The following is a 144,179-nucleotide window of genomic DNA, read 5'->3' on the forward strand; positions in this document are numbered from 1 at the left end:
AGGGAGTTCAATTCGCTCCGGGAATCCCAGGAATCTAATGTTAATACGGCGTGAGCGGCCCTCCACATCCTCCGCTCGTCTTTGGAGCTGTATTATCTCAGATTCCTGTTGTTGTATTCGGGTTTTCATGACCTCAATATTTGTTTGAGATATTTCTGGAGTTGATTCAAAGGTGGTTACTCTGTCCACTAGCTTTTGGTATTCAGTGCGCAGTATAGTGATTTCTACTTCCATCACATCTATCTTTCCTTCAAGGGATGTTTTAGTATCTAATATCACCTGTAGTCCCTTGTCGATTTGTATAGAGTGAGCAGCTAGCGTTTCAGTCACTTTATGCAGGGCAGCTGAGCGTGAATCTGAGCCCTCTATCAGTAGCGGGTCCTCGAGTCTGGCCTCCACGTGGCCCCTTGGCGGTTTCGGTTTCACCATCGTGGTGCGTCCCCTGAACGCTCCCCGTGTCACGTTGTGATTTAGGTGGACAGTTTATACAGTTCCAATATTTGTGTTGTGCTTTGATTTCAAGGTTTCGGGGGAAGGACTTTATATATCACAATTAGGCCATTTTTTTTTTTATATCTTTCCTTGCTGCGTTATTACATCTGTATGGCGACTTTTATAACATCCAGCATGAAGAGCGCACAGAGAGAGCACCCAGCCCGGCGAGCGCTGGAGAATGGTGCCCTGCGGGCACTCCCCAGGGCAGCGTCGTGTGCCCGGCGGCAGGCGCGTGGGGGTATGATGCGTTCGGCAAGAGTCATGCGACGGATATTTGCAGTTGATGATTGCACGTTGTAGCGTTCGCATCTATGCGTTCCATGTTAGGAAAGAGTCAGCATTGCTCCCAAGCATTACACAAAAATAAGAAGTGTCATTGAGCCTTATTTCGTTGGTGGATGTGGTGAACACGAATTGCTTGATTTCGGGGTCCAGGGGCTCCCCCAAGTCACTCTATCAAAATGGCACAGCGAAGTTTCTACTTTGATCTCCGGTGTATTTTCGTGCAAGAAATAGAGCTTCTCGCTTTGCAGGGCCCCGTACCTCATCTAAGGCCTGACGGCCCCGTCCCATACCACCGGATTCTTCTTCGGCACGCAGGTGTTCAGTGTTATTGAGCAGCAGTTCTGAGCAATAAGTCATGCCGGTCCTCGTCTGTCCCGCACCGCAGCCCCTTCCTCATCTTCAGCTGGATCACAGTCAGGTCACGCCGCCAGGCGCGCGCCCGGCAATCGGGCCCTATTTTCCGCCATTCAGAGTCTCAAACCACCCGTCAGGTTGGGCGCCTATAGCACGCGCCTCCGCGAGGGGCGGCACCTACGGGTGCGCCCCCGCAGCACTTCTCCGTCACCGCCCACTGCGGTGGTGTCCCTCCGTACATGCTCGCAGGGAGCGGCAGCCACGACCGCTGGTCCGCTCGGCTTCGCGCTGGGTCCACGTCCCTGTCTCCGCCTGGGCCCCAAACGAGCCGCGGCATCGGTCGGGTCTAATTTTCAGGGTCTCGAGAGATTCTTGCATACCAGGCATGCAGGTCCGGTGGTTTTTATCGCCTGGGGACAGAGGGATTGCAGGATAATTTTAGGCTCTGTGCGGAGCTCTGATTCAAGCGACCGCACTCGCCGCCATCTTGGCCACGCCTCCCTCGTAAACAGTCCTTAAGACCTTGAAGTACATATGATATTAAGGATGATTTTTCTTAATAGGAGACACTATAGGGTTCAGGATATAGGACTTTGAAAAACAATTCTATTAAGCTCTGAGTGTAATCATTAAATACTGCCATGTTTAAATCAGTGCTTGAAATCAGTGTTTGAAATTACTCCTGCTTTGGGAACACTGGATGCAACATAAATGTAGCCCATTGGCAATGACACCAGATTTAGACCATTTATTCCACTGGCCACTTGGGATGAGATATATCATGATTATTTTGCAAGGTATGGATCCTAGAGATTAAAAATATGTGATAGCAAGTCATCACTCTTTGCTTTTTGTCTGATATTATTGGATTAGAAACCATAGCCAAAAAAAACATGTTTTTCACATTTTGATAAATAGCATACAAATTCATCATAATATGTGGAAAAATAAATCTAATTCCACCAGATTAGTTAAATTCAATATCTTTTTGAAATAATTATGATTATTAAATGTAACAATAACATTATAGTCCTTATAATAACAATAAAACTTCATTGTAGTCCTCATATATTGATATAGATTAAATGCATAATTTTGACCTACAATTTCAAATAATAATAGTTGTTACATCTTACATAGGCAATGTATGTCATGAGTGAACATAAACACAATTTTATCATTCACATTCGTCATCATCTTCTTCTTCTGAGTAGGTGTCATCATTCTCTGTGAGAGAGTTCAAGCTTTATTAGCATATTAGTGGCATAGAAGTAAGCATATGGTGATTAATTAACCTACATGTAAAGGCCTAACAGAAAAAATAACACAAGATGTAAAATGTGCATGTTGGAATTATGAAGAGCCATATGGCCCCCATTCGTATTGTGCACCATGTTTTAACATGAGAGTTTTGCATTTTATTGAATGATACTGTTAAACTGAGCTAACGTTAATTTTTTTTAATTAAAATGTAGATTGATAATTGAAGTGTTACCATTAATATGAAATAATCGTACTTATATTTGATTAAATGAATTTTATCATTGCAAATTACACATGTGCAGAAAAATAAATGCATATTTGAAACTAGTTCTAACATGTTATAAATGGTGTTTGCAAATAAATAATTTGCTTTGCATATATGAAATATACGGCGCCCAATAGGTTTACTAATGTAGAACTTTTTCAAGGATTTTTAGCTTCACTAGGCCTAAGATTAATTTTATAAGCATTATTGGAAAATCACTTGTTTATTCTGTCCCCTCAGACCTGAAATGTTTTCCTAGGCTGTTAATGTGAATGTTGAATGTCCTATTGCATTGTAGGCAAGAGACATGTTTCAGAACAACAATGTTAAATTATTTGCTCTAGCTGTCATATAGGATAGGAAATTTACAGTGCTTACATTAGCTGATTTTATTGTGTGTCGTGAGAAAGGACCTGCAAGTAACAAATTATTAGAAAATGTAATATTTTGGTGGAAATACATGAAGTCAAAGTATAAGCAATGGACTATGACTGTGAAGATTTCTGAAAGTTGGAAACATGGTGGCACCACCGCCTGCTATTGGATGCTGAATCTGATGTCCAAAATGTGCCCACCAGAAGGACCAATCAAAAGGACTGTAGTTATTTTAATTGGTAAAAAACGTTGGATTTGGAGTCAGTCTTCCCTTAACCACACACCTATTTCTGTGCTGCTCAGAAATCTGTTGGAGTCTGCTTAAGCCTTCTGTCATACTCCTCTTCTCTGAATCTCTATGATGAGTTCCTCATCATAATCTTAATTGCCCTATTCTGTTATGTGGTTCAGTACTAATAAGGCCAACTAATTCTGAACTGCTGATTGTCCTATGTGCAGCACGTGTTCTGCATCATCCTGATGCTGCTGTCAACTGATACCAGAAGACGGTAACTGTCCTGATTGGTGAATCATATTGTATGCTGTCCCATGAGGAGTGGTATACCTAAATGGGGTTTCTTGTTTCATTTTTAGCTTAGTCACTTTCACCAGCATATTTTTAGAGTTAGCTGCTAGATTTTTTCCAAATTATTTTGTCTTCCTTTAATTTTTCTTTGTCCCGCATGTGTTAGCCCATTCCCACACATGCAAGTCCCAATTCTTGTTAGGGTTAGGAATGGCCCAGCTTTCTGAAATCTGAAATTGAATGTCAAATTGTAATTTGATGATTTACTGATGTCACCATCATCTGCTTTGAGAAATAGTAATAATGTGCATATGGTATTGTTGGTAATCTATACTGTTCTTTTGGATTGTCTAGCTGTATTGATGTTTAGTAGGTTGAATCTTTTTAGACATTTCGGTCAGCCTATGGTTTTTAGGTATGTTTTTAATTTAGTTTTGCACACCATATATGTGACATTGATTTTGTGATTGTAATAAAACTTTGACACTTTATTCGGTTTAGAGTGGGAGTGAGTGTTAAATTATTTTTTTTGTGTTTAGTGTATCCGTACCAATCGGAGTGAGGTTTGTGGGTCAAATCATTCTTGTATTTGTGAGAAAACCACAGGCGGAAGAGTATTTGTTTTTCAAAGTTTGAAGGAGCACGTTGAGAGGAGATTTTTTTATTCTAGTTAGGGAGGGTGAGCCTACTCCACCTGAGGGTACATCAGCTTTCAAGGTAATGGAAGAGAATGGAGTTTCAGCATGTCTTTGGGTAAATCATTGGTGCTAAATAACTGAGAAGGAAGACACCTTAGCTTTTCCCTTTTATGGATATTTTAATTTGAGACTTTTGGAAAATCTGAGGAGGGTGACCTATTAATCAAAGCCCCTTCTGAGACCTGCACAATTTGAAGCACTTGATATTTGGAAGTTAGTTGTGAGACAAAGAGAGACTGAGAAATTGGAAAGGAGAATGAGAAAAGCAGAAAAGACATTGGCAGAGGCTAGATGGGATGAAGAGCAGAGAATATGGAGAGCAGATACATTACATGCAGTGAAATTATTCCCAGCAATAACACAGGAAGGTGATGGAAGTGTTAAGCCTAGAGCCAAAAAGAAATCTTAGATAGATACAGAGCCAAATTCGGGTGAAAATAAAGGGGTAGTGGATGTCGAGAGTGATTCAGATGATGAATTTATAGCTCAGTTGTTGCAGAATCACCCCCACCATATAATGCAGTTGAATCAGTAAACCAGAATATAGTCCAGAGTATTGCTACAGCTCCAAATGCACAAAGCCAGGTGCAGATAATTCAAAATGTACCTACTGCAAATGTTGCACAGGTGTCAACAGTTTATCCAACAGTTCCTAATGCTAATGCAGTTCAGAATGTTCCAGTTCCAGTTATGCCACCAATTCGGAATGGAGGAATGACTCAGTTTGAGTCTACACTTAGGGCCAGATGTGGCAAAGGTTTTTACCCATTCTGTCTATGGGAAAATGTTTTTGTACATATGGCCCTTAATGTACAGACACCTGCACAATTTGTGAATCAGAGACAGATGACGCCTATGTATTCTCCAATATTGACACCACAGAATGTTGCCCCAAATCAGTCAAATCAAGCTTTGATACAGCATTAACTGTCCAAGGTAAAGAATTAATGTTCCTGCAAACTCAGCTGAATTTGACAGGGCCAGAAGCATTAACTGTAGGTCCAGTGGGCCCATTGTATGCTCAGGGTAATAACGAGAGTGGTACCCAGATTCCAAATCCAGTATCAGTAACTAATTCACCTCCTGGGACTAATGCAGAAATGGAGAGACTGAGCTCTATTGTGTCTGCTATGGCCCCTATGAATTCTTTCATTTCAAACCAGAAACATCATGGAGTTGGTCCACTGATTGATGTGACATGTCCCCCATGCTCAATGGGATCTTCTGTGATGACTCAGGAGCAGGTTATGAGAGCCCCTTGTAATGTACCACAGTTTGTACCCCGATATAGAGGAAATACGTTTACGAGGATTGACAGTCCAACAATTGAATGAATGGTTAGACTTTTTGAGCTCAACTTTAGCTTCAAAGAACATTCTAGAGGGAGAAAAGACATTGAACATGACTAGATTAAAATTGGAATTAAAGGAAATGATTTAGGGAACCCTTGAATTGTACAGGTTAGACTCTTACAGTGAAAACAAATTGTGCTTCATATGCAAGGATGTTACTCTTTGAGCAGGACATGTTTATGAGAAATTAACTAATTTAGCTGAGAAATATGAAATTGAAATAAATAAATCCAAAAGGTTGAAGATGAGTTACAGATTAAAATTCAACACGAGAGACATTGGAAACATGAGATCACCTGGAATGTAAATTCACATTAAGGAGTTGATTCAAAGCATTCAAACATGGGGAGCATTATTTAAATGGGAAGGCAGAATGGCAAAGAAAATACATCAGAAGAAAAAGCCAACTGCCTGCATCTTCGAATGATGTACAGCAGGCTGAGGGAGCTGTCACAAATAATGACAATGAGTGAAATTCCAGGAGGGAATTTTGTTCATGTACCTTGGAGTAGAAGTGACATACTGTCATTTACAAATGATTACCCAAAGTTGAGGATGGAAACAGTAGCATGGTATGAGCAAACAGAGAGGTTTGTCAAGCTTGCGTAGTGTTTGTGGGAATATCTGAACACTTTGTTTGAGACTGTGGCTCCAGCAGATTTGTGGGTTAAGTGTAAGAGGAGCATTGATTAGCCAATGCGTGAACCACAAAGAGATGCAGTAACAGGTGCGCCGTCGGAAGAGGTGATGAAAGCTTATTACAAGGTGACTGAGTTTTTGAAAATTAGAGTTTCCCCTAAAGATATTGAATGGCAAAGGATGGACAGGACATCTCAGGAAGCAAAGGAGTCTGTTCATGCTTATTATAAAAGACTGCTGAAAGCATTCACACAATAAAGTGGCACAGAGATTATTGAGCTGAGAGAAATGATTTATTTTGTGTTTAGATTTGTTCAAGGATTGAAGACTGAAATTAGTAATATGATTAAAAATAATTTGATTGGCTTTCAAGGAAAGGCGATTGGTGAAGTGTTGTAATATGCAAAATGCTGCAGTGATGACATTAATTTGAAGCAGAAAATGTTGAAGGAAAAGGCAATGTTGATGCAGATTAAGTCTACCCAAGCAGCAGGTATGCAGGGTCTGCAGGGGATGGTGAATGTAGGAGGAATGCAGGGAACACAACAGCAAGGCAACATGGTGCCTCGATATAGAGGTAGAGTTTGTGGAATTCGTGCAGATCTGAATGCAAATGTGGACATGGTTCAGAACTTGAAGAAAATGTGTCCTTGTCATGCCTGCAGCAATGTCGGATATTGGAAATGTGAGTGTCCCTTTAATAATGTAAACAATTTGGTGGAAGGTGGTGGTGTTGCGCAGACGGTTGACAACAGTCAATTTCAGAATCAGAGAATCCAAAGACCCAGCAATCCAAATATGAATGTTCTTACTGGAGCAGCCCAAATGTAAATTCCCCAGCAAAGTCCACAACAGCTAATTCATACCCCACAGCAAATGCAGATACTACAACCTCCGATGGCACAGTAACAGGTGATAGTTCTTCAGCAGAATGTTAACCAAAGAAAAAATGCAAATGTAAATCAGTTAATCACACAATACCCATTGATTGATTTCAGTGATGATGAAATGAGTGAAGTATACATGAGTGAAAGTTCAGACAAAGAAAAATGTGTGTTAGCTGCCTTACTGGAGGTAGATCAGCATGATCCTTATGTGAATGCAAATGTTATGGGTTATGATGTTTAATTCCTGGTTGACACTGGAGCAACTCATTCCACTGTCAAATCTGCAGAAGTCCCAAAGTGCCCCTTTCAGAAAGGACTGTTCAGGTTGTAGGAGTAGCAAATCAGCATTTGGTGAAGCCCATTACAAAGCTCATTCCAGTTACGATAGTTATTTGAAGGTCTGCACCGATTTGTGGTTTGTGATTAAAGTCCTGTGAGTCTGTTAGAAAGAGACCTGCTATGCAAATTAAAATGTTCCATTACATGTACACATGAAGGGATAGCAATTCAAACCAATAGCGATGATGAAACTTCCAGTCAAATTGATGAGATGTATCATCTCATTACATTGTTTCCTGCAACGACAGTTAAAGACTTGTCTCATGAATTGTAAGAGAAAGTAACGTTGAGAGTTTGTGATCTCTCTGGAAAGGATATTGGACTTATTCGAGGTGTTGAACCAGTCAAAGTAACTGTTAAACCAAACACTGTTTTTCCCAGAGCACCCCAGACGTGATTGAAGGTATTACCCCAATAATTGCAGACTTTGTTGAGCAGGGAGTGTTAAAAGAAGTGATGGGCAGCCCATGTAATTCACCAATTGTGGGATTGTGAAAGCCAAGTGAAAAATATCACAAAGTTCAGGATTTGAGAAAGGTGAATGAAATTGTAGTATCCTATTGTCCTGTAGTGCCAAATCCAGCAATTATTCAGATTCCGTATGAAGCAGGGTGGTTTTCAGTTATTGTTTTGTCACTAGCATTTTTTCTCAGAGCCTTTGCAAGAGGATAGTAAGTTCCTCTTTTGTTTCTGATTTGGCAACCATGAGTATTCATGGTGTCGTACTCCACAGGGGTTTTCAGAATCACCGTCCGTTTTTAATCAGTCCCTGAAGAAGAATTTAGAGTTTTTGACCATGCCATTTCAGTTTGCTTTAGTGCAGTTCATTGATGATTTAATGGTGGTGTCCAGTACACGTGAAGCTTGCAGACAAGACATCATCGCATTGTTAAATCATTTGGGTGAAAACAGATGGAAGGTTTTCCCTGCTAAGTTACAGTAGTGCCAGAAAGAAGTGAAATATTAGGGTCACCAACTAAGAAAGGTGTGAGAAAAGTGTCCTGAGGGAGAGTTGCAGCAGTTATGCAAATGAATCCCCCAGTTACAGAGAGAGATGTCAGAATGTTCTTGGGCATGGTGAGTTATTGTCGCCAATGGATCCCAAATTTTCAGTAATTTCCAAACCGTTGCAGAAATTGACACACAAAGAGGTCACAGATCCAGTTCCCTTCAATGAAAAATGCATGAAAGCTTTCACTGAGTTAAAAAAAAGTGTATGTGCAGAGCTCAAGCCTTGGGAATGCCTGATTACACAAAAGGATTTGCACTGTTTGTCACGAATGTGATGGTTGTGCTCTTTCTCTTATGACACAGTCGCATGGAGGAACAAACAGGCCGGTAGCATATGTTTCCACCACGTTAAAACCTGCTACTATTGCTTTGTCCGGCTATTTGGAAGCCATGGCCAGTGCTGGTGTGAATATCAGTCAATGCAAAGGCACTATGATGGGGCACTCTTGAACTGTTTTTGTCCCACACTCAGTTTGAGCACTCCTGACCTGGGCCAAGACCCATGGATCTGCAAATGTAACAGTCAAGAGGCGTGCAGTTTTAAATCCCGCCACATTAATGCCTGTAAATGTTAATGAATCAAATTATGTAAATGAAATTGAACATGACTGCCTTGATGTCACTAAACCTAGACCTGATATTCAGGATACTCCTCTAGAGGAAAATGGTCAGGTTGTCTTTATTGATGGCTCCTGTTTAAGAGACAGTGAAGGTAATCTAAGAGCAGGTTATGCAGTTTGCACCCTCTCTGGAGTTGTCAAAGCCTCAAGGCTTCAAGGAGTCGTTTCTGCCAAAGTAGCTGAATTGATTGCTCTTACAAGAGAATGGTGCATTTCAGAGCAGCTCAAAGTGACACTATTCACAGATAGTCAAAATGGGTGTGGTGTTCCATGATTTCGGGCAGTTTTGGCACCAGAGAGGTTTCATGGCCTCGTCTGGATCACCCATTCGAAATGGTGAGAGAATTAATGATTTGTTAGATGCCTTACAATTACCTGCGAAGGTTGCCATTGTTAAGTGTGTGGCCCACCAGAAGTCAAATGACTATGTAACATTGGGCAATGTCTAAGCTGACCAAATTGCCAGATATTGTGCATTCCAGAGTAGAGTAATGAAAGTGACACATGTCAACATTTCTTTATGTCAGTGGTTGATACCTGGGGTGAGATTAAGAGGTTGTAGAAGGAGCAACAGAGGAAAAACACAGTTGGATAAAAACAGGATGTGCTCAAAGAGAGGGAGATGATGTCTGGATTTCAAATGAAGGGAAAGTTGTGTTGCCAGATTGTTTGCTGAACTCAATGGCTAAGTATTATCATGGTCATGTTCATCTCAGCAGCGATGCGATGATTCACACATTTAAAAAGACATTGTACAACCCCAGATTTAGATTGTTTGCAGAAGCGGCTTGTCACAGATGTGTTATATGCCAACAAATGAATGTATGGAAACATACAGTAGTTAATTTGAGCCACAAATGCAGATCGGGAGGTCGATTTAACATAATGCAACTTGATTTCATTTAAATGTCTGCCTGTATTGGATTGAAGTATGTATTGGTCATTGTATGTGTTTTCCAGATGGGTGGAAACGTATCCAACACGTAGGAATGATAGTCTCACTGTAGCTAAGCTGATGCTCAGGGAACTAATTCCAAGGTTTGGATTGCTGACTTCTTTGGAATCAGATCGAGGAACTCATTTTAATAATGAGATCATAAAGTTCTTGTGTGCAGCACTGAACATTAAGCAAAAATTGCACTGCAGTTACAGACCAGGAGCATCTGGATTGGTGGAACAAATGAATGGAACACTGAAAGCCCAATTGGCAAAGGTTTGTGCCTCTTCAGTGTTTGAATGGTGTAATGCATTGCCACTTGTCCTGATGAGCATGCGTAGCACCCCTAACAGGAAGACAGGACTGACTCCCCGAGAAATTCTAATGGGGAGTACAATGAGACTACCAGCAGTTCCTGCAAATGCACTTGTGAACATAACTGATAACTTAGTGCTGGATTATTCTAAAGCTCTGGCTGATGTGGTTCACTCTTTGTATCATCAGGTTGCAGCAGCAACAGTTCAAATGGCCAAAGAACAGTGTCACAGCTTGAAAACTGGTGATTGGGTTGTGGTAAAGAAGCATATGTGGAACACTTGCTTAGAGCCAATGTGGAGAGTACCATTTCAAGTCATCTCGGTGATGACAACAGCTGTGAAGTGTGCTGGTCTTCTGAACTGGATTCATGCAAGACAAACGTGCAAAGTTCTGTGTCCTCTTGAAAACACAGAGTCGGATACTGCAAGAGTGAATGCTGAAGAGAAGGTTCGACTTGACCAGGCTTTGAGGATGGAACCAGTGGCTAAAGCAGAAATTGTACAAAGTGGTCAAGATGCAAACAGCATGCATACGGACAAAAGTGCAGGAGAGCAAAGTCAAAGTCAGTGCAGCAAACGTGGTGAAAGAAGTTTCACCAGGAAAGAGAATCTGTGAATGGAGACAAATGGCGTGCAGCTACACATAAACTGGTTGCGGATAAACTTCCATCAATAACAGAAACAGTTGAAGAGTCAAATCAGAGTGAATATGAAGATAGTGCTGTTAGGAGAACGAAAAGGAAAAGAGTGCTAAGTCACAGATATTCTTCACCTGAATGGATCTATCTTGTCACAAATGAATGGGAGCACACATTTATGGCCTTTTACTTTGACCGTGAGAATTCAGTTGAACTGTTGTGTAGCCATTTTAGTCATAGCTCCATGTATGTTATTTTAGCGAACTAGGCCTGCCTCTGTGCACTTTAATCTAGATGTATTTTATTCAGCTTTGTTTATTATTTTAACAATTGCCACATTTGTGGTCTTGTTTTATTTCTCTCTATCTAGCTGTTCTTTGCCTAGGTCAGCACTGCGTTCTTAAACAAGACATTTCTTTCACTCTGCTTTTCTCAAGGCTGCAGTGAGATAGGTTGCCGGTAAACATGGTAAGGCTTTGTCTCTAGTGCTCATAGAAACATACACATCCTTACGTAGGGACATTTTCTCAGAATACCAGCTGTTTTATTATAAAATCACTTCTCTGTCCTATACACGTTAGAGGGAGATTCCAGCCAGATGACCACGACTGTATGCTGATTGCTAAACGCTTTGCTACAGCTGCTTATGTAGACTACAGGCCTCTTGCTGAGGTATGAGGGATGATGTCTTCCCAGGGGAACCTGAAAGGCAGAACTAGAGCTTAACATGCTGTGCTCTAACATAGCCTAGGTAGGAATTATTTTAATGACTCTAGTGACAACATGGTAGCGTTATTTTATGCTTCACTCTCCTTAATACAATTTTAATCCTGTCATGCTTCATCATCCTGGTTATTGCAGTATATGTTTTATTATCTAAGATGCAGTTGTTCATTAAAATCCTATTGAAACATACACTGCCTCTGATTGTCCTTGTATATGTGAGACTAATGAAAATGAGAGAAATGGATGCGATCTGAGTGATCACAATTTCCCTGAGGAGTCAATTGTGTCATGCGCTCGGCTGCCCAATCATCCCTGCTCTTGGGTGGAGATGAGACACTGCTAGTTATCCGGAGCAAAACCCGGATTAGTTCAGCAGGTGTCAACTGTTGTGGGTTAGACTCAGTCCCCCACAGTACAAGTGATTCTGCTCCTCAAATCCAGTAGTCTCTTTAGAATAATGATAGGCTACGCAACAGAACATTCTGGAACTTGAAATTGCATTTAAACTGAGCTTTTTAAATAACCTTTCCAATTGGTCAACAAAGACATTATACTCTGTAAGTAATCATTAGAGATCATCAGACTGTTTTCTATTGAAAACAAACATTAAACTATTTTTAAGCTTTTAGTTGAATCTTGAAGAACTTTCTTGAAGATCAAGAACTGCAGGAAATAGTGCAAAGACTTTGAAAGCTGTTTTGTTTTTGATTTTTGCTTGCTTTGTTTTTATTTTTATTTTTATTTTCTCCTCTGATTCTATAGAAGCCATGAATTCTCAACACAGCAAACACAGTAGGTGTAAATATGTTTGCATTGGTTTAATAATAGTATGTATGATTGTGTGCATGTTATTTATTGTAGGAATAAGTGTTTCAATTAAAGGAGGGGTGCAAAGTACAGTAACTCCAATGCTGAGAATGACAACATCCAAGCAGGATATGTTTTAATAAGATGAGGGATTGCTTAATTTAGATGACACACAGGGAGACTTATCTTCCAATGTATATTACAGTTTGCTGTATTAGTATGTGGACACAATGAATATGCGTGATTCTTATGTGTGTACACACATTTTTTCATCAGTACAACAAGGAATGATCTTGAATGGCATAAAGATAAGGAAGTTATCAACAATTGTAGATAAGAAGGCAACTGATTTGTCAGGTGCAGTGCTCCTAATGCATATGGAAATGCTTGCCGCAAGGTCAATGATTCTTCAGAATCGCATTGAGTTAGACATTATTTCAGCAAAGAGGGCGGAGTCTAAAGAGTTTTGAAATCACAACACTGTTGCACTTATATCCAGAATGAATAACAGCTAAAAGATAAGGAGATACTTATTTAATTTGACAAGCCTGAAAAATGACTTAAGTGACTTGAAGGAGACAAATGTCTGGGAGACAATAGATGAGGGATTCTCTAAAGTAGGATCTTGGTTTGGAAACTTGGGAAATGGTTTTGTGTAGATGATCCTGAAACCTTTATTGATTGTGACAATGTGCATAATTTGTGCACTTGGATTTTACAATTCTTACAATTTTTGAAGAAACAAAGAGCAAAGAATAAACAGAGGAGGGAGGAAATTGAAATGGAGATTATTAGAAATAGGTATTAGTAGACAATGAAGAGAATTGACAATTATCACAAACCTACAGTTATGCATTATCAAACTACAAGGTTTTTACTTTGTCTCATTGTAAATGAGAATAGTTATTTTGTCACAGCATACATTGCTGTCAGAGGAGGGACTGAGAGAGATCACATTTTATTAACACATTAGTGGCATATAATTTAGCATATGGTGATTAATTAACCTACATGTAAAGGCCTAACAGAGAAAATAATACAAGTTGTAAAATGTGCACGTTTGAATTATGATGAGCAGTATGGCCTTCATTCGTACTGTGCACCACATTTTAACAAGAGAGTTTTGCATTTTAATAATTCACACCACTAAACTTGGGCTTACGTTAAAAGTGTTTTAGTAAAATATAGATTAATAATTCAAGTGTTAAAATGAAGAAGAATGCATCGTACTTATATTAGATTAAATGAGTTTTATCATTGCAAGTTACACATGTGCAGAAAAATAAATGCATGTTTAAAATTAGTTCTAACATGTTATAAATGATGCTTGCGAATAATTTGCTTCGCATATACGAATTATATGGTGTGCAAATGAAGAAGAATCCGTCATACTTATATTAGATTAAATGAGTTTTATCATTGCAAGTTACACATGTGCAGAAAAATAAATGCATGTTTAAAATTAGTTCTAACATGTTAGAAATGATGCTTGCGAATAATTTGCTTCGCATATACGAATTATATGGTGTGCAATAGGTTTAATAATGTATTACATGTATAAGCATATTAGGGCTTTTTAGCTTGACTAGGTGTACAATTCATTTTGTAAGCATTAATGGAAAATCATTTGTTTATTCTGTCCCCTCTGATCTGAATTTGTTTCATAGGCTGCTAATGTGAATGTTGAATGTCCTATTGTATTTTAGGCATGTTTCAGAAGCAACAATGTTAAATTATTTGTTCTGGCTGACAAACAGAACAGGAGATTTACATTGGCCATGTGAAAGAACATTAGCTTAGTTTACTGCGTATTGTGAAGCAAGGAACTGCAAGTAACAAATTATTAGAAAATGTAATATTTTGGTAGAATTACATGAAGTCATAGGATAAACAATGGGCTATGGTTGAGATTTCTGAAAGTTGCAAACTTGGAGGCACCACCGCCTGTTTTTGGATGCTGAATCTGATGTCCGAAATGTGCCCACCTGAAGAACCAATCGAAAGGACTGTTGTTGTTTAAGTTAGCGAGAAACTTTGGATTTGGAGTCAGTCTTCCCTTAGCCACACTCCTGTTTCTGCGCTGTTCAGAAGCCTGTCGGAGCCTGCTTAAGTCTGCTGTCATACTCCTCTTCTCTGGGTCTCCATGATGAGTTTCCTCATCATAGTACAATTGCCCTATTCTGTTACGTGGTTCAGTACTAATAAGGTCAACTAATTCTGAACTGCTGATTCTCCTATGTGCAGCCCGTGTTCTGCACCATCCTCATGCTGATGTAAACTGACACCAGAAGACGGTGACTGTCCTGCTTGATTAATCATCCTGTATGCTGTTCCATGAGGAGAGGTACAACTATATTTGCTTTCTTGTTTTCTTTTTAGCTTTGTCACTTACAACAGCATATTGTTAGAGTTAGCTGCCCTAGTTAGATGTTTTCCAAATTATTTTCTCTTCCTTTAATTTTGCTTTTGTCCATGTGTGTTAGAACGTTCCCTCACTTTCAAGTTCTCACACATTCTGGTTAGGGTTAGGAATGGCCCAACTTTGAAATCTGAAATCGAATGTCAAATTGTAATTTGATGATTTACTGATATCCCCATCATCTGCGTTGAAAAATAATTATAATGCGCATATTGTATTGTTCCTAATCTATATTATTCTTTTGGAGTATCTAAATTTATTGATGATAGTAGGTTGAATCTTTTTAGTCATATCGGTCAGCCTATGGTCTTTATGTGTGGTTATACTTTAGTTTTGTGCACCATATATGTGACATTGATTTGGGGATTGTAATAAAGCTTTGAAACTTTATTCAGTTTGGAGTCTGACTGAGTGTTAAATTGTTTCTTGAGTTTAGTATTGTTTATGGTCCCAGCGCTCTAGCATTTGCGTTTCTGTTTGATTTTCACAAGTGGGAAGTCTGCACATGTCAGTGCACTTGAGGTCATTTAGACAGCAGACACATGTTGGCAGTTTGCAGTTCCTAATGCCTTTGGAAGCTAGTAGATCTAACACAGCCTGGGGTGCTGGCTGCTCCTCCATCCAGTCCACTACAAGTTGCTTTGCTCCCTTGTGATTTCTAACTTCTACCCTCTACCAATTGGACTAGGTGTCTGTGGATCATTCAGAAGACATCTCTTGCTTATAGCTGCTTGATAATTTGCACATTCGTCATGTTTCTTCAGACAGTCCCTGCAAGGTCAAAGTTGATGACTGTTTATCTCATCTTTCTATGCACAGAATACGTGATATCTCAAGTCATAAATGTGAGGAATCAAAGATGTTTGTGCATAGAGCAAGCATGACAATTGCTCCAGTTTGTCCATTATTTCTTCAGAGAGACCCCATTTTTGTCTGAGCTGTGAAAATGTTTCCTGTGTATGTCTGTTGGTAGACTTTTGGATTTAGGATTTTGCATGCACTTACTTTTCCTTGTCCCGCAAATGCGCTTACTGCATCACATCCAGTACACGTATGCAGACCTATCATAGCTCGACAAACATTTTCGCCAAGAGTTGAAGCTATTTTCCCAATGCCAAGGACTCGCATGCGTATTTTAGTACCACATTTCAGAAACAATTTAGCCATTATTCTGTCATGGAATCCCAAACACATAGGGGGTCATTACAACATTGGCGGTAAAAGCCGCTTACCACCATGTAGAAGACCTCCAATACACCGCCGCAGGCGCGGTAGACCGCCACAACTATTATGACACACATCTCGGAATCCGCCGATATTCAGACACCCACACAACACAGCCACACCAAAGGTCAGTGATAAACTGGCATAAACAAATCCTCCACCTCCACGCCAACAGAAACACGCCCATGCTATTACGACCCACGAATCCACGTGGCGGTCTTTCAACCGTGGTATTCCATTGGCGGTACACACCGCTGAGCTCAAAATACACACACATCTACAAAACACAGCCACATTGGACAATTCCAAATACACACCTGATACACATACACACACCACTCCCACACACCCAATACAATATAAAACACACACCCACATCACCCACAAACCCCTACGACCAGAAATTCTGAAAGAAGGCCAGAGAGAGAGCACAGCAATTGACAACCCCATCACACAGAGGCACACAACACCATCACCCACACAACATCCACGCACAAAACACCACACACCACTACACTCACCACACTCATCACCACATACACCACCCCCCACCTCACCCACACCACCCCATGGCACGCCAAAGACACCCCCGCTTCTCCGAGGAGGAGCTCAGGGTCATGGTGGAGGAAATCGTCCGGGTAGAGCCACAGCTATTTGGCTCACAGGTACAGCACACATCAATAGCCAGGAAGATGGAGTTATGGCGCAGAATAGTGGACAGGGTGAACGCCGTGGGACAGCACCCAAGAAATAGGGAGGACATCAGGAAGAGGTGGAACGACCTACAGGGGAAGGTGCGTTCACCGGTCTCCAGGCACAACATCGCGGTGCAGCGGACTGGCGGCGGACCCCCATTTCCTCCCCCACAACTAACAACATGGGAGGAGCAAGTCTTGACCATCTTGCATCCTGAGGGCCTCGGAGGCGTCGGTGGAGGATGGGACACTGGTAAGTCAAATCTTAAATATCAGATCCCCCCACCCTACCTGCATGCTCTCACACCCCCCCCTCCCTCACACCCTCCCCTATCACTAGAACTCCTCACTAATGTACCCATGACACCAACCACCCATCCCAACACCAAGCCCTGCATGACACAACTAAGCATGGACACCCAGCACTAAAGCATGCCCACTGCATATACCCAGAACACCCCCCCAACCATCATCACACAAACCCACACACAGGAATGCTTGCACTGGGGTACACAAACACCCACCCATTGCACACCATTACACACACACATGCAATAATCATGCTCTTATGCCCCTGCAGGAACCCGAAGGACAGTCACCACACCAGAGGGTCCAGACAACACCACTACACCCCTAGAAGAGGCCCACAGTGACGAGAGCAGCTCTGCCCTACTGGATCTTGATGACCAGCCCAGACCATCGTGGGCCTTGGGACAGTCGGTACCCCTTGCACAGGCACAGCCCAACACCGACCTTCCACCCTCTGGTACCACCAGCACAGCACCCACCCAGTGGGCCCAAACCTCCCTACCCAGGACAGGTCAATCAGCGGTGTGTCCACCACTACAGGGCACCCAGGGTAACCCACCACCCCAACAACAACAGGGACCTGGGGGCAGTGGTAGTGGGCACACGGTCCAGGGGACGGAGGCACAGGAACACAGGGGAACTGGGAGGGCTGCTGTGCGACAGGGGGCGGACAGGCCCAGGAAACCCACTCTCCACAAGGCCCTATCCTCCATCATGGGAGCATACCACCACTCCCAGGAGACGATGGCCACGGTCCTGGACAAGTTGCAGAAGACACTGCGCCTGCAGGAGGAACAGTATTTGGGGTTCATCAGGACCATCAGCTCCGCCCTGGGCACCATCGTAGGGGTGCTGAAGGACATACAGCAGACTTTGAGGGACACCGTGGCACTCCAAGGGGCCCCTGACACTAGCCACGATGATGAACTGCCCACCACCTCCGCCGGCGCTAGTGGACAGGTCGCCCCGCCACAAACCCACCACACCAGCACCCCACCCCCTGCAGACGGACAACCACCACGCAAGCGGTCCCTGAGATCCAGGAACAGGACAGAGCAAGATGGCAAGACCCCCGCCAGGAAATGAGACCACCCTGATTGTCCTCCCACTGCCCCACTTTGTTACCCTGTCCATATTTGAACTTCCCCAGCTCCACTTCCTATGCCCAGATGGGCAGTGCACCTGTGAGACTAATAGACTGGACTCTGCCATGGACATTCCTCCACCATCCCCCATCACCATTTTACAAGCCCTCTTCATTTTCTGAGCACTTAAATAAACACCCCTGAAACACAAAACAATCTGGAATCAGTCTATGATTTTGTAATTTGTATTATCAATGACAGTGTCATAATGGCTGTACCATTGTAAGGCTAACATACCTATGTCACACATCACAAGCCCTTTAAGGATGCAAGCAGTTGACACGTAGGTTACCACACCTGTGAAACCGTAATGGAAGGGTACAACTCAGTTAACAAATAGTGATTGAAATCGAGAAACAGGATAGAGGTAGACGTGTGAAAGTTAATGTCATGTTAAACCTGAAAATGTTCTCACCTGTGTGTCACTGGAAATATTGCTGTATGACTGACTCCCCGTTGTCGTTGTCTTCTTCCTCAGCTTCATCCTCATCACTGTCCACAGGCTCCAAAGACTCCACAGCTGCTACAACACCGTCATCTGGATCATCCTCCTGCAAAAAAGGCACCTGCCGTCGCAAAGCCAAATTATGGAGCATGGAGCAGGCGATGATGATGTCGCACACCTTCTTTGGTGAGTAGAATAGGGATCCACCTGTCATATGGAGGCACCGGAACCTGGCCTTCAGGAGGCCAAAGGTGCATTCGATCACCCTCCTAGTCCGCCCATGGGCATCATTGTACCGTTACTCTGCCCTGGTCCTGGGATTCCTCACTGGGGTCAATAGCCAGGACAGGTTGGGGTAACCAGAGTTCCCCAATAGCCATACACGGTGCCTCTGGAGTTGACCCATCATATCAGGGATGCTGCTATTCCGCAGGATGTAGGCATCATGCACAGAGCCAGGGAACATAGCATTTACCAGCGAGATGTACTGGTCTGCCAAACAGACCATCTGGGCATTCATCGAATGATAACTCTACCTGTTTCTGTACACCTGTTCACTCCTGTGGGGGGGGACCAGAGCTACATGGGTCCCATCAATGGCACCTATGAAGTTGGGGATATGTCCAAGGGCATAGAAGTCACCTTTCACTTTAGGCAAATCCTCCACCTGAGGGAAAATGATGTATATCCTTACGTGTTTCAGCAGGGCAGCCAACACTCTGGACAACACATTGGAAAACATAGGCTGGTACATCCCTGATGCCATGGCCACAGTAGTCTGAAATGACCCACTTGCAAGGAAATCCAGCACTGACAGCACCTGCACGTCAGGGGGGATTCCAGTCGGATGGCGGATCGGTGACATCAGGTCTGGCTCCAACTGGGTACATAGGGGGTCATTCTAACCCTGGCGGTAAAAACCGCCAGGGCGAATGACCGCGGTAGCACCGCCAACAGGCTGGCGGTGCACCGCTGGGCATTCTGACCGTGGCGGTTCAGCCGCGGCCAGAAACGGAAAGTCGGCGGTGTACCGCCGACTTTCCGCTGCCCTTGAGAATCCTCCATGGCGGCGGAGCGCGCTCCGCCGCCATGGGGATTCTGACACCCCCTACCGCCATCCTGTTCCTGGCGGGTCTCCCGCCAGGAACAGGATGGCGGTAGGGGGTGCCGCGGGGCCCCTGGGGGCCACTGCAGTGCCCATGCCAATGGCATGGGCACTGCAGGGGCCCCCGTAAGAGGGCCCCAAAAGGAATTTCAGTGTCTGCCTAGCAGACACTGAAATTCGCGACGGGTGCTACTGCACCCGTCGCACTCCAGCAACTCCGCCGGCTCCATTCGGAGCCGGCTTCATCGTTGCTGGGTCTTTCCCGCTGTGCTGGCGGGCGGCCTTTTGGCGGTCGCCCGCCAGCACAGCGGGAAAGCCAGAATGGCCGCCGCGGTCTTGTGACCGCGGTGCGGTCATTTGGCGGTAACCGCATGGCGGGCGGCGACCGCCGCGGTTAGAATCACCGCCATAGTTCCTGGATAGTGGCACGGTCAAACCGGTAGGTGACGATGACATGTCTTTCTTCCATTGTCAACAGGTCCACCAGCGGTCGGTACACCGGAGGATTCCGCCATCTTCTCATATGTCCCTGCTGACGGTGCCTACGAAGGACAACAGCGAAGAACCAGTCATTATTCCTCCAGGTATGTACCCACAGTTATACACAAGACTACACCAGACACAAAACCCTTCCTGTATGTGTGTTGAGTGTAGGCCTAGCTATGTGTGACGCAGTAGTAAATGAAGCCATGTGGGCCCCTGAAATAGCGGCTGCCGGACCTCTAAACTGGGACAATGGGATTGTGGGGTAACTGCGCTGGCGTTGCACACCGTCGCGGTAGGCGGTCGTAGACCGCGGTGCAATGCTGCATTGGTTAACATTGGACCCTATGGGTCCCAGGAGCCAATGAACAGGTGCGCCGGCGGTCATGATGCGCACCGCCCCGGACGTCACAGCCGCGGACGTCACCGCCATTTTCTATCTGGTCAATCACTAGATACCTGACCTTTGACAGGAGACGACCTACACTGCTAGTGCTGCTGAGACCTCGGTCTGGAAGCAACGATGGCTGCTGCGTCTGGGGAAAGGGCCCCTGCCTTCACTGCACAGGAGTTGGAGCAACTTGTGGATGGGGTCCTCCCCCAGTACACGCTACTCTACAGTCCTCCAGACCAACAGGTTAGTACACAGGGAGCACGGTGCACGTTGTATGGGCTAGGCCTGGGTGGAGAGGGCTGGGTGGAAGAGGGAAGGGGGCAGAGTTCATAGAACATTAATGCATGGGAATGAATGGGCCACATGGCCAGAGTAGGGAGGGGGACACTCACATTGACGGTGCAGTTGGTAATGACTGTTCCTCTTCCCTTGTGCATGTCATGTAGGTCAGCGCCCACCAGAAGAGGGACATCTGGCATGCCATCGCCAAGGACGTCCGGACCCTGGGGGCCCACCAGATACGGGGCACCCACTGCCGGAAGAGATGGGAGGACATTAGCCGCTGCAGCAAGAAGACGGCAGAGGCTCAGCTGGGGATGGCCTCCCAACGTGGGAGGGGTGCCCGTCGCACCATGACCCACCTGATGTTCCGGATCCTGGCGGTGGCCTACCCGGAGTTGGATGGGCGCTTGAGGACATCACAGCAGACACAAGGAGGTGAGTACAACCTCATTCTCCAGACTTTGCGTGCAGTGGAGGGGTCTGGGTGGGGGAGGTGGGCTGTGGGTGTCCCTAGGCCAGGGCGAGTTAGGTAGGCAAGGCCCCTCCGTAATGTAGGCCATGTGGCACTCAACCCCACCTCAGCAGAGTGCCAAGTCGAGGTATAGTTGCCCCTGTGGCATCCATGTGCGCAGATGTCCACCATTGCCATGTAGGCCATAACCCAGAAATTGCGTGTGCAGAGTGCATGAGCACGGCGTAATGCAGGGGGGTGCTGCGTCTGTCTTGTCCACCAACGGTAGCGGAATGCCATGCACTAAAACTCTCTTTCTTCTGTCTCCCCCCCCCCTTTTCCTGCTCTCCCTGTCCTTTTGTAAATCAGCATCAACAGGCAGAGGTACAGTGGCACCGGACCACGAGGGAGCTGCATCCCACATGGCCATGGAGGGCCACACCACGGACTCAGAATGCACCAGTGGGACGGAGGGCGAGGGGAGCTTCACGTCGGCCACCGGATCACCAACCAGCGACACGGACTCGTCCGCCGATGGGAGCTCCCCTGTGGTGGCGGCACCATCTGTGCCCACCACTTCAACAGGTACAGCCGCCACCGCCCATACCAGCACCACCCTCCCAGCAGCCCCTCAGCGTTCGCCCCGTGCCCGCTCACCCAGGAGGTTGTGCATCACCTTCGCCCCAGGCACCTCAGGCCCTGCCCCAGTCACCCCTAATGCCCTCAGTGAGGAGGCCATTGACCTCCTCAGGTCACTCACTGTTGGGCAGTCTACCATTGTGAATGCCATCCAGGTTGTAGAACGAGAGTTGTAACACGGTAATGCATTCCTGGAGGGCATTCATTCTGGTCAGGCTGTCCTTCAGCGAACCCTGCAATCTCTGGCCTCAGCACTGATGGCAGCCATTGTCCCTGTGTCTAGCCTCCCCCCTCCAACTTCCTCCACCCAGACCCAATCCCCTGCACCCCAGCCCATCCCAAGCACACCTACAGACCAGCATGCACACAAGTCAACACACAAAAGTAGCTCAAGCAAACATAGGCACCACACATCCCACAGGCACTCATACAAGCATCACACCCATACAGACACAGCAACATCCACTGTCTACACTGTGTCCCCCTCCTCCTCTTCTCCCTCCTCCCTCCCAGTCTCGTCTACACACACACCTGCATGCACCACATCTACAGGCACCATGAATCGCACCAGGACACCCAGCACCACAAGCCGCTCACCTGCACTCACCACCTCCACTGACATTTACACGTCCCATGGGTCCTCTCCCAGTGTGTCTGTGACGCCCCCTCCCAAAGTACACAAACGCCGGCAGTCACTCACCCAACATCCATCCACCTCATGACAGCCTCCAGTACCTGCACCTGCACCCAAAACAGCTAAAGTAACACCTCCGACAACCACTTCCTCTTCCTCCACTTCCAGACCCCCTCCAGCTACCCATCCCAATGTTCGTCAGAATCTGTCCCTGTGTAAAATTGACCTTTTTGCCCCCACCCCCCCTCCAATTCATCAGCCCCGTCGTAGCGCCTCAGCCAAAAAGCCTCTAATACCAGTGGTGCGTGTTCAAGGCTTGTGGAGTGCACCGGCCACTAGGGCAGGCAGTAGGACCCGGAGCCAAGGCACTGGCAGCCCACCCCTTTTAAAGGTTCTAAAATTGGAGAGTGGATGACGGGACTGTGTTAAGACTCCTGGTGGAACAACAACTGACATGGGTTCGAAGGGGATTGGTGAGTCAGCCGTGACTCCACCAAAGGTGGGGAAGGTCCAGAGGAAGTCTGCCCAGCCTGTTGTGAGTGTCACGGCGGAGAAGTGCGCCATCATTTCCGGCGGTCCAGACACAACCGCCAGCACCGTCGTCACTGGTCCAGAGACCACCGCCAGAGTCACAGCCCAGGAGGGCTCAAGTATCGCCACTGGTCCAGAGACCACCGCCGGAGTCACAGCCCAGGAGGGCTCATGTATCGTCACGGGTCCAGAGACCACCGCCGGAGTCACAGCCCAAGAGGGCACAAGTATCGTCACTGGTCCAGAGACCACTGCCGGAGTCACAGCCCAGGAGGGCTCAAGTATCGTCACTGGTCCAGAGACCACCACCAGAGTCACAGCCCAGGAGGGCACAAGTATCGTCACTGGTCAGGAGACCACCGCCACCGCCGGAATCACAGCCCAGGAGGGCCCAAGTATCGTCACTGGTCCAGAGACCACCGCCGGAGTCACAGCCCAGGAGGGCTCAAGTATCGTCACTGGTCCAGAGACCACCGCCAGAGTCACAGCCCAGGAGGGCACAAAAATCATCACTGGTCAGGAGACCACCGCCACCGCCGGAGTCACAGCCCAGGAGGGCCCAAGTATTGTCACTGGTCCAGAGACCACCGCCGGAGTCACAGCCCAGGAGAGCACAAGTATCGCCACTGGTCCAGAGACCACCGCCGGAGTCACAGCCCAGGAGGGCACAAGTATCGTCACTGGTCCAGAGACCAGCGCCGGAGTCACAGCCCAGGGGGGCCCCGGCTGCCACAGCCCCGCTGGGCAATGATGGAACGTCATGCCACACACCAATGCGCAGTGTGAAGAACGTCATGCCACGCACCAATGCCCAGTGTCGAGAACATCATGCCACACACCAATGCCCAGTGTAAAGAACGTCATGCCACACACCAATGCCCACTGTAGAGATCTTCATGCCACACACCAATGTCCGTATCAGAACCGCCATGTCAAAGCACCGCTGAACAGTCCAGAACCGCCATGTCAAAGCACCGCTGAACAGGGCAAAGACTGCCATGGCAAAGCACCGCTGAACAGTCCAGAACCGCCATGGCAAAGCTCTGCTGAACAGTGCAAAGACCGCCATGGCAAAGCACCGCTGAACAGTCCAGAACCGCCATGGCAAAGCACCGCTGAACAGGGCAAAGACCGCTATGGCAAAGCACCGCTGAACAGTCCAGAACCGCCATGTCAAAGCACCGCTGAACAGGGCAAAGACCGCCATGTCAAAGCACCACTGAACAGTCCAGAACCGCCATGTCAAAGCACCGCTGAACAGACCTGAACCGGCATGGTGAAGACCGCTGAACAGGGCAAAGACCGCCATGTCAAAGCACTGCTGAACAGTCCAGAACCGCCATGTCAAAGCACCGCTGAACAGGGCAAAGACCGCCATGGCAAAGCACCGCTGAACAGTCCAGAACCGCCATGTCAAAGCACTGCTGAACAGGGCAAAGACCGCCATGTCAAAGCACCGCTGAACAGGGCAAGCACCGTGTAGGAATGAATAGCCCGCCACATCAGGCATCCTTATCCCATGTGCAGCTGGGACAGTGACAGGACAGGAACATTCACGGGGAGACTCATCCAGTCTGGGCACCAGTCCCCCTCCAGAACCAGTAGAGACCTGCATCTACTTGAGAGACTGTGGCTTTGCACTCCCCAGGATTGAACAGTGGGCAAGCCACCCACTGTAGAGACTTGAGAGACTGTGGCTTTGCTCTCCCCAGGATGGCACAGTGGGCAAACCACCCACTGTAGAGACTTGTGAGACTGTGGCTTTGCACTCCCCAGGATGGCACAGTGGGCAACCCACCCACTGTAGTGACTTGAGAAACTGTGGCTTTGCACTCCCCAGGATGGCACAGTGGGCATACCACCCACTGTAGAGACTTGAGAGACTGTGGCTTTGCACTTCCCAGGATACATCAATGGGCATGGAGCACCGTCGTGGATCTGGCTTTGCATTCATCCGGCTGAGGTGCCCCCCCCCTTCTTTTCCCCCTGAGTTGCCTGTAGTATTTTGATCTGATGACCCAGCAGTGTTCTCTCCGATAGTGGTCAGGTATCGTTTGTTGGCCTCGCCCATGCATTTTTGGACTGTTGGTGCACGGACATTGTTGTGTACATATCTGCACTACTTCTCGTATTGTATATATAATTATGACTGATTTTCAAATATATATCTGTATATTTTTGTATGACATGTATTTTGGCACATTATAATGTTTGACCGAATTTCGCATTGTCTTTTCATTCTTCCGGGGGGATTGTGGGTTGTTCTTGTGATTTTTGTGAATGCATTGGTGTGTATGTTGTAATATGCGAGGGTGGGGGTGGGGGTGTTTGGTGGGTGTCCCCCTAACTTTTGCCTCCCCCCTCTCCCGTGTCATAGGTGCAGTACTCACTGGTGTCTTCGGCGCTTACGTAGCTGTTGGTCGTAGAGGAGCAGAATGACCAGGGCAGGCAGTATTTGTAATTCCGGCTCCATGGTGGCCTCCTTCCTCGTGGGATGTGTTCAGGTGAGCGTTTTCCCATTGCAAAATCTGTTTCAGCCGTGTTTTTATCCACGGTGAATCCGCCCCGGAAAAGGTGGCGGATTGGCAGGTTGTAATACTGTGGGCGGTACATTGTCTCCCGCCTGTCTGTTGGCGGTAACCTCCGCGCTGCTTGTCTGTACCGCCGTGGCGGGCGGTGTGTTAAAGTGGCTTTCTATGTTGGCGGTTTCCGCCAGGGTCATAATTCCCTTTTTTTGTCCGCCGGCCTGTTTGCAGTATTTCTGCAGCTTTAACACCGTCCGCCAGGGTTGTAATGACCCCCATAATAATGTAATCTGAGCTTATCATTACTGCCTCATAACCCTTGTTAGCAATGTGTGCAGCATTCAGCAATAAATGATCATCTTCTACTATGTGTGTACTGTTGAGATTGGGCACTCCTGGGCTCCCTTCAGATGTTATTTTATATCATTTATTGACACAGTTCACGAACAGTGTTTTATTCTCAAATTTTACTTCCAAGTTTCTTCCATTCTGTAACAAGAAATGCGATGAGAGTTGTTTTATTCCTCACGTGGTTTAAGAATTTCCTCCTCTGTCTGACAATCTGGGAGGGTGAGATCCTCGTAAACTGGTGCCCGAGTTCTTCCCCTTTGATTGTCCTTTCACTTTTCTTAATAGATGTCTCATTGCACATATCAAACACACCATCAATTCTTTGACTCCTATTTACTTCCTGCAAAGATTATTCTCCTGCCTTTGCTGTTCTGTTCACTGCCTTCTTCTTGAACATGTTATTGAATGTTTTTAGTTTGTTCATTTTCATTGGTTCACAAAAATTCTTAATAGGTGTATTAATCTCAAGTTGCTCAAGTTTGAAATCTGTGTTGCACTGTTCACCTTTTTCATGCACCTTAATTCTGTTGCATACTATAGCCCTCATTACAACATTGGCGGTAAATCCCGCTTACCGCCGTGCAGAATACCACCAACCACACAGCTACAGCGGTGGAATTCCGCTACAGCTATTACGACCCACAGGCCGGAATCCGCCAAAATCCAGACATCCACACAAGTCCGCCACACCAAAGGACAGTGATAAACTGCTGATAACAAAACTGACGCCGTCACGCCAACAGGAATACGCCCACACTATCACGACCCACGAATCCATGCGGCGGTCTTTCAACTGCGGTATTCCATTGGCGGTACACACCGCCACGCTCAAAATACACACACATATACAAACTACAACCACATTGGACAATTCGACATACAGACACCTGATACACATACACACACCACTCCCACACACTCAATACAATATAAAACACACACCCACATCACCCACAAACCCCTATGACTAAATTGAGAAAGAAGCACAGAGAGAGACACCACCATCAACAATACTAGCATCCACAGGCACACAACACCATCACTCACACAACATCCACGCACCTAAGACAACACAGACAAACACATCCCCTCACACATCACAACACACACCACGCCACACATCACCCGCACCACACCATGGCATCGCAAAGACACCCCAGGTTCTCTGAGGAGGAGCTCAGGGTCATGGTGCAGGAAATCGTCCGGGTAGAGCCACAGCTATTCGGATCACAAGTGCAGCACACCTCCATAGCTAGGAAGATGGAGCTATGGTGCAGAATCGTAGTCAGGGTCAACACAGTGGGACAGCATCCAAGAACACGGGATGACATGAGGAAGAGGTGGAATGACCTAAGGGGGAAGGTGGGTTCTGTGGTCTCAAGACACCAGATTGCAGTTCAGAGGACTGGCGGCAGTCCCCACCTCCTCCCCCACTACTAACAACATGGGAGGAGCAGGCCTTGGCTATACTGCATCCTGAGAGCCTCGCAGGAGTAGTAGGAGGAATGGACTCTGGTAAGTCAAATCTTAACTATTACATCCCCCACCCTACCTGCATGCTATCACATACCTCACCCCATCACGCCAACACCTCATATATGCCCCACTATCACAACCCACACATCCCAATTCCAAGCCCTGCATGCAACAACGAAGCATGGACACCCATCATCAAAGCATGTCCACTACAGATACCCACACAGATCCCCAAACCAACTATCACACAAGGTCCTACACAAGAATGCAAGCACTGGAGTACAGGGTCACCCACCCATTGCACACAATGGCACACACAGATGCAATAATCATGCCTTAAACCCCTGCAGGACCCCTATCCAACGTCACCAGACAGGAGATTCCAGACATGTCCACTCCCCCCACAGTGATGACAGCAGCTCTGTCTAACTGGATCAAGATGACAAGCCCGGCCCATCTGGAAGCTCGGGACAGTCGGTTCCCCTGACACTGGCACATGCCACCACAGAGCCTCCCCCCTCAGGAAACACCACCACAGCACCCACCCAGCTGGCCCATCCCTCTGTCCCTAGGACACATCAAGCAGCAGTGTGTCCACCACTACAGGAAACCCAGGCAAACCAACCAACCCAAGACAATCAGGGACCTGGGGGAAGTGGCAGAGGGCACACGGGTCAGGGGACAGAGGAACAGGAAAACAGGGGAACTGGGAGGACTGCTGTGCGACAGGGGGAGGACAGGCCCAGGGAACCCACTCTCCACGAGGCCCTCTCCAACATCATGGGAGCATACCATCACTCCCAGGAGACGATGGCAACGGTGCTGGCCAACTTTCAGGAGACCTAGCGGCTGCCGGAGGAACACTATCTGGGGATCAGGGAGGAACTCAAGTCCATCAACACCACCCTGGTCACCATTGTAGGGGTGCTGAAGGACCTTGTCAACACCAGGACGGACACTGTGGCACAACAAAGGGCCACTGACACTAACCTGGATGGTGAACAGCCCACCACCTCCGCCGGCGCTAGTGGACGGGAGGCACCGCCACAGGACCACAACACCAGCACCCCAGCCCCTGCAGATGGAGAACCACCCCACAAACGGTCCCTAAGATCCAGGACAAAGACAGAGAACAATGCCAAGACCCCCGTCAGGAAATGAGCCCACCCTGAATGTCATCCTTCTGTCCCACTTTGTCACCCTGTCCATCCATGAACTGCCCTAGCTCCACTTCCTATGCCCCTTTGGACAATGCATCTGTGAAACAAATGGACTGGACTCTGCCATGGACAATCCTCCACTATCGCCCCTGCCCATTTTACAACCCCCTCCACTAATTTGCACTGAAATAAACACCCTTGAATCCCAAAATAATCTGTAGTCAGTCTGTGCTTTCACAAATGTGTATTTGCAATAACTAAGGAAAATAGCAAAGTCGATTGTATTCTCAACATACCTATATCATACAGCTCTAGTCCATGAGGTAATATAGCAGCGGTCACACAGTGGGACCCACATCTGTGAAATGGAAAGGCAAAGTGACAAGTCAGGGTCCATACACTGGGTGAAAGTGACAGACATATGATAGGTCTAACAATTGTATGAGATGTGTGAGCCAGTGACATCTTCTTACCTGTGTCTCACTGGAAGTATTGCTGGATAATGTTGTTTCTGTTGTCGATATCTTCTTCTTCTGCCTCCTCTTCTTCACTGTCCACAGGCTCCAAAGCTGCCACAAGACCTCCTTCTGGACCATCCTCCTGCAGAAAAGGCACCTGTCGTCGCAAAGCCAGGTTGTGCAGCATACAGCAGGCCACGATGATCTGGCACACCTTCTTTGGTGAGTACTAGAGAGAACCACCTGTCATACGGAGGCACCGGAACCTGGCCTTCAGGAGGCCGAAGGTCCTTTCGATCACTCTCCTAGTTCGCCCATGTGCCTCATTGTAGCGTTCCTCTGCCCTTGTCCTGGGATTTCTCACTGGGGTCAGTAGCCATGACAGGTTGGGGTACCCAGAGTCACCTGCAAATGTCGAGGGGCAACTGTTAGACACACACTAACCCTTAGGGACAACCCTAGACCCAGAAAACTATTCACTGGTATAGGGTCCTTGTCCTCACCTATTAGCCACACACGGTGCCTCTGGAGTTGCCCCATCACATAAGGGATGCTGCTATTCCTCAAAATGTAAGCGTCATGCACTGAGCCTGGAAACTTGGCATTCACATAGGAGATGTACCAGTGGGCCAAATACACCATCTGCACATTCATTGAATGGTAGCTCTTCCGGTTTCTGTACACCTGTTCACTCCTTGCGGAGGGTACTAATGCCACATGTGTCCCATCAATGGCACCTATGATGTTGGGGATTTGTCCCAGGGCATAGAAGATACCTTTCACTGTGGGCAAATCTTCCACCTGAGGGAAAATGATGTAGCTGCGCATGTGTTTCAGCAGGGCAGACAACACTCTGGACAACACGTTTGAGAACATAGGCTAGGACATCCCTGATGCAATCGCCACTGTAGTTTGAAAAGACCCACTTTCCAGCAAATTGAGTACTGACAGGACCTGCACTGGAGGGGGGATTCCTGTGGGATGGCGGATAGCTGACATCAGGTCTGGCTCCAACTGGGCACACAGTTGATGGATTGTTGCACAATCAAGTCTGTAGGTGACTATTACGTGTCTCTCTTCCATTGTTGACAGGTCCACCAGGGGTCTGTACACCGGAGGATGCCACCTTCTCCTCACTTGCCCCAGCGGACTTGCCCTATGGACGAGAACAGCGAGCAGAGAGTCAGCCAACACTGAGGTATTAAAAAAATAATTATTGCACACATTTGTCAATCGGCAGTGTGCCTGTCACTGAGTGTATGCAAGGCCTAGATAGGTGTGACGCATTTAAAAATAATGCCATGTGGCCCCCTGAAATGGTGGCTGCCTGACCTGTAATGTGGGACAAGGGGATATGAGGTAACTGCGCTGGCGTTGTACACCGTCGTGGGCGGCGGTCGAAGACTGCGGCGCAATCCTGCATTGGTTAACATTGGACCCAATGGGTCCCAGGAGCCAATGACGATGTACGCCGGTGGTGACGGTACGCACTGCCGAGGATGTGACCGCCATTTTCTGTCTGTTCACTCACTTGATACCTGACCTTCGACAGGAGAGGACCTACACTGCAAGTGCTGCTGTGACCTCAGTCTGGAAGCGACAATGGCTCATGTGTCTGAGGAAAGGGCCCCTGCCTTCACTTCGGAGGAGTTGGAGAAGTTAGTGTATGGGGTCCTCCCCCAGTACATGCTACTCTACGGTCCTCCAGACAAACAGTTGAGTACACTGTGAGCATGCTGTACAGGCAATGCCTGTTTGGAGTGGTATGGATGGAAGATACAGGGGGGGTACTGAGGCCTGCATGAGCGGACAGTGAGTGTATGTGCGTCAGGGCAAGGATGGGAACAAGGGTCAATGACTGTGACGGTCCGGACAGTTAAAGATTTTCCTTTTACCCTGTACTATTCCTCTAGGTCAGCGCCCACCAGAAGAAGGATATTTGGCATGCCATCGCCAAGGACGTCCGGACCCTGGGGGTCCACCACAGACGTTGCACCCACTGCCGTAAAAGATGGGAGGACATTCGCCGCTGGAGCAAGAAGACAGCGGAGGCCCAGCTGGGGATGGCCTCCCAACGTGGGAGGGGTGCCCGTCGCACCCTGATGTTCCGGATCCTGGCGGTGGCCTATCCAGAGTTGGATGGGCTCTTGAGGGCATCACAGCAGCCACAAGGGGTTGAGTGCAGTCACATCCATCTGACTCTGCATGCATTACGAGGTGTCTGTGTGGGGGAGGTGGGCTTTGGGTTCCCCTAGGCCAGGGTGAGTTTTGTAGGCAAGGTCCCTTCGGGAGGCAGGCTATGTGGCACCCCAACCCCACCAGTGGTAAGAGCCCACTACACCTAGTCGGGCTCCTGTGACTTCCATGTGTGCAGCAATCGGGCATAGGCCTTGTACCCCATGTCCCTGTGATTAATTAGGGAACTCTAAGTGCATGGCATAGTGCAGAGGGCTGCTCTGTCTGTAGTGTCCGCCAACGGTAGTGGTATTGCATGCACTGAACATGTCTTTCTTCTGTCTTTTCCTCCCCCCTTTTGTGGTCTCCCTGATCTTGTATGCATTACCATCATCAGGTGGAGGAGCAGTGGCACCGGAGCAGGAGGGAGCTGCATCCCACATGGCCCTGTAGGGCAAGACAACGGAGTCTGACGCCACCAGTGGGATGGAGGGTGAGGGGAGCTCCACAGCGGGGACAGGAGGTGATGTCAGCGACAGCGACTCTTCCTCTGATGGGAGCTCTCTTGGGTGGTGGGCCCTCTGTGACCCCCACATCAGCAGGTACAGCCACCACCCCCCCTACCAGCAACGCCCTCCCAGCAGCCCCTCAGCGTGTGTCCCGTGGCCGCTCACCCAGGAGGGTGGGCATCTCCTTCGCCCCAGGCACCTCAGGCCCTGCCCCAGTCATCCCTGCTGCCCTCAGTGAGGAGGCTATTGACCTCTTGAGATCCCTCACTGTTGGGCAGTCTACCATTCTGAATGCCATCCAGGGTGTAGAGGGGCAGCTGCAACAAACAAATGCATACCTGGAGGGCATTCATTCTGGGCAGGCAGCCCAACAGAGATCATTTCAGGCTCTGGCCTCAGAACCAATGGCAGCCATTGTCCCTGTGTCCAGCCTCCCCCCTTCAACTTCCTCCACCCAGACCCAATCCCCTGTACCTCAGCCTATCCCAAGCACACCATCAGACCAGCATGCACACACCTCAACACACAAGGGTGGCTCTGGCAAACATAAGCACCACACATCCCACAGGCACTCACACAAGTATCATACCCATGCACACATACCAACATCCACTGCCTCCACTGTGTCCCCCTCCTCCACGTCTCCCTCCTCCCTCCCTGTCTCATCTCCACTCACACCTGCATGCACTACATCTTCAGCCACTACCTCCATCACCAGCACGCCCATCACCACACACTGCTCACGTGCACTCACCACCCCCACTACCATTCACACATCCCCTGTGTCCTCTACCAGTGTGTCTGTGAGCCCTCCTCCCAGACTACACAAACGCAGCCACACACTCACCCAACAGCCATCCACCTCACAACAGCCTCCAGCACATGCACCTTCACCCAAAGTCAGCAAACGTACACCTCCTACAACCACTGCCTCTTCCTCCACTCCCAAACCCCCTCCATCTACCCATCCCAATGTGTCTAAAAAGCTTCTCCTGTCTAATATTGACCTCTTCCCTACACCTCTGCCCCCGTCTACCCCCTAGGGCCCGCCTTTCCAGGTCCCAACCCAGCGCCTCAGCCACCACATCACCGGGCACAGTGGTGCCAGCAACTGGGGGCTTTTGGAGTGCGCCAAGCAACAGGGCTGCCAGTGTTCCACGGAGCGAGGGCAAGGACATTCCTCCACCACCTCCAAAAGTAAAAAAGTTGACCACATCCCAGATGGAGAAGGTGAAAACACTTCCCACCACGGGCTCAGGCATAACAAAAGTGGATAGTGGCAAGACAGCTGCACCACCATCCAAGGTGGGGAAGGGCCAGAAAATCAAGGGCAGGTCCACGTCCACGCCAACCTGCACAGCGGACAAGACCGCCACCAGCACCGCCACCAGCACCGCAGTCACTGAGGCCGCCACCAGCACCACCGTCACTGAGCCCGCTACCAGCACCGCAGTCACTGAGCACGCCACCAGCACCGCAGTCACTGAGCCCACCACCAGCACCGCAGTCACTGAGCCCACCGCCAGCACCAATGCCACAGAGCCCGCCTCCAGCACCGATGCCACAGAGCCCGTCGCCAGCACCGATGCCACAGAGTCCGCAGCAAGCACCGATGCCCCTGACACCGCCGCCATAACTGCCAGCGGCCCCGCGACATCCTGAGCCAGTGGCACCACCGCAGGCATGGCTGCCATCCCCAGTGGTCAGTCGTACGAGGCTGGTGGTCAGTTCCAGGAGCCTGGGCAGCTTGCATGTTGCACCACTGTCAGTGGAGTTTAACATCCACAACCTCTGTCCTTGGTAGGATGAAGCGCTCTGGGCACAAAGCCCCCCTATAGAACCAGTGGAGTATCACATCCAAAAACCTCAGTCATTGTGAGGATGAAGCACTCTGGGCACCAAGCCCCGTCCAGAACCAGTGGAGAAAAGCACCCACTACCTCAGTCCTTTGCAGGATGAAGCACTCTGGGCACCAAGCCCCCTCCAGAACCAGTGGAGAAAGGCATCCACTACCTCAGTCCTTGGCAGGATGAAGTACTCTGGGCACAAAGCCCCCTCCAGAACCAGTGGAGTATCACATCCACTACCTCAGTCCTTGGCAGGATAAAGCACTCTGGGCACCAAGCCCCCTCCAGAACCAGTGGAGAAAGGCATGCACTACCTCAATCCTTGGCAGGATGAAGCACTCTGGGCACCAAGCCCCCTCCAGAACTAGTGGAGAAAGGATCCACTACCTCAGTCCTTGGCAGGATGAAGCACTCTGGGCACTGAGCAACCTCCAGAACCAGTGGAGAATGTTATCCACTTGCGAGACTGTGGCTTTACACTCCCCAGGATAGAGCAGTGGGCAACCCACCCACTTGAGAGACTTGAGAGACTGTGGCTTTGCACTCCCCAGGATAGAGCAGTGGGCAGGTGAGTGTTTTCCCTTCCAAGTCCTGTTTCCGCCGTGTTTTTGTTCGCGTTGGTTCCACCCTGGAAAATGTGGCGGATTGACCTCCATATAATAGTGTGGGCGGTACATTGTCTTCCGCCTGTCTGTTGGCGGTGACAGCCGCAGTGTTTGTTTCTACCACCGTGGCGGTCGGAGTGTTAAAGTGGCTGTCTATGTTGGCGGTTTCCGCCATGGTAGTGATTCCATTTTTTTTACCGCCGGCCTGTTGGCGGTCTTACCGCCGCTTTAACACTGACCTCCAGGGTTGTAATGAGGGCCTATATCTTGAGATGCCTTTTTTGCTGTGGAGAGTCTAAGGAGATCATGTGGCCCTAAAAGTAGGTTTATCCAGCTTTGAACCAAACTAACATCTCTCTTAACAGTATCTTCATCTTTTTCAGTTTGTGCCTTATGTAGGTCTGTATGAGTAAGATCTGATATTTTACTATGCATCTTTTCCTTATCTGATCCAAAAAGGGGCTTCTATGTTCAGCCGTCATGCAATATCTTTTCACACCACCCGCCTTGAGGGTGAACCTTGTCGTACCACCTGGAGTCTGCATGTCTTTGTTGACTCTTACTTCTATTGCTTGATCAACTGGAATTCATCCAAACAGATTAACATCTGACAGTTGCACTACAAAGCATCCATTGATGAAGTTGCAGTATATCTCTGGATGTTTCACTACAAGTAATGTAATTTTGGCATAGTATACAGGAACACATCTAGCATGGTTCATCCTGTCATACGTAAACACCATGGGATCATAGAACGTGTGGCGGTAAGATGTAAATGCCAATTTCATTCACAAACAGCATGCAGCAGAGCCAGCAAGAGATTTTCAACAATATCCACTTACGACATCCGAAATGCCATTGAGGATGTTCCAAAACTGTTTTAGTTTGGCAAAGGAGGCATTCTGCAAAAGATCGTCTAATCTCTGTGGGCATAGGTCTTTTTCTATGTCATTAACACTTGCAATGAAATAGACTACCTGAATGTTCTCTTAGTAATTCTTCTCCATTCAAGGGATAAATTCCAATCAAGCCAGCCTCAATATAGCTACATACATATACTTGTGTTCTTGAACTGCATGGTTGTACATACCATCTTCTAGTACTGGTGATATTGATCCTTCTGCTTTCATGTCTGCTTCGATACAAAGGTCACAAAGGCCAGCATCTTGAAAGCATTTTCCAAGAATAGACATGACAATGCAAATGGTGTGAAAGGTGCCCATTCGAAGAATGATTCTGTCGCATGTTGCTTTATGCTTCCACACGATCTCAGTTGTTTTTGCATGGAGAGCTTGACCCATGACCACTACAATTTTCACCAAATGCAGCGATTCCCTTATCAGCCGTGACTGTTCAGAATTTCAGAAATAGTTGTCAACTCAGTTTCAGGGGCATTATTGTTGGGCAAGTAGCCTATGGAATCCTGCTATACACTAATTAGGTCTCTAGTACTGATATTAAATTATGTCCAACTTGGTATATATGTGTGAGGCTCTTTTCTTGTCTTGTAACAACCCAGATTGCGATCTTATTTTCTGCAAACTTCAGTTGGGCAACACATTCTGGCATGACTTCAGTACTTGTCATCAATGGCCGAGGCCCAACTCGTTAACCAGAAACATACATGAACAATTCTTCAGTATTTGTCGTAGTTAATGTTCTTGCTTTTGTTCCACAATGCTTGGGAGAGGAGCTTTAAAAGGTTGTGGTTCAAACAACTTGGGCTGCACAGCTATACCATTGACTCAATGAGTTACCCCTTACCAATAAAAGTATTTTCCAGCTTATCAATGTTATCCCATGCCAAGTTAGTGAAGACATGAGCCTGAATGTCGGATGGAAGAACAATCTACTCGTGTGAAGTAGCAACAAGTTTCTGAAGACACAAAGCAGTTTCATTTTCTTCCAGTTGTGAGTATGAAATCCCATGACCAAGTCTGTTTAGAATGCAATTGATTTCAACATTGCCTGTCAGCGTTTTTACAGCGTATGGGCGCAACAATTGCTTGGGGGACTTCTGCTGGCCATTTGTGACTGCATATATAATGTACTGACTGAATGATTGCATAAGTAAGGCGACCCTTTCGGATGACTTTATGTTTTCTGGATCTCCATTCAGAAGTTATAATAGGAACCGTTTAAGGTCATCAGGCACTGTAGTTCCTATAACAAGATCATGATAATGGGTTATGCAGCCACTATGCCCCTACTACAAACTGCTAAGATCTTTGAATCATAATTAATGGTTGGACACTCTTGAAGCCTTCTGTCAACTCTAAGCTCAGTGGCCTTAATTAATGAGTTGATGTTCCCTTGCAGCATTTTATCATCCCACAAAATATACATTCTTCAACATACACATTTGACTTTAATTATGTTCTCCTGTTTAAGTATTCATTCGTACACTCTCATTCCAGCATCATTACTGACACTTGCTTCAGCTTTTTATATAATAGTCTGTAAATCTTTCTTCGTAGTAAACAGACTCCTGCACTTCCAGTGATAAAATACTTGGGGAACAGTATTGCTTTCCACATTTCTCACAATGTCTAACAGTAGAATGTGATGCCTTACTTGAGCTGCCTCTAACAAAGTTTTCCATGATGAGCAGTCCTGCGGGCTTGTCAGCGTAACTTCATGTTGGTGCATTTGACCATAATGAATTGTACTCTGGGAATCAGAGGGACAGGATGTGCTTGTTTCAGTCTCTTCATGATACTGCACGGTCATTCACCACCAGCTCTGGAAAAAGACATTAATTAAAAAATGTATACATTTTACTTAGTGTACTTAATATAATTATATTAATTATTAATTCATATAATCACATTTACTTTAATTGTAAATTTCAATAATAAAATATACAATAATTAAAATTAGGAAAACATTTCCATTTACATCAAGGTGTCCTGGGTATGAAGTGGCAATTAATAAAAGGCAGAGTTATGACTTGCTATCATATATTCTCCATCTCTAGGCGTACATACCTTGCCAATAAATCATATTAGAACTCATCCCCCACAGTTGTACCGATAACATGGTTGACTCAAGGCCTAATATGAATTTGTGTGAATAGTGAAACAAAGCATTTCCATGACAAGGAAGAAATCATATTTCTGTCTTATCAAGGTACCTCCGAGTCCACCCTAAAGTTTTTGCACAGTTGATTCAAATGTCCAATTGTGCATCACACCTCTTGGTCCCTGTGTGCGCTCACCAGTGCACATACGGCAAATACACAAATCAAGAATTTATTAAACATACATATTGAACCTTTAAGTAGGACATTATAGCGATAAGGTGTTTGTTGTGATACATACAGATCTTTTCAAGCAAACATTTCTCATAATAGAGAACAACTGCCACCCCTATGATCAAGGCTCTGACATCCCCCTAACATCTCAATGGCCCAGCAAACTACACCAATATTACCACCCTCCTTTTCTCCCTTGTCTGTCTGGTGTGTAGCTCTCAACCTTTGACACTTTCAGAAGGTAATCTCCTTTGACATTACAGTGCTTGTCCTCTTTACTGTATTCTAAACCCAAGGCAAGGAAACACGATGTTCACTGGAGGCAAATGGTCAATCTCTCGGATGAAAGATTAGCTGAATTTGAGCAGCCACAAAACAAATTTTTGGTTTCACAGTGTTAGACCTCGCCCTTTTTCAGGGTCATCCCCAAAGTTTTTGTCTCATTCCACCTATTTTTTCTGACCTATTGTTTTTGGCTTTGGGACTCTTGGCACTTTGCCACTGCTAACCAGTGCTACAGTGCATATGCTATCTGTCCAAATTGTATTGGTGATTGATTTATCCATGATTGGCATATTTGATTTACCAGTAAGTCCCTAGTAAAGTGCACCACAAGTGCCCAGAGCCTGTAAATCAAATGCTTCCAGTAGGCCTGCAGCGCTGATTGTGCCACCCACACGAGTAGCCCTGTAAACATGTCTCAGACCTGCCATCGCAGTACAAACTGCCTTGTACCAAAACCCTCCCCTTTTAATACATGTTAGCAACCCTAAGATAGATCCTATGGAGCCCCAAGGGCAGGGTGCAATGTATTTAAAAGGTAGATCATGTACTGGTCTGTTTTATGTGTCCAGATAGTGAAATACTGCTAAATTCTTTTTTTCACTATTGCAAGGCCTATATCTCCCATAGGTTAACATGGGGATTGCCTTTCAATCTCTTTTAAGTGCAATTTCCCATTGTGGCCATTTTCTTGCTTAATCATACTGTGCTTCTGATTGGCTTCTGAATACACATCTAGGTCAGACTGACAGTTGGTCTGTTTGTGAATTCACTCTAGACAGTGACACAAAGGGAGCTGAGGTGTGTCCTGCATCTCCTGATGAGTCTTCCTGGGCTAGAGTGGGAGGGAGAAGCTGACTCCTGCACTTGAAAGGTTTGTGCCTGCCCTCACACAGGACAGACTCTGATCCCCTGTTGTGTGTCTGCGGCAGGGCAAGGAAGAGTCAGGGTCTTGTGCACTACAAAGACATTCCTTTGAAGTTTGCTACTTCAAAGGCAGAAATGAGTATAAGTTTTGGACTGCTGACCCCATAACTTTAGATTACTGCTGGATCAAGAGGAACCTCTGCTAAGGGGAAGAGCTTGAGGATTGAGGAGGGCCTGCCACTCTGCCTATTACTTTGCTGTGCTGGCCTGCTGCTGATGCTTCTGCCTAAAGAGGTAAAGGACTGGACTTTGCTCTCTGAAAACCTGCTTGTGAAATTTCTCCAAGGGCTTGGACTGAGCATGCCCCCTGTTCAGAAGTCTCAGGGACATCAAAGATGTAATCTGCCAGTGCCTACTGAGAGGCCTGACTTGCTAAGTGGTGCCAAATCCAGTCCCTGGACCCTTAGAAGTGGAGGCTGGTAACCTGTGGAGGAAAATCCATGAACCAATGTGTGCACATCAGAAAAATCAACGCAGAGCCTGTCCTGCGGCTGAAATAATATGACGCAGCACCTGCCTCATGGCTTTTGATTTGACGTAGTACCTGTTGTCAACGCAGACCCTTCGCACAGTGCACAGGAATTTCCTACGCACCCACCTTGGGTTTTAAAATTTTCAACATCACCACATGGACTTGAGGGTGCTTGTCTGGAAATTGATACGTCCCTTCCCTGGAAGGAAAGAGTCAATGCATTGCCTGACGCATGACCTCACTTGCGAGTAAGGAATTGATGCAGAGCTTGCTTTTCCGATGCACACTCCCCCAGGTGACTTTATTTTTGATGCATCCCAGGTACTTTGTACTAAAACAACACACCCATTGATTTCTATGTAATAAAACTTTTGTTTTACTTAAAACAATTCTATCTTTGCTTATGTATGTTAGATTTTTGTCGTTTTGGTCCTGCTTGGTTTAGATAAATATTGGCTATTTTTCTAAACTGGTGTGGTGTCCTTTGGTGGTGTTTTCACTGTCTTACTAGGTGTGCTTGTACAAATACTTTACACATTGCCTCTGAGATAAGCCTGACTGCTGGTGCCCAGCTACCAAAGGGGTGAGCAGAGGTTATCTGAGCTGTGTATCTCTCTTACCCTGACCAGAGTGAGGATCTTTACATGGACAGGGTGCAAACTGACTGCCAACTAGAGACCCCATTTCTAACAGACAAGGACAGAGTTGTGAGATGGCTCTGCCCTTCCAACGCTAAGCAATGGCACCCAAGCAGATCTCTAAAATGGAGTTGAGTGGATGAGGAACCAGAGCCACAAAGTTGTTATATGGTTCATACAGTAAAAGAAAATTGAATCTGTGAATATCAATTTGCTATTCCCAGTCTTTGCTGAATATGTAAGCAATTATTATCTAAACTATGGGGCATATTTATGAGCCTCGTTGCGTCTCACTTGCACCAAGGAACACGGTGCAAGTGCGACGCAACTTAAAATAGAGATTTATAAAGCCACGCAAGATCACTTTGTTTTGCCCTGAGTAGATCCATAAATCTGGTTTTAGGCAATGTAACACATATTGATGCGTTGCTTTGCGCTGCCCTGAGAAGGCATTCCATTGGCATTGCTTGGGTGTTCCCACACAACTTCCATGGTCTTTGGTGCATTCCCAGATTTACCAAAAGTTGTAGACCTAGGAATGTCCCATAAAGATACGTCTTCTTGGGAAAGGCATAACATAAAGAAATATATGTATTTCTCCTTGTTAGTTCCTCTCTGTAGGTGTGCTACAGATAGAAAGTGGAATAAGCCTCTCAGGATTGTTTTGTGCAGGAAGGTGTCGCTCCCTGCACAAAACCAATCCAGCATGCAATGCAGGCACTTGATAGCGCGTCCAGTCCTTATAAATTACTTGTACTTGGACACGCTGGAGGTCGGTGGACCTTTTAACCGAGTTGTATTCTCGTCATCCTAGAATAGTCGGGTCACTTGAATCAATAATCCATAACCATTGTAATCAATATCCAATACTCAATTAATAGATCAAACAACACATTAGGAATCAATGACAATCAGTATTTGACACACCATGACCTTTCAGCCATGAATAACTACACCAGTTTATTAAAGGTTAATGAGTTTATTTCCCTATATTAACAAAGCTAACACAATATATATATAAGTCTCAAAATCAAATGATATACGTATATGAACATTACTAGCTGTCCATAACGACGGAATAAACACAATCTACGCAAAATCTGGATTATAATGCATTCAGTTATAGCAATGCAAATCACTAATATAAGCAACTGGATTTGACTAATTTCATACATCGGTCAGCATAACAAGATTTCAATTTAGCATGGTGCATCAGATGAATACCTCAACTAACCTCTAATTAGCGTTGGCTTGTGGGGCTTCATGGAAAACAAATTTGGTCAACACAAATTTAGAAAACTTCTAGCTTGGGTTCTATCAAAATCAGCATTTGGTACCTAAGAAGGAAAACACAATGCATAATACAATTATCCTTTCATAATTACCAAATACAATCAGCATTTAAGATAAGTCTTCGTCCTTCAGGTACCGGTTCGATCAGCATGGGGCAGGTTTCAAAGGGGCAAAGTTAAGGGCAAGTTTTCCCTGCGGCAGCAAGGAGAATGGGGCAAAAGTTACTGCATGGGCAAAACGGGGCAAAATTAAAGTTAAAGTCTCTAGGGTGAGAATGATTAAAGTCTCTTTCTCTGCGACAGAGAAAGGCATCAAAATGTCAAAATGGCATCTTGAATCAGGCTTCAAAATGGCATCGACGGAAATGGCTGACTTCTCTTTGTCTGGTGGGTTTAAGTAAGAAACATTCTGAATTCTTCAGGGTCTTCCATTGGAGGGTTCATAGGGTGGCTTCCTTTTGACCAATGAATAGTGTCTTTCTCTTAGTACTCATTTATGCATATGGTGCCCTTGGAGCCTTGGAACACAAGTTGCAACAAAGTTTGCCAATTAATTCTATATCACAGCTTTTATTGTCTGCACCTGCAGAAGCTGACCTTGCTTCAAAGGGGATGAAACTAGCCTGGCACGAAACCTTGAGATAAGTGTATTAGTCATTTCTACTGGAAAAATACAACCTTAAAGTAAAAGAATATGTCTTTGTTAATACAAGTGAAAACCACGCAGTTAAATTTGAGACCAGGCAACTAGGCCAAAGCCTCTGCTAAATTTAAGCTAAGCATATAACAGTTTCAACAAGAAAATCATAGAATACTTTTGCAATTATAACGGATTACTACATTGTCAATTCTTCATGATTAATTAAGCTCGACTATAATAAATGGCGAACTACCACCGTGGGCACAATTTCCCACGTACATTATTTTTCTTTGCTAAAATCACATGGCCTTATACGATTTTGATACATGATATATGAATATTTGAATATTTGTTAGTCCTTCCTTTTCTGCGTCATCAATCCCTCCTCTGATGACTAATTATGTCATCACATCAAATCTTTTGTCACAAATTGTATTCCATTAAAATTCTGTTCTAGTAATTTGGCACTTCAGTCAATTCCCTCTTCCTTTTTGTTCCCTTTGATTTTTCCCTGTATATTTCTACTATTTTATTTCGTTCTTTCTCTTCTCTTCTCCTTTTGCTTCTTGATTTCAATATTTTAATAGCTTTCCAAATTCCCCAAATACCTAATAAGCAGATTAATATTATTACTATTCCTTTTACTATTTTCAATAATAGTCCGTTCCAAATGTTGCTGAGCCAATTTCCCACGGATGCAAATCCTTTTCCAACCTTTTCCCATACTCCTGGTTCTTTCAATTCTTTCAACTCTGCACTCTCGTTAGTTAAATTTGTAAGCATTTTCCTAATTTGCCCACTATTGTCTGGAATATAAGAACAACAGTGACGTGCACTAAGCATTTTGCAAACGCCTCCACTCTTTGCTAAAAGAATGTCTAAAGCAAGCCGGTTTTGAAGAGTCATAGCTCTTCCTGCAGCAAGTTCAGCATCATTCAGGATCATGGCTCCTGAGAATTTTGTCAACATGTAATCCACAATAGTAGACAACTTTTGTATTTTAATTGAATTCAATATAACTCCTACTGAAGGAATTATTGCTCCAAATATATCTCCTACCACACCAGAAACTGTCTCCCTTTTCTGAATGTGATGTAATTCAGACAGCTTTGGAAATTTCTTTAAGTCGTCCAGTTGAAAAATCTTTGGAAATACTATTCCCAAGTAACATCTCCCATACCATCCTTTTGGAAGGCGATAATAGGCATTGAGTCCACAAATATAGTATACTCCTGGAGTAGCTGGATCTAGGCCATTTAGCATGAATGTCCATTTAGCCTGAAACAAAAACGCGTGTTTACATTCACTCGTTCCCACAAAGATTGTGTCATAATATGATTTAGGTCTATATATGCAAAGCTTTCCTACGTGTATTGCATCTAAAGCTAATTTCCCTTGTGTCTTTATCGCGGCAAAAGCATAGTTGTCTACAGATGTCCTTTTGTGTAATTCCCTTTCTAATTTCTCCTTCACCACTTTCCTCCTATCTTCAGTATGATCTAAAAAGCTTTTCTCTACAGGTGAAAGCAAGCATGTAAGATTTTCTCTATGAGCTTGAGCTGTGGAAAAAGGTGATAATGGTTCAAAGAAATCCCTAACTATTTTTTATATAATAATCTCTTGCTACTTTACTCAAGTACTCTATTATGGGGACATATGAAAACATGACATCATGATTGGAATAGAAGTATTGAATAGACTCCTGGCCATAAAATCTGGTTAGTAACAAATTACATGAAATCCCATACGTAAGAGGCATGCTATGATATGTCACTCCTTCTATTACTGAGGTAGGTATTTGTGTGCACACATAACAATCTTTCGCATCCATTGTCTCAACATACTCATTCAGCAAGCAATAGAAGATTTTAGAGGATAATTCTTTCTTGTCGTGTAAATATTTCTCGTCTTGTTCGAGCTTCTGCAAAGGAGTTAATTCAGTAGTAGGTTTAGAAGTAGAAGCATCATTCGCGTCTCTTTCATTCTCTCCATGCATTCCAAGAATTATTGCTACAATTATTAGTACACATGCAGTTATTAGACCTATGCACATGTATTTACAACACTTCATTTTATGTCCCTTTGTAGTACTGCCTGGCATGATCTATATAGAATCAGAAAGTCAAATTAGCAAATATATATATAAAGCTGAACGAGTTCAATGTTCACACGGTTTTCTTTAGCAGCTTAGGGGGTCATTCCGACCCTGGCGGTAAAAACCGCCAGGGTCGGGGTCCGCGGGAGCACTGCCAACAGGCTGGCGGTGCTCCTTTGGGCATTCTGACCGCGGCGGTACAGCCGCGGGCAGAAACGGAAAGTCGGCTGTGTACCGCCGACTTTCCGCTGCCCATGGGAATCCTCCATGGCGGCGCAGCTTGCTGCGCCGCCATGGGGATTCCGACCCCCATACCGCCATCCTGTTCCTGGTTGTTTCGGCTGCCAGGAACAGGATGGCGGTATGGGGTGTCGTGGGGCCCCTGGGGGCCCCTGCAGTGCCCATGCCAGTGGCATGGGCACTGCAGGGGCCCCCATAAGAGGGCCCCACTTTGAATTTCAGTGTCTGCTTAGCAGACACTGAAATTCGTGACGGGTGCTACTGCACCCGTCGCACACCTTCCACTCCGCCGGCTCCATTCGGAGCCGGCTTCATCGTGGAAGGGTGTTTTCCACTGGGCTGGTGGGCGGCCTTTTGGCGGTCGCCCGCCAGCCCAGTGGGAAACCCAGAATGACCGCCGCGGTCTTTTGACCGCGGTACGGTCTTCTGGCGGTTCCCGCTTGGCGGGCGGCTCCCGCCGCCCGCCAAGGCTGGAATGACCCCCTTAGTCTTTTGTCGTATTAGCAGCTTTTGTCTCAAGATCGGTTTCAAAGTCAATCAAGTTAGCAATGTCTTATCTGGTTCAAAAGTCAATCAGGTTGTCAATGTCTTATTCGGTAATGTTCATGGAATTTCACTTTTCAAATACTAAAGTGTCGTTCTGCTTCTTCGTTTTCAAGACTGAGAGATAGAAATACGTCTGACCAATCGTTAGTGGCTGAGTATGCCCACTCTGGACCAGAATATCTTCTGCTCTGTATTCTTTTCCTTTTCAACTTTGCATCTCCTTTCGATTCTCTTTCGCTTATGTCTTGTTCTTTGGCTGTGTCTTTTTCTTCACTCTGTGTTGTTATTACGATAGACACATCTTTTCTTTTCTCCTTCAACTTTGGCCCTTCACTTTCTTTTAATATTTCTTTAGTCTTTGATTTCACTGGCGATATTCTTTGTCTCCTTTTTGCACTGCTTTCACCTGATGGACCTGCAACCGGTTCTGGAAGAACTTGAACGATTTCACTCTGTTCTGTCTTGTCTTCTTCCCCTTGGAGGTCAATCAGGTTTTCTCTTTCTTTTCCTGTATCATCTGCTTCAGGGAAAGCCCTTCTCTGATAAGTCTCTCCTGCTTCTTCACCTGTGACAGGCTCTTTGTCACCTTCAGAATCTTTGTCACTTCCTGATGCTTCTCCTCTGTTATCCTCAAATGGATCAACTGCGTCTTCCTCAGAAAATATTTCTTCTGTCTCGATTTCTGCTTGTTCACCTTCAGGCTCTCTTTGTCCTGTCTCGGTGCCTGGTACTTTCCTGTCAGTTGCTGGTAATTTCAGCACTTCAATTTCCTCTTCTGTGGGACACGTCACCCTTTTCGTGTGACTGGCGTAAATCCAGTTGGGAACTCCCACACACTTCACAGCGGTGGTAGTTGTCAGAATCACTTGATAAGGTCCTTTCCAACGGGGTTCCGGACACGACTTTCTCACGTGCTTCTTTATCACGACCCAGTCACCTGCTTTCAGGGCGTGTCCTGGACCTTGGATCGGTGGCAAGGTGGTTGCCTCCACCTGGTGAGAAAAAGAGCGTACCACATCAGCTGGACCTTTGCAGTAGTCCAATACCATATCATCGGTAATATTTACAAGTGCATTCGCAGGAACTGCTGGAAGTCTCATGGCTCTGCCCATTAGGATTTCATGCGGCGATAGTCTAGTTTTTCTATCAGGTGTGTTTCTCATTGACATTAACACCAAGGGCAATGGTTCAGGCCATTTCAAGTTTGTGGATGCGCATATTTTCGCCATCCTCAATTTCAATGTGCCATTCATTTTCTCCACTAGTCCTGATGCTTCAGGGCGGTAGCTACAATGCAATTTTTGCTCAATGTTCAGTGCTGCACACAGTAATTTGATTACTTCGTTATTGAAGTGACTTCCCCTATCTGATTCCAAAGAGATCGGGAACCCGAAACGTGGTATTAGTTCTCTCAAGAATAGTTTTGCAACTGTGAGGCTGTCGTTTCTGCCTGTAGGGTATGCTTCAATCCAGTGACTAAAAATGCACACAACCACACAACATATTTCAAGCCTGCATGCATAGGCATCGCAATGAAATCAATTTGCATTCTGCTGAATGGCCCACCTTCTCTTCCAATGTGGCTCAAATTTACTACTGTTCCCTTCCCTGTGTTCATTTGTAGGCAAATGACGCAACAATGGCAAACTGCTTCAGCAACTTGACGGAATTTGGGGTTAAACCAATCAATTTTGAATAGTCTAATCATGGCATCCCTCCCAAGGTGGGCTTGTCCATGATACAACCTGGCCAATTGCGTTAAAAGACTGTCTGGCAGAACCAATCTCCCTTCACTTGAAACCCACAAATCATCTGGTTTCTTTATGCATTGTAATTTACTCCATGAGAGTTTCTCATACTTACTGACATTATTTTGTAGGAATTTCAATTCTTCAATTGTATCTACAACTTTTAAAGCAAAGGCTTCACTTGGTTCAAGTTCTGGCTCATTTATCAAGTTCCATTTGTCTCTGAGCAATATACAGTTCAATACGCAAAACCTTGCGACTTGATCTGCATATTCATTTCCCAAAGAAACATGGGGGTCATTCCAACCCTGGCGGTCGGTGTTAAAGCGGCGGCAAAACCGCTAACAGGCTGGCGGTAAAATAAATAGAATTTCGACCCTGGCGGAAACCACCAACAGAGACCGTCACTTCAACACACCGCCCACCACGGCGGGACAAACAAACAGCGCGGCGGTCACCGGCAACAGACAGGCGGGATTCAATGTACCGCCCAACCTATCACAACCCACCAATCCGCCACCTTTTCCGGGGCGGTAGCCCCGCCGATAAAATATGGCGGAAACAGCCATTTCAAACGGAAAAGGCTCACCTCCATACACCCCACGAGGAATCAGGACAGCATGGAACCCGAACTCCACATCCTCCCAGCGATTGTCTTCCTGCTCCTCTACCAGGAGCACGAACGCCGGCGCAGACGACAAAGGTGAGTACTGCACCTACGACACAGGGGAGGGGGGAGGCAAAAGATTACGGGGACACATATACGCGACACACCCACCCTCACCCTCACCCACTACAACACACACATCAATGCATAGCAATACATCACAGTTACACCCCCAGAGCCCCCGGAAGAATGCAAAGACAAAAGGAAATGATTATAAACATTAGAATATATTGTATTACTGGTTTTAAAATATATCACACATTAAAAACTTTTATATACATAAATTGTCTAGTCCGATATTTGTATCAGGCATTGTCCGTGGACCACTGGGCCCAATTCACATGGGCAAAGCCCACACAGGATACCTGACTCCAATGGAGAGAACACTGCAGGGGCATCAGATAGCAAAACTACAGGCACCTCAGGGGGAAGGGAAGGGGGGGCACCTCAGCCAGATTAGTCCATGACGCCAGATCCACGAGGGGCCTCCATGGCCACTGTTCCATCCTGGGGAGTGCAAAGCCACAGTCTCTCAAGTCTCTACAGTGGGTGGCTTGCCCACTGTGCCATCCTGGGGAGTGCAAAGCCACAGTCTCTCAAGTCTCTACAGTGGGTGGCTTGCCCACTTTTCCATCCTGGGGAGTGCAAAGCCACAGTCTCTCAAGTCTCTACAGTGGGTGGCTTGCCCACTGTGCCATCCTGGGGAGTGCAAAGCCACAGTCTCTCAAGTCTCTACAGTGGGTGGCTTGCCCACTGTGCCATCCTGGGGAGTGCAAAGCCACAGTCTCTCAAGTCTCTACAGTGGGTGGCTTGCCCACTTTTCCATCCTGGGGAGTGCAAAGCCACAGTCCCTCAAGTGGATAACAGTCTCCACTGGTTCTGGAGGGGGACTGGTGCCCAGAGTGCTTCGTGCAGACCCGCCCAACACAGATGCGGGCCTGCCCCTTTCGCCAATGGGCCAGCGTGCTTGAGACGGCGGTGCCCAGTGCAGCGGTGCTTGAGAGGAAGGGCCCAGTTCATCGGTGCTTGAGACGGTGGTGCCCTGTTCAGCGGTGCTTGAGACGGCGGTGCCCAGTTCAGCGGTGCTTGAGGCGGCGGTGCCCAGTTCAGCGGTGCTTGAGAGGAAGGGCCCAGTGCAGCGGTGCTTGAGATGAAGGGCCCAGTTCAGCAGTGCTTGAGACGGCGGTGCCCTGTTCAGCGGTGCTTGAGAGGAAGGGCCCAGTTCAGCGGTGCTTGAGAGGAAGGGCCCAGTGCAGCGGTGCTTGAGACGGCGGTGCCCAGTTCAGCGGTGCTTGAGAGGAAGGGCCCAGTTCAGCGGTGCTTGAGACGGCGGTGCCCAGTTCAGCGGTGCTTGAGAGGAAGGGCCCAGTTCAGCGGTGCTTGAGACGGCGGTGCCCAGTTCAGCGGTGCTTGAGACGGCGGTGCCCAGTTCAGTGGTGCTTGAGAGGAAGGGCCCAGTTCAGCGGTGCTTGAGACGGCGGTGCCCAGTTCAGCGGTGCTTGAGAGGAAGGGCCCAGTTCAGCAGTGCTTGAGACGGCGGTGCCCAGTTCAGCGGTTCTTCGGATGAGTGCCCAGTTCAGCGGATCCGCCCATGGTGTGGAGGTCATTCGCCACCTGACCTCTGGCTGGTTGCGCCTTCCTGCCCACCTGGGATGGGGCTGGTTGGGCCCTCCTGGGCTGCAGTACCGGGCCTGTTGGTGTCCTCCTGCCCACCTGGGATGGGGCTTGCAGGGCCCTCCTGCACAGCTGGGCTGCTGGCGGTCTTGTCGGGCGTGCTGCCCTTTCCAGCCTTCCCTTTTCGCCTGTGGCCCTTCCCCACCTTTGGCGGTGTGCCAGCTGGCACTACACTCCCTTCCGGAACCATGGTAGGGATTTTGGTCCCTGGTGTCTTAGGCCTCTCGCGCCGGGCACTGACAATCTTCGCATGTTTTTGCGGGGGTGGGCTGGCCGTGCCTTGGCTCCCTACTGAACTGGCTGCCCTTGAGGGTGGAGGACTCCACAGTCCATGGCAGACCGTGTTCACAGGGCCCGCTTTTGTGGTGGCTGAGGTGCTGACTGGAGTCCTATGGGATGGATGGGGTGGGGGAGTTGTTGGAAAGAGGTCAAGTTTTGATAGGAAAAGAAGTTTAGGAAGAGAGGGACGGGGGGTGTAGTAGGTATGGAAGTGGAGGAAGAGGTTGTGGTTGTAGGAGTTTGAAGTCTGGTGTCTTTGGGTGAAGGTGCTTGGGCTGAAGGCTGTCGTGAGGTGGATGGCTGTTGGGTGGGTGGCTGCCTGCGTTTGTGTAGCTTGGAAGAGGGGGTGACAGTCACACTGGGAGAGGACACAGGGGTTGTGTGAATGGTAGTGGGGGTGGTGACTGCACGTGTGCGGGTGTTTCTGGTGGGTGTGCTGGTGATGGACGTAGTGGCTGAAGATGTTGTGCATGCAGGTGTGAGTGGAGACGTCACAGGGAGGGAGGAGGGAGACGAGGAGGAGGGGGACACAGTGGAGGCAGTGGGTGTTGGTATGTCTGTATGTGGATGTTGCTTGTGTGAATGCTTGTGTGATGTGTGGTGCTTATGTCTGGATGAGCTTCCCTTGGGTGTTGAGGTGTGTGCAGGCTGGTCTGATGGTGTGTCTGGGATAGGCAGAGGTACAGGGGATTGGGTATGGGTAGAGGAAGTTGGAGGGGGGAGGCTAGAGACAGGGACAATTGCTGCCATCAGTGCTGAGGCCAGAGTGTTGAACGATCGCTGATGGGCAGCCTGACCAGAATGAATGCCCTCCAGGTATGCATTACTCTGGTGCACCTCCCTTTCTACACCCTGGATGGCATTCAAAAGGGTAGACGGCCCAACAATGATCGTCCTCAGGAGGTCAATGACCTCCTCACTGAGGGCAGCAGGGGTGACAGGGGCAGGGCCTGAGGTGCCTGGGGCGAAGGAGATGCCCACCTTCCTGGGTGAGCGGGCACGGGGCAAACGCTGAGGGGCTGCTGGGAGGGCAGTGCTGGTGCGCTGGGTGGCGGCTGTACCTGTTGTTGCGGGGGGTACAGATGTTGCCGTCACCACAAGGGAGCTCCCTTTAGAGGACGAGTCGCTGTCACTGACATCCGCACGAGTCCCCGCTGTGGAGCTCCCCTCGCCCTCCGTCTCACTGGTGAATTCCGATTCCGTTGCATGGCCCGCCATGGCCATGTGAGATGCAGCTCCGTCGTGCTCCGATGCCACTTCTCCTCCGCCTGATGATGCTAATGCACAAATGAACAGGAAGACAACAAAAAAGGGGGGTGGGGAAAAATAAAGAAATGTTAAGTGCATGCATTGGCGACAACATTGGCGGACAGGACAGACACAGAAGCCCCCTGCACTACGCCGCGCACTTGGGGTCGACTACGCAATCCGTGGGACATGGCCTACAAGCCTATGGACGACATCTGCACACATAGATGACACAGGGCAATGAATAGCTGTACTTGGCACCCTACAGAGGTGGGGGGCGGGGGCACAGGGCCATGCCTTACAGAGGGGCCTAGCCTACAGATATCGCCCTGGCCTAGGGATACCCACAGCCTTCCTCCCCCACCCAGACACCTCCACTGCGCGCAAAGTCACCAGGATTTCAGTGTACTCACCCCCTTGTGTCTGCTGTGATGTCCTCACGCGCCCATCCAAATCAGGGTAGGCCACCGCCAGGATCCGGGACATCAGGGGGGTCAAGGTCCGACTGGCACCCCTCCCACGTTGGGAGGCCATCCCCAGCTGAGCCTCCGCCGTCTTCCTGCTCCAGCGTCGGATGTCCTCCCATCTCTTCCGGCAGTGGGTGCCCCGTCTGTGGTGGACCCCCAGGGCCCGGAAGTCCTTGGTGATGGCACACCAAATATTGATTTTCTGGTGGGCGCTGACCTATGTGACATGTACAGGGAGAGAAGAATAATCATCACCTTCTGCATGCTCGATGTGAGTGGCCCCCCCATCCCCACCCTTGCCATGTGGCACATGCTCTCATCTGTCGTTTGATGCATGCCTCAATCGCTCCCCTCCGCACCATCTTTCATCCACCCCACTCAACACAGGCATTGCCCACAAAGCATGGTCCCGGTGTACTTACCTGTTGGTCTGGAGGACCGTAGAGTAGCGCATACTGGGGGAGGACCCCAACCACAAGTTTCTCCAATTCCTGAGCAGTGAAGGCAGGGGCCCTTTCCCCAGTCGCATGAGTCATTGTCTCTTCCAGACCGAGGTCACAGCAGCACTTGCAGTGTAGGTCCTCTCCTGTGGACGATCAGGTATCGAGTAATTAAGCAGATAGAAAATGGCGGTCACGCCCGCGGCGGTACGTACCGCGGCAGTGCGTACCACGGCGGTGCGTACCACGGCGGTGCGTACCGCGACCGCCGGCGCACATCGTCATTGGCTCCTGAGACCCATAGGTTTCAATGTTAACCAATGCTGCTTTGCGCTGCGGTCTTCAACCGCCTACTGCCACGGTGTGCCACGCCAGCGCATTGACCTCACATCCCATTGTCGCACTTCACAGGTCAGGCAGCCGCCATTTCAAGGGCCCACATGGCTTAATTTCTACTGCGTCACACATACCTAGCCCTTGCATCGACACTCATACAAGCCATACGATGCATTGGGAATCGTGTTATGTGCAAGCTGTGGGAACGTACCTGTTGGTTGATTGACACTGTGCTCGCTGTTGTCCTTCATAGGCACCGTCCGCTTGGACATGCGAGGAAATGGAGAAATCTTCACGTGTACAGACCGCTGGTGGACCTGTCGACAATGGAGGAAAGACATGTCATATTGACATACAGGCTTGAACGAGCCACTACACAGGAACTGTGTGCCCAGCTGGAGCCAGACCTGATGTCACCAATCCGCCAACCCACAGGGATCCCCCCTCTAGTGCAGGTGCTGTCAGTACTCCATTTCCTAGCAAGTGGGTCATTTCAAACAACAGTGGCCATATCATCAGGGATGTCCCAGCCCATGTTTTCCAAGGTGTTGTCTAGAGTGTTGTCTGCCCTGCTCAAACACATGCTGAGCTACATCGTCTTCCCTGAGGTGGGGGATTTGGCTACAGTCAAGGGTGATTTCTATGCCCTTTGACATATCCCCAACATCATTGGTGCCATTGATGGGACACATGTTGCTTTGGTCCCCCCCAGCAGGAGTGAACAGGTATACAGGAACAGGAAGAGTTATCATTCCATGAATGTCCAGATGGTGTGTTTGGCAGACCAGTACATCTCCCATGTTAATGCCAAGTTCCCTGGGTCAGTGCATGACGCGTACATCATGCGGAATAGCAGCATCCCTTACGTGATGGGTCAACTCCAGAGGCACCGTGTGTGGCTAATTGGTGACTCTGGTTACCCCAACCTGTCATGGCTACTGACCCCAGTGAGGAATCCCAGGACAAGGGCAGAGGAACGGTACAATGAGGCCCATGGCCGTACTAGGAGGGTGATCGAGCGGACCTTCGGCCTCCTGAAGGCCAGGTTTAGGTGCCTCCATATGACTGGTGGATCCCTAGTGTACTCACCAAAGAAGGTGTGCCAGATCATCGTTGCCTGCTGTATGCTTCACAACCTGGCTTTGCGACGCCAGGTGCCTTTTCTGCAGGAGGATGGTCCAGATGGTGGTGTTGTAGCTGCTGTGGAGCCTGTGGAGAGTGAAGAGGAGGAAGGCGAAGAGGATGACATAGAGAACAGGAACACAGTAATACAGCAGTATTTCCAATGACACACAGGTAAGAGTCCACACCAGCATATTACATATACTTAACCCCTACTACCTCTCTACTGTGTGACCTTTTCCCCCACTGTATGGTAACTGAGTTGTGATTTTCCCTTCCGATTTCAGAGATGTGGACCCCACTGCGTGACATCTGCTTTGTTTCCCCATGGACTACAGATGTGTGACAGTGGTATGTTGGCATCACAATGTGAATATGCCATTTGGCACGGTAATGTCTAATACATTTGTACAAAATCACAGCCAGACTCCAGATTGTTTTATGCAATATGTGTGTTTATTACAGTGCACTAAATTGGTGGGTGGTTGCAAATCGGTGAGGGGTGATGGTGGACGATTGTCCATGGCAGAGTCCAGACTATCAGTATCACAGGTGCATTGTCCAGATGCCTGTGGAAAGTGGAGCAGGGGCAGTTTAAGGTTTGACAGGGTGTCAATGTGGGACAGTGGGATGACAATCAGGGAGGTATCCTTTCCTGGCTGGGGTCTTGGCATCTTACTCTGTCTTCTTCCTGGATCTCAGGGCCCGCTGGCGGGGTGGTTCTCCTTCTGCAGGGGGTAGGGTTCTGGTGGCCTGTTGGTCTTGTGTCGGGGCCTCCTGTCCACTAGCGCCGGCGGAGGTGGTAGGCAGTTCTTGGTCCATGCTAGTGACAGGGTCCCTTTGTGGTGCCACAGTGTCCCGCAATGTGGTGACTACCTGATTCAGAGCCACTACGATGGTGCCCATGGCGGAACTGATGTTTCTTAGTTCTTCCCTGAACCCCATATACTGTTGCTCCTGCAGAAGCCTGATCTCCTGAAACCTAGCCAGGACCGTCGCCATCGTCTCCTGGGCGTGGTGGTATGCTCCTATGATGAAGGAGAGGGCCTCGTGGAGAGTGGGTTCCCTGGGCCTGTCCCCCCCGTTTCACAGCAGCCCTACCAGTTCCCCTGTGTTCCTGGGCCTCTGTCCCCTGGACTGTGTGCCCACTACCACTGCCCCCTGGTCCCTGTTGTTGTTGGGGTGGTGGGTTAACCTGGGTGCCCTGTAGTGGTGGACACACCGCTGATTGACGTGTCCTGGTGACAGAGATATGGGCCCGCTGGGTGGGTGCTGTGCTGGTGTTACCAGAGGGGGAAGGTCTGCTGTGGCCTGTGACTGGGTGAGGAGAACCGACTGTCCCGAGGTCCCCGATGGGCCGGGCTGGTCATCTAGATCCAGGGAGACAGAGCTGCTGTTCTCACTGTGGACCTCTTCTGGGGGTGGAGTGGACATTTGTGGACCCTCCTGCGCGGTGACGTGGCGTTCGGGTCCTGCAGAGGTATAAAAGTATGGTTATTACTTCTGTGTGTGCCATAGCGTGCAATGGGTGGGTGCCCGTGTACCCCAGTGCTTGCATTCCTGTGTGGGGGCTTTTGTCATGGTGGTTTTGGGGGGGGGATGGGTATGTGCAGTGGGCATGCTTAGGTGATGGGTGTCCAAGCTTTGTGGTCGCATGCATGGCTTGGTGTTGGGATGGGTGGGTTGTGAAGGTGAGACATTTGCAAGGAGTAGGTGTGATGGGGGTGGGGGTGAGGGTGGGGGTATGAGTTGGCATGCTGGTGGGGTGGGGGGGATGAAGTAGTTAAGATTTGACTTACCAGAGTCCATTCCTCCAGATACTCCTGCGAGGCCCTCAGGATGCAGGATCGCCAAGACCTGCTCCTCCCATGTTGTAAATTCTGGGGGAGGAGTTGGGGGTCCGCAGCCAGTCCGCTGCACTGCGATGTTGTGCCTGGATACCATGGAACGCACCTTCCGCCGTAGGTCGTTCCACCTCTTCCTGATGTCATCCCTATTTCTTGGGTGCTGTCCCACTGCGTTGACCCTGTCCACTATTCTGCTCCATAGCTCCATCTTCCTGGCAATGGTGGTGTGCTGCACCTGTGTCCCGAAGAGCTGTGGCTCTACCCGTACAATTTCCTCCACCATGACCCTGAGTTCAGCCTCAGAAAACCTGGGGTGTCTTAGCGGTGCCATGGGGTGGTGTGGGTGATGTGTGGGGTGGATTGTGTGGTGCTAAGTGTGGTGATGTGTATTGGTGTGTAGTTTGAAGTGCATGGTAATATTGCTGGGTGACAGTGAATTGCGCGTCTGGGTGCTCAGGTCTCTTTTCTCTGTGCGTGTTCACGAAGCTCTAGGAGTGGGGGTTTGTGGGTGTTGTGGGTGTGTGTTTTATATTGTGTTGGGTGTGTGGGAGTGTTGTTTGTATGTGTATCAGGTGTGTGTATTTTGAATTGTCCAATGTGGCTGTGTTTTGTAAGTGTGTGTGTATTTTGAGCGCGGAGGCCGGGGACCGCCAATGGAATACCGCGGTTGAAAGACCGCTGGGTGGATTCGTGTGTCGTGATAGTGTAGGCGTATTTCTGTTGGCGTGACGGTGGAGGTTTGGTCATCGCCAGTTTCTCGCTTGCCTTTGGTGTGGCGATCTTTTGTGGATGTCTGTATTTTGGCGGTTTGCCTGTTGTGGGTCAGAATGACCGTGGCGGTTTACCGCGGCCGCGGCGGTGTTATGGCGGTCTTCTGCACGGCGGTAAGCGCCTTTTACCGCCGAGGTTGGAATGACCACCATAGTCTTGTGATTTCTAGTGTGCACTGCATTTTACCACTGCTACTCCTCCTGGTAACTGGATGGCATGTAACAATTCTCTTATTCTTTCACCATTTTTCACTGGTGATCCTGAAGAGGTCAAGAAGCCTCTTTGTGACCACAATTGTCCAAAATCATGCACTATTCCAACTCCGTACTGACTGTCAGTGTAAATGGTGACTTTCATTAATGCGGAAAGTTGGCAAGCTCTAGTAAGGGCTTCTAGTTCCGCTACCTGTGCAGAGTAAACTCCTTGCAGCCTACAGCATATCCTGTTTTCAATATTCCTAGTGCATCTCTTAAACACGAACCATCAACAAAAATAACTTGATTGTTTTCTTCCAATCGGGTGTCTTTGATATCAGGTCTTGGTTTTGTACAAAATTCAGTCACCTGAAGACAGTCGTGCTCAATGTCTTCAGCGTTCTCAATTTTGACATTTTCACTGGGAAATAAAGTTACTGGATTCAATGTAGTGCACCTTTTCAGCTGCACATTGGGTGATCCCAAAATTATTGTCTCGTACCTTGTAAGCCTAGCACCGGTCATGTGCTGTGTTCGGGAACGTGTCAAAAGTATTTTGACGGAGTGAGAGACCATGACTGTTAAAGGATGTCCCATCACTATTCCTTCACTCTGATTTAGGCTTATCCCAACTGCTGCTACAGCACGCAAGCACCCTGGTAAGGCTGCTGCGACTGGATCCAAAGTACCTGAAAAATATGCTACTGGTCTGTTTACTCCACTGTGGGCTTGAGTCAAGACAGACAAGGAACATGCATCACGTTCACGACAAAACAATGTGAAAGCCTTTGTGTAATCAGGCATTCCTAAAGCTGGAGCTCTACACATGCATTCCTTTAATTCAATAAAAGCATCCATTTCATCTCCTTTCAACACTATTTCATCCAGCGCATCTTTCTGGGTCAGTTTCAGTAAAGGTTTGGCTAGAGTTGAGAAATTGGGAATCCATTGGCGACAATAGCTTACCATTCCCAAAAACGTTCTCACCTCTTTTCTCGTCTTGGGTGGACTCATTTGAAGTACACTTGTTATTCTTTCTTTCATTATTCTTCTCGACCCTTTCTCTATTTGGTGACCCAAATATTTCACTTTCTTCTGGCAGAACTGTAATTTTAAAGGAGACACTTTGGGGGTCATTTTGACCTCGGCGGTCTTTTTTGAAGACCGCTGAGGGACCGCCGTGTGGAAGACCGCCATTGGTGGCGGTTTGCCGCTCGGCCTATTATGACCGTTGGCAGCTCTCTGTCCTTTTACGGACAGAGAGCCGCCAACAGCCATACTGGCGGGAGGCGGGGAAGTGGAGGTTGCTCCACCTCCACTGCCACGCCAACAGAACACCGCCTAGCGGATCACATCCTGTAATTCGCCTTGGCTGTGTTCTGTTGGCGGTGTGGTGTTGGCAGAGCTGCCCCCATGGCTCCCGTCCCCTCCCGGAGGATCGTAGGACCAGGTAAGTCTATCGTCCGTGAGGGGAGGGGGTTGGGGGGGTGCTGTATGTTGTGTGGGTGCATGGGGGTGTACGCGTGTGTATGTAGAGAGGGTGTGTGAGTGCATGTATGCCTGCAGGGGTGTTGTGTGTATGGGAATGAGTGCGTGTATGTTTGAATGTGGGTGTGGGTGTATGACTGTGTGTGTGGATGTAGGCATGTATGTCGGCATGTGTGCGTGTAAGTATGTAGGTGGTGCCTGCATGCGTGTCGTGTGGGTATGGGTGTAGTGATGTTGGGGATCGGAGTGGGGAGGGGGGCCCTGCCACCTTTGGGGGTGGCAGGGGTGGTGGGGGGTTAGGGGAGGGAGTTGGGGCGGGGTGGCAGGGGTGGGGGAGACCTCTATCAGTGCCAGGGAAGGAATTCCCTGGCACTGATAGTGCTTACCGCCATGGATTTCATGGCGGTTCAAACTGCTGGAAATCCACGGCAGTAAGCCGGGTCCAAATACCGCCAGCGGTATAGTGACGGCCGCCGGGCTGGAGACCCAGGTCTCCAGCCCGGCGGTTGTCTCCGCCCTGGCGGGCGGAACGGAGAACCAGCGGATGACCATGGCGGTAACCGCCATGGTCATAATTCCACAGAGTAAGACCGCCAGCCTGTTGGCGGTCTTATCGCCGGTTCTCCGCCTTCCGCCAGGGTTGTAATGACCCCCTTTGTGTCCATTCCTTCCCAAATGGTTCAATAGGGCAATAGTGTCAACTGTACAGTCATTTTCTGTCTTGGATGCGATCAGCAAATTGTCAATATACTGTACTAAAGTTGATTCAAAAGGTAATTCCAATGATTCCAAGTCCTTCTTTAGAATCTGATTGAAAATTGATGGTGACTCCGAAAACCCTTGAGGAATTCAACACCAACTGTAGACTCTGTCCAAGAATTTGAAGCAAAAGAGAAATTGGCTGTCCTCATGAAGAGGCACAGAAAAGATGCTTGTGACAAGTCGATGACTGAGAACCACTCTGCATCACAGGGAATTTGAAACATTATCACAGCTGGATTTGGTACTACGGGACAGCATTTGACTATTATGTCATTTATTTTTCTCAAATCTTGAACAATTCAGACCTTTCCACTCAGTTTTATTAGTCTCATGATTGGTGAATTACATGGACTACTTAGCACTTCTTTCAGTACTCCCTGTTTCACAAACTCATAAATGAGTTGGGCGACTTTCATGAGGGTGTCTTGCGACATGTGGTATTGTGGTGTCTCGGGAAAATTTACATTGGGTTTTACGGTCACTTTCACTGGTTCTACTCCTTTGACCAATCCTACTTCTTTCCCTGTCATATCCCATACTTCCTTATCAACTGTTTCCTGTACTCAGCAGAAATATCTACTTCAGTGAGCATTGGATAAAGAGAAATCAGGGGATACTCTTCATTGACAGTTTCCACTTCGTCCCCTCCTAAATTGTCCTATTCTTCCTCATCACTGTTTGTCTGAATTTTAATTCCATCATTTGAACACATAATCAAGCATCCCAATTTGCACAATAAATCTCTCCTTAATAGGGATATTGGACTCGAGTCACACACCACAAATGTATGTGACCCTTGATAGTTACCAATCCTGACTTGCACTGGATCTGTAATTGGGTTTGTCAAATACCTATTTGCTACTCCCACTACTTGAACTGTTTTCCCTGAAAGTGGCAAATTTGGTACTTCGATACTTCTGACTGTAGAGCGTGTAGCTCCTGTGTCAACCAAGAATGAAACGCTGTGACCCATGACTCTTCCTTCCACATACGGACCCTTTTGATCAACTACCAAAGATGCTGCAAGCACACAATTTCCCTCCCCATCTAAACTTTCACTCTCCCATTCATCGTTTATTCCATTCTTACTGTGTAACGGGAATTGGTGTACTGTGTCATTTTGATTCATTCCTTGACCCGTGACCTGTTGAGGAAGCATTACTTGTTGCTGATTCATTGGTGCTAAGGGTATTTGCATTTGCTGATTAGGTACCATATGAAACTGCTGTTGCATTGGCAGCAACTGTGCCATTTGTACACAGGGCATTTGCACCTGCTATTGTTGTATAAGTTGTAAACTCTGCATCTGATTTACATTATTTTGGAAATTTGGATTTGGACCTCTCAATTTCGGTCCTCTCATATTCTGAAATGCATTGACATCATTGTTTTGCTGACCTACACCTTCCTGCACCAACATTGGGCACTCCCGTTTCCAATGCCCGACGATTCCACACGTGTGAAATGGCATCACCTTCTTCATTGCCTGTATACCATTTGGAATCACAACAGTATTTAAATCAGGACCATTATTCACAAAACCTCCTCGGCCTCTGCCTCTCATTTGTGGCTGAAACGTAGCATTTCCCTGCTGTTGCTGCTGCAGCAACTTTTGTTGAAAACCTTGCAAACCTGTCTGAGCTGCTCTAATCTGCATCACCATCACCTTTTCTTTCAACCTTTTCTGTTTTGTCCCAATCTCATCACTGCAGTATTTTGCATAATTCAACACTTCATCAATCGATTTTGACTGCTAACAAATCAAATGCATTCTAATCATCTTACTGATTTCGGGTCTCAACCCTTCCACAAATCTGAACACAAAATGGAGCATGTCCTTTGCCTCAATCGTTTCCGTACCACTGTAATTTTTAAACGCTTTCAACAATCTCTCATAGTACGCACGTATTGACTCTTTAACTTCTTGTGCCGTTCTGTCAATTCTCTGCCAATCCACATTTTTTGACGCAACCTTTGTTTTCAAATGCTCAATCACCTTATGGTATAAACTCATTACCGTAGGTGATAGTGCACCTGTGTTGCTATCTCTTTCTGGTTCACTTGTTGGCCAAACTACAGCCCTTTTACAGTCTTCCCACAAATCTGCCGGAACCACAATTTCGAATAAAGTATTCAGGTCTTCCCAAAGACATTTTGCGAGTTTCAAAAATCTATCTGTTTGTTGATACCATTCGATCGGTTTCTCTCTTAATTTAGGGAAGTGATCCGTAAAGGATTGAATATCACACCTGTGCCATGGTACATGGACAAGCTTTCCCCCTGCTGTCTCTCTCATTGGTAACATCGTTATAAGGTCATCATTCTGTTGTGCTTTCTCATCCCGATCTGGGGTACTTTCTTTCTTCTTGTCCTTTTTCTTAACCCACCTGCTTTCCCTCTTGTCTAGACATCTCCAGACCTGCGCGCTTTGCAGTATCTCTTTAAGGTGTGTTTTAATTCCTGCAGACCTCATGTGTTCAAAATCTTTTGTCTCAAAGTCTAACCTGTAACTTCTGCTCAAGTGTTTGGTTTTACCTATGTCGACTTTGTTTCTGTCTGCAATTTCTTGTAACTTCTTATGTATGCTGCTTACTTCTCTTGTAATTCTAGGGCACATGTATCTCAGCTCTTCTTCTGTGTATGATTCTAACCTGTTCAAACCCATCGTTCCCTTTACTAATTTGTCTGCTTCCATGCCCAATATTATTTTATTCAAATATTCTTCTCCCTTCCAGCTGGGTGTACTTTGTGGGGAGTTCAGGCTGTTCAGCCATTGTGTCAACTGTTGCACGTTCAGTCCAATCAATGTATCACTTACATCGACTGCTACTGATGGTTTCTATAACGTTTCTGTTTTTGAAGTTAGCGGTACTATTAGTGGTAGACCTGACCTTACCACAGTTGATGGAGCACAAGCTGGAATTGGACTAAATTCCAACAAGGACCCAGATCTATTTAGCAGTGTACCTACCGGAGTCGTTTCTTGAGTATTTTCTATGCATCTCCTTCCCGTCTCATTTTGTGTCATTACCCCTTGGTCGCATACATTCGGCTTTGCCTGTATGTACAATGGTACTGGCAGACCTACAGTGATAGGCAGAGATATTGCATCTGGACTCTGTCTGTTCCCCGAATTCTGTGGCATGTTAATTCCCACATTAAGGTTCATCATTGCTGGCATGTCTAACTGGTTTTCTGCTATTTGAATGTATTTCGGCATTTATTGCACCTGCTTTTGAGGCATCAACATTTGTGTTGATTTGGTTTGAATCAATATCGGTCTTTGGTAATTCTGTCCTCCCTGCGCCATTAAACAAGAAGTCATTTCCAAATTATGCTCCTCATAATAGCGCCTTTGAACCTGTGGCTGATAATCATTGACGGGTTTCAATTTAGGCACAACAGGATATATTCTCTGAACTTGCGGTATTTCTGGTGTAAAAGGCATATTGGGACTACTTTGCCCCTGCAATATTCTCAAATTTGGTGTTACATTACCCTGTATTGGTTCTGGAGGGGCAGTACTAGTGCTTGGCCCATTTTCGCTTTCCACCTATGGTGGCGGGCGATCATTTAGCAACTGCATAATGAACTCCTCATCGTCAGACTCATCTGACCTTTTCAAATTTCTGTTGTTTTCTCTATCTCTGGACTGACTCCTGTTTGTTTTATAGGTAGCTTTCCTCCCTTCTTCTCTGTTTCGTCGGTAATTGCTGGAAACAATTTAATTCCCTGCAATACATCTGATCTTCAAACCTTTTGAGTACTATCCCATCTAGCATCCGCTACTGTCTTTTCTACCTTTCTCACTCTTGTTTCAAATTTCTTCTGTTGTTGCCCTCTAGCCATTAGCTCGCAAATTGCTAATGCCTCAAACTGTGCTGGTCTTGGAGGTACTTTCATGTCGTATAGCGCAAATCTTAGATTCTCCAAAACTCTTAGATTAACGACCCATGGATAAGGAACGCTACACTTCCATGTTTTTCTGTTAATTTACACCATTGCTTTAACCAAAGACATGGTGTGACACCCTTTTCTTCAATCACGATGTAAGCCGGTGTTCCCTCAGGCGGTGTTTCTTCTCCTACATTTGCTTTAATATATACATCTCCCCTCAAGGCACTCTTAAATGCTTTGAAAAATTTCATCTTTCCGTCTTTTATTTTCTTAAAAAAATGTAATCAATAAGTGACTTTAATTCCCGCAATACTCTTCGCTTGCCTTTCCCCACCAATTGCGCTTCACGGACTGTGTCCAATCCGTGCACGACCCTTCTCACCAACCAACCTATCCCAGCGCGGCTCCTCGCGACGTCACACCCACAAACTGCGGCTGACAAAGTCTTGCGGCTTGTCCTCCTTCATTCAGCTTCACTCAAAACTAATTTCTGCAATATATCACGAGCACTAGCCAAAAAAGAAGAAAACAAATCTGTCGGTTTACTACAGGAAGGGTAATACAATCGCTTCAGAAACCTTAGGTATTTTTCACTAGCCTCGGCAGTTATTCCATCTTTCTCGTTTTCCCACTTTCGCAAGCAAAATTTGACCCGCAAACTTTACTCTCAACTTATCAATGAACTATTCTAGCACGCCTTAGAATTCATCAAATCTCAAAGTTTAAGATTTTCTTTCATTACTCAATATTCATACTGACTCGTTGACAACGCCCGATCAACCTATTAAACCGAACAGATTACAACATCAATCAAGTGTCTCATACACTTTTCAACATACTCCGGAGTCTCTTGACCTCGCAGGGCCCGTCTCAACATCAACAACCACCTGGACAATTTTCCCTGCACAAAGCGCTACACACATGTGAAGTTCCCTACTCTCACACTTTGGAGTATCACTCCTCTAAAATCTTTGATTGGAGTTCGTAACCCCCTAAAATCCTCGCAAACTTCTCAATTCATCTGCGACAATAAGCTGTGCAAGTGCGAAACCCTAACTTCACTCATACTGTCACTAGAAACGCCGAAAACATTCTCACACCACCATTTCCTCCATTCGCAAGCTCCGAGATTCCGGGAAAGTCATTGGGGATTTAGGGCATCATCATCTCTCCAACTTGTTTTATCAAAGAAAATTCTAACTTGACTCCGTCTATTGTTCAGGAGGGGGTCCCAAAGAGCGAAACCATCAATCTCTGCTACCATCTACAGATAGCGTGTTCAGTCCTTATAAATTACTTGTACTTGGACACGCTGGAGGTCGGTGGACCTTTTAACCGAGTTGGGTTCTCCTCATCCTAGAATAGTCGGGTCACTCGTATCAATAATCAATAACCATTGTAAGCAATATCCAATACTCAATTAATAGATCAAACAACACATTAGGAATCAATGACAATCAGTATTTGACACACCATGACCTTTCAGCCATGAATAACTACACCAGTTTATTAAAAGTTAATGAGATTATTTCCCTATATTAACAAAGCTAACACAATATATATAAGTCTCAAAATCAAATGATATACGTATACAAACATTACTAGCTGTCCATGACGACAGAAGAAACGCAATCTACTCAAAATTTGGATTATAATGCATTCAGGTGTAGCAATGCAAATCACTAATATAAGCAACTGCATTTGACTGATTTCGTACATCGGTCAGCATAACAAGATTTCAATTTAGTATGGTGCATCAGATGAATACCTCAACTAACCTCTAATTAGCATTGGCATGTGGGGCTTCATGCAAAACGAATTTGGTCAACACAAATTTAGAATACTTCTAGCTTGGGGTCTATCAAAATCAGCAGTTGGTACCTAAGAAGGAAAACACAATGCATAATACAATTATCCTTTCATAATTACCAAATACAATCAGCATTCAAGATAAGTCTTCGTCCTTCAGGTACAGGTACCGGTTCGATCAAGATGGGGCAGGTTTCAAAGGGGCAAAGTTAAGGGCAAGTTTTCCCTGCTGCAGCAAGGAGAATGGGGCAAAAGTTACTGCACGGGCAAAACGGGGCAAAATTAAAGTTAAAGTCTCTAGGGTGAGAATTCTTAAAGTCTCTTTCTCTGCGACAGAGAAAGGCATCAAAATGTCAAAATGGCGTCTTGAATCAGGCTTCAAAATGGCATCAACGAAAATGGCTGACTTCTCTTTGTCCGGTGGGTTTAAGTAAGAAACATTCCGAATTCTTCAGGGTCTTCCATTGGAGAGGTCATAGGGTGGCTTCCTTTTGACCAATGAATAGTGTCTTTCTCTTAGTACTCATTTATGCATATGGTGCCCTTGGAGCCTTGGAACACAAGTTGCAACAAAGTTTGCCAATTAATTCTATATCAGAGCTTTTATTGTCTGCACCTGCAGAAGCTGACCTTGCTTCAAAGGGGATAAAACTAGCCTAGCATGTTACAATCACTTTGTGCCAGAAAATAAATAAACAGGTTTTTAAAATAAGGCTCATTTTACTTAATCTTTTCGCTGGCTTTGATTACCCTGAAGAGAGAGCTGGAGACTCACAGGAAGAAATGATATTATTTTTAAACTGAAATTATAGTGTAAAATGTCAATGTTAAGATCTTACATTGAGTTTTCAAAACTACTTATTTCCCACAGTTATCATTTATTTAGCTAAATATAATGAACATGTGTGCATCTGCCATAAAATAATGCAGCACAAATTAAGAAATGAAGAAAGTGCTGTTATAGTCTCCAGGAATAAATTAGTATGGCCATCTTTTGTTTGTCCGTCATACTGTCTACTTCATATGTGCTAATCCTTTACCTATCTCCTTTCCTTCACCCTCTCACCCCGCCCCCCACCCACACAGTAGATGTGTTCCCAACAGCCCTTAGTATTCTTTTGTTCAACGTTAGGGAGCTCACAGCTGATTCCCTGAGCAGATGTAAATGATTGTAAATGTACACTCTTACATCCATTCTTGTTGGAATAAAATTATCTTCATACTGGAACTTATTTTTCATTATTATACAACGCAACGAGTGCAGTGCACCCTGTGTGCCTTATTTGTGACCAATATTATTCCAACACCATTTGTTGTCTACAAGGTCAGTCCTACTCGAGAATTGTTCCCCATTGAGTGTGCTTGAACGTGCTGTGTGGGTCTTCCAGGAGTCCTTGGTATGTATAGTGAGCAGCTTGTCATCCGCTTCATTCTGTGTTCTGCTGTTGCAAACGATTTGGGATGATCGTTTTGACAGCTAGAAGAAGTTGTCTTTGCCAGTAATATTTCTCGACTTCTCGGTCTTGCAGTGCAATTCATGTTTTTCTGTTAGGGTGGGGGAATGGTGTACAACGGCTGACTATGAAATAGAGAGCATTTTTTTTCTCTTTGTGTCCGTTCATTCATTCTGTAGATTTAATTATCTCCGCCCATGGCTACTTCCTATTTTTTTAATTAGTCCACCACTGTCATGAAGCCATCGCATTGAGTGTTCCTCGGACCTTTTTAATCTTTAGTGAGTGATTACCAATTTCTTGTGTAGTCACTTGCGATACACATGCATATTTCACGACTTTGGAAGAAATGTATCATATTCCTGATGCAATTATGAATAGGACTATAATTGGCACACATATGTTTACCTACTGAAGTGCACGATAGTTAAAAGACTAGCATTAGCAATGCACTTGCTTTACTCACTTTATTTATGTTTGTATTCATGGTCATGTGACTCAGTTTACACGAGAACCTCAATAACTGTGATATGCATACACATGTTTACCAAATTATGCCCTCTGGTGTTTAAGGAGGAATTTCTGTGATGTATTGTCATTACTCATGTCGATACCTTATAGTGTTCTGTACACAGGGACTTGAAATTCTTTCTCACTTGCATCATCTTGTACATATACATTTTTTTCCTGAGTATTGTTTTGTACTGAGCTTCTAAACATGCAAATTGAACCACACAGAAATGTCTTCAGTAAAATAGGTGACACCACTCACCTCCAATTCCCTGAAGAGGTGGAACATATTTAGTTGCTATTCAAGTGGAAACAATGCCTGTTGAATCGAACAAAATGTATCTTAGTACACTACCTAGGATATGCGGTCCAAGAAATATGGAGGAAATTATCTAGAATAACTTCAGCGCAATGGGAGCGTGAACTTAGTTATTATGACTAGGCTATGAAAAAGTTAGAAAATAGATTCAAATCATGAATTAGCATCACTCTAGAAAAGTGTTACTTCTGCACACATACCAAAAAACCCAACGAGATATTTGATTGATTTTCAATGGCTTTGAACGACTTAGACAACACACAATTTTAGACCCTTAGTTGTCTAAATGCTCAGAGATAGTCACTACTAATTCCAAAGAAATCTAAGAAATGTGTGAGTTATGTATGACCACCTAGATGAGATCATAACTACTTCAAAGCTATTGAACAGTCATTCTCATTGGTCACAGATGTGAATTAAGACATATTTTAGATAAAATCTATTGAAGTTAGTACAGTGCATGACAACGGTATGAACCTAGTGATATAATGAAAACTTATTATAAATAGCTTGCTTTCATCGTGGACGTGGCAAAAATTGTAATAGCTATGGTTGAAAGGGACATTTCTCTAGAAAAAGCAAGGAAAAGAAGAACATTGGGAATGTCAGAACTGCTTAAATCTGCTAAAGAAAATGAAGGGGGTTGTTTAAAGTAAAAACAAACATGATTTTCTGTGTGAGATACATCAGTAGTCTACTTGATGAGAATAATCCTATCACCTTCCATGTGCATTATTCACACCAAGTCCTGGCTGCCTCAGAGTCGCCTCATACAAATATTACCAAATAATTATGTGATCAAATGTTAAGTAATGATTTAATGAACTACAAGAGCCAGATATTGAAGCAATAGACTTTTAGGTAATAATGTTGACTACGTTTGTTACTTTGCTGATAGTGTACACTTCAAGAATCATACAAAGTAGATGTTTGTGGTTAAGAGAAGTGGAAAATGATCTCCCTCCTGAAATTACCATCCTCCCACAAGAACACATACAGGCCAATATCAGATCACATCTTTAATAAACTAGAAGAGGTAGTCCGTACATTGTTATGGGGTGGGAAACATCCCAGAATATCCTTGCAGATGCTTCAATGCAGTGAGAAAGATAGGCTGGCATGCGAAGCTCACACGAGAAACCCCATTGTGGTAGGGTACTTGCCTGAGAGAATTGGGGAAACTCCAGGGATTCCAGGCCTGGGACACAATAGGGATCTCTAGACTGGTGGACCTAATATGGGGAGGGATACTCAAGACCTTCTCCACCCCACAGGAGGAAAATCACCTGTAACATGCACAACGATACCAATACACATGGTTGGCAGGCAGAGAACCCAGACATAACAGACCTCCGGGACTAGGCTCCCCTGTAAGGTAGACTCCTTATGGAGCAGATCGAGGAGAAAGCAATTTCATGGACATACAAAACTTTTAACAAAACATGCCTGGCATGCTATGACATTTGAGAGTGAGGTAGGAGGAGGACCTGGGATCCCTAGAAGACGCTCACTGGGAGGCAGCCCTCATGCACCCACGCAAAGTGTCCTTACACATCCGGCTGCGGCTCATACAATTTAAAATCCTGCATAGGATCTATTATGACAAGGCAAAACTTTATAAAATTGGCAGGGCCCTATTGCCAACTTGCATAAGATATGGAATAGACAGGGACACTTTCATGCATACTTTGTGGACTTGCCCTCATATTCAAAAGTATTGGTCCAGCATTTTCTCGAACTGCAGATCCCGGCTGACCCCCATTTTGAGTTGCTGGACATACCAATGGACGTAGACTTGTTGCACCCTAGGCTCCTCTTCAGTAACCTCGGCTAAGAGGGACCTGGCCAAACACTGGGAGGGGCCCTGAGACTCCCACATTGAAGGGATGGAGAATAGGGATGGGGTTACCCAAGGAAATTTATCAAGATGTGGAGACCCTGGAAGACATGTCATGGCCTATAGTACATGCAAGACTAAGAAGATAGACACAATTTGTACTAACGCTGGTACACTAAACACTAAACAGTTGGGACAATGGAAATACCCACCCTGATAATGCAACACCATGTTCACATTATAGACGACTGAGCTATACCTGTAAGACCTACCTCTGTAATGATTTGACATGTTATTGCTACTACTGTCTTCTTGCCCGATGAAACATGTTGTTGTGTTTGAGTAAAAATGCAATAAAAATATTTATAAAAAAAAGAGTGAAGTCGCCTACCTGGTGGACCTCAAAACTCGCAGAAATCCTTTAAGGAATTTGCACATCAATTGCTTCAAACCCCACTTCATGAGGTCTAAGCTAATCATGCTCTGGGTGATGGATGACGGAGTGAAGGCGGAGAGTGAACCTCTCCCCGACCTCCTTTCTCCCAAGTAGTAGGATGCATCAGTGGAGGGTGTCAGCCTCTCCCCTTCATTGACACCAGAACAACAGAGAGACTCCCATCAGTTGTTGGGGCATATTGCCCTTCTATTGTCCTTCATCCCTCGAGTCTGTGCATTGTATACCCATGATATTGACACTGAGGACAGCACACTGATGAAGATTAAAATCTCCTTGTTGTCTGAAAGTTGGGCTCCAGCATTAAGGATGAGGTCTCAAAGGTGCTGGAGTTAAGGGTTATTGAGCCCTCAAACAGCTGTTGGTCCAGACCAGTGGTGTTGATCCTCAAGGCTGCCTCACCAGGTGCCACCCAAGAACTTAGGTTTACCGGGGACTCAATGCAGTCACCAAGACTGAGGCACACTACATTCCCTAAGCTGATGAGCTCATAGATCAGTTAGGAGCTGCCATGTTTGTTAGCACACTGGCAGATTGCCTTAACCAAGGAGGCTAAAGAGAGGTCTACATTATCTACCCCAAAGGGCACATCGACTTCCGGGTGATCCCTTGGGGTTGAAGAATGCCCCTGCCACCTTTCGGAGTTTGGTCAACCAGATTCTGGCTAGGTTGGAGAATTTCAATGCCACCTTCCTAGACGACATTGCAGTCTTCTGTTACAGCTAGAAGTGCCATTTGTGCCACTTAAGGGAAATGCTTCAGGCTCTGCAGAGGGCAGGCCTGACTATCAAGGCCAGTAAGTGCCAGATGGGGCAGGGTTCAATATTCTACTTGGGACACCAAGTGGGAGGTGACAAGGTGTAGCCCCTCCAGGCCAAGATTCAAATCATCTGACATGGGAACACCCCAAAACCCAGACAGTGGTGATAGCCTTCTTAGGTCTCACTCGTTATGACAGGAGATTTGTCAAGGGGCACCATTGTTACATCCTTGGAAGAGCTGACATCTAAGAAGCAGCCCAGATAGTGGATCTGAACGGAGACATGCCAGAAAGATTTGATACCCTGAAGGAGGCCAGGTGCACAGCATCCGTGCTCAAGGTCCCTTACTTCTCCAAATAATTCATTGTCCAGACAACACGTCAGGGCATGGCACAGGGCTGTGCTCTCACAACTGAATAAAGAGGGCCTGGATCAACCTGTAGCCTTCATCAGCAGGTGAGTACTTCCCCAGGAACAGAGGTGGAGTGCAATAGAGATGGAAGCCTTTGCAGTGGTCTGAGCACTGATGTAACTGAGACCATACTTTGTACCATACCATACACAGACCCTCATACATGGTTAATGAAGATGAGGAGTGAGAATCCCAAACTGTTGATGAGGTCTATCTCCCTACAGAGAATGGATTTATGGTGAAGCACAGTCCTGGAACAAGCCACACCAACGCTGATGGTCTCTCAAGGTTTTTCCACCTTAGTGGAGAGAACTCCAAAGGGTTGGTTAGTTCTCCCACTTTGAGCTGGGGGGGGGACATGTGTTAGAATTGGCATTCTTGGCATGGTTTTCCCCACACTTTTTGATTTCAGCCCTCCTGTTTTTGCTGCCCTCATTTCTGCTGGCCTTAGGACTCTGCACACTTTACCACTGCTAACCAGTGCTAAAGAGCTAGTGCTCTCTCCTTAAGACATCTAAGATTGGCTTATACCCAATTGGCATATTTAATTTACTTGCAGGCCCATAGTAAAGTGGCACTATCTGTGCCCAGGGCCTGTAAATTAAATGCTACTAGTGGGCCTGCTGCATTCATTGTGCCAACCACTTAAGTTGTACTTTAAACATGCCGCAGGTGTGACATTGCAGCCTGTGTGTGTGCAATTTTAAGCTACCATGTCACCCTGGCAAATAAAGCATTTTGCAAGGCTCAAACCTTCTTTTTGATGGTTGAGCACAAAGCGCTCTGTCCCTGGTGTAATCTCTCTATGGGCTTTTAACCAAGCCCATATCATGCCCATCTGTTTGGTTGGTTCGTGGGCTTGCCTTTTAAAATTTGCTTAATTTAATTAGTGAAAGGCATGCATACGTCATGCCTTTTCCGGTGTTTAGCCCGCCTTGAGCGCACCGGCCAACTACTGACAATATACAAAGTTCCATGTTTTCTGTATAGTTTCTGGACTATGTTTTCTCTTTATTTCATAGGCAGCGCGATTTCACTGGGCACTAGTTGAGCACTTTGCATGACATCCCTTTTACATGGATATTTGCACTTTTGCCGGTTACATGGATGATTGCACTTTTGCAGGTTACATGGATTATTGCACTTTTGCCGTTACGTTTCACTGCGAGCAAACTTCTGTTTCCTTTTGTGTTTCTGCTTTGTGCTCATGACGGCCATCGGCTCGCTTATGTGAAACTGTTTTACTTTCCATTTTCACTTTATGTGGCAAGAAAAGTCCGGTTAGTTATGTGAAGCTGTTTTACTTATCATTTTTACTTTATATGGCAAGAAAAATCTGGGTAGGAGTTTACAACGCTAATATCTTTAACCTGAGCAAACTCGAGACCCATTGCACTGCAAGTGCTTGTTTATACATAGATGTTACCCCTAGGGTAGGCCTGGCACAGCCCAATGGGCAGGGTTAAATGTATTTAAAAGGTAGGACATGCACATTTAAGTTTTACATGTCCTGTTAATGAAAATCTCTTAGATTGTGTTTTCATTTCTGCAAGGCCTAGTTCTACAACAGGATATTGGAATTTGCCTTATTATATTTGATAAGTGAAATTTCCAAAATGGAACAGGTAATAAATTAATTTTTGGCGTCTCTGGAACTGTAATGAGAAAACCTAATTTATGGCAAAGTAAAATTTTAAATTACAATTTTGACAATGACACTTTTAGAAAACTGGCATTTCCTTGCCTTAGTCATTTGGTTTCAGTAGTCTGTCTCTGGGTCACATGGCTGCATATCGTTGGCAGATTGGAGATTAGTGTATTCCTCCGATACAGCCATAAACAATGGTAACCTTAGGTGTGAATGGATGCACCATTGCTGTCAGGATGGGAAGGAGGAGCTAGGCTGAGCCCCACTTACACTTGAGTAGGCTGCCTCTTGCCTCCACACAAAAAGCTGCATGCCCGCTGTAGGTAGTGTGGAGTCAGGGCACCTGTTCACCTGTGCATAGCGCCTGTAGTTGATAGGGGAGGCAGGGCATTTGTACACCTAAAAGGCATGTCTCTAGAAGCTTCTCCCCTCTTCAAAAGTGCAACTAGTTGTAAATACTAGGCCTCAGGTACCAAGTCTTCAGCACACTTCTGGACTTCTGGATACTGTGCCAGGAAGAAGGACTGCTGTGCTGCTGAAAGGATTGTCCCTGTGCAGGACAGCAACAGTCAGCCATGAGGCTGGACTCCACATCAGAGCCTCACAGCTCCTTGGAACTGATGCACCACCCTGCTTGTGAGCTGCATCCCTGATGCAGGCCCTTGCTTCGCAGGTTTGCTGCATCTCAGAACTGATGCATCACTTCAAATGTGCAAGTCATCTTTGACGTGGATCCTTGCAACGCTCCACAAACCAGGATTGAAGGCACTCTGTTCAGCTGGTCTAACTGGGTCTCTGTAGCCAGCTCATGCTCCATCGCAGTCAAACTGAACGTGTGACTTTGTCCCGGTTCCGGCAAGACCAGAGTTGGAGCTTAGTGAATTTGGGTGCTATTTTCTCTAACACCTTTAAACTTCTAATTATAATCTGCACTTCTACTGATTGGATTTTTGTCATTTTGGTCTTGTTTCATTTATTAAAGAAAGTTCTGTTTTTCTAATTTGGTATGGGATCCTTCATTGTGGTGTTTTTCACTTTATTACTATTTGAAGTGATGCACAAATACTTAATACATTGCCTCTAAGTAAGGTTTGACTGCTTTGACTGCTCTGTGCCATGTTACCATTGGTTTAAGCACATTTTTATTTAAGGTTGGTTTGTGCCTCTCTCTCATGAGGATTGTGGTTGCTGCTTGACCAGAGCTCACACAACAGTCATCCAACAATCCAATTTCTTATAGTCACATGAATAAGATCCTTGGTATGATACAATCAAAATGACTTCCTGCCAACCAGGGACACCCAACACTGCATCAGGAGGCTGAACTAGACACTAGACCAACTTGACTCTATATCTCATCCAACTGTCTTAAAGCGGTTAGATTTTCGGAAGTCCTTTGATTCAGTTGAATGGCCCTTCTAGTAAGTTACTCTGGAGAGAATGAATTTAGGCACTATGGGGGTCATTCCGGCGCCAGGGCCGCGGATGACGGAAGCACCGCCAATAGGCTGGCGGTGCTTCCTTGCCCATTCTGACCGCGGCGGTAAAGCCGCGGTCAGAAAACCGGGGCCGGCGGTTTCCCGTTGGTTTACCCCCGGCTGGGCTAATCCTCCATGGCGGCGCTGCAAGCAGCGCCGCCATGGGGATTCCGACCCCCTTCCCGCCAGCCTGTTTCTGGCGGTTTTCACCGCCAGGAAGAGGCTGGCGGGAACGGGTGTCCTGGGGCCCTTGGGGGCCCCTGCACTGCCCATGCCACTGGCATAGGCAGTGCAGGGGCCCCCTAACAGGGCCCAAGCATGCTTTTCACTGTCTGCTTAGCAGACAGTGAAAAGCGCGACGGATGCAACTGCACCCGTCGCACGCCTGCAACACCGCTGGCTCCATTCGGAGCCAGCTTCAGTGTTGCAGGCCTCTTTCCCGCCTGCCCAGCGGGAAAGTTGTAATTGCACCAGCGATCTTTTGACCGCGGTGCGGCCAAATGGCGGTTCCCGCCAGGCGGGCGGCAACCGCCGCCCGCCGGGGTCAGAATGACCCACTATATTTCACACCTGTGCGAAGTTATTGTATACTCAACCTTGGGTAAGAGTTTGCATCAATTGTGTCCTTTCTTGTTGATTTCAAATTGGTAAGGGCATCCAACTGGGCTGTCCCCTCTCTTATCTCCTATTTGCCCATATCATTGAACCCCAAGCAGAATAGATCAGAAGGCATCCACAAGTACAACAGCTGTGCTACATAACAGGGATTGCAGTGTCCGTGGGAAAATGGAGCAGAGGGGTAGGGGATACATGTTGGTGCTGTTATACTAATGTTGTGTATAACTAATCTGTTGTTCTTTTCTAAAAATCACAATAAAGAGATATTTTAAAAATTTGCTTTGCAAAGTTATGTTCTAATGCTATTATCAGAAATATGTCAAATTGGTCAACATTCTTAGTAAAGTTGTGGAGAGAAGAGCAGAAATGTCTCCATGTTTTTGCTTGTTCCTCCCTTACACTATATTTAACCTCCCTTTAGATTGTGGTGTAAAGGACAAAGGCCCTCATTACAACCCTGGTGGTGGGTGATAAAAAGGCGGAAATACTGCCAACAGGCTGGTGGTAAGTACCACCAAATTATGACCATGGCGGTGAGAACTCCCATAGACAGCCAATGTACCACACCAACCACCATGGCGGAAACAACAGCCACCACAGCGGTAGCTGCCATCAGCCAGGCGGGAGGCAAAGTACCGCCCACCATATCATGACACTGCAATTCACCACCTTTTCCTGGACGGTACCAATGCCAACAAAAGCCTGGTGGAAACAGAGCTCAGAAGTGAAAGGACTCACCACTGGAGACACAGGGAAGAGCCTCATTGCCATGGAATCTGAACTGCCAGTTTTCCAGATGATCTTCTACGTTATGCTCCACCTAGATCACCAAAGCAGATGAAGACGACGATGGTGAGTACAGCCACCTAGCACACAAGGGAGAGAGGGAGGAGAACGACAGTGATACACACACACACAACACACACCATCCTCACACACACCATGCACACAACCAGCTGCACATGTAAGCCAATCGCACAAGACACACGGCAGAATAATACACGGACCATAATGCTTGAGTAACGACAATGTATTAGCAGAGCAAAATCCACTCCATGAACCAATTATATACAAATGTCCATAAAGGGCCAATGCCCAGTCCAAAGTCATGAGGGCATACAAGGCCACAGGGCACATTTCAAGGCCCAACGTGTTCCCTGACACAGCTGGAGAGAACACTGCAGGGGCATCATTTTACAAGTGGGAAGGCACCGCGGGGAGGGCACCTCAGCCGAATACGGGAACATTCCCACTGGTTATGGAGGGGGCAACATGCCCATTGCTTTGTCCTGGCAAGTGCAAGGCCACAGTTTCTGAAGTGGGTGACTTGCTCACTGGTTCTGGAGGGGGCAACATGCCCATTGCTTTGTCCTGGTGATTGCAAGGCCACAGTCCCTGGAGTGGGTGACTTGCCCACTGGTTCTGAAGGGGGCAACATCCCATTGCTTTGTCCTGGGGAGTGCCAGGCCACAGTCTCAGGAGTGGGTGACTTGCCCACTGGTTCTGGAGGGGGCAGCCTGCACAGAAGCCCCTGGAGGGTGGACTACATGACGTCCGCTTGTGTTGACGACTGCACTGTGGTGGCGGTTGAAGGAGGCTCCTGAGCAGCCCCTGCACTCTCCGATGGCTGCATTGTGGTGGTGGTTGGAGGAGACTCCTGGGCAGTCCCTGCACTCACTGATGGCTGCACATCCACAGCTGGTGGTGGAGACCCAGTGACAGCTGGTGGTGGTGGCAGTGTTAGCCTGACAGCTCCACTGGCATTGAGTGCCTCATCTCCTCCTGTTCATGGGTCTGGGATCCCTTACCCTTCCTGGCAGGGGTATATGGGCTCTTCCCCTCTCTGCCTGGTGGTGCAGGCTCCTTCCCCTTCTTCACATCTGGCGCAGGCTCCTTCCCCTTCATCACAGCTGGTGCAGGCCCCTTTCCCTTCCTCACAACTGGTGCAAGACTGTTCCCTTTCATCCCTGGTGGTGCTGGCTCCTTCCCCTTCAGTGTGATAGGTCTGGTATCCTTACCACCATGAGTAGGTGGTGCTACCATTGTCCCCGTGGACTGTTTGGCTGAGGTGCTGGCCTGTGTCCTTGGTACCCTGCCCATACGTGCAGGACGGGGTGGGGAGGGGTAGGGAAGAGGTCAATTTGGGAAAGGAAAAGCTTTTTAGGGACGTTGGGGTGGGAGGAGGGAGTAGTAATTGGAGTGGACGATGAGGGAGTGGTTGTTGGAGGTGTATGTCTGCTGGATTTGGGTTCAGGTGCATGGGCTGTATGCTGATGTGAGGTGGATGGCTGCTGGCTGTCTGAGTGCTTGCGTTTGTGTTCTATAGGAGGGGGGACAGACATGGTGGGAGAGGACACAGGGGATGCGTGGATGGCTGTTGTGGAGGTGTCTGCCAGTAAGGTGTGTGTTCTGCTTTGTGTGGTGATGCTGATAGTGGATGTAGATGTAGTGCATGCAGGTGTGAGTGTGGACGTGTTTGGGAGGGAGGTGGAGGAGGAGAAGGAGGGGGAGACAGGGGATGTTGTCGTGTCTGCAACTGTATGTTTTTTGTGTGAGTGCCTGTGTGATGACGTGTGGTGCTTGTGTTTGCCTGTGCCACTCTTGTGTGTTGCCTTGTGTGCATGCTCATCTGTCTGTGTGTTTGAGATGGGTTGGGGTTGAGGAGAATGGGACTGGGAAGTGGAAGTTGGAGGGAGGAATGGTAGAAATGGGGTCAATGGCTGCCATCAGGGAGGAAGCCAGAGCCTGAATCGATCTCTGTTGGACCGCCAAACCAGCATTCACAACGATTGACTGCCCTACAGAGATGGATCTCAGGAGGTCAAAAGCCTCCTCACTCAGGGCAGCAGGGCTCACTGGGTCAGGGCCTGAGATGCCTGGGGCAAAGGAGATGCCCACCCTCCTGGGTAAGCGAGCACAGGCAACTTGCTGAGGAGCTACTGGGAGGTGGTGCTGGTACGCGGTGGTGGTTGTACCTGCAGCTGGGGTGATCACAGAGGTGTCCGCCACCACCAGGAAGCTCCCAGCAGAGGAGGTATCAGAGTCTGTGTTGTCCCCTCCAGTATCCACCGTGGTGCTCCCCTCGCCCTCCGTCCCACTTGTTCCCTCTGCGTCAGTGGACTCTGCCTCCTGTGGAATGCAGCTCCCTCTGTCGCATGTGCCCCTGCTTCTCCGCCAGATGATGCTAATGCACACAAGGACAGGATGACAAAACAAGAAGGGGAGAGAGACAAAGGATACACTGGCTCAATGACTGCAACAACACCACTGTTGGAGTACACAGCACCCTCACACACACAGGGATCAGGCCTACGCACAATGCATTGCACTACCAGTGAAATGGCTAGCCACACAGGCATGAGGAGGAGCACACACCACCAACTGCATCACACCTGGGAACCACACAGCCCTGCCTAGCAGTGAATACTAACAGTCTAGGTTACCTTTGTTTGCCATGCCACCATTACCCTTCAGAGGACCCACACTGCAATGTCTCGCCTAGCCTTAGGGGCACCCACTAATACACAAACACCACACGGATACCACCCCACCAGCCATAAGTTGTAATTATACCCACCTGGCTGCTATGATTCCCTCAAGTGCCCATCCAGCTCAGGGTACGCCACTGCCAGTATGCGGTCCATCAGGGGGGTTAGGGTCCGACTGGCACCCCTTTCTCATTAGGAGGTCATCCCCAGCTGGGCCTCCGCTGTCTTCCATGACCAGTGTCTCAAGTCCTCCCACCGTTTCCAACAGTGGGTGCTCTGCCTTCCATAGACCTCCAGGGTCCGCATGTCCTTGGCGATGGCACATCATAATCCCTTCTTTTAATAGGTGCTAACCTGCAGAGGTAAGATATACAGGAGAACTCCATTAAACAAACAGACTAGCCTGTCACACACATGGCCCACCATACCTGATTCCATCACCATTGGCACACACATAGGACAGCTCACAATATGTACACCGCCAACAGACAATCTCTCCACCTCCCACCGACCACTACACGATGCCTTCACACACATCACCACGCATCCATGTCACATGCATCGTGCCCACAGTGTACTCACCTGTTAGTCTGGAGGCCCATGAAGCAGTCCGTACTGGGGTAGGACCCCATCCACCAGTCGCTCCAACTCCTCCAAAATAAAGGTTGGGGCCCTTTCCCCGGTCACACGGGCCATGGTAGGTTCCAGATACAGGCCACAGCAGCACATGCAGTGTAGGTCTTCTCCTGTGGAAGGTCAGGAAACAAGTGTGGAATCAGATAGAAAATGGCAGTCATGTCCGCAGCGGTGTACACTGTCACTGCTGGCGTAGATCCCCATTGGCCACTGTACCCCATAGGGCCCAATATTATCCAATAAGGAATTGCACGGCAGTTCACAACCGCCTCCCGCCACGACGCACAATGTCGGCGGGATTACCTCACTTTCACCTGTCCCTCCAAACAGACAGGTGGTCAGCATTTCGGGGGGGTGAACACGCCTTGCAATAATTGCTGCATCACAAGATAAATAGGCACATACTTTTAAATTACACTGTCCCAATACATGATTGCTAGATGTGGACTTCTGTTGTGGTATAGTTGTTCAAATTGTGACAGCCTACTCACTCTTGTGCTCCGTAGATACCTGCCACTGCAGATGAATAAGAGATGGAGACATACCCCCATATACATACCCCTGGTGGACTTAGCTACACTGGACGACAAGCACAAAATGCTCACCAATAGACTGGACAGGGCCACAATCACAGAGCTGTGTGTCCAGATGGAGCCTGGCCTGATCTCAGCTATCCATCATCCGACTAGGATCCCCCCTCTTGTGCAGGATCTATCAGTGCTCCATTTCCTGGCTACAGGTTCTTTCCAAGTGACAGTGGGATTGACAGCAGGAATGTCACAGCCAATGTTCTCAAGCGTGCTGGCAACAGTCATGTCTGCCCTGGTAAAACACATGTGCAGCTACATTGCTTTCCCCCAGGAGGAAGGTTTGGCCACTGTGATGGCCAGATTCTACGCAATGGGACATATCCCCAATATTACTGGGGCGATTGACGGAACACATATTGCGTTTGTTCCCCCCCAGCAGAATGAACAGGTGTACAGGAATCATAAGAGTTTCCACTCCATGAATAAGCAGATGGTGTGCCTGGCGGACCAGTACATCTCCCACTCGTGGGTCGGTGCATGATGGCTTTGTCCTGAGGAATAGCAGTATCCCAAATGTGATGGCCTAACTACAGAGGCACAGGGTGTGGCTTATAGGTGAGCCTTGTTCCCCAGCCAATGCATGTTGGTGTATGCCTCTGCTGTTAGCCAAATAATATAGTGTGTGGCTAAATGTTGTCCCTAGATACTTGCAGGTGATTCTGGCTGCCCAAGCCCATTGGCTTCTGATCCCTGTGAGAAATGCCAGGACAAGGGCTGAAGAACGTTATAATGAGGCACATGGGTGAACCAGAAGGATCATTGAGAGGACTTTCAGCCTCCTGAAGGCCAGGCTCAGGTGCCTCCATCTGACAAGTGGATCCCTGTGCTACTCACCGAGAAGGTCTGCCAGATAGCAGTGGCATGCTGCATGTTGCACAACCTGGCCTTCAGATGCCATTTACCTTTCCTGCAGGAGGAGGAGACTGCAGATGCCCCTGTGGCAGCAGTGGACCGTGAGGACAGTGAGGATGAGGAGGCAGAGGATGAGGATTTGGACAACAGAACATTAGTGATCCGTCAGTACTTCCAATGACACCCAGGTGAGACAGTGCAAGTTCACAATTCTTTGACTAGTGTTGTATTCTGTGTGGCAGTGGCATGCTGGCATTACCCACTTGTCACCTCTACTTACTGTCAGCTATGGACTATCATTTTACAGACGTTGGTGATATGACAACAATGTCCTGATGTGCGCACTACAGCCAGCAACCAGGTCATTCATTCTATGCTCTCACTATGTACCGTTCATTTGCAATGGATTTAGCTGTTTCAATCAATACAAATTTGCAATACATGAAATACTAGTAGTTGAGTTTTATCCAAGGGTGTTTATTGTAGTGCTAAAAAACAGAGGGGAAAGTGCAATGGAATTGGGTGATGATGGAGGTAAGTCCAGGGTATTGTTCCAGTCTGTGTGTAGCACTGGTGCAGTGTCCGATGGGATATAGGTAGGGGAGCAATGGCAGTTCAAGGTGGACAAGGTGACTGAGTGGGACACAAGGGGGACAATCAGGAGAGTCTCATTTCCTGGCGGTGGTCTTGGCAATTGTCTCTGGCTTCTGTCTGGGTGGCAGGGAATGTTTGCGGGGTGGTTCACCTTCTGCAGTGGGAGGGATGCTGGTAGCCTGTGGGTCCTGTGGTGGGGCCTCCTGGCCACTAGCGGCAGCAGAAGTGGAGGGCTGTTCAGTTGACTGGCTATTGGTAGGGGCCCGCTGATGTGCTGTTGCCTCCCTCATGATGTTGGCCATGTCTGCCAGCACCTCTGCTATCGAGATCAGGGTGTTGTTAATGGCCTCAAGTCCTCCCTGATCCCCTGATACTATCCCTCCTTCAACCCCTGTTCTTCTGCACGTTGTCAAGGATGTGGCCCATCGTGTCCTGGGAATGTTGGTAGGCTCCCAGGATCTCGGAGAGTGCCTCCTGGAGAGTTGGTTCCCTGCTCCGGTCCTCCCCCTGGTGCACAACAGTCCTCCCATTGTCCCTGTTGGCCTGTGCCTCTGTCCCCTGAACAGTGTGCCCACTGCCACTGACCCCAGGTCCCAGATTGTCTTGGGGGCAAGGTGTGGCCTGGGGTTCCTGTACAGGTGGGCACACTGCTGATTGACGTGTCCTGGGGATAGAGGCAGGGGGGAACGCTGGATGGGTGCTGTGGTGTTTGTTCCTGATGGAGGAGGCTCTGTGGTGGTCTGTGAGTGGGCTTAGGTGACTAGCTGTCCAGTGGTCCCTGGTGGGCCTGGTAGGTCCTCCAGATCCAGAAGTCCAGAGTTACTGTCATCACTGGGGGCCTCTCCTGTTAGGGGACTGGATAGTGGTGGAACCTCCTCTCCACTGACATTGGCTGGGGTACCTGGGGGGATGTAAATTATGTATTATGCTTCAAGTGTATGACACTTGTACTTCCCTAGCTTCCCCTTTATGGTTGGTGTTGCCCTGCCAGCTTTTGCTTCTGTATGTATGGTGGGATTGTTAGTTTCTATATGCTGTGCATGCTTTAGTGATGGATGTCCATGCAGGGCTGGGAGGGGTGTCCACACATTGGCATGGCATGCAGTGCTTTGCATTGGGATTAGTGAGATGTGTAGGTGCAGTGTGTGGGATGGAGTGGAGTGATGGGAATTAGGGTGTGGGTGTGAGATGGCATGCAGGTATGGGGGTGATAGGTAGTAAATATTGACTTACCAGTGTCCAGTGCTCTGGAAAATCTAGTGAGTCCCTCAGGATGCAGTATTGCCAGTACATGCTCCCCCCATGCTGTGAGCTATGAGGGAGGAGGTGGGGTCCACCGCCAGTCCTCCATATTGTGAGCTGGTGTCTTGCTGCTATGGAACGTTCCTCCCCCCTTAGGTCGTTCCACCTCTTCCTGATGTTGTCCCTCATGCTTGGGTGCTGTCCCACGGCATTGACCCTGTCCACGATTCTCTGCCATAGTGCCATCTTCCTTGTTATAGATATCTGCTGTACCTGTGCTCCAAAGAGCTGTGGATCTACCCTGACAATTTCCTCCACCATGACCCTTAACTCCTCCTCAGTGAAAAGGGGGTGCCTTTGTGATGCCATGGGTGTTGCGTGATGTGTGTTGGTGAGGGTGTGTTGGGTGATGTGGTGGGGTGTGTGATGTGGAGTCTGTGAGGGGTGTATGAGCGCAAGTGGTGTGTGTGTCTAGTTGTCTCTGTGCTTTCCTTCTCAGTCTCCTGGCAGCAATTGTTGTTTGTAAAAGGTTGTGGGTAATGTGGGTGTGTGTTTTATAGTGGTGTGGGTGTGGTGTGTGTATGAGTGTCAGGTATGTGTTTTTGGCATTGGCCAATGTGGCATTGTTTTATATATGGGTGTCCACTCTGAGCACGGCGGTATGTACCGCCAATGGTTTACCGCCATTGAATGTCCTCTGTGATAATTCGTGGGTCATAATGTGATGGGCGTTGTTTTGGTAGCTTAACAGTATGGGTTTTGGGACTGCCACTTTATCACTGACCTTTGGTCTGGCAGATTTGTGTATGTGGCTGTATTCTGTCGGATTAGTGTGTGTGTGTCATAATATGGTGAACGAATATCCACCACTGCAGCGGTATGTTGGTGACCGTCAGCATGGCGGTAAGTGGCATTTATCGCCAGTGTCATAATGAGGGCCATAGTCTTACTTTTCTTAAATTTCCTATGTCTGGGTGGCAATATCCTTCCTGCTTTATTGCCCACTTCATAGTACTTTGCAAATTTTCTGAAAGAGGGATTGATTGAATTACATGGCTACAATCCCCAGATCTCACTGCAGTTTTTGAAAAGTCACCTCCCTGATTTTCTTACATCTACTGACACAATGATTCAAGCCCCCTACCAGAAATACTGCTTTAAGGGAATCTTATATAGTTGACTATGAGGAATTCCTTTATCTAGGAGACAGTGGTGGCCGGTAATTTTAGGAGGGAGGGGGGCGGGCGGGAAGCACACTCACACTCATTCATTTACACATGCACGCACATTCATTCACAACACTCATCAACATTCAAACATGCACGCATGCATGAAACATTTATTTAAAAAACACACACTTACCTTCAGCTCGGAGGTCCCAGGAGGGTTGGGACTGCTGCCTTCCCTCATTGGCTGACCTTAGGTCAGCCAATGAGGGAAGGCAGCAGTCCCAACTTCGTCACAGAGTGGGACGGGGTCAGTGAGACTTCTGACCCCACCCCACTCTGTGACGAGGTGTCACTGATTGACTCTCGCCCTGGGAGTTTCAGGGCTTAAACCTGAAGCGCCCAGGTCGAAGTCAATGGGTGATGCTTCCCCTCGTCACCGAGGGGAAGGGCCTCAAGGCAGCTTTGCTGAGCCGAGGAGGTCGCGCCCATAAGAACTTTGACCTCTTCAGTCCAGCAAAGTTCAGCTCAGGCAGCCAGGAGTCTGTGCAAATCGTGCATGTCTCACTCCTGGCTGCCTGAGCTGAACATGAAGAGTGTCTGTCAGGCTGACCTTTGCTCAGCCTAGCAGGCACTCTTCATGAGGGGCAAAAGGTGGGGGGGGTGGCCTCTCTGCCCTAAAGAACAGGCCAAGGCTGCTAGGAGAGGATCTCACTCCTGGTGGCATAATATCTAAGACAAAAGCTTTTGAAGCAGCATGAAAAGTCCTTCCCTTGGTACACTGGCTCCAACCATAGCCAACAAACCACAACTCATTGTCTATTACCCCATGCAAATTAGGTGATGTGAGTCTATTACTTAAACCCCATGTCAGTTCTAGCTTAGTGCCTAAGTGCTGCTGAGCAACAGAAATTGACAAATAGAACCTCCCTGGGTTCTTCAGCTTCTAGGCATCCAATAACCCAAATCTGAAAGTCATCTCTTGCCTACTGCAGAGAGGACAAATGTGCCTCAATGCCCATGGTGTGTTTATCTGTTGTCTCATTCATTATTAACTTAAATCCTTCTAAAAACTAAGAAACCTTGGCCAAGCCCAATAATTCCTTGATCATATGTCTAAGATAAGAAATTCTACCTGCCCTGTTTTGGACATAAACAGCTGGCAAGGACTCTGCCTTTCCCCTCAAAGAGTAATTCAGGAGCAGCCACCATCTTTTCTTGTCTGTGGTACATTCCACTAACAAGAAGCCAGTCGGGTCTGTAAATATTATGCCCAGCCCTTTGTCTTTGTATGATTCAGACAATTGCAAGAAAAAAATGATGCCAAAGTCTCCAAGTCTTGTGTGCTAGGAGATGGGCATTCTCAAAGAAGCCAATGTCTCCTCTACTGCACTTATGAGTGTGTACGATTGATATCCATTTGTTGGGGTCATTTAGACCTCATACATTTAATAACACACATGTGTGGGTCACATCCACAAAACAATCCGATGGAAGCAAATACAGCTAAGCCCACTTGAGACCCAACACTGACAACATTTTCTATGCATTTCATCTGTTTCTGAACGACTCTTCACTAAATGAAGGTGCAATAGCATTTCTTCTAATCCTCTCCCCTTATCCCCAGTAAATCACTAACACCAACCTACTGGTGAATCCTCCCACCCACCTGTATCGCCACAATATATAGATATAACCACAACTTATGAGATTAATTATGATTCAGAGTAAAATACCACAACCAACTCTGCCCCCCTTCCATCCCTGCCTCCTTCAGTGACTGCACAGGCCACCGAAGGACCACCAAAGGAACATCCTGCTAACTAACAGATAATTGCAGCCAATTAGTGTTGTCATACAAAGAACCCATTTGTCATATGTGCTGTCCCCTTAGGTACACATCTTATCTTTGGAGCTGCTTGATGACTGCCTTTTGCTCCTTGTTGATGTCACCAGCATTCAGCTTTGCCCATCCATTATTTCTGGTGGATATTTTCCAATTTTATCCCTATGGAGTACAGAGCACTGATCCTCTTGCTTTGCCACTGACTCTTGACCATCATTATGCTATTCACTGTTAATATTGAAAATATTATTTTCCACGGTCAGAGATTTTGTCTGATAGGAATGTCCTTGCCATAGTAAGTAAAAAGGATGCCTTCATCTTTAGGTTACTTCATAGGCTCTAAGGAACTACTTTACTGGTTGAAATGCCCTTCTTTGCTGTAAATTACCTGTGACAAATTTTGATAAACAAGAATCACATTGCTCACAAAGCAGACATGTTCTGCCTGCATTATGGCCCCCATTATCATTTTCTTCTGTTAGAAATGGTGAACACTTGTTACAACTTTCAGAGGTCTGCTATTTTGAGTGGTGGCACCAGCTCTTCTGTGAGTGCTGATTCATTTGATGGTTTCGGAATCATTCTGTGAATGCATGTCTGTGTGTGCAGGGGAGAAGTGAATGTTATGTTCATTCCCACTGTCCATTAAATGCTGGACTGCCACCATGCTGATAATCTTCTGACTGTATCCCACATAAGGTATGACAAAGCTAAAGCTACCAGTTCTTTGGATGTATCTGGTGTAATCCAGATCCCTCCAGGAAGATAAAACAGCCCTCATCCACAGTTAGTAGCATGCTTTGTCATTGGTCCTGTCTTCATCCCAACATTTACATTTATTATCTTGGACAGAACCAAGATAATATTAGGGGTGGGTGGAATATTCTGTTCTGCCTGTGGATTTGGTAAAATGTTGGTGGCTCTGCATTACTCTTGCAACACGAGATTTCTGGCCAAATTCTGCCAATCGCCACATGGTGGAATTTCTTCTTGTGCATGGCTCCAGACTGGGAAGTTGGTGAGTGTGAACAGGATTTAGCATCCCCTAGAGTTATTTCTGGTTGCTAGGACGACATTCTGTGAGATGTTCCTACCGCAGGTGGTTGTGGGCGGTCACAAACCTGACACTTGAGTAGAAAAGTTACTCGAGCTGCAGCAAAATTAACTCAAGTAGCTTCACTGTTTGGTGCACGATGTGATGATGCTCGCACTAGTTTGTCAGTGTGGAATGCACTAGCGGCACTTAATCACAGCACGGTGTGCCTAATACCACCAATTGGCAGAAGTCCACAGAATCATGCTGAGTTTTCATGTAACTCTGTGGACTTCCGCGGATTGATATTCTGCATGTTCCACCCACCCCAGATATTATGGGAGCTCTTTATACTACATGTGGGCATCAGATTAAGATGCTTAAGAAGATATAAGATTGTCTTGAACTTACCATTCCCAGTTAGAAGGAAGAGAAGTTCAAGTCTTAGGAGGAAAACCTATGAGTTACCCAATAATGGTGATATACGTGTGACTTCACCCAACCAATAAAGCTTTGAACACCCCTATTTTTCAATTGCATGATAATCAATCAATCACAATATTTGTAGAGCGCACTACGTACCCGTTAGGGTTTCAAGGCGCTGAGGAAGGGGGGGGTGCTGCTACTGGTCGAAGAGCCTGGTCTTAAGTAGTCTCCTGAAGGCGAGTAGGTCCTGGGTCTGTCGCAGGACGGTCGGGAGGGTGTTCCAGGTCTTGGCGTTGAGGTAGGAGAAGGATCTGCCACCGGAGGTCTTACGCTGAATGCGGGGAACGATAGCGAGGGCGAGGTTGGCGGAGCGGAGTTGGCGGGTGGGGGCGTAGAAGTTGAGTCTGTTGTTCAGGTAGGCTGGTCCGGCGTTGTGGAGTGCCTTGTGAGCGTGGGTGAGGAGCTTGAAGGTGATCCTCTTGTCCACGGGGAGCCAGTGGAGATCTCTCAGGTGGTGGGAGATGTGGCAGCGGCGGGGTACGTCGAGGACCAGCCGGGCGGAGGCGTTTTGGATGCGTTGGAGGCGTTGTATGTATTTTGCTGGGATGCCTGTGTAGAGTGCGTTGCCGTAGTCTAGCCTACTGCTGACGAGGGCCTGGGTCAGCGTTCTTCTGGTTTCTGTCCGGATCCATTTGTAGATTCTACGGAGCATGCAGAGGGTGTTGTAGCAGGAGGAGGAAACTGCGTTGACCTGCTTGGACATGGAGAGGGAGGAGGTTGTGTGCGTGGTCGGTAGGTGTTGGCGGGGCACCAGGAGTCGTCCCAGGCGGAGGGGGTGCATCCGAGGATGAGGACCTCCGTCTTGTCAGAGTTCAACTTCAGGCGGCTGCTTCTCATCCACTTGGCGATTGAACTGTGTCGGGCTCAGCGAGGAGCCTTGGGGGACGCCGCAGATGATGGCAGACCGTGTCGAAGGCAGCGGATAGGTCCAGGAGGATGAGGGCTGATGTTTTGCCGTTGTCCATTTGCTGTCTGATGTCGTCTGTGGCGGCGAGAAGGGCAGTCTCGGTGCTGTGGTTGCGTCTGAAACCGGACTGGGAGGGGTCCAGGATGGAGTTGTCCTCGAGGTGGTAGGTAAGCTGAGCGTTTACGATCTTCTCGGTGACCTTCGCCGGGAAGGGGAGCAGGGAGATCGGTCGGAAGTTTTTGAGGTCGTTGGGGTCTGCTTTGGGCTTCTTAAGGAGGGCATGGATTTTGGCGTGCTTCCAGCTTTCCGGGAATGTCGCGGTTTCGAAGGATAAGTTTATGACCTTTCGAAGTTGGGGGGTGATGGTAGAGTCGGCTTTGTTGTAAACGTGGTGGGGGCATGGGTCTGATGGAGATCCTGAGTGGATGGAATTCATGATCTTGCGTATTTCTGTGTTGTCTACCTAGGTCCAGGCGGTCAAGCGGTTGGTGCAGGTGGAGTTTTCGGGGGTGGGGTCCGATGTGGGCGTGGTGTTGAGGCTGTCGTGGATGTCGGTGATCTTCTGATAGAAAAAGGTGGACAAGGCGTCGCAGAGTTCTTGGGATGGTGGGATGTCGTTGACGTTGGCGCTGGGGATGGAGAGCTCTTTCACGATGCAGAAGAGCTCTTTGCTGTCGTGTGCGTTGTTGTTCAGGCGTTCTGTGAAGTGGGATCGTTTGGCAAGTCTAATTAGCTGGTGGTGCTTGCGGGTGGCATCCTTGTGGGCTGTAAGGCTGTCAGGTGTGTGTTCAAGGAGCCATTTCTTCTTCAGTTTCTGGCAGACGCGTTTGGAGGTGAGAAGTTCGTCAGTGAACCAGGCGGCTTTTTTTCTTTCTTGGTTGTTGGTGGATCTCTTGAGTGGTGCGAGGGTGTTGGCGCAGTCGTTGATCCACCGTCGTAGGTTGAGTGCGGCGGTGTCTGGGTCGGTGGAGTCGGTGGGTGGGTTCTTGGCGAGGGTGCTGGTCAGCTGGTCTTCGGTGATTTTGCTCCAGCAGCGGCGGCGTGGTTGTTGGGTGCGGTGGTGCTCGATATGCTTCTTGAATGTGAAGTGGATGCAGTGGTGGTCGGTCCAGTGAAGTTCGGTGGTGTGGTTGAAGGTGATGTGGGTCCTTGCAGAGAAGATCGGGTCAAGCATGTGGCCGGCGATGTGGGTGGGTGTGTTGACGAGTTGTCTGAGGCCGAGGTTGGAGAGGTTGTCGATCAGAGATGCGGTGTTGGCGTCGTTGTTGTTCTCCAAGTGGAAATTAAGGTCTCCAAGGAGGATGTAGTCCGTAGAAGGGAGCGCGTGGGTGCTGGAGAGGTCGATGATGGAGTCGCTGAAGGGTGCTCGTGGTCCTGGGGGTCTGTAGATGAGCGTTCCTGTGAGAGTGGTGTTGGGGTCAGTGTGGATTCGGAAGTACAGGTGTTCGGCGGTCTTGAGGGTGTCGTCCGTATGGGTGTGGATTTTGAGGGTGGATTTGTGGGCGATGGCTATTCCTCCTCCGATTCCATTGGCGCGATCCCTTCTGATGATCTTGTAGCCGTCTGGGATGGCTATGGCGATGTCAGGTGCTGAAGAGTCGTTCCACCAGGTTTCGGTCAGGAAGGCTACGTCTGGGGCGGTGGTGTCGAGCAGGTCCCAGAGCTCAATGGCGTGCTTGCGTGCGGAGCGTGTGTTGAGGAGTATACAGTGGAGGTGGTTTGTACCGGTTGTTGCAGGTTTCCTTGTTCTGTTGAGGGTGAAGTTGCAGGCGCGGCAGGAGAAGGGTCCTTTGGTGTTCTTCGGTGAGGACTGGAAGCATGTTGTGGAGCGGCCGGGGTTGAGGGTTGAGACTATAATTATGAATAGTATTAAAGAGAAACAAACAGGTGTCAGCTTGACCTGCTCACCCAGATGTAATAAACATCTGTAGGGAACCCTGCTAATCATCACAGGTGCAACTTTCTCAGGTTATTTACTCTGTGTAATACAATTCAAATTTACAAATAATCCTAAAACTAGGTGGCATTATGGGAACCAAGCATGCCCATTAGTAGGCGTGCACATTTATTCCTTTTAAACCAAGATTATCTTATGTGTCTGATCACAAATCTAACAATGGATTCCTCCTTAGACCCTAGTTGTACCTATATAACAGCACCTAGATTCTAGTGTGATGACCCCATGGATTACGTACATTCTTATGCTATCCTTCCACAAGGGTAAGGACACCTAACTTGCTCATGTGAGCAATGGTTATCACACACTGCTACCACCCCATATCTTTTCTTTGGCAGTAAGCAAACTCTTGATGTCATTGGTGGCGGGTTCCTGAGAAAACCTCTGGAATTCGATTTCAAGACAAAGAGCTAATTTCTCACTCATTTATAGATGATCTGTGATAGCAGAAAGCAGTGTCACTGCACTGATTAGTTTAGCAGCATTTGATACCATCAAGCTCAATTTATTGCTCAGCCTCGTGTCACCCAATAGTATTTCAGGATTGATTCTAGATTGGGTCAGGTCATTACTGACTGACCATTTTCAGCCAGGTTTTCAACCCCCCTTTTCTTCAAGAGACTGTACTCTGACTGCATACCCTTATGATACCCATTGTCCCTCAAAATCTATAATGTTAGTGCAGTGGTTCTCCTTTGCCTATAGGTTCAATTTCTATATGTTAGTTGGTGACATTAAACCCCTTCTGAAACTGAAATGTCAACTGGTAGTCTCCACTATGCACTTTGCTACTGAATGCAGAAGAAAAGAGATTTATGGAGGAGAAGAAATGGCGGTAAATCACCAGAAGGCCAGGGGTAGCGGAAGTGACATCACACGCCCTTTGACCTCCACTCTCACTCACAGACACATACTTACACATACGCACACATTTACACTTACACACTCTCGCCCTCACACATAAACACACTCTCATCCGCAAGCACGCACACAACATACATTTTTACTTACCTCAGTTGCCATGGAAGGGCATATTACACTAACAGTGAATAATTTATTATTTACTTTTAGTATATTAACAAATTGACTGAAAACAAAAAAAGTGGAGCCCCAACTGGCGTCCTTAAGGACAGCTGCCTCTGTGTTCCAGGCACTGATTTTGCCGCCTCTGAAGCAGCGGCGACCCCTGGCGGCTCCTAAATGACCTCTATGAGAGGGGGTACATGTCCGCTATTAGCACAATGAATACCTTCGATGTAAGCTGCACTGAAAGTTCTCATTCGTTCCCTAATTGGCCGTCATTACTTCATTCAGCATTTTCAGGCTTAAGCGCCTACAGAAAAACTTATCCAATTGCATTGTTCTTGTTGTAACTACTTTTGCTGTCTCAAGGTTCGATTACTGACATCCTCTTTTTGGGCACCGGTAAATATCTACTCTTCAATGTCAAAGTCATACAGAATGGAGTGTCCCGTCTTCTTCTCACTGCTCGCACATTTGACCAATGACTTCTCTGTCACAGCAGAGTAAACTGCGCATCACTAGGGAGCATAGATTCGTATGCAACTTTCATGAAACAGAAAACCTGCCTGAATATGTCGCTGCATATGTGTGACTTTTTTTCCCTCATATCCACCATTCCAGTGTGAATAAGCCTAAAGGATTACAATCGCTATATAAATGACAATTACATTGCACTCTATTGATAGACTTGTGTAGAAGAAATTAAGAATAAACCATTGAGGCATATTCAAATATGCATTCGTGAAGTGTGACAGTCACTCCTCATGTAAGATGACTGTACCTCGGAAGTCGGAAGTAGAGAATGAGCAATGGGATTGGAGGGTAGCGTTCTGTAGTCATCCATTCTCTTCTTGTGAAGCAGCCCCTCTCAGTAGACTGGATTAGCGGTGCCATTGTGAAGATGCGGTATTTGCTAGCATGGCGACAATGAGCATTAACGTGTGAGATGAAAGAGGCCATACTTGTTTTCATTAGTAGATGTTGAACCCAGGCACCTAAAACACTTCTAATCTCATATATATTAGTGCGCAGTGCCTTGCTTACCTTTACAAAAGAAATAGACAGAAATTAATTGTAATCTCATATATAATACATAGGATTCTGAAGTCCATATCTGAAACCCCATATCTAATTTCTTTATAATAGGTGACTAATAAGTCTAAAGGAATGAGGTAGCCACTCAACTTTTATAATTTATGACATCACAATGCCTGCTGCCAGCAGCCAAGGGGAAAGGCATGTAGGCTCAAAGAGTATAATCAAAGCAGATGTTTGAAAAACAAAACAAAAACGTTGCTTTTCTTTCGGCATCTGTTTTTGTAGCTGTACAGTGACAAACAGAAAGGAGATGTTTTTGGCAACATTTTTATTTTTTGCACTCCTTAGGATATTATAGAACATTTAGGATCATTCTGCATGTTTCTACACGCTCCATGCTACAGCGTTTAAAAAAACAAAATGACTTGTCTTAACCTGATTCCAATATCTTTTTGGAATAAATGCCTTGCTTTTTGATGTGTTGAAATTTGCACTAGAGATTCTATTTTTATTCTTCAGGTTTTTCATGTGAAAGAACTATACACCAAAGAATTAAGTGGTTTTGTGGCAAAGTTAATGATGTGACCATATAATATGAGGAATAAATTACCTCGCCATACATTATAAGGCTACTGCAAGTCACTTAAGAGTTCCATAACCTTATAAAGGAACTCAGACTTATACCTCGTTCCTCTATTTGAACATCAGACTCCTCGGTGACTTGTAATATCCCTGTAATGTTCATCAGGGAGTACTTTATTTAAAAAAGTATATCTATTGCTGGTGTAAATATAACTCAAATTCACCTTCCTGGTTTTTTTAAAAACTTTTTGCGACAAATATTTTCCTGCCTGTTTTCTAATTTAATAAGATTTTAGTCTTGCAAAGCAAAGAGCTCTGGCTTTAATGGGCCAACGTGTGAAAATATAGGCATTCAAAAAAATGTTGGTTGCACATGTTGCATGCACAAATGCTATTTATTTATCACATTCAAGCCTTCCTAATTGGATTTGCCGATGATGTGGAAAAACAGTAAAGAAGGGATTGTTTTATGTACAGAATGTATCCAGACACAAATAATTGATTGAAACAAGACACATGATGGAGTCTTGCATGCAATTCAATAGTAACACATCCTGGAAGGCAGAAGGATGCACCTAATAGTCAATAGCATGCGATGAGAGAATAATACTCTTCTGGGTGAAGCCAAAGTGCACCCTACATATATTTGAAAGAATTGGAAATAATATGTCTTTAAGCAGCTTCAAATCAAGCAAGACCTAAAAATATGACATTATGCAAATCATTTTATTGATATACAGACAAACATTTTGTTTTTAAGATGCTATATGTCATTTGTTAATTTGATTGTGCCTATTAGTTTTAATTAAGGTGTATACCTCCTGAATTTGTCTGGCTTTTAGATTGAGTTTCCTTTGGAAAGCGTGCATGCAGCTTGACAGAATAGTTTTCTATTGTATGCATCTGTGTGTGAATACAATAGTATCTATCTATCTATCTATCTATCTATCTATCTATCTAGTAGATAGTTATAGTTAGGACCATGTTTCCATAGAAAAAGCTTTTTTTGACTTACCTAAATCTTTGGCACCGTTCGACAAATCGTCACAACATTTTCTAAACAAAATTGTTGTACATGTACAGTTTTGGGATGATCTGTAAAGTGGGGGCTGAGAAAAAAAGGGGGGGGTCAAAAAAGTTGTGTTTTCCATGTTAATTCCCATAGGGATTTGGAATATAACTACAGCACGAACTGCTGACCAAAATTACACCAAATGTGGCAGAAAGGTAGCTTTTGGTCCATAAAGATGCCTTTTTCTTCTTTTCCATTCAGTGATTTTTGACATTAAAAGAAAAAGAAATATAGATATCTAGAAACACAACAGATCCATGAATAATTATGAGCTTGTGCAGAGAAATGCACAGCCTGGATTGGCTGCCAACACTTCAACTGTAAAGTGTTGTCAGCCATCTTAGGTCTCGGCTTCAGCCAAGTTCCCAAAAAAAGTTTAGAAATAAGACCAGGGACCAGGGCAGGGACACCTTAGCTCTGGTGAGGAGCAGAATAAACACTTTTTGCTGCAAAAAATACAAAAAAAACACAAGCGGGGTCTCCTGTGCTTGTTAAATCTGAAGTCCCCATGTGGGCCAAGTACCGGGGCATCGCCCTTTTTAATGGGGGGGGGTCACCCGAATGCCCTGGTAGCCACAGTGACCACCACCCCCACAGAGCTACAAAGATTTTGTTTGCGGGGCTGCCCCCCTCTGCAGCCTCGGAGGCCACTCTCTCCCTGGGACTAAAACTTCATTAAATAAGGGGGTTGACGGCCCCCCTGCACCACTATGGACCACCACCTCCTGGACCACTTTTCTCAATGTAATGGGGGGGGCGCCCGGCCCCCTTAAAGCCTCAGTGAGAACCACCTCCCAGGGCAGAAATTAAAATTGAATGCGGGGGCTGCGCTGCACCGCAACCCCAGCAGCAACAGGGATGACCACCTACCCAGGGCATATTTCTCAATTTATTGAGGGGGGCAGGCGCCCCCTGTCACAGTCCTGGAAACTGCCACCTCCCTGGGGCTAAAAAAATTATGTGTGCTGAGGGGCTGCCTAGCCCTGCTGCAACCCCAGGGGCCACCACCTCCCTGAGGCTTTAAACAAAATGGTTGCAGGGGGCACCTGGCCCCTGCAGCCCCGGTGACGACCACCGGCCTGAGGCACATATGTCAAACGAATGCTGGGAGCCACCTGGACCCCCACCCCGCAACCCCAGGGCCCGCCACCTCCTTCGGGCAGAAATTAAAATTGAAGGCTGCGGGCTGCATGGTCCCACGGACCGCCACCTCCAGGATCACAAAAGGGCCTGCTACAGACCCCACGCCCCAGGGACCACCACCTGCCTGTGGATATTGACATTAGAGGGGTGCTTTGCGGCCCCCTATGGAAGTCATTAATGGCCATGGGGACCACCACCCTCCAGGGCCAGCTCAAGATATGTCCCGGGGTGCCCATCCCTGTGACATAGCTTTAACAGCTCCCACCAAGTCAAAGCAAACACTACACTTTCAGTAAGGGAGAGCCATCAAACAACAGGCAGAGAGTGAGATGCAGGCAGGGGAATAGAGGAAACACTGCTATCACAGAGAGGGAGCTGCTCACAGAGAGCTCCCTCTATGTGACAGCAGTGCCAGCTCTCACAGGAGGTGGGGAGCCAGGTCTCATGGCTGGGCCCGGGTGGATGGGGTCCCTGGGGCAGAGATTGGCTGTGGGGAGACGGGCCACGCAACCCTCTCCCCAAAAGTTTTTACATAATTAGGCTGGGCCCCGGGTGATGGGGTCACAGGGGCCCAAGATCCACCTAGGAAGGGGTGCCACATGGTCCAGCTCCCCCCAAAAGAATATTATGGCCTGGACTCCAGGGATGGGGATCCTGGTGTTAGAATTGGCCTGGAAAGGGGGACCTCATGGCCACCCTCCTCAAAAAAGCAATTAAATATTTAGTCCTGGCCCCGGGAGACAGGGTCCCCAGTTCCGAGATTGGGCTGGGGAGAGGGGCCACCCGATATCTCATGAAGATCTGGGGTGAATTGTGAATTGTGGTTGGATAAGTGAAGTATCAATCTCGCCTTGAGTAAGCTTGTGAAGACGCACTTCTGGGAGTGCGAGTAGAGTATACTGTACCATTGTCCCAGCTTAGGGAAACTAACCGTTTAGTTCCTGGAATCCAAACCAGCAACCAGAACTCAGCTTTGAAGTTTTTTTTAAATTACAATTTGTGAGGTCACTTTTTCCTCAGAATCTTTTAATTTAAAGTTTTGGTGAAACAGGAGACAAACAATGCACCATAGTGCAGAAAGGCCATATCAAATGTAAGAGCTGACAACATGAGGCCTGGTTTGAGTATAAGAGTTGTTTCTGCTGCCATCATGGATGGTGTAAGCTCAAGTCCTGTGTAAAAGAGTTAAAAAGTTGGAGGATGTGGGCCTGGAGGTCAGGAAGAAACAGACAGTAAAAACTTACGGGCAGCTCATCTGGGCCCATGGTTTTCCCCAAAGGTAGTTTCCGCACAGCTGCCCAGAGTACCTCCGGTGTACTGGAAGCTTTGAGGAGTTCTGCATATGTGGGACACAATGGGTCCCATTTGCAGGACTGTAAGTAAGCCGTGATCAGCTAAGGGGGAGATAGTTTTGCTCTGATGGCTTGCCTTGGAATAATCCTGGAATGTTTACTGTTTGTCCTGTTCAGTAGTTGTAGGAAAGTACCATCTTGCCTGGCATGTTACCCCCATTTTTCACTGTATATATGTTGTTTTAGTTGTATGTGTCACTGGGACCCTGGTAACCCAGGGCCCCAGTGCTCATAAGTGTGCCTGAATGTGTTACCTGTGTAGTGACTAACTGTCTCACTGAGGCTCTGCTAACCAGAACCTCAGTGGTTATGCTCTCTCATTTCTTTCCAAATTGTCACTGACAGGCTAGTGACCATTTTTACCAATTTACATTGGCTTACTGGAACACCCTTATAATTCCCTAGTATATGGTACTGAGGTACCCAGGGTATTGGGGTTCCAGGAGATCCCTATGGGCTGCAGCATTTCTTTTGCCACCCATAGGGAGCTCTGACAATTCTTACACAGGCCTGCCACTGCAGCCTGAGTGAAATAACGTCCACGTTATTTCACAGCCATTTTACACTGCACTTAAGTAACTTATAAGTCACCTATATGTCTAACCTTTACCTGGTAAAGGTTAGGTGCAAAGTTACTTAGTGTGAGGGCACCCTGGCACTAGCCAAGGTGCCCCCACATTGTTCAGAGCCAATTCCCTGAACTTTGTGAGTGCGAGGACACCATTACACGCGTGCACTACATATAGGTCACTACCTATATGTAGCTTCACAATGGTAACTCCGAATATGGCCATGTAACATGTCTATGATCATGGAATTGCCCCCTCTATGCCATCCTGGCATAGTTGGCACAATCCCATGATCCCAGTGGTCTGTAGCACAGACCCTGGTACTGCCAAACTGCCCTTCCTGGGGTTTCACTGCAGCTGCTGCTGCTGCCAACCCCTCAGACAGGCAGCTGCCCTCCTGGGGTCCAACCAGGCCTGGCCCAGGATGGCAGAACAAAGAACTTCCTCTGAGAGAGGGTGTGACACCCTCTCCCTTTGGAAAATGGTGTGAAGGCAGGGGAGGAGTAGCCTCCCCCAGCCTCTGGAAATGCTTTGTTGGGCACAGATGTGCCCAATTCTGCATAAGCCAGTCTACACCGGTTCAGGGACCCCTTAGCCCCTGCTCTGGCGCGAAACTGGACAAAGGAAAGGGGAGTGACCACTCCCCTGACCTGCACCTCCCCTGGGAGGTGTCCAGAGCTCCTCCAGTGTGCTCCAAACCTCTGCCATCTTGGAAACAGAGGTGCTGCTGGCACACTGGACTGCTCTGAGTGGCCAGTGCCACCAGGTGACATCAGAGACTCCTGCTGATAGGCTCCTTCAGGTGTTAGTAGCCTATCCTCTCTCCTAAGTAGCCAAACCCTCTTTTCTGGCTATTTAGGGTCTCTGTCTCTGGGGAAACTTTAGATAACGAATGCAAGAGCTCATCCGAGTTCCTCTGCATCTCTCTCTTCACCTTCTGATAAGGAAACGACCGCTGACCGCGCTGGAAGCCTGCAAACCTGCAACATAGTAGCAAAGACGACTACTGCAACTCTGTAACGCTGATCCTGCCGCCTTCTCGACTGTTTTCCTGCTTGTGCATGCTGTGGGGGTAGTCTGCCTCCTCTCTGCACCAGAAGCTCCGAAGAAATCTCCCGTGGGTCGACGGAATCTTCCCCCTGCAACCGCAGGCACCAAAAAGCTGCATTACCGGTCCCTTGGGTCTCCTCTCAGCACGACGAGCGAGGTCCCTCGAATCCAGCGACTCTGTCCAAGTGACCCCCACAGTCCAGTGACTCTTCAGTCCAAGTTTGGTGGAGGTAAGTCCTTGCCTCACCTCGCTGGGCTGCATTGCTGGGAACCGCGACTTTGCAGCTACTCCGGCCCCTGTGCACTTCCGGCAGAAATCCTTCGTGCACAGCCAAGCCTGCATCCACGGCACTCTAACCTGCATTGTACGACTTTCTAAGTTGGTCTCCGGCGACGTGGGACTCCTTTGTGCAACTTCGGCGAGCACCGTTTCACGCATCCTCGTAGTGCCTGTTTCTGGCACTTCTCCGGGTGCTACCTGCTTCAATGAGGGCTCCTTGTCTTGCTCGATGTCCTCTCTCTCCTCAGGTCCAATTTGCGACCTCCTGGTCCCTCCTGGGCCCCAGCAGCGTCCCAAAAACGCCAAATGCATGATTTGCAGCTAGCAAGGCTTGTTGGCGTTCTTTCGGCGGGAAAACACTTCTGCACGACTCTCCACGGCGAGAGGGATCCGTCCACCAAAGGGGAAGTCTCTAGCCCTTTTCGTTCCTGCAGAAACCTCAGCTTCTTCTGTCCAGTCGAAGCTTCTTTGCACCCGCAGCTGGCATTTCCTGGGCATCTGCCCATCTCCGACTTGCTTGTGACTTTTGGACTTGGTCCCCTTGTTCCACATGTACCCTAGATTGGAAATCCACAGTTGTTGCATTGCTGGTTTGTGTCTTTCCTGCATTATTCCTCTAACACGACTACTTTGTCCTTAGGGGAACTTTAGTGCACTTTGCACTCACTTTTCAGGGTCTTGGGGAGGGTTATTTTTCTAACTCTCACTATTTTCTAATAGTCCCAGCGACCCTCTACAAGGTCACATAGGTTTGGGGTCCATTCGTGGTTCGCATTCCACTTTTGGAGTATATGGTTTGTGTTGCCCCTATCCCTATGTTTCCCCATTGCATCCTATTGTAACTATACATTGTTTGCACTGTTTTCTAAGACTATACTGCATATTTTTGCTATTGTGTATATATATCTTGTGTATATTTCCTATCCTCTCACTGAGGGTACACTCTAAGATACTTTGGCATATTGTCATAAAAATAAAGTACCTTTATTTTTAGTATAACTGTGTATTGTGTTTTCTTATGATATTGTGCATATGACACTAAGTGGTACTGTAGTAGCTTCACACGTCTCCTAGTTCAGCCTAAGCTGCTCTGCTAAGCTACCATTATCTATCAGCCTAAGCTGCTAGACACCCTATACACTAATAAGGGATAACTGGGCCTGGTGCAAGGTGCAAGTACCCCTTGGTACTCACTACAAGCCAGTCCAGCCTCCTACATTGGTTGTGCAGTGGTGGGATGGGTGCTTGAGACTACTTACCACTCTTGTCATTGTACTTTTCATAAGAGAAAAATATAAAAAACAAGGTCAGTGTATATACACATAGCCAAAAAGTTTTGCATTTCCTCTTTTCACTCTTTTCTAAGTGCTGAAAAGTACCTCTAAACTTTCAAAAAGTTCTTAAAAGTTTAAAAACGTTTTTTCTGTCTTTCCAAAAAGTTCTGAAAACTTTTTTCTCTTTTTCTATCACTTTAACTCTCTCTAAAAAATGTCTGGCACAGGCCAAAGTGTTGATCTGTCCAAACTTGCATATGACAACCTTAGCTGGAAAAGAGCAAGGAGTCTCTGTATAGAGAGAGGTTTGAGTGTAGGGAAGAATCCTTCCTTGGAACTGTTACTTAACATGCTTAGAGAACAGGATAAGGCCATAGGTGCCTCATCTGTTGAAAAAGTACCTAATAGTTCTCAATCTGATTCAGGGACTCCCCCAGGAAAAGATTCAGGAAAGAAACTTCCTAGCTTGCCCATTACTAGACAATCTAGCATAGATGGTAATGATGATGAGCCACACCATATAAATAGTGTTGTCTCACATCATAGCAAAAGCATTTATTCTCACCATACTGGTAGTAATGTTTCTGTAAACCAAGCTGTTAGGGTGGCTTCTGTAAGGGACAGGTCTCCTTCTTTTCATTCCCATCATAGCTCTGTTTCTAGAAATGTCCCTCCCACCAACCCTGATGACAGAATGTTAGAGAGGGAACTCAATAAGTTGAGGGTGGAACAAACCAGACTGAAGCTTAAAAAGCAACAGCTGGATTTGGATAGACAGTCTTTTGAATTAGAGAAGGAAAGACAGAAGTTGGGTTTAGATACCCATGGTGGCAGCAGCAGTATTCCCCATAGTCATCCTGCAAAAGAGCATGATTCCAGGAATCTGCACAAGATAGTTCCCCCTTATAAGGAGGGGGATGACATTAACAAGTGGTTTGCTGCACTTGAGAGGGCCTGTGTTGTACAGGATGTCCCTCAAAGGCAGTGGGCTGCTATCCTATGGCTATCATTTAGTGGAAAAGGTAGGGATAGGCTCCTTACTGTGAAAGAAAATGATGCTAATAATTTTACAGTTCTTAAGAATGCACTCCTGGATGGTTATGGCTTAACCACTGAACAGTACAGGATAAAGTTCAGAGAGACCAAAAAGGAGTCTTCACAAGACTGGGTTGATTTCATTGACCATTCAGTGAAGGCCTTGGAGGGGTGGTTACATGGCAGTAAAGTTACTGATTATGACAGCCTGTATAACTTGATCCTGAGAGAGCATATTCTTAATAATTATGTGTCTGATTTGTTGCACCAGTACTTGGTGGACTCTGATCTGACCTCTCCCCAAGAATTGGGAAAGAAGGCAGACAAATGGGTCAGAACAAGAGTGAACAGAAAAGTTCATACAGGGGGTGACAAAGATGGCAACAAAAAGAAGGATGGTAAGTCTTCTGACAAGGGTGGGGACAAATCTAAAAATGAGTCTTCATCAGGCCCACAAAAACACTCTGGTGGGGGTGGTGGGTCCAAATCCTCCTTTAATCAGAACAAGGAAAAGAAACCATGGTGCTATTTATGTAAAATAAAAGGCCATTGGACAACAGATCCCAGTTGTCCAAAGAAAGGCACCACAGCTCCTACCACTACAACCCCTACTGCTACACCTAGTGTCCCTACTAATAGCAGTGGTGGTGGGAGCCAACCTACTAATAGCCAATCCAAGGGAGTAGCTGGGCTCACTTTTGGTAATTTATTTGGGGTTGGTCTGATTAGGGAGACCACAGAGGCTACTTTAGTCTCTGAAGGGGCTATTGATTTAGCCACTTTGGTTGCTTGCCCCCATAACTTGGAGAAGTACAAGCAACTAACCCTAATAAATGGTGTTGAGGTCCAGGCCTACAGGGACACAGGTGCCAGTGTCACAATGGTGATTGAGAAACTGGTGCACCCTGAACAACACATACTTGGACACCAGTACCAAGTAACCGATGCTCACAACATAACACAAAGCCACCCCATGGTTGTTGTAAATCTCAACTGGGGGGGGGGGGGTAACTGGTCCAAAGAAAGTTGTGGTAGCTTCAGATTTACCTGTAGACTGTCTATTAGGGAATGATTTGGAGACATCAGCTTGGTCAGATGTGGAGTTGGAGGCCCATGCAGCAATGCTGGGCATCCCAGGGCATATTTTTGCTTTGACAAGGGCTCAGGCCAAAAAGCAAAAAGGACAGGGAAGCTTGGATCCTGGAACAATGGACCAAGTGCTCCCTAAAGCAAGGGCTAGTAGAAGCAAACCACTTCCTACTATCCCTCCCTCTACAGTGGATTCTACTTCTGAGGAAGAAGAATTCCCTCCCTGTGCAGAACCTACACCAGAGGAGCTGGAAGCAGACACTGCTGAGCTTTTGGGTGAAGGGGGGCCTGCCAGAGAGGAGCTGAGTGTGGCACAGCAAACCTGTCCCACATTAGAGGGTCTCAGACAGCAAGCTGTCAAACAGGCTAATGGGGATGTCAGTGACTCTCACAGAGTTTACTGGGAGGACAACCTCTTGTACACTGAGCATAGGGATCCTAAACCTGGAGCTGCCAGGAGATTAGTGATTCCTCAGGAGTACAGAAAGTTCCTCCTAACACTGGCACATGACATTCCCCTAGCTGGGCACCTGGGTCAAATGAAAACTTGGGACAGATTGGTTCCATTGTTTCATTGGCCTAGGATGTCAGAGGACACAAAGGAATTTTGTAAGTCCTGTGAAACCTGTCAAGCCAGTGGCAAGACAGGTGGCACTCCAAAGGCACCCCTTATCCCACTGCCTGTGGTTGGGGTTCCCTTTGAAAGGGTAGGGGTTGACATAGTTGGCCCCCTTGACCCTCCTACTGCTTCAGGCAATAGGTTTATCTTGGTGGTAGTGGACCATGCCACAAGATATCCTGAAGCAATTCCTTTAAGGACCACTACAGCTCCTGCAGTGGCAAAGGCCCTCCTGGGAATATTTTCCAGGGTGGGCTTCCCAAAGGAAGTAGTATCAGACAGAGGAAGCAATTTCATGTCTGCATACTTAAAGGCCATGTGGAAGGAGTGTGGTGTAACGTACAAGTTCACAACACCCTATCATCCACAAACAAATGGACTGGTGGAGAGATTTAATAAAACTCTCAAAGGCATGATTATGGGTCTCCCTGAAAAACTCCGCAGGAGATGGGATATCCTTCTACCATGCCTCCTTTTTGCCTACAGGGAGGTACCCCAGAAAGGAGTGGGCTTCAGCCCCTTTGAACTTCTTTTTGGACACCCTGTTAGGGGTCCACTCACACTTGTAAAGGAGGGTTGGGAACAACCTTTAAAAGCTCCTAAGCAGGATATTGTGGATTATGTACTTGGCCTCAGATCAAGGATGGCTGAGTACATGAAAAAGGCCAGTAAAAACCTTCAGGCCAGCCAAGAGCTCCAGAAGCAATGGCATGATCAGAAGGCTGTTTTGGTTCAGTACCAACCAGGGCAGAAAGTGTGGGTCTTGGAGCCTGTGGCCCCAAGAGCACTCCAAGATAAGTGGAGTGGACCCCACACAATTGTTGAAAAGAAGGGTGAAGTCACCTACTTGGTTGACTTAGGCACTGCCAGGAGTCCCCTTAGGGTGCTCCATGTCAACCGCCTGAAACCCTACTATGACAGGGCTGATCTCACCCTGCTCATGGCAACAGATGAGGGACAGGAAGAAGACAGTGATCCTCTACCTGATCTCTTCTCTTCCACAGATCAAGATGCTCTTGTGGAAGGTGTAGTTTTGGCTGATTGTCTTACTGCTGAGCAGAAAGACAATTGCATAAATCTCCTAGGACAATTTTCAGAACTCTTCTCTACTGTGCCAGGCACCACTTCTTGGTGTGAGCACACTATAGATACTGGAGACAGTTTACCTGTCAAAATTAAGATCTATAGGCAGCCTGACCATGTCAGGGACTGCATAAAGCAAGAAGTTCAGAAAATGTTGGAACTAGGAGTGGTTGAGCACTCTGACAGTCCATGGGCTTCTCCTGTGGTACTGGTACCAAAACCCAATTCTAAAGATGGAAAGAAAGAAATGCGGTTTTGTGTAGACTATAGAGGTCTCAACTTGGTAACCAAAACTGATGCTCACCCTATACCCAGGGCAGATGAGCTCATAGATACACTGGCATCTGCCAAGTATCTAAGCACTTTTGATTTGACTGCAGGGTATTGGCAGATCAAATTGTCAGAAGATGCTAAACCTAAGACTGCATTTTCTACCATTGGAGGACATTACCAGTTTACTGTAATGCCTTTTGGTTTGAAAAATGCACCTGGCACTTTTCAGAGGTTGGTGAACACAGTCCTGCAAGGGCTGGAAGCTTTCAGTGCAGCATATTTGGACGATATAGCTGTCTTTAGCTCCAGCTGGGATGATCACCTGGTCCACCTATGGAAAGTTTTGGAGGCTCTGCAAAAGGCAGGCCTCACTATCAAGGCTTCAAAGTGCCAGATAGGGCAGGGTAAGGTGGTTTATCTGGGACACCTTGTTGGTGGGGAACAGATTGCACCACTTCAGGGGAAAATCCAAACTATTATTGATTGGGTTCCCCCTACCACTCAGACTCAGGTGAGAGCCTTCCTAGGCCTCACTGGGTATTACAGGAGGTTCATTAAGAACTATGGCTCCATTGCAGCCCCTCTTAATGACCTCACATCCAAGAAAATGCCTAAAAAGGTATCATGGACAGCAAACTGTCAGAAAGCTTTTGAGGAGCTGAAGCAGGCCATGTGCTCTGCACCTGTCCTGAAAAGCCCTTGTTACTCTAAAAAATTCTATGTCCAAACTGATGCATCTGAATTAGGAGTAGGGGCAGTCCTATCACAACTTAATTCTGAGGGCCAGGATCAACCTGTTGCTTTTATTAGTAGGAGGTTGACCCCTAGAGAAAAGCGTTGGTCTGCCATTGAGAGGGAGGCCTTTGCTGTGGTCTGGGCTCTGAAGAAGTTGAGGCCATACCTGTTTGGCACTCACTTCATTGTTCAGACAGACCACAAACCTCTACTTTGGCTAAAACAAATGAAAGGTGAAAATCCTAAATTGTTGAGGTGGTCCATATCCCTACAGGGAATAGACTATACAGTGGAACATAGACCTGGGAGTAGCCACTCCAATGCAGATGGACTCTCCAGATATTTCCACTTAGACAATGAAGACTCATCAGGTCATGGCTAGTCTTATTGTCCTTCGTTTGGGGGGGGTTGTGTAGGAAAGTACCATCTTGCCTGGCATGTTACCCCCATTTTTCACTGTATATATGTTGTTTTAGTTGTATGTGTCACTGGGACCCTGGTAACCCAGGGCCCCAGTGCTCATAAGTGTGCCTGAATGTGTTACCTGTGTAGTGACTAACTGTCTCACTGAGGCTCTGCTAACCAGAACCTCAGTGGTTATGCTCTCTCATTTCTTTCCAAATTGTCACTGACAGGCTAGTGACCATTTTTACCAATTTACATTGGCTTACTGGAACACCCTTATAATTCCCTAGTATATGGTACTGAGGTACCCAGGGTATTGGGGTTCCAGGAGATCCCTATGGGCTGCAGCATTTCTTTTGCCACCCATAGGGAGCTCTGACAATTCTTACACAGGCCTGCCACTGCAGCCTGAGTGAAATAACGTCCACGTTATTTCACAGCCATTTTACACTGCACTTAAGTAACTTATAAGTCACCTATATGTCTAACCTTTACCTGGTAAAGGTTAGGTGCAAAGTTACTTAGTGTGAGGGCACCCTGGCACTAGCCAAGGTGCCTCCACATTGTTCAGAGCCAATTCCCTGAACTTTGTGAGTGCGAGGACACCATTACACGCGTGCACTACATATAGGTCACTACCTATATGTAGCTTCACAATGGTAACTCCGAATATGGCCATGTAACATGTCTATGATCATGGAATTGCCCCCTCTATGCCATCCTGGCATAGTTGGCACAATCCCATGATCCCAGTGGTCTGTAGCACAGACCCTGGTACTGCCAAACTGCCCTTCCTGGGGTTTCACTGCAGCTGCTGCTGCTGCCAACCCCTCAGACAGGCAGCTGCCCTCCTGGGGTCCAGCCAGGCCTGGCCCAGGATGGCAGAACAAAGAACTTCCTCTGAGAGAGGGTGTGACACCCTCTCCCTTTGGAAAATGGTGTGAAGGCAGGGGAGGAGTAGCCTCCCCCAGCCTCTGGAAATGCTTTGTTGGGCACAGATGTGCCCAATTCTGCATAAGCCAGTCTACACCGGTTCAGGGACCCCTTAGCCCCTGCTCTGGCGCGAAACTGGACAAAGGAAAGGGGAGTGACCACTCCCCTGACCTGCACCTCCCCTGGGAGGTGTCCAGAGCTCCTCCAGTGTGCTCCAAACCTCTGCCATCTTGGAAACAGAGGTGCTGCTGGCACACTGGACTGCTCTGAGTGGCCAGTGCCACCAGGTGACGTCAGAGACTCCTGCTGATAGGCTCCTTCAGGTGTTAGTAGCCTATCCTCTCTCCTAAGTAGCCAAACCCTCTTTTCTGGCTATTTAGGGTCTCTGTCTCTGGGGAAACTTTAGATAACGAATGCAAGAGCTCATCCGAGTTCCTCTGCATCTCTCTCTTCACCTTCTGATAAGGAAACGACCGCTGACCGCGCTGGAAGCCTGCAAACCTGCAACATAGTAGCAAAGACGACTACTGCAACTCTGTAACGCTGATCCTGCCGCCTTCTCGACTGTTTTCCTGCTTGTGCATGCTGTGGGGGTAGTCTGCCTCCTCTCTGCACCAGAAGCTCCGAAGAAATCTCCCGTGGGTCGACGGAATCTTCCTCCTGCAACCGCAGGCACCAAAAAGCTGCATTACCGGTCCCTTGGGTCTCCTCTCAGCACGACGAGCGAGGTCCCTCGAATCCAGCAACTCTGTCCAAGTGACCCCCACAGTCCAGTGACTCTTCAGTCCAAGTTTGGTGGAGGTAAGTCCTTGCCTCACCTCGCTGGGCTGCATTGCTGGGAACCGTGACTTTGCAGCTACTCCGGCCCCTGTGCACTTCCGGCGGAAATCCTTCGTGCACAGCCAAGCCTGGGTCCACGGCACTCTAACCTGCATTGCACGACTTTCTAAGTTGGTCTCCGGCGACATGGGACTCCTTTGTGCAACTTCGGCGAGCACCGTTTCACGCATCCTTGTAGTGCCTGTTTCTGGCACTTTTCCGGGTGCTACCTGCTTCAGTGAGGGCTCCTTGTCTTGCTCGACGTCCCCTCTCTCCTCAGGTCCAATTTGCGACCTCCTGGTCCCTCCTGGGCCCCAGCAGCGTCCAAAAACGCCAAATGCACGATTTGCAGCTAGCAAGGCTTGTTGGTGTTCTTTTGGCGGAAAAACACTTCTGCACGACTCTCCACGGCGAGAGGAATCCGTCCACCAAAGGGGAAGTCTCTAGCCCTTTTTGTTCCTGCAGAAACCTCAGCTTCTTCTGTCCAGTCCAAGCTTCTTTGCACCCACAGCTGGCATTTCCTGGGCATCTGCCCATCTCCGACTTGCTTGTGACTTTTGGACTTGGTCCCCTTGTTCCACAGGTACCCTAGATTGGAAATCCACAGTTGTTGCATTGCTGGTTTGTGTCTTTCCTGCATTATTCCTCTAACACGACTACTTTGTCCTTAGGGGAACTTTAGTGCACTTTGCACTCACTTTTCAGGGTCTTGGGGAGGGTTATTTTTCTAACTCTCACTATTTTCTAATAGTCCCAGCGACCCTCTACAAGGTCACATAGGTTTGGGGTCCATTCGTGGTTCGCATTCCACTTTTGGAGTATATGGTTTGTGTTGCCCCTATCCCTATGTTTCCCCATTGCATCCTATTGTAACTATACATTGTTTGCACTGTTTTCTAAGACTATACTGCATATTTTTGCTATTGTGTATATATATCTTGTGTATATTTCCTGTCCTCTCACTGAGGGTACACTCTAAGATACTTTGGCATATTGTCATAAAAATAAAGTACCTTTATTTTTAGTATAACTGTGTATTGTGTTTTCTTATGATATTGTGCATATGACACTAAGTGGTACTGTAGTAGCTTCACACGTCTCCTAGTTCAGCCTAAGCTGCTCTGCTAAGCTACCATTATCTATCAGCCTAAGCTGCTAGACACCCTATACACTAATAAGGGATAACTGGGCCTGGTGCAAGGTGCAAGTACCCCTTGGTACTCACTACAAGCCAGTCCAGCCTCCTACAGTAGTCACCCAACCCTGATCCCCAACCATTCATTCTGTGTGCCCTAGACTGCATGTGGCAAAGTCTACAATTGTGACCACTTTATTGCCATCCTCATAACATTTCTGTTGTAGGGCTAAGAGGGTCTGCACTGCCTTATTAGTTCTATAGGTTCTTAACTGGCCTCTTAGTAGGGCGAGTTAGCATTTTGTTCCTGCATGAGGAGGGTAGCTTATCCTGCCGCTCCAGGTCTTTGAGTTCTGTAGTTAGGTTAACATCTACCCGCTGAGCTTCCCTCCCTCTAGCCATGGCTGCCGAGGAGATCACTTCCTGTATCTGTGCTTTGAACTCATCCCATTCCATATGTTAGGACGTGTCCAATGTAGTGTTGATGGTAAAGTATTTCCCAATCCCCTTTCATATTTCTTCAACATCTATGGGATCTTTCAGCATATGAGGTGGAAGGCACGAACAGGGGAGACTTCTATTATTGGAGGATGCATCAAACCAGCTAAGTTTTACGTGGGTGTGGTCAGAAATTGAAATATCAGAAATTCCAGCCAGGGTCAGATGGCGTAGGAGTGAGGACGTGACAAAGACAATGCCAATGCATCAATATGAAGTGTGACAGTAACAGGAACAATCCCTTGCGTCTGGGTTCTTATAGTGCCATGCATCTACTAGGCCCAAGTCAGTGATATCCCTCTTCATCTGAGCAGACATAGGTCCTGTACCTTGGTATGTCACCTTGTTTCTATTGAACTCCGGGTCCCAAACCAAATTAAAATTCCTGGGGATTATTATGTCACATCATTCTCCTTCGAGTTGTTCTCGCAGCACCCTTCCAAGATAGGAGTTCTGTGATGAGTTTAGTGTATATATGTTGAGCAGGGTCAGAGGTCTTTTTCCTCTCAGTACATGCAACTTTAGGAAGTGCCCCTCTTAATTTCTCACAATCTTAAAGACCGAAGAACAGAAACCCGATTTGCAGGGGATGTCATCCCCCAGCGTTTTAGTGTCAGTAAAGGCCCAATATTGAGTTGGATATTTTGGGTATGGCATTCGGTGTCTGTCGGCCTCTGTAAGGTGGATTTCCTCGAGGAGGACCACATCCGGTCATGTTGTAGTATGTATCTCCAAAGCTGTCTACGCTTCCTCAGGGAGTTCAGGCATCAAATATTAAGTGTTAATAGATTTATGTCCTTCGTTAGTGCTGTCTGTTATGGATGTATGTAAAAGGGCAGGTATGAGGTGGTGTGGGAGGCATATTGTGCGGATAGGGCGAGGTGAGAGGGGCAACAATCATGTCCTACCCTCTTTGCTCTCTCCAAGGCAATTCTTATTCAGTGGTGTGTCAGGTCCAAGAGAGAGCAGTATGCCACTTATTGAAAATCAATATAATTAATGACTATGGCCCTCTCTCATGGACGGGGAAGTCTGGTGAAATGACTGAAAAGGATCACGTTAGCCATATCCAAGACTGTGTGACCTGTTGTTAGAGAAGGCATACAAAACAAAACTACAATAGGCAGACCAACCGGGTCCTACCTGTCCAAAAGCTTCAGGTGGAGATCAGCATCAGAGTGCACAGATTCTGCCTGAGAAGTTACTCTGCTGGGGTGTGAGCCATGGGGGATAGGCTGCCAGACAAGTTCAACAAACATGGGGGAGCACCAGAGTGTAATCCAGAATCACCCCAGGGCCCCACAGGCCAGGGCACCAAGAGCCAGTATTCGTTCAGCAGGGACAGGTTTGTCATCAGTGCAGGGAGGGTGGAAATGCTACAGGGAACCCACATTATAGGGGGTTGGAGAAGAACTCTTGCCCATATTCCTGAGGTGCTGAATGATGTTGTGTTTAGTATCTCAGGAGACCTCTTCTGTTTGACACTTTGTAGGCCGGTGGGACTTTACCATAGTTCAAGTAGGTGGCAGTGCCTCTCTGGTGGATTTACAAGAAATTGAGGGGCCTTCGTCCTCCAGATCAGATTCAAGGCCCAAAAGGTGCTTTGCCTCCTCCTGGGAGTGCAGGGATCATTGCTTTCCTTCCCAGGTAGACATCAAGGTGAATGGGTAGACCTATTGGTAGTGGATGTCCAGTTCCCTAAACTTATCTGTCACTATTTTGAAGTCTCTTCTCTGACTGATGGGGAAGAGGTCCTGGTATATTTGTATGGTGTGTCCTTGAAATACAAGTCCAGCTTTGCTTCTGGAGGCCGACAGTATGTCCTCCTTCTGTATAAAGAAGTGGACCCTGGCCAGGATATCAGGTGCCATGTCTGAGTGTCCTGGTGTAGATGCCACTATGTGCGTTCTATCTAACTTTGATAGGGTCAGATCCATGTTTTCTCTAATCGCTTGCAACAGGCCTGCAGTGAACGCCAATTATGTTCTCACCATCCACACCCTTGGGTATCCCCCTTATGTGGAGATAGTTTTGACGACTCCTATTTTCCAAGTCTTCTTGCTTAGCTTGTGATTCAATTTGTTGGTGCTGAAGAGTCACTACCTGGTGCCAAAACATTTCCTGATCTTCAGATCGGGTATCCACAGTGCGTTCCAGACTTCCTATCTCAGATATGTCTCTTTGTAGATCCCCGACCCATGATTTAAAGTCTCACTTGAGTGACCCAATCTCTGACCATGTCTCCTGTAGAAAGAGAGCAGTGTATTCTTGAGAGATTGGGACAGGGGCCAAGTTATCTGCTTCAAGAGTTGACGGGCCTTTAGGCAACTTCATGTCTCTAGCAGATGGTTTACTCCAGAGAGAGGTCACTGGATTATCCTTGGATGATTTTGAGCACACCATTGTGGTTACCCAAGCACAGTTGGTAAGATAGTCTATGTAATAGGTTCCTATCGGAATCTCCCCACTAGAGGTCAAGTTGTGCATGTTGACTCCCAGTATCTGTGTTCGGAACTGAGCAATGAGTCTGTATTGAGGCCCTATCGGCAGACATCGACAGGTAGGAGTAGCTCCATCCAGCAGAGGTAACACTTTGGGGTACTGCAAGCCGACCCTACCAGCTAATTCCAGCAGAGATAATGCTTAGGGGTCCTGACTGTCGTAAACCACCAAAGTCTGGGTGGCAGCTGCAATCTGGACAAGTAAAGGAGCTGTGCTCTCAGGCCTCTTTGTCTCTGCCAATGGATGTAAAAACGGGTCCTGGTGTATTGCTGGCCTGCAGCTGTCGCTGCCTCAGCTCTGCATGGCCCCTTCAGACTCTAGTGTTCAATACCGAAGGGAGGAGGGCCTCGGCTGCAGGTACCCAAAAAGCAGCAAATCATCCATGAGTTGCCTCCAGCCCCTAGGAGGACACAGAACTCCAGTCTTTATGGCGTGCACCTTCCGCCTGAGTGTGTGTGCGGGCCTAATGATCTCTTGGTTTCAGAGTGCCCAATAGCACATTCTAAAATGGCTGGTAAACGTGTTACTCAGTGGGAGCAGGATTATAGTGCTGTCCATCATTGTGAACTCTCCCCCTTTCTAGACTGATCAAGTGTGAAGGCCCAGCACATATTGAGAAACTACTATGCTGGCAAGGATCTTAAAGGGACAGTGGGCACCGGAAGTGTTATCCCCCAGAGCTTCGTCATGCTGTGCAGCAAAACAAAAAATAAAGGGTGGAGGGCAAGAAGTAGCGTTCACCGCTTCTTTGGCAGTCCTCATGGGGCGATCAGCAGTAACAGCTTTTTGTGCTCCTCAACGCCCACTCTGACCGTTGATTCCTCTCCTGTGTGCCCCTGTCATTGCTGCAAGCGAGTGGTGCATCAGGCCAGTGATGATGCTCCCAAATGTATTAGCAATGGCGAGCACAAGTTCCAGCTGCAAAATGCTCCGCTGAGCCACAGGTGCCGCAAAGATTCCACTCAGCAGTGGTGACCAGGTCACCTGTCCCCATTACTGTCAGTGCGGCTCTGAGTATTGCAGCCTAGTTGTAGCAAGATGGTGGCTGAAGAAAGTGAAAGTCCTCACGACAGAGGTTCTCCATGACTTTACCGGGACTGCCAGAGAGGAGCAAGAGGACCCCCACACAGACTCAAGAGGGTATATAGCATTGTATCTTGGTGTCTGTTCATAGACAAGGCAGTCCCGGTGCGTTAGATGATGCTGGATGGCCCACTGGAGCTTGGAGAGCGAGAGAGACACTTCTCACTCCATGCTCCGACAGAACATGCCCCTGTGTGGTCACTTTTTGTTCCGGGTAGACTGGGTACACTGCCACTCTCCCATTTTACAGACAAATGGAATCCCACCCCTTCCAGGCAAGCAGATAGTTGTACATATGGAGTTGCTCACAGAATTGAGAATTATTTCATATTCTTTTGCGAGATGCATGGAGGACAAATAGAGCATTGGGCTTTACCACTTTGTAGGCATTTGGGGGCCGGACAGCACAGAAGTGGATAAGAACCCCTGCGTTGTATTCTTGGAAGCTTAATTCCTGTTAGAAGCCTGGCCTATTAGAAGGTGGAAAGTGAAACCCAATTTAAGTACAGAGCCAGATACCCTGGGAGACTCTATTTCAGTAGTACTGCTATTCTAGTTCGAGCCTAGGTTGTAAAACTTAGTACTGTAGCTGGATTCAGGTTCCCGTTTTTATTAGATTTTCTTAAGCACGTGCACTTTATGTCTTTAACAATTTGTGGGCAACCTAACATTGTAGCAGGATCTAGTTGCTGGAGGGAAATGGGTTCTGTAAACATCTTGTGGCATAATGCTCCCTGCATAATGGTATGTGTATAATGGTTACCCAGTTTTTAATTGATTCTTTTAATATGTTTGAATTATACGGCCCCGAGAAACCCTTAATGGGATCTTGTAATGGGTCGTGCAATCCCTTGAAGATAAAGATGCCGCTTGGGAAATGGTTTGGTCCTTGCTAAGTATTATGTTTAAACGTCTCCAAACAGGATAGGTTTTTGTCAGAGGTTTGTTCGTATCTGTGTGACCCAGCATTGGCCTGTTCTATTTCACTCATGATGGTTGCTCGCATACGCATTTTTATTAGAATTAATTGTATTTTTTATACATTTTCTTTTTGTATTTCACTTTTATGGCTTATAGTCGAAATAAAGTATCTCTTTCACTTTGAATTGTGTATGAATTTTTCTTTGTCTTTACCGCAGTGTTCATCAAAAATGTTTATGTCCGGTCCCTTGCAATCATTTGGTAACTCCACCAATATGACATATGTTCTCACAATTATTCAGTAACACTTCAAATATTGTGAGGAATTTAAAACATTGGAGTGGCACAAGAGGGCTTTTGTTTCACAAAACAGACTAAAGCATATATTCAGCAAAGCTCCCTAAAGTATCACAATAACTGTAAAAAACATTGGCAAAACTGCTGCAACCGGGTCCAAGGTAGCTGAAAAATAAGCTACTGGGCGATAAGCACATCCATGGACCTGTGTCAAAACAGACAAAGAACAAGCATCACGTTCATGGCAGAACAATGTGAAAGGCTTTGTATAATCAGGCATTTCCAATGCTGGAGCTCTGCACAACTCTCTCTCGATTCAGTAAATGCCTTCATCTGGTCCTCGTCTAGGGTAATAGGATTTGTAACTCCTTTGTGGGTCAACTGCTGTAGGGGTTTGGCTATCTGAGCAAAATTCGGAATCCACTGTCTACGGTACCCCACCATTCCCAGAAACATTCGAAAATCCTTCTGGGAAGTCGGAGGACTTCTCTGTAAGATCATTGTTAACCTTTCTTTGAAAATTCTTCTCAACCCCTTATCAATCTGATGTCCCAAATACTTGACTGACTTTTGACAATACTGTAACTTCACAGGTGAAACTTTATGACCAAATTCTCACAAATGGTTCAACAGGGCAATCGAGTCATGCTTACATTCGTCCCCTTGTTTTGGATGCAATCAATAAATCATCAATGTACTGTACAAGAGTCGATTGGCAGGGTAAATCCAATGACTCAGATTATTTTTCAGGATCTGATTGAACAGGGATGGTGACTCCGTGTACCCTTGTGGAAACCTGCACCAGCTATAGATCTTATCTAGAAATTTGAAATTGAAAAGAAACTGAGTATCCTCATGAAGTGGTACAGAAAAGAAAGCTTGTGACAAATCAACCACTGTGAACCACTCCACATCGCACGGAATCTGAAACAGTATCACTGCTGGATTGGGCACAATCGGACATCATTTAAACACCATGTCGTTCACTTTCCGCAAATCCTGCACAACCTGTACCTTCCCACATGGGTTTTTCAAACCCATTATCGGTGAATTACATGGGCTGCTCAACACCTCCTTTAGAACTCCTTGTTTTAGGAAATCTCCAATTATCTGTGCCATTTTCATCAGCACATCCTGCGCCATGTTATACTGAGGAAGCTGCGGAAACTCAACATTCGGCTTCAAAGTACTTTTGATCGGTTCTACTCCATTAATCAGTCCTACTTCTTTTCCTGTCAAGCCCCAGACTTCCTCTCTCACAGTTCCCTGTAAATCTGCATGCAATTCTTTCATAGTGAACATTGGTAAAAATTCAATCAATGGGTATTCTTCATAGGCATTATTTAGGACCACTGCAGATGCCTGTTCTTCTTTATCATCACTGTTTGTTTGGACTTCTATCCCTGGATCTGTACAATTTATAGAGCATTTGGTTTTGCACAACAAATCTCTACCTAGTAGGGACGCTGGACTTGAATCACATACCACAAATCTATGCAGTCCCAAGTAATTTCCAATTTCAACCTGCACTGGTTCTGTGATGGGTTTGTCAGCTGTCTATTTTCCACTCCCACAACTTGAACTGTCCTGCCTGAAAGAGGTAAGTTTGGTACTTCTATGCTCCTCACTGTAGAGCGTGTAGCTCCTGTATCAACCAAGAATGATACCTTATGACCCATTACCTTTCCCTTAACAAAAGGCCCTCTCTGATCTACTTCTAGGGATGCAGCAAGCATACATGCTCCTTCGTCTGAACTGTCACTCATCCATTCTTCATTTATTTCATCCTCACTGTGAAATGGTAACTGGTGTACTGTGTTATTACAATTGTCTTGTCTCTGACCTGTGGCCTGTTGAGTAAGCATCACCTGTTGCTGTTCCATCGGTGCTTGGGGTATTTGCATTTGCTGTCTAGGTACCATAGAAACCTGCTGTTGTACTGGTGTTAACAGAGCAAATTGGGCATGAGGCACCTGCATCTGCTGTACGGGCAAGAAATTATGTCTTCGATTCTGAGCATTAGAAACTATGCCCCTCATTTTCGGAACCTTCACAGCTTGAAATGTACTGACTTCACCTTGTTGAACCACTCCATCCTGCACCATCAATGGGCACTCCCGCTTCCAGTGTCCAACGTTTCCGCACAAATGACACAGCAGCATCCTTTTCATACCCTGCACATCATTCTGAACAACCACAATTCCTAAATCTGGACCGCGCATCATATCGATTCCGCGCCCTCTGCCCCTCACTTGGGGTTGAAACATGACAGCTCTCTGGTGCGGTAGCATCGACGGCACTAAAGCTCCTTGCACTCCTGTTTGGGCTGCCTTAATCTGCATTGCCATTGCCTTTTCTTTCAATTTCTTTTTTTTCAATTCAATCTCCTCACTACAGTATTTAGCATATTGCAACACCTGATCAATCGGCTTTGCCTGCCAGCAAATTAAATGACTCTTAATCATCTGTCCTACTTCTGGTCTCAACCCTTCGACAAATCTGAACACAAAATGCAACATGTCTTTTGGTTCAATTGTTCCTTACAACTGTACTCCTTGAAAGCTTTCAACAATCTCTCGTAGTATGTATGTATTGACTCTTTAGACTCTTGGACTTTTCTATCAATCCGCTGCCAATCAATGTTTTTGGGTGAGATTCTAGTCTTCAGGAACTCAATCACCTTATAATAATTCTTTATTACCTCGGGTGATGGTGCACCTGTAAGCTTGTCTCTCTCTGGTTCACTCGTTGGCCAATCTACTGCCCTCTTACACTCGACCCACAGGTCAGCTGGAACAACTATCTCCAGTAATGCGTTCAAGTCTTCCCACAAACATTTAGAGAGTTTCACAAATCTCTCAATCTATTGATATCACTCAACTGGCTTCTTCCTCAACTTGGGATAATCATGTGTGAAGGATAGTATGTCACTCCTGTGCCATGGGACATGAACAAATTGACACTCTGGAATTTCACTCATTGGAAGCATTTTAACCGATTCTCCTTTGTCCACTCCTTCTGCCCCTTCTTTGGAATCTCGCTTTTGTTTCTCTTTTTTCTTTGTCCATCTGCCTTCCCACTTTTCTAATGCTTCCCAGATCTGTGCACTCTGCAGCAAATCCCTCAAGTGTGCTTTCATCCCAGCTGATATCATGTGTTCAAAATCCTTTGCCTCAAAATCTGTAACTTCGTCTTAGATGCTTTGTCATTTTAAGATCAATGTCATGTTTCTCTGCTAATTCTGCTAGTTTCTGATGTATTTTTCCCACCTCTTTTGTAATTCTTGGGCATAAATACCTCAGCTCTTCTTCTGTGTAAAACTCTAGCCGGTTCAGTCACATTGTTCCCTCAACTAACTCGTTTGTTTCTATATTTAATCCCACTCGGTTTAATTGGTCTTCACCTTTTGATGCATTTTGAGGAGAATTTAGACTCTCCAGCCAATTATTCAACTGTTAAGCTGTTAACCCTTGCAATGAGATGTTACTTGCATTCGAGGATGGTGTCTGTTGTGTCACTGTGCCCGAAGCTTGCGGTGTCAGAAGTCTCAGACTCTGATTTGCATTCAAGACATTCACTGAATCTGGTAGTGCTACAAGAGGACTAAAACCCATAGAAGGTCTAGGTTCATTGAAAGCCTGCCCTGCAGACAATGTCAATTGTGCAGAATCTTCCCCCCCCCTTCTCACAAGACTCTGTGACATGTCATTCTGCTCTCCTGTCTCTGTTTTCTTTTGTGCATATAAGGGTACCGCTGGACCAACAGTAATCGGTATCGATATTGCATCCGGGGATGCTCTAGCACCTGCACCTTGTGGAAGTGCTACTCCTATTGCCTGGTTCATAACTGGTGTGAGATCTGTCTGTGTTCCTGTTAGAGGTGTGAATTTCGGCAAACTTTGTGCTTGGGCTGAAGGTAACAACATTGGTGTCTGGTCTGTCTGGACCAACATTGCCTTCGGAAGCACCTGCTCCCTCAGCACCAGGATATTTTAAACAGTCTCAAGAACTGGTACATCTGGATACATTCTCTGTACTGAAGGTGGATGCATCTGTGCTTGAACTATGGTATTCGTTCCTGCAATAGGTGTACTCTGTACTACCCCTGGCAATTATCCGACTTCTGCCTGTACAGCTCCCCCCGCTCTCTGGGCTTGTGTAGGAGTAGCTGTAGGGGCAGGAGCATTAGTACCCGGACCCCCGCCATAGGTCGTTAAAGGTGGAGGCCTGTCTCTTAACAATTGCGTAATAAGATCCTCAACATCTGAATCATCATCATCTACATAGGACTTTTTCTTTTTCTTCTTTCCTCCACTTTCTTCCTCCTTAGCACTGTCTTCTTTCTCTTCCTCATTTCCCTCAGTAATGGCAGGAAACATTTTAATCTCCTGCATTTTTGCCATTCTCCATCTCTTTTGCTCCTAATCCCATCTAGCTTCTGCTAATGATTTTTCCACTTTCTTCACCCTTCTATTAAACTTCAGCTCCTGCTGCTGTCTAACCACTAGCTCCCAGACTGCTAAAGCCTCGAACTCTGCTTGTCTCGGCAATGGCTTCATATCATACAGTGATAATCGCAATTGATCCAAAATTCTTAAATTGAATGTTCTGTGTTCCGGAAAAGCTAAGGTCCCTTGATCTTTCGTCAATTTACTCCATTGTTTTAACCAGAGTTTAGGAGGCTGGCCTGGCTTATAGTGGGTACCTTGTGGTACTTACACCCTGTGCCAGGTCCCGTTATCCCTTATTAGTAGAATAGAGGTGTTTCTAGCATCTTAGGCTGATAGAAGGTAGCTATGGCAAAGCAGCTTAGGCTGAACTAGGAGACATGCAAAGCTCCTACTATACCACTTATATCATATAGCACAATATCATAAGCAAACACAATACTCAGAGTTACTAAAAATAAAGGTACTTTATTTTAGTGACAATGGGGGTCATTACAAGCTTGGCGCCAATGGGGCCAAACTCCCGCGGTCCCCATTACAACATCCCCGCTGGGCCGGCGGGCGCAAACCTAGTTTATGCCCGCCGGCCCAGCGGGGATGCGGCCGCAACATAGGAGCCGGCTCCTAATGGAGCCGGCGGTGTTGCGGCTGTGCGACGGGTGCAGTAGCACCCGTCGCGCTTTTCACTGTCTGCTGTGCAGACAGTGAAAAGCTGCACAGGGCCATGTTAGGGGGCCCCTGCACTGCCCATGCCAGTGGCATGGGCAGTGTAGGGGCCCCCAGGGGCCCCAGGACTCCCCTTACCGCCAGCCTCTTCCTGGCGGTGCAAACCACCAGAAACAGGCTGGCGGTAGGGGAGTCATAATACCCAGGGCAGCGCTGCTTGCAGCGCTGCCCTGGCGGATTATCACCGTCGGGGCTAAAACGGCAGGAAACCGCCAGCCCCGGCGGTGCAACCGCGGCGGTAGGGGTCTCCGTACCGCCAGCCTGTTGGCGATACGGACGCCACTTTAGCCCTGGCGGTGACCCCCAATATGCCAAAAGTATCTCAGAGAGTACCCTCACTTAGGAGGTAAATAATATACGCAAGTTATGTGTACACAAACCCAAAACAGGTAAGTAACAGTGAGAAAAGTAGTGCAAACAATGTAGAATCACAATCGGATGCAATAGGTGAACATAGGTCTAGGGGCAACACAAACCATAAACTCCAAAAGTGGAATGCGAATCATTAATGGACCCCAGACCTATGGGAAGTTGTAGAGGGTCGCTGGGACTGTAAGAGAACAGTAAGGGTGTCCAAAATACCCCACCCCAAGACCCTAGAAAGTAGGAGTAAAGTTACCCTACTACCCCAGAAAGACACAATAGTCGTGATAGGGGGATTCTGCAAGAGCCACAAGCACCAGCAAAGCACTGAAGATGGATTCCTGGACCTGAGGACCTGTAAAGGAAGGGGACCAAGTTCAAGAGTCGCGATAGTGTCCAGGGGGGGCAGGAGCCCAGGAAACCCCGGATGAAGGTGCAAAAGGGCTGCCTCCGGGTGGAAGAAGCCAAAGATTCTGTAACAACAAAAAGGGCTAGGAACTTCTCTTTTGGATGGAAGATCTCCCACGGAGTGCTGGATATTACAGAAGTGTTTCCACGCAGAAATACAGTAAACAAGTCTTGATAGCTGCAACGGTCGCAGTAGAGGTTTTTGGTTGCTGCTGGGGACCAGGAAAGACCAGGATGCCGCCCCCTTGGAGGAGGAGACAGGGGGTGCTCAGCAACTCAGAGAGCCTTCGCAGGAGCAGGCAGCACCTGCAGAAGTACCGGAGCAGGCACTTTGAAGTTCTGTGAACTCAGAGTCACAAAAGGAGGGTCCCACGACGTCAGAGTCCAACTCAGTGGGTTGAGCACTGCAGGACGGAGTGCTGGGGACCCAGGCTAGGTTGTGCACAAAGGAATCCTTGGAGAAGTGCACAGAAGACGGAGCAGCTGCAAATCATGCAGTACACAGGTTTGCTGTCTGGCGTGGGGAGGCAAGGACTTACCTTCACCAAATTTGGACAGAAGGGCCACTGGACTGTGGGAGACACTTGGACCCAGCTCCTGTGTTCCAAGGACCATGCTCGTCAGAATGAGAGGGGACCCAGAGGATCGGCGATGCAGTCTTTTGGTGCCTGTGTTAGCAGGAGGAAGATTCTGTCGACCACAGGAGATTTCTTCTTGGCTCCCAGTGCAGGGTGAAGGCAGACAGCCCTCAGAGCATGCACCACCAGGAAACAGTCGAGAATGCCTGCAGGATGAGGCGCTACAATGTTCCTGGTAGTCGTCTTGCTACTTTGTTGCAGTTTTGCAGGCGTCCTGGAGCAGTCAGCAGTCAATCCTTGGCAGAAGTCGAAGAGGGAAGTGCAGAGGAACTCTGGTGAGCTCTTGCATTCGTTATCTGAGGAATAGCCCAGAGGAGAGACCTTAAGTAGCCAGAATAGGAGGTTTGGCTACCAAGAAAGGAGGTTTGGCTACCAAGAGAGGTAAGAACCTATCAGGAGGGGTCTCTGACATCACCTGCTGGCACTGGCCACTCAGAGCAGTCCATTGTGCCCCCAACACCTCTGAATCCAAGATGGCAGAGCTCTGGGACACACTGGAGGAGCTCTGGGCACCTCCCCTGGGAGGTACTGGTCAGGGGAGTGGTCACTCCCCATTCCATTGTCCAGTTTCACGCCAGAGCAGGGCTGGGGGATCCCTGAACCGATGTAGACTGGCTTATGCAGAGATGGGCACCATCTGTGCCCATCAAAGCATTTCCAGAGTCTGGGGGAGTCTACTCCTCCCAGCCCTTCACACCTATTTCCAAAGGGAGAAGGTGTAACACCCTCTCTCAGAGGAAATCCTTTGTTCTGCCTTCCTGGAAGGGGCTGTCCAGACGCCAAGAGGGCAGAATCCAGTCTGAGGGGTTGGCAGCAGCAGCAGCTGCAGTGGAAACCCCGGAAAGGCAGTTTGGCAGAAACCGGGTTCTGTGCTAGAGACCCGGGGTATCATGGAATTGTCACCCCCAATACCAGAATGGTATTGGGGGTGACAATTCCATGATCTTAGACATGTTACATGGCCATGTTCGGAGTTACCATGGTGACGCTACACATAGGTAGTGACCTATGTGCAGTGTACGCGTGTAATGATGTCCCCGCACTCACAAAGTTCGGGGAATTTGCCCTGAACGATGCGGGGGCACCTTGGCTAGTGCCAGGGTGCCCACACACTATGTAACTTGGCACCTAACCTTCACCAAGTGAGGGTTAGACATATAGGTGACTTATAAGTTACTTATGTGCAGTGAAAAATGGCTGTGAAATAATGTGGACGTTATTTCACTCAGGCTGCAGTGGCAGTCCTGTGTAAGAATTGTCTGAGCGCCCAATGAGTGGCAAAAGAAATGCTGCAGCCTATAGGGATTTCCTGGAACCCCAATACCCTGGGTACCTAAGTACCATATACAAGGGAATTATAAGGGTGTACCAGTGTGCCAATGAGAATTGATAAAATTTGTCACTAGCCTGCAGTGACAATTTTAGAACGCAGAGAGAGCATAAACACTGAGGTTCTGGTTAGCAGAGCCTCAGTGATACAGTTAAGCACCACACAGGGAACACATACAGGGCATAGACTATGAGCACTGGGGTCCTGCCTAGCAGGATCCAAGTGACACAAGGGCAAAAACAAACATACATACAGTGAAAATGGGGGTAACATGCCAGGCATGATGGTACTTCCTACACAGAGAGACAGTGCTACACCTCACTCTGCCATCACAAAGTAGGCTGGAGAATCCTCTGGTGGGGTCAGCTCCCCCACTGATGCCTTAATGTAAGTATCCCCCCTCATTGCACTCTTAAATGCCTTGAAAAACTTAAGTTTACCTGTTCTTGTTTGCGTTTTATTCAATAAATAAAATGACTTTTACTCCCAAGATTCCCTTCGCTCGCTTACTCAACCAATTGCCTCTTTCGGAGGGCTGCCAATCCGGTCGCGGCTCCTCTTACTAACCAATCTATCCCAGCGCGGCACACTCTGACATCACACTGACACACAGCGGCTGACAAAGTCTTGCGGCTTCTCCTCCTTAACTCAATTCACACAACTAATGCAATTTTATTGCGAGCACCTTAACCAATCAATAACTAAAACAAACCTGCTTGTTTACTACAGGAAGGAACACAATCGCTTCAGAGACCTTACAGATTTTCACTAATGTCTCTTTTTGGCTCATCTAGCTATTCCTCTTCTCAGTCTCCCACATTCGCAAGCAAAATTCGACTGGCAAATTTTACTCTCAACTGATCAATGGGTCTGTCCTGGTGCACATAGGACTCGCCAAATCTCGGTCAAAATTGATTTTACTCAATTGTCTCACACCCCGACTTGTTGACCTCGCCCGATCAACCTACTAAACCAGACAGATTACAACATATAACCAAGTGTCTCCTACACTTATCAAGATACTCCGGAGTCTTAGACCACACAGGGTCCGTACATCAGCAACAACCATGTAGATAATTTTTTAGCACAAAGCGCCACACACACTCTCACGACTTCCCTACTCTCACACTGTGGAGTACGCACACTCCTATTAACCTTGACTGGAGAACGCAGACTCCCTATGTTACCTCATAATTCACCTGCAATTTGCTTAAGCCTGTTTAAGCACAGTTCTACCACTTTCATACTACTTCAAAATACGCTGGGAACATACCCAACCTTACTGACAAGATCCAGGATCTGGAAAAGTTTTTTCTGGGTTTAAGGGGACATCATCTTTGCTATAATTGCCATTTCAGAAAAATAAAATTCAAACCTCATAAAATACAAACAACTAAAACCTTACTTAAACTACTACCATAACCAATAGTCACCACGTAACTAGTTCCCCAAGGAAACTAACCATCAAACTGCTACCAAAAACTGCTAGCGCGCCTGGTCCTTAGTAAGTGTGCTTACAAAGGGATGCGTATAGGCCGATTAACCTTTTGGATCGCATGGAGTATCCTAGCTATGCGGTAGACCACTGAACCATCAACATCACTAAAAATCAAGGATCAAACATTAATGAAACAAAGAACCCTTTCTAAAAAATTAACATCACTCTCAGAAGGTTAATTGTTTTTATTCCCTATTAGTTACAATTCTAATCAGAAAACCTTATTCAACTTTATTATTAATCAAGCTTTATTAATCATCATAGAAACGTTATTCATTCAAGAATCGCAAAATCCAAGCTCATTAAACTAATACTTTCTCAACACATTTTATAGTAATTCAGCAAAGCAATTTTTTGTCAGTCAATTGTCACCGTCAGTGTCACCCCTATCATCATATCTAACCAAGATGAGCATCAGCATGTGGGTCTTCATGCGAAAATTATTTGGACAAACATTAATTTGGAAAAATCTAACTAAATGAGAAATTCTATATAACAGCGCAGTTGGTACCTGGAAGAAAAGGCAAAAGGTAATCAGTTGCGTTATCATAGCTACCTATCCAAGATGGGTCAGCAACGAGTCAGTCTTAGTCTCCAGGTCATCAGGCGCGCAGAGCGTAAGCCCAATTTATCAGCACTTTGGACAGCATCTCCTGACGTCATCAACTTTCTCCTTTCCGCTCTGATTTCTCTCCCCTTGTCATGACTTTTTATTAGGGTCTCTCAGTCCATCCCACTAATTGGTAATTGGTCAACCTTATCAGAGGTTATGACTCCAACCTATAGTTTTTATATACCGCATCTACACGTCTACTTGGGATTCAAGTTCCATTAGTCTGATTGGTTCCTCTGTTGATGAGAACATCATCCGGCTCTTCAGGTAACTAAATTGTTGCACACAGTCTTATAGTCAGTCTTTTAGTCAGAGCTTCCATTGTTCAAGTTCTGGGAAAGTATGTTTAGCCTACGCTACACATAATTGTATCAAATTGTCTTCATCATCTCCTGCCTGCTGGTACATTGCAGAATGTTCTAGCAGAGTCATCTGAACTCTGCGCAGTTCAAGGTCCTTTGCTCCGGTTACCAGCCCTTGCAAGCCTTGTCGCGTCTTTACGTTATAAGCAGGCAAGGCCCAGTGAAACCAGGCCTTCAGTTTGGCTAAGTTAAGAATACAAATTAACATAAAACATAGGTTATACATCCAAATATGACATATTAATACGTTTTTCATGAATATTTCTCATTATTTAGCATCTTGTTAATACACATGGTGACCACTCCCCGTGGGCACATTTTGCTAACACACGTTATTTTCAGATATATTCTTCATTGAATTTTCTCATTAATAAATACACATTAGTCATAGAAATTTCTCAAAGTAGCATATCTGCTCCATCAGTAGCATGGTTGGGGACAATACAGAGGGTGCATGCAGAGGGAGAACACGGAGGGCGGGGGCGGAGTGAAGCCACATTGATGGCAAGGATGGGAGAAGCAACGCGGGGAGTGTAGCAGATGGGTGATAGGGAAGAAGGACATGGCTGAGGGCAGCTACATGGAGGGTGAGTGTTGGTATGAGAAGTCATAGGTGTAAAAAAAGGAGAAAGAAGATGGAGAAAGCAAAACTGAGGATGGGGTGGAGAGAATAATAGGGGAAAGATCAATGTGGAGATGGCGAGGAAGAACCACATAGACAAGAAAGCAATGGGGGCAGCACACGAGGGCGAGTGCAACATGGATGGTGTGGGGAGGAACACAGGGTGACAAAGCAACACAGAGTGTAGTGGAAGAGAAGTACAGAAGAGACACTGGAAAACACACAAACCCTTCTGGAGTGCATAACTCAAAAGAATAAAGTAGTGCTTGAAAAGCAAGCAGTGGAAGTATAAAAGACAGGCAAACACAAGATTTGACAAGCTAGAACACAAATAAGAAGCAAGCAAATGAGAGTGACAGGGAAGCCAAACAATGGTAAACTTTGACTGGGCTGCTGCTATGTCAGGTAGACTTGACCTAAAAATGTAATCCATTCCAAGCTTGCCCAGCCTTTCAAGAGAGAGCAGTACCAGGGAAAAATGATGTTAGCAAACATTGTCAAAGACAAGTTAAAAAATATTATGTATTGCCTTTTCCCTACTATATGTCCTGTACTCCTTGTGGGGGAAGGTATATATAGATCAAGAAGACATTTTTACATGGCTGATTTTTATTGTTAACATTTAATGTACCTGAATAATTAATTTAATATCAAAATCACTGCAATGATGTTTAGCATTCCACTAAAAGTGCACATTTTGCTACTACCTGGGCAAAATGCTAATGGTAACTTGTCAAGTTCACGTTGCTCCTTCCACAAGGAAGGAGGCCTTCCTCATGTTGGAATGCTGTTGCTCTAATAGTGCAGAAGAGATGAAAGGGGCTGTTTGAGTACTAACAAGTTGTTACAAAACATTAATATATCACTCTCTGTTGCCTTCCTCCTCCCCATTTTCTGATCTCATTTTTGCTTGATTCAGGACTCTGTCCACTTTACGACTGCTAATCAGTGCTAAAGTGCATATGCTCTCTCCCTTAAACATGGTAACATAGGCTCATACCCTATTGTCATATTTAACTTTTTTACTTGTACGTCCCTACTAAAGTGCACTGTATGTGCCCAGGGCCTGTAAATTGAATGCTACTAGTGTGCCTGCAGCACTGGTTGTGTCACCCACATAAGTGGGCCCTTATTCATGTCTCAGGCCTGCCATTGCAAGGCCTGTGTGTGCAGTTTCACTGCCACTTCAACTTGACATTTAAAAGTACTTGACAAGTCTTGAACTGCCCTTTTTCTACATATACGTCACCCCTAAGGTAGGCCCTAGGTAACCCATAGGGCAGAGTGATATCTAGATAAAAGGCAGGACATGTACATGTGTGTTTTATATGTCCTGGTAGTGGAAAACTCTTAAATTTGTTTTTCACTACTGTTAGGCCTGCTCCTTTCATAGACTAACATTAGGGCTACCCTCATATAGTGTTTGAGCGGTAGATTCTGATCAGAAAGGGGTAACCAGGTCATATTTAGTATGGCCAGAATAGTAATAGAAAATCCTGCTTATTGGTGAGGTTGGATTTTATATTACTATTTTAGAAATGCCACTGTTAGAAAGTGAGCATTTCTCTGCACTTAAAATCCATCTGTGCCTTACAGCCTGTCTCCAGTCCACGTCTGGGTTGGGCTGGTTGACAGCTCCCTTGTGCATTTCACCCAGACAACCACAAACACAGGATACTCAGTCACACCTGCACTCATTTGCATACTGAATGGGTCTTCCTGGCTGGAAAGGTGGTGGGGGCTGACACTTACATTTCAAAGGCTAGTGGCCTGCCCTCACACAATGGAATGTCAAACCCCCTACTGGGACCCTGGCAGACAGACCTGTACTGAAAGTGGACCTTGTGCACTTCAAAATCACTCTTTGAAGTCTTCCCCACTTCAAAGGCATTTTGGGTATATAAACTTTGTACCTGACACCACCAAATCAGCCACTTCTGGACCAGATCCTGCAACCTGTCAAGAAGAGCTGCCTGGCTGACCAAAGGACACACCTGGACTTCTTTGCTGTGAAGGACTGCTGCCTTACTGTTGCTCTGCTGCCTTGCTGGCCTCTGACTTTGCTGAGAAGTGCTCTCCAGGGGCCTGGATTGAGCATGCCTCTTGTTTCTGAAGACTCAGGGCCAAAACGACTTCCTCTCTTCAAGGAAACTCCTTGTGTGCCACAAATCGACGCACAGCCTGCTTGAAACGACGCACAGCCTACCCTGCAGTGAGAAAATCTCTGCATCACCGAACTGGAATGACGCAGCCTGACTTCCTGAGTGGAGATCACCTGCATTGTGACCGGAACTTCGATGCACAACCATACTGGATCGATGCACAGCCGAGCCAGAATGACACAGCCCAACTTCCTGAGTGAAGAATCGATACAGCACCTACAGAAACTCTGACGCATCGCACACCGGATCGATGCAGCACCTGTGACTTTGTCCTGCATGCCCAGGATTTCCACGCATCGTCCCTGGGCGGCGAAGAACCCAGCATCGCAGTGAGGATCCAAGACTGCACGCCAGAAATTGATGTAAAGCCCTTGCAGCGTGAGAAGAAACAATGTATTGTCTGACTCTTCTTAACATTGCAAAAGTGATATTTCAACCTGTACAATTTATTCAGATGTATATTCTATATCGTTCTACACCTGTGTAATGTATTTTTGTGGTGTTTTTCACTGTGTTATTGCATGATTTTTTGCACAAATACTTTACACATTGTCTTCTAAGTTAAGCCTGACTGCTCAGTGCCAAGCTACCAGAGGGTGGGCACAGGATAATTTGGATTGTGTGTGACTTACCCTGACTGGGATTGTGGTCCCTCTCTGGACAAAGGTGAATACCTCTGCCAACTAGAGACCCAAGTTCTAATATTGGTGATCAGTGGTGAGGATAGGACTTGTTTTTGTGCAGTAACATACAATAGTTATGTGTAGACTACCTACCCACAGTTAGAGGTCAATTTGATGTTTTCTCTTTTTTACTGCAATTTCTTTGTGCTTGACATTTTTAATCGAATCCTCAACAACATGTCTCAGGCTGGGTCTCAAGGAGGAGCTGGAGAGTTTGACCTAGCTAAGCTGGAGACATGCACTGTCAGCCAGCTGAAATGGTTCTACAGGGGGATGGGAGTACATACCCTGGGTGCCTCCAGGAAGGAGGAGTACCAAAAGGCACTGACTACTTGGGCAGAAGCCCATTCACAAGATGATGTTGAGGTGGAGGGGTCAGAGGATGGCTCCCCAGAAGATTTGCCAGTTGCATAGCAGTGGGGCGAGACACCCCTGGATTTGTTCCCCCTGCTAAACCAGGGATCAGTGCCTCAAGCCACAGCCTGACCGCAGAGGAAAGGAGGGAGCAGAGAAAGTTTCAACTACAATTGGCCATTTTAACACTGGAAGAAAGGAGAGCAGAGAGAGAGGCAGAGGAGAGGAGAGCTGAGGCTGAAAGGGCCTTGGCTAAAAAGAAACTACTTCGGGGTCATGAACTGAGTCTAAAGGCGCTTGGCCTAATGTCTAGACAGTCTGAGTCCAGCAGTGATGGTGGCAGCAGACATACAGGACCTGCTGGAGACAAAAAGGTTTGTACACACAAAGATGTGGTGCCAAATTATGTGGTGGGAGATGACATTGACAAATGGTTTGCTGCCTATGAAGTTGCACTAAGGGCTCATGGGGTTCCTGAACAGCAATGAGGGGCGGGCTTGTGGAATCATGTGCCAGTACTTGGGAGGGACACACTTCTCACACTGGAGGTTGGGGACCTGAACAAGTATGCCCCTATGAAAGCCATTTTAATTGCCATGTTTGGACTGACCCCTGAGAAGTATCGCCAAAGATTCAGGGGCAGCACCAAACTCTCCACACAAACTTGGGAAGACTTTTTTGACTTTTCTAGCAGGGCACTGAATGGATGGGTGTGGGGCAGTAAAGTAAATGATTGTAAGGGGTTATATGATTTGATCCTGAGCGAGCATATTCTCAATATTTGCTTTACAGAGTTGCACCAGGTCCTGATTGACAGTAAGCTGACTGATCCCAGAAAGCTTGCTGTGGAGGAGGACCCCTGGGCTAGCACCATAGTGTCCAAAAACATACCTGAGAGTGACCCCAAGAAGGGTGGTTCTGGTTCCCACCAACAGGGTGAGGGAGAGGTTATAAATGACCCAGAAAAGTCCCAGAGTAAAGGGGGAGGAAAGGGTTCCCATGCCCCATCTGAGAAACAGGGTGGTGGTTCTGGTGGGCGGTGGCCCAGAGCACCCCATTACCAACCCTGCTGCTTTGAGTGCTTCCAGCTAGGACAGAGAAAGAGGGACTCTGTCTGTCCAAAGAAACCCCCCACTGGTGGGACCTCTACAGGGGTTGCCAACGTGCCCTTAGGGAGAAGTGGTCCCAGGGGCAGGTCACAGACCATGCCCTAATCTCCCTCAGTTGGGAGATAAACTCAGAGGGTAAGCTGGTGATCCCTGAGGGTGGGAGTCGTCACTTCCACCAGGTGGGAGTGAATGGGGTCCCAGTCACTGCTCTGATGGACACAGGGGCTAGTCATACCATGATAGTGGAGAGACTGGTTTCCCCAGAACAGTACACCGGCCAGTTGTGTAGGGTGACTCCAGCCCAGGGGGAGGATTTCTTCCACCCTATGGCCCTAGTATCCCTGGAGTGGGGTGGGGTGGGGAAGTAACCCAGGGAAGGGTCATAGTTAGTCCCCAGATGCCCATTGACTGCATTCTGGGGAATGAGTTACCCCTGGTGGCAGGAGAACTGAGAGGGGTGACCTCTAAGGGCGCCCTGACAGTTCAGTTGTGTGGCAGTACCACTCCCGAAAGGAGGGTATGGAGCCCCAATGTAGGATCAAGGTGAGGGAGGACTCACCCCTTTCCCCTGTTCAGCCTCAGGGTACAGACCCTGGGTTGATTGACCAGTGTCAGGATACCACCCCTGAACTGGTGGGAGGTAGCATGGAGAAGGGGTACAAGACCCCCCATTCTGAGATACCTCAGAGGTCAGGGAAACCTCAGAAGCCCATAGGGAACTCCCTGCCAGCTCCAAGGCTGGAGGAGAAGCTTATCCAATGTCCCCACTCAGGGCCTTCACTTAGCAGTGGATGGCCTGGGGCCTGGCTCTTGACACTGACAGCTGTCAGTGGCCTCTGTTGGTTGCTGTCCTTGTGGACAGAGTATTCCCTGGGTTGGGAACAGAAGTCAGACCCAGGGAGTGGAACGGGCCACATCACTTTGTTGGCCATGGTGATCCTATCTGCCTACTGGGATGCATCTGTGAGCAAATTAAAGTTAGGAGCTCCACAGGTGGGGTCCACAGATGAGGAGAAGGGTTCCCCATGGGTAATTCAGTGGCCCCAGAGATATTTTTCTAACACTATCCATCACTTTTGTGCTGTACCTATTTATCCTTTGATACCAGACACTCATACATCAGTGTCTTAGCAGTACAGAAAATATTGATAGACGGTATACTTGGATATGTTGGTAATAAGGCGATCAAGTTGCCCCATTTCCCCACCTACTCTTGAAATACAGAACCCATGCATATGGTCTGTAGCTTACCTAAAGTGCCACTCAACTCTCTTTAAGTGGGTTCCAGAATGGGAGACAATACTCAGGATGCAACACTCACAACCCCATTCCCCTAGAACTGCACAAAATATTCAATGGGAGACCCTAAACTGGACACAGTGGTTAACTGTGATGTCTAGAACTTGTAATAATTCTCTAAACAAAGGCATCAGAATTGGACACAGTACCCCAGAAAAACCTTCCCAGAATTGGATGAAACACTCCATATGTGACCTCGTCAGTTAGACAAAATACTGTAGAGATTGCCACAAACCGGTTCAGTTTAACATATAAAATCTGCAGAAATGCAAATACCTAGGCTAGGCCTAAAGAGGCTTCATATTCTGGTAACACAACCTACTTTTAACTGTCTGTGGGAAGATTTGTAGTTTTCAATATATAACATATAATAGTTTGGTTTGTGAGTCAACCCCTTGTTCTTCATTAGATGAAGTTGTTTATCTCAGCTATCTGCTCTTGGTTCAAATTATTTCCTTTGTGTTCTTGTAGTTGTCTCACCCTGGAGTATTTCGTCTTCCAGTGTTCTGAACAGGAGAGTTGTACTCTTCCACTGACTATTTTTTTGCATTTAGCACTCCATGTGAGTTTCCTCTACCTTTCTCATATGCTGTCTTCACTACCTCACTCCGCAATGCTCCCTATCCCGCCACCATACTTTTTAAATTCTATTTATTTGTTTGTTTATTTGCTTGTTTTATTTTTTACAAGATCCGGAAGCAGAAAATGCTACCAGGCTATTTGCTTCCTTTTTTTCATTTTGCGAGCACTTCTTTTTATGTATTTATTTATTATTTTATTTTTTGCAATTCAATTTACTATTGTAAAACAGACATCCTGTATGTTAGAAAAGGAAATTTAAAAATGATGTCCATGGATCACAACAAATGAATGTACATCAAAAGTCATTTTGACGTGTACTTTCTTTTTTTCAACAGAAAACCCAGTGCAATATTGCGACCAACACGAAGCATACATCTATATGTCTTCATTTGCGTGTTCGCATGGATGTTGGAAAAGGCATTAGCGAAGCCAATAGTTTGGCCCTTTAGTTTCGAGATCAATTGCCTTTGCCAATGCTTGTTCTTTTGTTATACCTATCTTTTTGCTCTGGACACCCTTCTCGCTCTCACCAGGGTGTCGATTCTTTGTTTAGACCAATTCAAGTAATCGTACATTGCATCAAAGGCCAGAATGATCACGGTTTGCGAAAGACAAATTGAAGACCATTCTTTCACAATGCCCTACTATGCAGACATGCAGATACATTACTTTTAAGGCATAATACAAATTTCTACTTGCAACTTTACAGCTGCCTTCCGAATCAGCCACGCTGTAAACAATGTGAAACAGCAGAAAGCTCTGATTTTCTTTTGATATCCTTATTAGTGTAGTCCATAACCATGCCGTTCCCTTTTTTATAACACGATAGGATGCTCCTCTGTCAGTTAAGTAATTCCCAAGGAGGTGATATACTGCTCTTGTACTGGGTTCACATAAAACGAAATCTCTCCCGTTTGCATGTATATCATTAGAGCTAATATTAGTGCTCGGAGGGGAGGAAAAGATTGCTTTTTTCTGGCAAGTGCGGCGGGTCAGCAGAATTCTCTGCTGTGATTGCACAGCTGGGGAGCGATGGCGCGGCGGCGACGGAGGCAACCGCGTAAAAAGTCTGGCAAACAGTTCGCCTATAGGAAGCGCGCGCGCCCCGGGAGCAATTGACGCGATTATGGAGAATCGCAAACGTTGTCTTCCAATCCAGCATGAATGGGTGGGTGGAAAGAAAGATGAATAGATAGATTGGTTCTTTCTGTCGGAATTTACTTACAGCAGTTCTGCCTCCCTGTTGTTCTCCAGGAAGCAGGGTAGGAGATTGTTCCCTTTTCTCCTTTCTTGAATGTCAATGAGAAAGAGTATTCGATTCTTGGAGGTTCAAAGTGAGTTACAAAACCGTTAAGAGGTTGTGTTGTTGCCCTTTGTTCTTGTGGTACTTCAGTAGTGGGCATCTCCCGGTCCTTAAGACATTTCAGAAATATTGTTTTGAATACACTTCCACGCGATGCATTACCAACGTAGGTTCACGGGCCAGGTAGCCAACATTAACATCCCATCAGATTTCCTGTGCCATAAAGAAAACTTACTTTCACAATCGATGCCAGCGTATCCCAATGGACAGCTATTACGTGACAGGAAGATACAGGTGTGTGTTGGGGTTGATCCATAGATTGCTGCTCATCTATACTAATGAACTTCTTAATTATGGCAAGGGGAAGGTAATTTGTGGCAATGGTACTGCTCAATCATGCGGTTGTTATTTATTTCTGACCCCTCTCGCCCTTATTGGATATTCCCCAAGTATTCAACAAAACACACACACAAGATAGACGAAGTTTCCTTCTAAGGGGCATTCAACACTGCAGATTTTGATTCTAGTAACGAACACATGATACATAAAGAACAAATATGTGGTTGCATGTTTGAAAGTCTGCTTCCTTACGTTTGATCTACATGCATCCTTTTTCTGTGCCCGTCATTCTGTAGATCGGTTTTTTATATCAAACGTGTAAGTCAACTTTGTCAGTAAAATAACCTGGTAGTTGATCCAGATAGTGAGTAAGGAGAACTACAATCCAAAGAGGCAATGGCAGTTGTGAAGATCAATTACCAGTGAAAGTAAACAGCATATCCACAATCATTTCTGTAATCACAGTTAAGCATGTTTCATTCTTCCAATAATGAATATCCATTTATAATTGTTAAGGAGAAGATATGCACTATGCATAAAAGACTGGGTTTTGTATTATGTCATATTTATGATTATGGAAATTATTTGCCATATGTGGCATTTCCTACTGCAGTTTGTTCCAAACTATTCTCAACACCTCTTTGATACAGAGATAGTTTCTCCCACTTATCTCTAGACTTTTTGTTCCCTGTCGTGACTGGAGCAGGACACTGACACGCTGCCTCTGACAACTCTTGATTATAATCTGGGCTGATTGGCAGGAGGAGCACTTATTCATTTTCTCAGAATTCACAGGGTCCTTTTCATAGTGCTGTCTTGCCAAACAAACGCAGCGCATGCTGCACATAACGCATGTGAATGTCTCCCACATGATGGCATAGATGTCAATGCATCAGTGGGATAGACCACACAAATCTCCAAATCAAGCACAATAGCAAGGCATCAAACATCCCAATGAAATTCTCCCCATTTCTTTGGTAAGTGGCAAACCACAGAATTACACTTCATCCAGGGAGTGAAGGTGTGAACTCACTTTTGCAAAACACATTTGGGAACCTGCACGACTCTCAGTTCTCACAGACTGTAGTCCTAGCTATCTGGTCTGTTTTCCTTGTTATCCCTTTGCTATGTTAGTGTGATGTAAATGGATGTAGAGATAAGAAACAATACAGAGCCTGCTGCCAGGGCTAATGTCTGCTTATGAATAATCAAACTTGGTACCTGAACCCTATTCAGTCCATTTATCCTGAGGAGTCAATGTTATGTCCTTTGTTTCTCCTGAGCGTGTCTACACTCCACCCTTAACATGTACAGTTTACATTTATGCCATGCCTCAGCCTGAGTGTATTGCCTGTCCCAGTAGCAGTATCAGTATAATTCCTGTCTCAGGTCCTCTTTATGAAATGGACTGGATTTCCCATATTCCATGATACAGGGATACTGGTAACTCCGGGGGTTGAGAAAATACTTACTATTGTGAATTGGACCCCGAGGAACCAGTTTGTAAATGACACTTATCAGGGAGTTGGTAATTCTGGATTTGCGTTTGTCTCTCATGTAGGGATTTTGGCTGTTTAAGCAGCCGAAATGTGCTGGTGAAAGTAAGAAAGTAACGAATCCTCTAGGGCTTGTAACTTCTGTGTATGGCAACATCAGAATTAAGCAATCATTCATAATGATGGGCTTAGTGCCATTGAATTTTTGATCTTCTTACCTAGAAGCTAAGACATCTTCACCATTGTGAAGGATTTCATTTTACCAGGAGCAGCCTCCAACTCACTCACATCGTTTAGTATTTCTGCAATAATCTCTCTCAATTCTTGAGCAACAAAATCACAACCATTTACAGCAACTTCAATTCGCAACCAGACTTGACAGATCTTATCAAACGTCTCCCAATTTCATCCAAAGAACCAATGCTAACCACATGGCCCGTCATTATCACAAAGAAAATTTTAAAAACAATCACTATGAAGTCTATTTACCAAGGGGCACCATCAGACCCCTGCTACCACCACACCTACTTCAGAGGACATTTGCCCATCGGTGCTATGCTCACACCCATTCTAAAACCCTCTACATCTTTACCAACCTTCCCAGATGCTTACTAACAAGCAACGGTCCTCCTTTATTCCTGAAGAAATTCTCCACAGTCCCTTAAACTCTTGCCAACTAAAAGTTGATCTCTCTGCTACCATTCCCAGCCAAGGACTTAGAGAAAATCATCAATAACACCTCCCCAAATACCTCAATGACCACCAACTCCTCAACATCATTAAGTCTGGTGTCAAATCTAACCACAGCATTGAAATAGCCATCTTTGCTGCCACAGATGACATCCACTTGAGTCTGGGCAGAGATGAGAAGCAACCCTCATTGTCTTGAACCTCCCTGCAGCATTTGACATAGTCTCCCACCCCACCTTCATCCAATCAGAATCAAAGGACATGCATTCAGATGGATCTGCTCCTTCCTGACTGGTATGTCGGCCTGACTCAGTCACCTTGGATGCCCACAACCTCATCTGTGGAGTTCCACAAGGATCATCCCTGAGCCTGAACCTTTTTAACATAAACATGATTCTTCTAGCCAGCACCATTCACTCTCATGACATGAATGTCTTTTCTAATCAGATGACACACAACTCATGCTGTGCCTCACGGACAAGAAATCTACCACCCTGATCAAGGACAATGCTTGCATGACTGAAATCACCCACTGAATGCAAGCCAACTATCAGAATCTGAACACTGGCATGAGTGAAATCATAAGCTTTGGTAACAGCACTTTACCATGAGATTTCACTTTGTGGCCAACATAGCTAGGATCACCACCCACCACCCATGCCAAACAAATCAGGATCTTCATGGACAGCAAACTCGACATGACTGTCCAAGTCAATGCTGTCTCCTCCTCATGTATCCATACCATGAATATACTGAGAAAGATTTTTAAATGGCTCTTAATTAGCACCTGGAATACCATCACACACGCCCTTGTCAAAAGCAAGCTTGACTACGGGAACAATTTCTGTGCCAATATCAACAAAAAATTCACCAAAATCTATGGGCCATTCCGAACTCGGTGGGCAGAATCAGTCTGAACCCTCACGCCAAAATCACATGATGCAACATCTGAAGAAGCTCCACTGGCTCCCCATACACAAACAAAAACAATTTAAACTCCTCACCAACATTTTCAAGGCACTACATAAGACTGGTTCAGCATATCTCAACAACCACATCTGCTTTCACAGATGTTGCAGAAGCCTCCCTTCATCTGGACTCTTACTTGCATACACGTGCTTGCTGTCTGTTAGAAATGGGTTTCTAGTTGGAAGTCAGTTTACATCCTGTTAAAGTAGGGACCCTCATTCTAGTCAGGGTAAGGGAGATACATAGCTCAGATAGCCTCCCCTCACACTCTTGGTAGCTTGACACAAGCAGCCAGGCTTATCTCAGAGGCATTGTGTAAAGTATTTGCACAAACACATACAGTAGCACAGTGAAAACACCACAAAAGGACACCACACTGGTTTAGAAAAATAGCCAATATTTATCTAAATCAAACAAGACCAAAACAGCAAAGTCCAACATACATAAGTAAAGATATCAAATTTTAAAGTACAAAAAAAGAGTTTTAAACCATAGGAATCAATGGATGCATTGTTCTATCACAAAGTACCTGGCATGCGTCCACAATAAAGCCATAGGGGTGAGGATGCATCAGAAAAGCAAGTGATGTGTTGATTCCTTACTTGCAAATGAGGCCTTGCATTGATTCTTTCTCTGCCGGGTAAGCGATGTGTCAATTCTTTCCTTGCCAGGGAGGGATGTGTCGATTTCTGGACAGGCAGCCACAGGTCTGTGCAGTAATGTTGAAGATTCGACGCCCAGGACGATACACGGAAAATCCAGGCACTCGGCAATGATGAATCCACACTGAGCTGGTGATGCATCAAGTTCATGGCACTGCATCAATTTTTCAGCCACAGTGCAGGCGTTTCGTCAATTTGTCTGCCGCTCGGCTCCGTTGCATGGCTTTTCATCCAGGTTCTGCCAGCTTCTCCTTCCTGGTGCTCAGATACTGGATGTGGCACCATTTGGCAAGTCAGGGGGTCTCAGAAGGGAGCCCAGGCACTGGAAGATGAAGTCTTTGATGTCCCAGAGACTTCTTAAGGATGCAAGCTCAGTCCATGCTCTTGGACAAACTTCAGAAGCAGGATACACAACAGTCAGGTCTGTATCCTCTCTTAGGCAGAAGTAGCAACTCCAAGCCAACCTAGAAAAGAAAGCGCACACAGTAGAAGGGCAGTACTCCTCCTCACAGCTCTTCAGCGCTTCTCCTTGGCAGAGGTTCCTCTCGGTCCAGAAGTGTTCTAAAAGTCTGGGGTTTTGGGTCCACTACTTATACTCATTTCTGCCTTAGAAATAGACAAATTTAAAAGGAAAATCATTGTAGTGAACAAGCCCCTGCCTCTTCCTTGCCCTGCCCCAGCCACATTCTTAGGGGTTGGAGACTGTATTGTGAGATGTCAGGCAGCGCCCTTTCAAGTGCAGATGTCAGCTCCTCCCTCCCACTCTAGCCCAGGAAGACTTATCAGGATATGCAGGCCACACCTGAGCTCCCTTTGTGTCACTGTCTAGAGTGAATTCAAAAACAGCCCAACTGTCAGTCTGACCCAGATGTGGATTCAGTAGCCAAGCAGAGGCACAAAATGGTCAAGCAAGAAAATGGCCACAATGGGAAATTACACTTAAAAGAGATTGAAAGGCAATCCCCATGTTAACACGTGGGAGATATAGGCCTTGCAATAGTGAAAAAACAAATTTAGCAGTATTTCACTATCTGGACACATAAAACAGACCAGTACATGTCCTACCTTTTAAATACATTGCACCCTGCCCTTGGGGCTCCATAGGATCTACCTTAGGGTTTCTAACATGTATTAAAAGGGGAGGGATTTGGTACAAGGCAGTTTAAAACTGCACACACAGACACTGCGATGGCAGGTCTGAGACATGTTTACAGGGTTTACCAAAAGATGTATTTTTAAATTGTGAGTTCTGAGACACCATCTCCATATTTCTATCTGCACCCAATGGGAAACTGTGCTTAAAAGATATTTAAAGGCTTTCCCATGTTAACATATAGGAGAGATAGGCCTTGCAATAGTGAAAAACTAATCTGGCAGTATTTCACTATCAGGACATGTAACACACAAGTACATGTTCTGCCTTTTAAATACACTGCACCCTACCCATGGGGCTACATAGGGCTTACATTAGGGGTGCCTTACATGTACTAAAAGGGAAGGTTTGGGCCTGGCAAGTCAACATGGCAATCTAAAACTGTCTACACAGACACTGCAGTGGCAAGTCTGAGCTACTCATGTGGGTGGCACAATCAGTACTGCAGGCCCACTAGTAACATTTGATTAACAGGCCCTGGGAACTCCTGGTGCACTTTACTAGGGACTTTCCAGTAATTCAAATCATGGATAACCAATCATAATCACAATTTATACAAGAAGCACTTGCACGTTTGCACTGGTCAGAAGTGGCAAAGTGCCCAGAGTTCCAAAAACCAGCAAAAACAAAATCTAGCACATAGTCAAAAATACAGGAAGCAGAGGCAAAAAGAAGGGGAAGCCATGCTAAGGATGCCAATGTGTTTACGGTTCATAGAATTTACCATTTGTATATATTCCAGACATGGGGACAAAAGGGCCATGTGTGTGGTGCAGGGTGTTTCTTTCCTATGCAAGATGTCTCGCAGGATGTTTTCAACCTTCTTGAGGGTAGTCTCAGGGCTTAGCAACACTCTTCCTGACTTCTTAAGGATACTTACCCTGCCACTGACAAATGCTGCTCATCCATAAGCCTGCCTGTATTTTTTACACTAGAACATTTGGAGCCAAACCTAGGAAAGGGGGTATGTCAGACAAAGTGTGCACACCCTACCCACAGGCTTGCACTGTGGATAAATGTGGCACCTTCAGAACCTCTCATCAGATTACTCTTGGACCCATGGAAGATTAAAAAGAAGGACTGCTCTGCTGTTTGAAGAAGGAAGATTGGACTAGCATACCGTGAAACCAGGCTCCCCAGAAGTGATTCCAAGAGTCATTTGGCTGACCTGCTATTTTAGTTGAAGGGACACAACAAGTTTTCAGAAGCCTATCTGCCTCTGTCCAGCACCACCTGGACCTGCCTGGACATGCTTGAGCCTTGCTGATAGCCTCTGCTGGAGTGACTCTTTAGGAGGAAAGGGGCCCCTAGGCCATAGACCGTTGGCTAGCATAAGAGTGTACAACTCCTGAACTCACGGTGAAAATCTAGATTTTTGGGCTCCTCGCAACTACAAAATGGACTCTTCGCACCAGACCGTGACAGTCTGTGATACATGCCAACGCAAATCTCCAGTGACAACTGCAGTTTGCGTCAGCCATGACAGTCCATGTCTGCATCAACAGTCTGTGTCAACCATCAACAGGAAGCTTGAGTGATGAGCAGCTCTTTGTGCCACAACATCGACAATCTGTGATGTCCAGCCTGCTCCTTGTGCTGACAATAACCTCCTTGTGGCCCTTGAAAATGAAAACCTCCACTTGCAGCTCCTTGTGTGGACTTAGACTTAGAAGAGGTGAACTCTTCATCAGGATGAGCCTGGGCCATGGATCTGATCCAGTCTTCATCATAGTTGGCCTTCACTTCTGACTTTACCCACCTTGACCATATAACCAAGAGTGGTGCTTTGTGCTTTTTGGCACTGTCATTAAAAATATTAAAAACGTATAACTCCAGTTGTACTAATTATATGTTTGTCATTTTTGGTGTGTTTTTGTTTATTGAAAATCAATTCGTTTTTTTTAAATGGTTTGGATTTTTTATTTGAGTTATATTTTCACTTTATCTCTGTTTGAGTACTGCATAAATACTTTGCACATTGCCTCTAAGTTAAGCCTGACTGCTTTGTGCCTAGCTACCAGGGAGTTGAGCACAGATTTATTTAGTGACTTTTGTGGTTCACCCTGACTAGCATTTCGATTATTATTTGAGGTGGGTTCTTACCCACCCCAACTAATACACACATTTTTTACATGCATGATATATTTTGTCCATGTTAATGGAATGTTGAATTATACCACGAAACAGGACATACGTATATACTACTGTTAGTTGCTTGGATGTGCAATGCACAATAGGTTCCCCAGTGCTCTGTTTATATCTAAGGGAAATGATTATTTCATTCATGTTTCTGGATATGGCCTGACATGTTATGGGTTATCTGTATATCCAAATGGCACAGGATATTTTTTGAGGTTGGTACTCATCCCCTCATCCCATCCCCTATCGCTTAAACCAACGAAATGAAGTGTGATTATATGAGTTGTTGGTATTTATCTTTTTTTAGTTCTTTAAGCTGCTAATGTAAGTGATATTACTTTACAAGAAATATCATAAATTAAAAAATATGTTTATTATTGTGTTTCTTGTGTTAGAAGAGAGCTATCTGTATTTAAATTATTTATAATATAATTAAACATTGGTAAATGAACATGTGCTCACTTCTTTAATACTAAGGGCCTAATTTAGATATTGGCAGACTGGTGACTCTGTTACAATGTTGAGAAATATGCCATCCACCGAAATCTAAATTCCATTATGTGCTACAGGATTTAGATTTTGGTAGATGGAACATCCGTCACCGTTGTGGCAGAATAACGTCAATCAAAATATGAATCAGGCTATAAGCAACATATGTGAGTTGTCATTCAAATTTCTTGGTAGATCTTTGAAGATCGCACACTACATTTCTCCTTAACTCTGGATCCTTGTGTGTACTTAGAAAGCAGTATGCTGTTGAACATAATTTTCAAGGGATTGGGTTGTGGAGGAACTAAAGGAAAGTGATTTTGTCCGGTCTGCACCCAACTATCATTATTTTATATGTTGCCAGTAGTTATTTTGGATTCTGGACATATTCCTGGTTCATACCTTTGTTTTGAAATGGAGGAAGATCAGGGCTCTTTTTGGTTCTGTATTACAATACACACATTTTTTATTCATCCTTTGCCCAAAGTCAAAAGTAGCCCTGAACTATTGACTTCAACCCAAAGGTGGAGCATGCCCGACACTAAGTGAAATGTGTTAAAACACCAGTTACCAGTTTGGCAGTGTTTACCACAGCAGTGTGAGATAAGTTAATGCATATCTCTTTCACAGAGATGGTGCTCGTCTTGCTGATGTTATTCATTGTATCTGTTTGGGTAATTACCACAAAGTACGTTCCGTTCAGCATTCAACCAAATGTTTCCCAATTTTTTTTATTTTTTATTTGAAGTGTGAATGTAAAAGGGAATTCAATGGTGTCATGTCCTCCTTTCATGATGCGTAATGTCTCAGAACTATTTAATTGTTTAGATACTGGAGGGACGAGTGTTTTGCAATGTGGTATGTTTGACAAGCTATTTTCTGAAACTTTAAGCAAATTTATTTTTACTTAATAAGGCAAAAGCGATTACAAATTTTAATTATATTTCTCAGGTTATTTTCATTTTATGTCCTACTGTGGTATCCTTATACTTGAGCAAGCTGTAATTTAGTATGCAGAATGTTCACATGTGAGAATTCTTAGAACATGGAATGAAGCTATGGAATGAACAGTGGGAGTCAGTTGGGAACTGGCTATTTTGGTGGCTGGGAAGTTTATGTATCCTGATGAACGACATTAAATTGTTTTTTGTAACAAACAACTTACTTTCCATGCTGGTTTATGCAACCGTAGTATCTCATAGCAGTGTGATGTTTTGAGGGGAGCATTTCAGCAGTTACATGTGAAAGCGGCACGAGCAAGGGAGATAGCCAAGCACAGCGTGTGCACTTCAATCTGGGTTTTTGCCAGCAGACCGTTGTGATTGGTACTCACCTTGCAGCGGCGCTTACTTTCAAACAGAGAGCCTTACGTCATGCTGTAGCACTACTCGCCTCGCAGCAGCACTTCTTTGCAATCGGAGGGCCGTATGCCACGCCGCTTACGCCTGAGATGAAGTATTATTGACTTCACTCCCTGAGAGCGGCCCAGCTCAAATTACAGGTTGCCCAACTAGCATGTACTAATACATTAAGGAAAACTGCTGAATATCTTACCACCACCATTTTTTCCATCTTCCCCAGGAGAACCTAACATCAGGTGGTCAAAAGGGAAAAGGGTTTTTGTTCATTAAGTGTATGTGTGAGTTTGAATCCTCTCTGAGCGCAGAGAAAAGCCTCTCTACATTGCTCGGGCCCTGAAGACTGAGGTTTTGTTGAATGTATTCCCAAAATTGAGGGTAGCGAAGCAGAGGGGTTGAATGAGTTTGAACTGTGCATTCAAAAAAATAGATAAACATTATCTTCCAGAAGTGAGTACTATTTTAGAGAGGTACCGCTTTGGAAGAAGATTACAGATACTGTTGCAGTGAGTGGAGAATTATGTCACTGACCCACACAAATTTGGGGCCATGTGCAAATTTGAAGGCAGTAAAGAAGAGTGCATTTGTCACCAGTTCATGTTAGGACCTAACATAGAACAAGTCAGGGACGAATTGTGGCAGAAAGATGACCTGAAGCTAGATGAGGTGTGGTTGATTGAAAATTAGATTGAACACTTTCTAGCTTGTGTGGATGTGATAAAAAAGGAAAATGTCAGTAAAGTAAAACGTACAGTCAGTCTAAAGAAGACATTTAAAGACAACCATTTTAGGTGTGATATATTAGGCCATCTAGCTAACGGTTATTGTCCAGCTCTATTACTCAAGTGTCAGATTTGAGGCAAAGCTGGACATTTTTGCCAAATGCTGCAAGTCTCAGGACAAAATGATTCAAATGAAGTAGGATGTCTTGGATGATGAGTAGGAATCTTATAAACTACATTGTGAGGAGGTGGTATTTCAATTAGAATGACAAAAGAAACAAGCATTTACAATACAATGTGTCTCGCGTTTGCTTGAGTTAGAGCTATTAGACTTACTTAACAGGACTCTTCGTGCCAAATAAACTGAAAATGAAAAGATTGACAGTTTCACATAAGCGAGCCGATGGCCACCAAGAGCACGAAGCAAACACACAGAAGGAAATAGAAATTAGCTTGCAGTGAAACGTATCAGCAAAAGTGCAAATATTCATGTTACAGGTAAAATTGCAATTATCCATGTAACCGGGAAAAGTGCAATTATCTATGTAACAGGATCGATGTCATGCAAAGCGTGCAACAGCTGCTCAGGGAGATCGCGCTGCCTATGAAATAAAAAGAAAAAGTAGTCCAGTAACGATACGGAAAATATGGAGCCTCATATGTTTTCAGTAGTTGACTGATGCTCTCGAGGAGGGCTAAACACCCGAAAAGGCATGACATATGCATGCCTTTCACTAATCAAATCAAGCAAATTTAAAAAGGCAAGCCCACGAACCAACCAAACTGATGGGTGTAGTTACAAGCCATAGAGAGCAAACAACAGGGACAGAGAGCTTTGCACGCTCGACCCTAAAAAGGACCTATCGATTGGGTCAATGTGAACAATCTCAAAGTTGAAATGTTGTTTGATTCTGGGGCTAAAACTTTCATTAATTCCTAGAGATTTCTGTGCCCAAAACTTTGTAAGACAATTTCAAGTGTTAAACCATAATTAGACCTCTAGCTTATGGGGGTACACCTATAAAATTACTTGGATTCTCCATGGGAGAAATTAGGTACATAGAGCGATTAATCTCAGGGAAAGGGGGCAGTATTATCAGCTGGTTCCATCAAAATGAATTAAATGTGATCCTAGACCATAATAATGAACCTTGCATTGTATTGAAAGAAATACCTTCCATGGTTGAATCTGTACATCCCAAGAATTAAGGGTTGAGAGACAATGCACTAGTCAAGGTTGGTAAGGATGAAGATGTCCTTGTTCACGAGCTGCATCAGGTATTTAGGAATGTGTTTAGCAAGAAAATGGGTGCCTGTCTAATTATACACACAAAATCTTGTTGAAGGAGAATGCATCTCCGATGGTGTGCAAAATATGAGGAGTAACTTTGGCATTGAGACAAGCCATGTTCACAGACCTTGAGAAGTTAAAATAAGAAGGTATTATTATAGAAACAGAGGCGACATAGTGGGCTGTGCCCATGGTTCTTGCTTGCAAGTATTCAGGTGGGGTAAGATTTGCGTGGATTTGAGAGGATTGAACACGGCTATGACTGTAGACAGCTATCCCCTTCCCAACATTTTAGATGTGCTTGCCCAGCTGGAGGACACTGTGGTATTCTCCGCCTCTGACCTTAGAGCTGCATATCACCAGATTAAATTAGACAGTAGCTCCATGCATCTAATATCATTCATCACACTGGGCCTGATTACAACTTTGGAGGAGGTGTTAATTCGTCCCAAAAGTGGCGGTAAAGTGACGGATATACCACCAGCCGTATTACGAGTCCATTATATCCTATGGAACTCGTAATACGGCTGGTGGTATATACGTCACATTTGGGACGGATTAACACCTCCTCCAAAGTTGTAATCAGGCCCACTGTTTTGGTTGTTCAAGTTTACCAGGATGCTATTTGGACTGAATTCTGCTGCCTCTGTCTTTCAAAGGGCAATGAAGGATGTATTGAGGAATATTGCTGGGCTAAAAATTTACCAAGATGACATACTGATTTATGGTTCTACACAAGAGGAACAAGTTTGTACTTTGGTTAAGTACAAACGTAACCAAAAGGAAATTGAGTATTTGGGACACAAGCTGACTAAGGGTGGTGTCAAGCCTAAAGAGCAGTTGGTTAAAAACCATTGAAAATGTTTGTGTTCTGGACAAATAAAGCTGATTTAATCAAGTTTTTGGGGAAGGCCGAATACTATGATACATTTCTTGCAAAATCTAGGAGCACTAATAAAAAAAGGGAGCAAAGGTCTTATGGCCTTCACAGTGTGATCTTGAATTTTCAAGACATAAAGAATGTGCTATGTAATGCTCCTTCATTGCAGAGTTTTGACACCAAGCGAAAGTTGATTTTGGTTATGGATGCTAGTTCCAAAGGGTTAGAAACAGTGCTTAAACAGGTAATAGGTGGTGAAGAAAAAAACGAACATGTTTATTTCCAAAGCCTTAGTTGGCCCTGAAAATAGGTATTTGATCATTGAAAGAGAGGCATTATGTGGGCAATCAAGAAATTGAAGGGGTTTCCAAGGGGAATTGATTTTATGGTGAGGACTGGTAATAAGCCTCTCAAGGACATATTTTGTAAAACAAAACCTGGATGCTATGTCTAGCAGGAAATGCAAATTGGTGGTAGCTCTATAAGACTACGGTTTTAAGGTGGACTACATCCCTGGCGATAACAAAGTGACAGATTGTCAATCATGTTTGGTCGTGGGACAGGTGGAAATAGAAGCAGAGGTGGAGAGTGACCTAGGATAATTAGAAGAGTTCAAAGTCTGTGAAGTCACTGAGGGCATCGTCAATGAGGATGAGTAGAGGCTAGAGTTGGCAGAGGATCTTGTGTTACAATAAGTGATTAGGTTGATTGGCAAAGGTTGGAATTCAAATGTAGGTGTGAGTGAGGATTGACTAAAGTACTGGAATGTGAGGAATGAAGGTATGCTGTGGAGGGGCATGAAATTAGTCCCACCCGGTTGTGTCAGAACAAAAGTTGTTCAACTGGGTCATCATAGACACCTTGGAATTTCAAAGACTGAAGAAAGAATCAGACTATACTTCTGGTGGCCAGGAATTGACACTTGGGTGGAAAGAGTGGTTAGAGACTGTATTGAGTGAAGGCCGAGGGATAAAGTCTGTAAAACAAAAACACAGCCCATGGCAGTGAGAGATACTCCAGAGAGAGAATGGCAAGAGGCAGCTTTAGAAATTTGGGGATATGTCACTGGTAGGAAAGGCCAATCGTATGTGATTGCGTTGATGGATATGTTCTCATGTTGGCCAGAGATACGCATCACACAAAATGGAATTTGAATAGAGTTGTGGTGGTAGTCCACCATTTGCTTAGTGGGGTAGGTTCCAAATTTGCGATCTTGAGTAATAAAGTCAAGCCAAGAAGAAGTAAGTGGGTGGCGGTCCCTCCTAAGTTCATGAAGGACTATTTGTAATTTGTGGCCATGTGTACGAACACATTTTCCCATAGACACAGAATGGGCAAAACTGCTTGCTACATCTGGCCCTTGGTGACTAGCATTATAATAAAGCTGCATGTACCATACATGTTTTAAGTTCATTGTATAACTTTTTTTTCTCATCCACTTGTATCATGATAATTTGCTTCACAGTAGTGCTTTATTCTGAGGAAAAATAAAAAAGGGGGAAAGATGTGTGGTATCCTTATACTTGAGCAAAATATAATTTACTATGCAGAATGTTCGCATGTAAGAATTTTGAGAACATCGAATCAACAGTAGGAGTCAGTTGGAAGCTGGCTGATGTGGTAGCTGGGATGTTTCAAGTATCCTGCTGAACTATATTAATATTTCCATGTGCTTCATCAACCTTGCGTGTGGCCTCATCATCATCATCACACCTACATTTATTTAGCAGTATGTTTTTTAAATTAAGTTGTATACATTTATTTCCAACATGAGCTTAACCAAAGGGAAATTAAGGGCCTGATTTAGATCTTCGAGAAGCCAGTCCCACCCCCAGTGGAGAGAGCTGGAGTCGGTGATGTGTTTGTGTTAGTATGTGTTCCTCTTGCATGTGGGACTGATGTTGTTTTGTAGGTTTGGTTGTGTGTTGTGTTGCTGTGTGCAGCATTCAGGTGAGTGTTGTAGTTGTGTGGTGGTCATTGCTGTGATGTGTGTAGTTGTGCTTGTGTGTCAGCATGTATGAGTAGATGATGGTGTAGTTGTGTTGGATGTTGTGTAGTGTGGGGGTACAGTGTCAATCGTGTGTGTATGTTGTGTTATGGGGGCATGGCTTTGAGCTCATGGAGTGAGCTGCCTCGGAGAAGAGCTCTGGCCTGAGGTACCCCGTTACACATGGATCCTGAATAATACGACCAACACTTTGCACACCTCTCCTCTCCCTAGAGGTCAGGAGGAAGAGGGTGTCAAGAAAGGGGCCAAACAGACAACATTCGAACCTCGGAACCGAGAAACGCAAAGAATCCGGCCTGGACACCTGACTCCAATATGGCGGGCACCCTTGGGATGATGGAGCATGGACCGAGCGCGGCCTGAGAAACCTGCCCGCTCCGACGAGCGTTAACAGCAACGTTTGGCTCCTGCTGCGGGGGTGGGAGACTCCGGAACCGGACTTTGACCACCACATTGGTAAAGCTGCTTTCCTCTCGCAGAGGTGAGTGCTGCCACGAGGGCCGTGGCGAGGAGGGAGGATCCCACATCTCCTCTTACAAATGGCTATCATAGAGCGCAATTGAGAGCGCCCCTGGTCCAGCAAAGTCACAGGGCGACTGACTACCCTCTGGACATATAAGAGGAAGGGAAAGAGCCCGGGGCTGGGGCAGCGGACGTCCTGGACTGTGGGGTGAAGGGACTTGGGCCTTGACTGGGTCTGACCTGCCCCAGGAAACCTGGGCAAGATTTCTTGCTGCTCAGATTGCAGGGGGAACCCCACTGAGCCCAGACACGATGGGCAAAATCAACAGGAAGAAAGATGGGGGCAACTAATCTGGCGACCATCATGATGGCCCTCCCCCCCTCATGCCGTAA

Source organism: Pleurodeles waltl, chromosome 7 (genome assembly GCF_031143425.1).
Source record: "Pleurodeles waltl isolate 20211129_DDA chromosome 7, aPleWal1.hap1.20221129, whole genome shotgun sequence".
Lineage (NCBI taxonomy): Eukaryota > Metazoa > Chordata > Amphibia > Caudata > Salamandridae > Pleurodeles > Pleurodeles waltl.